General features: G+C 45.3%; 3 protein-coding genes, 2 long non-coding RNA genes and 1 pseudogene across 8 annotated transcripts; 3 read left to right on the top strand and 3 right to left on the bottom strand.

The window, feature by feature from the left end:
- The first annotated feature begins 23,425 nt into the window (after positions 1-23,425).
- LOC129151562 (uncharacterized) lies at positions 23,426-28,359 on the top strand. Its single transcript, XR_008558220.1, has 2 exons — positions 23,426-23,964; positions 27,910-28,359. It is a non-coding gene; the product is annotated as an uncharacterized LOC129151562 (long non-coding RNA).
- Positions 28,360-39,027: 10,668 nt separating this feature from the next.
- LOC129149395 (uncharacterized) lies at positions 39,028-41,033 on the bottom strand. The gene is made up of 3 exons (XR_008556300.1): positions 41,005-41,033; positions 40,337-40,393; positions 39,028-39,072 (listed from the first exon to the last, which is right to left on the bottom strand). It is a non-coding gene; the product is annotated as an uncharacterized LOC129149395 (long non-coding RNA).
- Positions 41,034-45,826: 4,793 nt separating this feature from the next.
- Positions 45,827-47,969, top strand: LOC129149874 (protein EOLA1-like). The gene is made up of 4 exons (XM_054719626.1): positions 45,827-45,856; positions 46,630-46,712; positions 47,437-47,495; positions 47,737-47,969. The coding sequence occupies exons 1-4, from the start codon at positions 45,827-45,829 to the stop codon at positions 47,967-47,969; spliced, it is 405 nt and encodes a 134-aa protein (XP_054575601.1).
- Positions 47,970-53,265: 5,296 nt separating this feature from the next.
- Positions 53,266-95,656, bottom strand: TMEM185A (transmembrane protein 185A). 4 transcript variants are annotated; one of them, XM_054726670.1, is made up of 8 exons: positions 95,587-95,656; positions 70,860-71,036; positions 68,531-68,738; positions 63,233-63,316; positions 58,641-58,817; positions 58,006-58,129; positions 56,704-56,876; positions 53,266-53,508 (listed from the first exon to the last, which is right to left on the bottom strand). In XM_054726670.1, the coding sequence occupies exons 1-8, from the start codon at positions 95,622-95,624 to the stop codon at positions 53,470-53,472; spliced, it is 1,020 nt and encodes a 339-aa protein (XP_054582645.1). In that variant the 5' UTR covers positions 95,625-95,656; the 3' UTR covers positions 53,266-53,469. The 4 variants fall into 4 exon arrangements, with proteins under 4 accessions (XP_054582645.1, XP_054582670.1, XP_008156920.1 ...); XM_054726695.1 differs by lacking the exon at positions 56,704-56,876; XM_008158698.3 differs by lacking the exon at positions 53,266-53,508 and having other exon boundaries at positions 55,230-56,876.
- Positions 95,657-107,301: 11,645 nt separating this feature from the next.
- Positions 107,302-108,274, bottom strand: LOC129149873 (melanoma-associated antigen 10-like). The gene is given in 2 exon segments (XM_054719620.1): positions 107,302-108,057; positions 108,059-108,274. Coding segments are annotated over 2 exon segments (972 nt in total).
- A 31,549-nt stretch (positions 108,275-139,823) lies between these two features.
- On the top strand, positions 139,824-141,041 carry LOC129149870 (melanoma-associated antigen 8-like; annotated as a pseudogene).
- Positions 141,042-144,179: the final 3,138 nt, after the last annotated feature.

The raw sequence follows: 144,179 nt of genomic DNA, 5'->3' as shown, positions 1-144,179 counted from the left end.
GCATCCCACTCCTGTCCAACGAGCAGCAGCCCCGTGAGCAGCCCATCCCAGGCCTAAGAGCAGCAGCCTCATGTGGCCTGCCCCTGTCCAAAGAGCAGCAGCTGTGTGAGCGGTCCACTCCCCCGTCTGAGGAGAAGCAACCACGTGAGCAGCCTTACCTGTCCGAGGAGCAGCAGCTGCACAAGCAGCCCACCCATGATTGAGGAGTGGCTGCCCTGTGCAGCTTGCTCCCATCTGAGGAGCAGCAGCTGCACGCAGCCCACACCCTGCACCTGTCTGAGGAGCAGCAGCTGCACGAGCAATCTGCCCCCGTCCGAGGAGCAGTAGCTGCATGAGCAGCCTACCCCCATCCGAGGAGCAGCAGTTGTGTGAGCAGCCCACCCCCATATGAGCAACAGCAGCACTGCTAGCAGCCTGCCCCCATTCTAGGAGCAGCAGCTGCCCAAGCAGCCTGCCCTAGTCCAAGGAGTGGCAGCCACAGAAGAAGACCACCCACATCTAAGGAGCAGCAGCCACACACAACCTGCACCTTCCCAACAAGCAGAAACTGGGTGAGGGGCCTGCCCCCGTCTGAGGAACAGCAGCCACATGTGAAGCTTACTCCTGCCTGAGGAGCATCAGCCACACAAGCAGCCTGTCCCCTGCCCGAGGAGCAGCAGCTGTATGAGCAGCTTGCCCCGGTCCAAGGAGCAGCAGCCACACAAGCAGACCGCCCACGCTGAGGAGCAGTAGCCCTGCGCAGCCTGCACTAGTCCGAGGAGCAGCAGCCACACGCAGGTTGCAACTGTCCAATGAGCAGCAGCTGGGTGAGCAGCCCACCCCCTTCTGAGGAGAAGCAGCTGCGCAAGCAGCACGCACCGGTACAAGAAGCAGCATCCCTACAAGCTACCTGCCCCTGTGGAAGAAGCCTCACAAGAAGCCCGCCCCATCTCAGTAATAGCAGCAGCGTGCTATTTGTGTAAGTTATTTGTATAAGCGAGCAGCTAGCCCCAATCCAAGGAGCAGCAGACATGTAAACAGTCCAACACCATCTGAGGAGCAGCAGCTGCACACAGTCCACCCCGATCTGAGGAGCAGCAGCCTCATAATCAGCCCACCACTGTCCAAGGAACAGCAGGTGTGTGAGCAGCCTCCCCCACCAGCCAGAGGAGACACCATTACTGCGAACAGCACCCAACAGAAGAGCCGCTGCCAACTGAGGAGTAGCCACTTCTGCGACTGCCCAAGGAGCAACCACAGCCTGAGAAGCCACTGCCACCCAAGGAGCAGCCCCTGCACAACTCGACATCTAGATCAGTCTGTGAGACTAAAAATGGGTAGACATAGAAACCCCCAAAGAAAAGAAAAGGAAGAATGACCAGAAAAGCAACTAAGTGAAACAGAGGCATGCAATATGTCAGAAAAAGAATTTAGAATAAGGGTCATACAATTCATAAAGTGGATGGATGAAAAAAATCAACAACTTATGTAAGAATCAAGAAGAAATGAAAAGTGATGTAGCTGCAATAAAAAACACCATGGAAAGTTTCAACAGTAGACTAGGAGAAACAGAGGACCGAATTAGCAAATTAGAAGACAGGGAAGCAAAACACACCCAAACAGAACTGCAACTGGAGAAAAAATTAAAACACAGGAGGAGAGCCTAAGGGAGCTATGGGACAACATGAAATGAAGCAACATACAAATAATAGGGGTGCCAGAACAACAGGAAGAGGAACAAGGGTTAAAAAACCTATTTGAAGAAATAATGTCAGAAAACTTCCAAAAAGACCCACACCAAGACACATCATAATTACGATGGCAAATGTTCAGGACAAAGAGAGAATCTTAAAGGCTGCATGAGAGAGACAGAAAGTTATATACCAAGGATCTCCCATTCAATTATCAAATGATTTCTCAACAGAAGCACATCAGGCCAGAAAAGAATGGAAGGAAATTTACAAAGTGATGCAAAGCAAGGGACTGAATCCAAGAATACTCTGCCCAGCAAGGCTATCATTCAAAATTGAAGGGGAAATAAGGAGCTTCACTGACAAAAAAAAAAAAAAAAACACCGAGGGAGTTTATCACCACCAAGCCAGCAATGCAAGAAATGTTAAAGGGACTGTGTAAAAAGAGTAAATAAAAAGTAAATAAAGAAAACAGGCACAAAAAAATAAAAATAGCTACAAACAAGTACCTTTCAATAATAACTTTAAACGAAAACGGACTCAATGCTCCAATAAAAAGACATCGAGTGGCTGAATAGATAAAAAAAATGACCCATCTACCCATCTATATGCTGTCTATAAGAGACCCACCTCATAACAAGGGACTCACACAGAATAAAAGTGAAGGGATGGAAAAATATCTTTCAAGCAAATGGAAATTTAAAAAAATCTGGGGTAGCAATACTTACATCTGACAAAATAGACTTCAAAGTGAAGGCCATAACAAGAGATAAGAAAGGCCACTTCATAATTCTAAAGGGATCGATACAGCAAGAGGACATAACCCTGATAAACATATATGGACCCAATGCAGGAGCACCCAAATACATAAAAAAAACAATTCCTGGAAGATATCAAGGGAGAGATCGACAACAATACAATCATAGTAAGGAATGTTAATACAACACTGATATCACTGTGTAAATCCTCTAGACAAAAAATCAGCAAAGAAACAGCAATCCTGGTGAGAAACCAAGATGGCGGCATAGGTGAAACACCTAACCTGCAGCCGGGCACAACAATTTCAAAGGCACAACTAGAGGTCAGAACGGACATCGTCCAGAACCACAGGAGAGCTGGCGGACTAAAATGCCCACAGATGGGGGGAAGGAGAAGGCCACGGGGACAATCGGGGGAGCCGTAAAAGCCTGAGGTATGGAGAAACTGGCGGAGACACGAGCACGCGCGCCTGCGGGGAGGATGGAACTGGAAAGGAAGGGGCGGCTGACGGCCTGGCCAGCGTTCACTGGCAGGAAGGAGATAAAGGCTCCGGAGTGCGCTAAGCGCTGGCTCCGACTGCACTGAGCGCCAGTTCCGGGCGAAACCCTGGGAAGCCAGGCGCAGGCTGGGGGAATGAATCTGGGCTGTGGGGCGCAGGCACAGAGGAGCGGGGGAAGGCAGAGCTCCAGAGGCGCGCACGGGAAGGGGCGCAAAGGACGGACTGTTGCCTGCACCACTGAACTGCCCTAGCGGGAAGGAGACATAAGCTCAGGACCGTGCTGAACCCCAGTTCCGACTGCACTGAACCCCAGTTCCGGGCGAATCCCTGGGAAGCCAGGCACACGCTGGGGGAATGAATTTGGGCTGTGGTGGCGGAGGCACAGAGAAGCGGCGGCTCCAGACGCGCGCACTGGAAGGTGCGCAGAGGACGAACTTTTGCCTGCGCCACTGGGTGGCCCTGCTGGGAAGGAGACAGGGACGCCAGACTGCGCTGAGACCCAGTTCCAACTGCACTGAAGCCCAGTTCCAGGTGAGAATCTGGGAGTCCAGATTCATTAGGGGAGGGACTGGACTGTTTGGCAGTGGGCGAAACTCCAGGGCGCGTTTCTCTCAGAGGTGTTTGCAAGGAATACAGAGGGACACAGACACAGGAGCCTCATAGGGCGGGGCTGACAGGAAGCCAAGGTTGTAGGCTCCACCCTGTAGCTCCGCCCCAGCCAAGCTGAGCAGAAGCTTTTTCCTGCTGAGTGCCTCAGGTAGTGGCTGACCCACACTGCATTGGAGACCCAGAAACGAGGGCATCTAGTGGTTGGTGGGAGATGACACCAGATTTCAATCACTTGCATAAGGGAGGCATTCTAGAGGCAGACTCAGTGAGCGCCAAGGCATTGCTGCATCAAGACCCGGCCCACAAACATGTCTCCTGCACAGCAACTCTTCCTATATGGACAAAGAGGGTCCTCACGGCCAATTGGCCTGGAGGACAATTCCTCCCAGTGACACCAACAACAATCAAGACTTAACTGTACAAAGGAGGACCAAGATGGAGACATAGGGCGGCAGCCTGATCGTTGCCTACCACAACAATATTGAGACTACGACGGGAGAGCAGAGCAGACACCAGCCAGAAAGACCGGGGGGCTGGCTGAGCAGATGCTCTACAACTAGAATAAAAGAGAGGGGTACGCAGGATGATGCTGATGCCGGTGACCCAAAGTCCACACTTTAAGAACTATGGCTCAGGCGACACAATGGTGGCCAGGAACATGCTCAGCGCAGTTCCCCCGGCGGTCTCCGGCTGAGGGGACGGCTCCACTCGCTGCCGAGCACGGACAGACAAGCCCCTGGGAGACATGGGGTGGGAGACTCCGTGCTTGCTGACCTCCGAGTCCTTCAAGAATCTCAATTCCCCGAAGTGCCAGGTGCGCACGCTCAGCGACTGGCCACCGTTGCAGACCCAAGGGCCGACGCAGCGACACCGAACCAGCCCACCGCCGGGTACCGGGCACACCGGAGCCTTGCCGAACCCGCCGCCCAACGAGTTCTGCGGCAGCCGCCCTGGAGCTCTGAGAAAATGACCGAAGGAATTGCTGAGAGGGAATTGACCAACAGGAATTGGGATCAAGAAGACGAAACCCCGCTGAGACCCGAGTCCAGGCGAGCCTGCGAGCCTCTGGGCTCAGATGTGGTCACACGCCTCTGGGTCTAGGTGAGGCCTCACGCCCCTGGGTTTGGGTGAGGCCACGCGCCCCTGGGTCCAGGTGAAGCTGGATTCCGGGTTCGGGTGAGGCCATGTGCCCCTGGGTCCGGGCGAATCTGAACCCTGGGTCCGGGTGAGGCCGTGGGCCCCTGGATCCGGGTAAGGCTGGGTCCCGAGTACGGGTGAGGCCGTGAACCCCTGGATCCGGGTGAGACCACGCGACCAGGGGTCTGAGAGAGGTAACGCGCCCCTGGGTCCGGGTGGCTTCGTGCACCTAGGTCCAGGTGAGGCCACGTGCCCCTGGGTCTGAGAGAGGCCACGCACCCCTAGGTCCGGGCGAGACCATGTGTCCCTGGATCCGGGTGGGGCCTCGTGCACCTAGGTCCGGGTGGGGCCGCGTGCCCCTGGGTCTGGGGGAGGCCAGGTGTCCCTGGGTCCGGGTGAGACCGTGTGTCCCTGGATCCGGGTGAGGCCTCGTGCGCCTAGGCCCGGGTGAGGCCACGTGCCCCTGGGTCTGGGGGAGGCCAGGCGTCCCTGGGTCTGGGTGAGACCGTGTGTCCCTGGATCCGGGTGAGACCTCGTGCACCTAGGCATGGGTGAGGTCACGTGCCCCGGGGTCTGAGAGGCCAAGCGTCCCTGGGTCCGGGTGAGACCATGTGTCCCTGGATCCGGGTGAGGCCGCGTGCACCTAGGCCCGGGTGAGCCCAAGTGGCCCTGGGTCTGGGAGAGGCCAAGCGTCCCTGGGTGCGGGTGAGACCATGTGTCCCAGGATCCGGGTGAGGCCTCGTGCACTTAGGCCCGGGTGAGCCCAAGTGGCCCTGGGTCTGGGCGAGGCCAAGCGTCCCTCGGTCCGGGTGAGACCATGTGTCCCTGGATCCGGGTGAGGCCTCATGCACCTAGGCCCAGGTGAGCCCAAGTGGCCCTGGGTCTTGGAGAGGCCAAGCGTCCCTGGGTCCGGGTGCGACCATGTGTCCCTGGATCCGGATGAGGCCTCGTGCACCTAGGCCCGGGTGAGCCCAAGTGGCCCTGGGTCTGGGAGAGGCCAAGCGTCCCTGGGTCCGGGTGAGACCATGTGTCCCTGGATCCGGGTGAGGCCTCGTGCACCTAGGCCCGGGTGAGGCCACGTGCCCCTGGGTCTGGGAGAGGCCAAGCATCCCTGTGTACGGGTGAAGCCAGATCCTGGGTCCGGGTGAGGCCGTGCGCCCCTGGATCCATCCGGGTGAGGCTGGGTCCCAGGCCCGGGTGTGACCACGCGCCCCTTGGGTAAGGGTGAGGCCATGTGCCCCTTAGTCTGGGTGACGCCGTGCCCCTGGGTTCGGCCGAGACCAAACCAGAGGGAGTCGGACCTCCATTACCACCATTTGTCCACCATCCAGAGCTGAGGGGTCAGTGCTGACATGTACACATAAGGAACTACTGGACATTGAAATTGGGTCTCAAAAGAACTGTTGGTCCAGGGGGAAGCTCGCTACAGATTGATTCATTTGCCTGTCAGCATAACTATTATTGCTCGTCTCACATTCAGTTCTTATTAGTATATATCTAGTGACATATGATCTCGCTCATCTAGGGGAAATGATGAACAACATAGACTGAGGAACAAGAACAGAACCAGAAGCAAGGAGGCATCGATCGGACTATCGGGCCTCAGAGGGAGGATAGGGGAGGGTAGGGGGAGGGTGGGGGGAGGGTGAGAGTTCAACCAAAGGACCTGTATGCATGCATATAAGCCTATCCAATGGTTAAGTTCAACAGGGGATTGGGGCATGCGTGGGGAGAGGGGTGGGATGGGAATGGGGGGATGAGGACAAATATGTGACACCTCAATCAATAAAGAAATTTAAAAAATAAAAAAAAAAAAAAAGAAACAGCAATCCTAAATGACTCACTAGATCAGATTAACTTAATTGACATCTTCAGAACATTTCACCCAGAGCCACAGAATATACGTTCTTCTCAAGTGCACATGGGACATTTTCAAAAATAGACCACATATTGTGTTACAAGCAAAGTCTCCCCAAATTCAAGAAGATTGAAATCATATCAAGCATTTTCTCAGACCAAAGTGGCATAATATTAGAAATAAACTACATTAAAAAAACCCAAAATTTTCAAACACTTCGAAGTTGAATACCATGCTATTAAACAATGTTTGGGTTACCAAAGAGATCAAAGAGGAAATTAAAAACATCCTGGAAACGAAAGATAATAAAAACACAACAATCCAAAATCTATGGGACACAATGAAAGCAGTACTGAGAGGGTAGTTTATAGTGCTACAGGACTACCTAAAAAAAAAACAAAAAAAAAATGGTAATAAATCATGTAACTCTATAACTCAAAGAATTAAAAGAGAGCACCAAGAAAAGCCCAGAGTGAGCAGAAGGAAGGAGATAATAAAGATCAGAGCAGAAATGAATGACATAGAGACCAAAAAAAAAAAAAAAAAAAAAAAAAAACAATACAAAAGATCAATGAAACCAAGAGCTGGTTCTTTGAAAGGATAAACAAGATTGATGAACCTCTAGCCAGGCTCACCAAGAAGCAAAGAGAGAGGACCCGAATAAACAAAATCAGAAATGAAAGAGGCGAAATAACAACAGACCCCACAGAAATACAAAGGATTGTTAAAAAATATTATGGACAACCATATTCTAACACACTAGACAACCTAGATGAAATGGAAATATTCCCAGAAAAATACAACCTTCCAAAACTCAATCAGGAAGATTCTAAAAATCTCAATAGGCTGATAACAATGGAAGAATTTGAAGCAGTCATCAAAAAGCTTCCAGCAAACAAAAGCCCGGGGCCAGACGGCTTCACAGGGGAGTTTTACCAAACATTCAAGGAAGAACTAAAACCTATTCTCTTAAGACTATTACAAAAAATTCAAGAGGAAGGAACACTTCCAAGCTTATTCTATTAAGCCAGCATCACACTAATACCAAAACCAGATAAAGATAATACAATGAAAGAGAATTACAGGCCAATATCCCTCATGAACATAGATGCCAAAATCCTCAACAAATTTCTAGAAAATTGGATCCAGCAGCACATCAGAAAGATCATATACCATGACCAAGTAGGATTTATCCCAGGGATGCAAGGATGGTACAATATCCGCAAATCAATAAACGTGAGACACCACATAAACAAATTGAGAGATAAAAACCACATAGTCATATCAATTGATGCAGAAAAAGCATTGGACAAAATCCAACACCCTTTCTTGGTAAAAAAATCTTAGCAAGATGGGAATAGAAGGATCATACCTCAACATAATAAAAGCCATATATGACAAACCCACAGCCAACATCATACTCAATGGGTAAAAATTAAAACCATTTCCCCTACGAACAGGAACAAGGCAGGGATGCCCACTCTCACCACTCCTGTTCGACATAGTACTGGAAGTACTAGCTATTGTGATTAGACAAGAAGAAGAAATAAAAGGCATCCAAATTGGAAAAGAAGTAAAACTGTCCTAATTGCAGATGACATGATACTGTACATAGAAAACCCTAAAGACTCCATCAAAAAAATTGTCAGACTTAATAAATGAATTCGGCATTTTGTAGCAGGATACAAAATTAATGCCAAGAAATCTATGGCATTTCTTTACACCAATAGTGAACTTACAGAAAGAGAAACTAAAAAAGCAATCCCATTTACAATCGCACCAAAAAAATTAAGATACCTAGGAATAAACTTAACTAAGGAGGTAAAAGACCTATATGGGAAAAACTACAGGACACTGAAAAAAGAGATAGAGGAAGTCATAAACAGATGGAAGAACATACCGTGATCATGGATTGGTAGGATTAACATCATCAAAATGTCCATACTACCCAAAGCAATCTATTGATTCAATGCAATCCCCATTAAAACACCAACGGCAAATTTGACATACCTAGAACGAACTTTCCAAAAATTCATCTGGAATAAAAAAAGACCCCGAATAGCTGAAGCAATCCTGAGAAAGAAGAGCAACGTAGGAGGGATCTCAATACAAGATTTCAAGCTGTATTACAAAGCCACTGTTCTCAAAACAGCCTGGTACTGGCACCAGAACAGACATATAGACCAATGGAATAGAATAGAGAACCCAGATATCGACCCAAACCACTATGCCCAATTAATATTTGACAAAAGAGGCATGAACATACAATGGAATAAAGACAGTCTCTTCAACAAATGGTGTTGGGAAAATTGGACAGATACATGCAAAAAAATGAAACTAGACCACCAACTTAAACCATACACAAAAATAAACTCAAAATGGATAAAAGACTTAAACATAAGACGGGAAACCATAAAAACACTAGAGGAATCCACAGGCAGTAAAATCTCAGACATATGCCGAAGAAATTTCTTCACTGATACTGCTCCTAGGGTAATGGAAACTAAAGAGAAAATAAGCAAATGGGACTACATCAAAATAAAAAGCTTTTGCACAGCAAAAGAAACCATCAACAAAACAATAAGAAAGCCCACTGCATGGGAGAACATATTTGCTAATGTTATCACCAATAAGAGTTTAATCTCCAACATTTATAGGGAACTCATACAACTTAACAAAAGGAAGATAAACAATCCAATAAAAAAAAAGGGGGGGGCAAGAAACCTAAATGGATACTTGTCGAAAGAAGACAGAAGGAAGGCCAAGAAACATATGAAAACATGCTCAAAGTCACTAATTATCTGAGAGATGCAAATCAAAACGACAATAGGGTATCATCTCACACCTGTCAGAATCGCTATCATCAACAAACGACAAGTGTTGGTGAGGATGCGGAGAAAAGGGAACTCTTTTGCACTGCTGGTGGGAATGCAGACTGGTGAAGCCACTGTGGAGAACAGTATGGAGTTTACTCAAAAAACTAAAAATGGAACTCCCATTTGACTCAGTGATCCCACTTCTAGGAATATATCTCAAGAAACTAGAAACACCAATCTGAATTATATATGCACCCATATGTTCACTGCAGCACAATTCACCATAGCTAAGATTTGGAAATAGCCTCAGTGCCCATCTGCAGATCTGTGGATTAAAAAACTGTGGTAGGAGGAGACAAAATGGTGGCAGAACAGACAGACGTGTCCCGAGCCTTGTCCTGGATCAGATAGAAAGAACAGCTGAAATGTATAACATCCAACCCAAATTGGCAAAGGAGACTCAGCGGCCCAGGGCACTGCAACCACATGAGCAGCAGACACGTGAGCAACCCACTCCTGTCCAAAGAGCAGCAGCCCTGCGAGCAGCCCACCCCAGGCCTAAGAGCAGCAGCCTCACGTGGCCTGCTCCTGTCCAAGGAGCAGCAGTTGTGTGAGTGGTCCACTCCCTTGTCCAAGGAGCAGTAGCCCCTCGAGCAGCCCGCCCCAGGCCCAAGAGCAGCAGCCTAATGTGGCCTGCCCCATCCAAGGAGCAGCAGCTGTATAAGTGGCCCACTCCCCCGTCCAAGGAGCAGCAACGATGTGAGCAGCCCACCCCATCTGAGTAGCAGCAGCCAAAAGAGCAGCCCACCCACATTTGAGGAGCGGCAGCCCCGCACTGTCCGCCCCCATCCAAGGAGCAGCCACTGCACCCAGCCCACACCCTGCACCTGTCCAAGGAGCAGCAGCCACACAAGCAGCTTGCCCCCATCCGAGGAGGAGAAGCAGTGTGAGCAGCCCACACCCATTCGAGGAGCAGCAGCCGCCCGAGCAGCCCGTTCACATCCAAGGAGCAGCAGCCCTGCACAGTCCACACTGATCTGAGGAGCAGCAGCCACACGCAGTCTGCACCAGTCTGACAAGCAGCAGCTGGCTGAGTAGCCCAACCCCAGCCGAGGAGCAGCAGCTGCACGTGCAGCTCACTCCTGCCTGAGGAGCAGCAGCCACCCAAGTAGCCCATCCCCATCTGGAATAAAAAAAGACCCCAAATAGCTGAAGCAATCCTGAGAAAGAAGAGCAACGTAGGAGGGATCGCAATACCAGATTTCAAGCTGTATTACAAAGCCACCGTTATAATCATTAAGAGTTTTATAATCATTAAACTCTTATTGGTGATAACATTAGCAAAGGAGCAGCAGCTGCGTGAATAGCCCGGTCCTTTATGAAGAACAGCAGTGCCACGAGCAGCCCACCCCTATTCAAGGATCAGAAACCACCCAAGCATCCCGCCCCAGACCAAGGAGCAGCAGCCAAATGAGCAGACCGCCCAGGTCCAAGGATCAGCAGTCCTGCACAGCCCGCACTGGTCTGAGGAGCAGCAGCCACAGGTAGCCTGCACCTATCCAACGAGCAGCAGCTGGGTGAGTGGCCCCCCCCCATCTGAGGAGCAGCAGCCACATGAGCAGACTGCCCACGTCTGAGGAGGAGCAGCAGTCCTGCGCTGCCTGCACTTGTCTGAGGAGCAGCAGACACACACAACTTGCACCTGTCTGACGAGCAGAAGCTGGGTGAGCGGCCCGCCTCCGTCTGAGGAGCAGCAGCCACACGTGCAGCTCACTCCCACCTGAGGAGCAACAGCCAAGCAAGCAGCCCATCCCCCATCTGAGGAACAGCAGCTGCACTAGGAGTCTGCACCCATATGAGGAGCACCAGCCCAGCAAGCAACCTGCCCCTGTCCAAGAAGTGGCAGCCTCACAAGCAGCCCACCCCATCTGAGGAACAGCATCAGCGTGCAGCCAGCCCCAATCCATGCAGCAGCAGCCAAGTGAGCAGTCCACCCCTGTCCGAGGAGCAACAACCCCCCCCCCCATCCAAGGAACAGCAGATGTGTGAGCAGCCTTCCCCAACAGCCAGAGGAGACACAACTGTTGTGAACAGCACCCACTGGAGGAGCTACTGCCAACTGAGGAGCAGCCACTTCAGTGACCGCCTAATGAGCAACTGTAGCCCCAGGAGCCACTGCCACCCAAGGAGCAGCCCCTGCACGACTCTACATCTAGATCAATCAGTGAGACCAAAAATGGGTAGACAAAGAAACCTCCAAAGGAAAGAAAAGGAGGAATCACCAGAAAAGCAGCTAAGCAAAACAGAGGCAAGAAATATGTCAGAAAAAGCATTCAGAATAAGGGTCATACAGTTCACAAACCGGATGGAGGAAAAAATCAACAACTTATGTAAGAATCAAGAAGAAATGGATGAAAAAATCAATAACTTATGTAAGAATCAAGAAGAAATGAAGAGTGATATAGCTGCAATAAAAAACACCATGGAAAGTTTCAACAGTAGACTAGGAGAAGCAGAGGACTGAACTAGCGAATTAGAAGACAGGGAAGCAAAACACACCCAAAGAGAACTGCAATTGGAGAAAAAATTAAAAGACAGGAGGAGAGCCTAAGGGAGCTATGGGACAACATGAAACAAAGCAACATACGAATAATAGGGGTGCCAGAACAACAGGAAAGGAACAAGGTTTAGAAAACCTATTTGAATAAATAATGTCAGAAAACTTTCCTGATGTGGGGAATAAAAAAGTAACACAAGCTCAGAGAGTCCCAAACAAGATGAACCCGAAAAGACCCACACAAAGACAAATCATAATTATGATGGCAAATGTTCAGGACAGAGAGAATCCTAAAGGCTGCAAGAGAGAGGCAGAAAGTTACATACAAAGGAGCTCCCATTAGATTATCAAGTGATTTCTCAACAGAAACACATCAAGGCAGAAAAGAATGGAAGGAAATTCACAAAGAGATGCAAAACAAGGGACTCAATCCAAGAATATTCTATCCAGCAAGGGTATCATTCAAAATTGAAGGGGAAATAAGGAGCTTCACTGACAAAAGAAAGGCTAAGGGAATTTATCACTACCAAGCCAGCAATTCAAGAAATCCTAAAGGGACTGGTATAAAAACAAGAAATAGCGGATTCAAAGGAACTCTTCACTGCACCACGGAAAGGTCAGATTTCGCCTGAAATAAGGTGTGGTTTCTAATCCCCATGGTGGGAGGGAAGCACGCGAGCCGCAGGACCAGCAGGAACCGGGAGGCCTGTGCCTAGAAAAATCGGCGGCAGTTGGAGCTGCCGTGATCCGTGAATGTGGAAGGGGGTCCTCTGAGCTGCTAACAGAAGTGACCTCTTAAAAGCAACTCATTTTAATCTGACGAGGAGGGTCAGACTAAGAATTTTCAAAGGAGTGCAGGCTCCTAAGTCTGGCGCACAGACCCACTGTCCGCACACTTGGGCTCTTTCCGACTCTGATTACTAAGCCCAATACATAGGAAAACCCAGGTGGAAAAACCCTGAAAGACTGCAGGAGGAAGTTGTTTTTTTCGGAACCTGGGGAGCAGAGCTGGGTGTGACCATTATAGAGGCAGCTCTGAGGAGCACACCTCCACAAGCTCTGAGGCGTACACCTCCACAAACTGGTAGTGAGTGCCATAGAGGGTAAAAAAAAAAAAAAAAAAAAAAAGCTAGAGAGGCCCAGAAGTCAATTCAGAAACACTGCCATCCAGGGGCTGAAACGCTAATTGCCTCTGGTGTAATAAAAAATAAATATGAGAAATTAAGACACTGCCGGCTTAAAAAGCAGGACTGGCTTACAACATTGAGGAGCAGTGGAACGAAGCTGAACTGAAATACCACCCAGACTGGGAAACAGGCATACCAAACAGAATAATAGAGGAAGTGAATGACAGCCGCTACTGCACATTTTAGTCTTCCTATTTTTTTAATTTTTAATTCTTTTTTCAATATTTTTAAAATTTTTTATTCTAATTTTTATTTTATTTTTTGCATCTTTTAATTAAGAAACTAATTTTTTTTCTTTTTCCTCACTCGATTTTCACCTTTTTAATTATTACATTTTTATTTTCAATCAGCATTATTATTACTATTATTTTACTTTTTTTAAATGTCATTTGATTTTCTCTTTCTTTTATTTTGAGATGAGTGTCCTACATTCTATTTGCATCTTTCTCTTACCCTATCTCAACGCTAACATTTTGCCATCACTCTCCTCCTAACCTTCCCCCTTTTGGTCTCCTGTTTATCTTAACCCTTTCTGGCTTTAGATTTTCACTACTTTTTCAGTTTACCCTCTGCTATAATTTCACCCTACTTATATATCTAATTCCCAAACCCCTGCTCCAAATCCATACATACCTCTCTCTACGCTACCTTAAAAAAATTATTTTTCTCTCTGGCCTTTGTTGTTGTTTGCTTGAATGTTGATTAGATTGAATTTTTATGCTTTTTTATGAGATTGTCTTGATTATTCTTTTTGTTTGGTTGGTTGGTTCCTTTGTTTGCTTTGTTTTTGTTTGTTTTTTACTTTTATTTTCCCTTGCTTCACTTGATATTAGTTGGTGTTGCAGTTTGTATTAATCTCCAGGCTCGTGTTGCTAGGATTTGCTGGGATTAGTGGTTGTTCTAGTGGAGTTTACTCCCCATATATATAGTTTGTTCCCCTTTTCTCTCTTAGTATTGTTCTTGTCTCTCTTACTTTTTTTCTTTTCTTTTTTTTTCTGCTCTTTTCCCAAGTTCAGATTCACACTCTTTTTTTTTGTTGTTCTTTCTTTTTACTCTCCCTCTTCCACTCCTATTCCCAAATTTGTCTTTCTCTGGTGGTTACCTTTATTGGAGGTTATTAATATCGTGAATACAATTCTGTTCAGTGCCTTGTGTGTTGTGCCTGGTTGTGTTGTATTTTGTACCTTTAAATCAACGCCGGAGAGAGAGAACTATATAACCAGACATCCAGAGAAGAGAGACCATGGGGAGACAAAGAAATAGCCCCCATAGAAAAGAAAAGCAGGCATCACCAAAAAAGGAAGTAAATGAATTAGAGGCAAAGAACCTATCAGAGAAAGAATTCAGAGAAATGGTCATAAGGTGGATGAAAAGGATGGAAGACAAATTCGACAATATGAGTAAGAACCAAGAGGAAATGAAGAAGAACCAAGAAGAAATGAAAAATGACATCACTGCTGTAAAGAACTCAATAGAAAGCATCAAGAGTAGACTAGAAGAAGCAGAGGATCGCATAAGTGAGCTAGAAGACAAGATGGAAAAAAATACCCAATTACAACAGCTTCTAGAACCAAAAAATTAGAAAGCATGAGGAGAGCCTAAGGGAACTTCGGGACAACACAAAACAAAGCAACATCAGGATAATAGGGGTACCAGAAGGAAAGGAAACTGAGCAAGGAATAGAAAACCTGTTTGAAGAAATAATAACAGAAAACTTCCCTGATATAGGGAATAAAAAACCCACACAAATCCAAGAAGCTCACAGAGTTCCAAGCAAAATGAACCCCAAAAGACTGACACCAAGGCACATTATAATTAAGTTGGCAAACACCAACGACAAAGTAAGAATCTTAAAAGTGGCTAGAGAGAGACAGACAGTTACATACAAAGGAAACCCCATCAGACTAGAAATTGATTTCTCCACAGAAACTCATCAGGCCAGAAGGGAATGGGATGAAATATACAAAGTCATGCAAAGGAAGGGTTTCAATCCAAGAATACTTTACCCAGCAAGGCTATCAATCAAAATTGAAGGTGAAATCAGGAGCTTCACAGACAAAAAAGGGCTAAGGGAGTTTATCACCACCAAACCAGCAATGAAAGAAATGCTAAAGGGTCTGCTGTAAAAAAAAAAAAAAAAGAAAGAAAGAAAGAAATAGGAAGCAAAGAAGGAACACAGGGGTATAGAATAAAAATGGCGACAAATAAGTGCCTATCAATAATAACTTTAAATGTAAATGGATTGAATCTCCAATCAAACGATACAGGATAACAGACTGGATAAGAGAACAAAACCCATATATCTGCTGTCTACAGGAAACCCACCTCAAAAAAAAGGACGCATACAGACGGAGAGTAAAGGGATGGAAAAAGGTTTTCCAGGCGAATGGAAATGAAAAAAAAGCTGGGGTAGCAATACTTATATCTGACAAATTAGATCACAAAGTGAAGGACATAACAAGAGATAATGAAGGCCACTTCATAATACTAAAGGGAGAAATCCAACAAGAAGAAATAACTCTGGTAAACATATATGCACCCATACAGGAGCACCAAGATACATTAAAAAACTCCTGGAAGATATCAAAGGAGAGATTGACAGCAATACAATCATAGTAGGAGACTTCAATACCCCACTATCACCATTGGACAAATCCTCTAAACAAAAAATCAGCAAAGAAACATCAATCCTAAATGACTCACTAGAACAGATGGAATTAATTGACATCTTCAGAACATTTCATCCCAAAGCCACAGAATATACATTCTTCGCAAGTGCACAAGGGTCATTTTCAAAGATAGACCGTATGTTCGGACATAGGCAAAGTCTCTCCAAATTCAAGAAGATAGAAATCATATCAAGTATCTTCTCAGATCACAGTGCATAAAACTGGAAATCAACTACAATAAAAACAACCCAAAGAAATCAAACACATTGAGACTAAACAGCATGCTATTAAACCATGACTGGGTTACCAAAGAAATCAAAGAATAAATAAAAAACATCATGGCAACAAATGACAATGAAAACACAACAATCCAAAATCTATGGGACACAGTGAAAACAGTCTTGAGAGGGAAGTTCATAGCTCTACAAGCCTACTGCAAAAAACAAGAAACGATGGTAATAAATTACCTAACCAAACAACTCAAAGAGTTAGAGAGAGAGCAACAAGAAAAACCCAGTGTAAGCAGAAGGAAAGAAATAATAAAGATCAGAGCAGAGATAAATGACATAGAGACCGAAGAAACAATACAAAAGATCAACAAAACCAAGAGCTGGTTCTTTGAAAGGATAAACAAGATTGATGAACCTCTAGCCAGGCTCACCAAGAAGCAAAGAGAGAGGGCCCAAATAAACAAAATCAGAAATGAAAGAGGTGAAATAACAACAGACCCCGACGAAATACAAAGGATTGTTACAAAATACTACGAACAACTCTATTCCAACAAACTGGACAACCTGGAGGAAATGGACATATTCCTAGACAAATACAACCTTCCAAAACTCAATCAGGATGAATCTAAACAGCTCAACAGGCCAGTAACTATGGAAAAAATTGAAGCAGTCATCAAAAAGCTTCCGGCAAACAAAAGCCCGGGGCCAGATGGCTTCACAGGAGAGTTTTACCAAACTTTCAAGGAAGAACTAAAACCTATCCTCCTCAGACTATTCCAAAAAATTCAAGAGGAAGGAACACTTCCAGGATCCTTCTATGAAGCCAGCATCACCCTAATACCAAAACCAGATAAAGACAGCACAATGAAAGAGAATTACAGACCAATATCTCTCATGAACATAGATGCCAAAATCCTCAACAAAATCCTAGCAAATAGGCTCCAGCAATACATCAGAAAGATCATACATCATGACCAAGTACGATTTATCCCAGGAATGCAAGGATGGTACAATATCCGCAAATCAATAAATGTGATACATCACATAAGCAAATTGAGAGATAAAAATCACATAGTCATATCAATAGATGCAGAAAAAGCATTTGACAAAATCCAACACCCTTTCTTGATAAAAACTCTCAACAAGGTGGGAATAGAAGGATCATACCTCAACATAATAAAAGCTATATATGATAAACCCACAGCAAACATCATACTCAATGGGCAAAAACTAAAACCATTTCCCCTAAGAACAGGAACAAGACAGGGATGCCCACTCTCACCACTCCTGTTTGACATAGTACTGGAAGTATTAGCTATTGCAATTAGGCAAGAAGAAGAAATAAGAGGCATCCAAATTGGAAAAGAAGAAGTGAAGCTGTCCTTATTTGCAGATGACATGATATTGTACATAAAAAAACCCAAAAGATTCCATCAAAAAATGAACACACTTAATAAATGAATCGGCAATATAGCAGGATACAAAATTAACGCCAAGAAATCTATGGCATTTCTATACACCAATAGTGAACTTACAGAAAGAGAGACTAAAAAAGCAATCCCATTTACCATCGCACCAAAAAAATTAAGATACCTAGGAATAAACTTAACTAAGGAAGTAAAAGACCTATACGTGCAAAACTACAGGACACTGGAAAAAGAGATAGAGGAAGACGTAAACAAATGGAAGAACATACCATGTTCATGGATTGGTAGAATCAACATCATTAAAAAGTCCATACTACCCAAAGCAATCTACATATTCATTGCACTCCCCATCAAAATACCAACAGCATATTTCACAGACCTAGAAAGAATTCTCCAAAAATTCATCTGGAATAAAAAAAGACCCCGAATAGCGACAGCAATCCTGAGAAAGAAGAATAAAGTAGGAGGGATCTCAATACCAGATTTCAAGCTGTATTACAAAGCCACTGTTCTCAAAACAGCCTGGTACTGGCACAAGAACAGACATATAGATCAATGGAACAGAATAGAGAATCCAGATATAGACCCAAACCACTATGCTCAATTAATATTTGACAAAGGAGGCATGAACATACAATGGAGTCAAGACAGTCTCTTCAATAAATGGTGTTGGGAAAATTGGACACACACATGCAAAAAAAATGAAACTAGATCACCAACTTACACCATACACAAAAATAAACTCAAAATGGATACAGGGCTTAAACATAAGACGGGAAACCATAAAAATACTAGAGGAATCCACAGGCAACAAAATCTCAGACATATGCCAAAAGAACTTCTTCACTGACACTGCCCCTAGGGCAATGGAAGCTAAAGAGAAAATTAACAAATGGGACTACATCAAAATAAAAAGCTTTTTTTACAGCAAAGAAACCATCAACAAAACAACAAGAAAGCCCACTGCATGGGAGAACATATTTGCAAATGCTATCACTGATAAAGGTTTAATCTGCAACATCTATAGGCAGCTTATGCAACTTAATAAAAGGAAGATAAATGATCCAATAAAAAAATGGGCAACGGACCTAAACAGAATATTTTCAAAAGAAGACATAAGGAAGGCCAAGAGACACATGAAAACATGCTCAACGTCACTTATTATCCGAGAGATGCAAATCAAAACGACAATGAGGTACCATCTCCCACCTGTCAGAATGGCTATCATCAACAAATCAACAAACGACAAGTGTTGGCGAGGATGCAGAGAAAAAGGAACCCTCGTGCACTGCTGGTGGGAATGCAGACTGGTGCAGCCACTGTGGAGAACAGTATGGAGTTTCCTCAAAAAACTGAAAATGGAACTCCCATTTGACCCAGTAATCCCACTCCTGGGAATATATCCGAAGAAACTAGAAACACCAATCAGAAAGGATATATGCACCCCTATGTTCATAGCAGCACAATTCACCATAGCTAAGATTTGGAAACAGCCTAGGTGCCCATCAGCAGATGACTGGATCAGAAAACCGTGGTACATCTACACAATGGAATACTATGCTGCCATAAAAAGAAGGAATTCTCATCATTTGCAGCAACCTGGATGGAATTGGAGAACATTATGCTAAGTGAAATAAGCCAGTCAATGAAAGAAAAATACCACATGATGTCACTCATTTATGGATAATAAATAACACTATAAACTGATGAACAAAAAGATAGATACAGATACAGTAAAGCAACAAACAGACTTTCAAATTACAGGGGGAAAGTTAGGGAGAGGTGGGGGAGATAAGAAATCAAACGAAGGACTTGTATGCATGCATATAAGCATAAACAATGGACGCAAAACTCTGGGGGGTGAGGGCATGTATGGGGGGGGTAATGGTAAGATATGTACACATATAATACCTCAATAAAAAAAAGGGAAAAAAAGGAAAAAAAAACAAGAAATAAAAAAGTAAGAAAGAACACAGGTACAAAAAATAAAAATGGCTACAAACAATAACCTTTCAATAATAACTTTAAACGTAAATGGACTAAATGCTCCAATCAAAAGACACCGAGTTAGTGAATGGATTAAAAAACATGACCCATACTTATACTGTCTACAAGAGACCCACCTTAGAACAAGGGACTTACACAGACTGGAAGTGAAGGGATGGAAAAATATCTTTTAGTCAAATGGAAATGAAAAAAAAAAAAGATAGGGTAGCAATACTTATATCTTACAAAATAGACCGCAAAGTGAAGGCCATAAGAGATATGGAAGGCCATTTCATAATACTAAAGGGTTTGATACAGCAAGAGGACATAACCCTGATAAACATATATGGACCCAATGCAGGAGCACCCAAATACATAAAAAAACTCCTGGAAGATATCAAAGGAGAGATCGACAACAATACAATCATAGTAGGGACATTAATACACCACTGACATCACTGTATAAATTCTCTAGACAAAAAAAAATCAGCAAAAAAACAGCAATCCTAAATTACTCACTAGATCAGATTAACTTAATTGACATCTTCAGAACATTTCACCCCATAGCCACAGAATATACGTTCTTCTCAAGTGCACATGGGACATTTTCAAAAATAGACCACATATTGTGTCACAAGCAAAGTCTCCCCAAATTCAAGAAGATTGAAATCATATCAAGCATTTTCTCAGACCACAATGCCATAATATTAGAAATAAACTACAATGAAAACTTCCCCCAAAATTCAAACACTTGGAAGTGAATAGCATGCTATTAAACAGTAATTGTGTTACCAAAGAGATCAAAGAAGAAATTAAAAACATCCTGGAAACTAATGACAATAAAAACAAAACAATGCAAAATCTATGGGACACAATGAAAGCAGTCCTGAGAGGGAAGTTTAGAGTGCTACAGGCCTGCCTCAAAAAACAAGAAAAAATGGTAATAAATCATCCTACTCTACAATTCAAAGAATTAGAAAGAGAGCAACAAGAAAAGCCAAGAGTGAGTAGAGGGAAGGAGATAATAAAGATCAGAGCAGAAATAAATGACATAGAGACCAAAAAAAAAATACAAAAGATCAATAAAACCAAGAGCTGGTTCTTTGAAAGTATAATCAAGATTGATGAACCTCTACCCAGGCTCACCAAGAAGCAAAGAGAGAGGACCCGAATAAACAAAATCAGAAATGAAAGAGGCGAAATAACAACAGACCCCACAGAAATACAAAGGATTGTTAAAAAATATTATGGACAACCATATTCTAACACACTAGACAACCTAGATGAAATGGAAATATTCCCAGAAAAATACAACCTTCCAAAACTCAATCAGGAAGATTCTAAAAATCTTAATAGGCCAATAACTATGGAAGAAATTGAAGCAATCATCAAAAAGCTTCCAGCAAAAAAAAGCCCTGAGCCAGATGGCTTCACAGGGGAGTTTTACCAAATATTCAAGGAAGAACTAAAACCTATCCTCCTAAGACTATTCCCAAAAAATCAAGAGGAAGGAACACTTCCAACTCATTTTATGAAGCTAGCATCACCGTAATACCAAAACCAGATAAAGACAACACAATGAAAGAGAATTACAGGCCAATATCCCTCATGAACATAGATGCCAAAATCCTTAACAAAACTCTAGCAAATCAGTTCCAGCAGTACATCATAAAGATCATACACCATGACCAAGTAGGATTTATCCCAGGGATGCAAGGATGGTACAATATCCGCAAATCAATAAATGTGATACACCACATAAACAAATTGAGAGATAAAAACCACATAGTCACATCAATAGATGCAGAAAAAGCATTTGACAAAATCCAACACCCTTTCTTGGTAAAAAAAATCTTAGCAAGATGGGAATAGAAGGATCATACCTCAACATAATAAAAGCCATATATGACCAACCCACAGCCAACATCATACTCAATGGGCAAAAACTAAAACCATTTCCCCTAAGAACATGAACAATACAAGGATGCCCACTTCACTACTCCTGTTTGACATAGTAGTAGAAGTACTAGCCATAGCAATCAGACAAGAAGAAGAAATTAAAGGCATCCAAATTGGAAAAGAAGAAGTAAAACTGTCCTTATTTGCAAATGACATCATACTGTACATAGAAAACCCTAAAGACTCCATCAAAACACTGTTAGACTTAATAAATGAATTCGGCAATGTAGCAGGATACAAAATTAACGCCGAGAAATCTATGGCATTTCTATACACCAAGAATGAACTTACAGAAAGAGAAACTAAAAAAGCAATCCCATTTACCATCGCAACAAAAAAATTAAGATACCTAGGAATAAACTTAACTAAGGAGGTAAAAGTCCTATACACAGAAAACTATATGACTCTGAAAATAGAGATAGAGGAAGACATAAACAGATGGAAGAACATACCATGTTCATGGATTTGTAGAATCATGATCATTAAAATGCCCATACTACCCAAAGCAATCTATTGATTCAATGCAATCCCCATTAAAACACCAACGGCATATTTTGCAGACCTAGAACGAACTTTCCAAAAATTTATCTGGAATAAAAAAAGACCCCGAATAGCTGAAGCAATCCTGAGAAAGAAGAGCAACGTAGGAGGGATCTCAATACCAGATATCAAGCTGTATTACAAAGCCACCGTTCTCAAAACAGCCTGGTACTGGCACCAGAACAGACATATAGATCAATGGAATAGAATAGAGAACCCAGATATCGACCCAAACCACTATGCCCAATTAATATTTGACAAAAGAGGCATGAACATACAATGGAGTAAAGACAGTCTCTTCAATAAATGGTGTTGGGAAAATTGGACAGATACATGCAAAAAAATGAAACTAGACTACCAACTTAAACCATATACAAAAATAAACTCCAAATGGATATAGGACTTAAACATAAGACTGGAAACCATAAAAATACTAGAGGTGAAAGGGCAGAATAGGACAGCACAAAATGTACTGTACCCTCCACCCTGTGTAACTATGTATATAACTCCTTTTTCTTAGAAAACCGCGAGAATGTAACAATTGCATGAACCTGCCAATAGGAATGTAGAGAGGTGGACTCAGTCCACCTTAAGCAAGCTGCCCAGTGTGCCTTTGTGTAACTGGACCCCTCACCCTACCCCTGACCAATCATAAACACTCTCCCTGCCCACTGCTTGAGACCCCCTTAAAGCCTTTGTGTTGGCAAGAGAAGCTCTCTTGGTCCCCGGTGAGCGCTGGAGATGAGAGCTCGTGCTAGCACGAATAAAGGTTCTCTTGCAATTACAGCGGGTCTTGGCTCCTTCCTGGGGGGTTTTGGGGGATTCTGAACACTGGGCATTACATTTGGGGGCGCATCCGGGATCCCCAAGCCCTCCGAGGGACCCCCAAACCCGGAGAACCTGACTGGCCACGGTAGGTGTCTGTTTGTCTTTTGTCTCTTGTGTGAGCTCAAATCTGAATTTCTGGCAGTGCCCGAAGCGATCTAGGCGGACGCGCTGCTGAAGGATCACGGGCAAGAGGCATCGGGAGACGTCTGGATCCTCTTTCAGGAGGGATGTGTATGCCCCTCAGTTTCTGGGACGAGGTGGGTCGCTCCCACCGGTTGGCGTGAGGCCGTCGTCCATGCTTCTGCTCCAACGGACTCGCGTTGGAAGGATTTTCTTAAGGATCCTCTGTTTGTGTGTGTTGATTTGTTTTTGTTTTGTTTTGTGGACTCTCTTGACGGACATTATGGGACAGACTCAGTCCACTCCAAGTGAGTGGAAAGGGGAGCTTAATCTCACCCCCCCCCCCCCGAAGGCCATAGAGCTTCCTCAGGCAAATTAATCAGGTGTCTGTTTAAACTCTGGTAAATATCTAGTAGGAGTCAAAAACTCGGACTGTTTGGTATATAAATATAAATGTGAAAATATTTGTTATCTCTTTCTGCTGTTTAATTTATTTAAAGATAGGGCGGACCTGCTGTGGCAGAATACAAAGGTCTTTAGCAGCTGCTGAGACACCTTTTTCAGAGTCCTTTGTTCTCCGTCAGAGAGGGAATCAGCCCACTTAGATGATAAAAATTCCTCTGTTTGTATAAATGAAGGTTTCAGTTTGCTCTGATTTGTGAATTTACTGTATTAAATTGAATTTTAAAGTTCTAAGGTTGATTTAAAAGTATCCATTTATAACATTTCAAAGAACAAAGGAACTTTTATTTACAGCTTCCTTATCTCTTTTGGTGCTCGGAGACTCCCAGCTAACAACTTCACAGGGCGGAAAGATTTACAGGCCTGTGACATCATAGTCCAACGTGGAACTAAGGCTGAAGTTACTATTAACTCTTTATAGACCCCGTTAACCGTTTGTTTAACTTACTGTTTTCAGTTATTGGGATCCTCAGAGAGGACATAACCTGGACTTTCCCTTCCTCTCTCATCCTGATTCTAATAGCATCTGTAACTGGATTAAAAATCTTTTCTTTCAGGAGGCCATCCAGGCTTTAAGCTCACAAGAAATCTTCTCCTGCGAGAGGAGAGAGGGACCCCCCGGAAGGGGCTGGAGGCTCTCCCTCTCAACAGGTGTTTGTTTTGTGTTTTGTCATGTTGGTATCAGGACTGTTTGTTTTGTCTTTTTGTCTTATATTTTCTGTCATAATTGGGCCCTATATGTATATATTATTTATTGAATTTTGATTTGTCAAGGTTTTGTCAGTTTGTTATCAGTTTGTTAAAATCCTCTTAGAGGACATTGAGTGGTTCTTCCCTTCTAGTTTAACCTTTGACTGTGTGATTGAATTACGGAACTTTTATCAAGGTTTTGCCTCTCCTGAAACAACGCTCCATGTGTAACCTGTCCCTCCCCGAGCCGGACTGCAGGATGATTTTTCCTTCAACACACTGGTCCCGCCCACTGGCCTATGGCAGAAGCCAGAAAAAGCGACGATAAGAAAGGGAGGCCCCCATCAGGGGACTTAGAGGCAGTGTTCCTGTTATCTGCTTAGATCCCAAGAATATAAGAATACTTATTTACTGAAATGATATAAGGACAGATGTTTGTTTGATATTTTGTTGTCTGCCTGGTTATAATTATTTGTTCATATATAGAAGAAAAAAAACAACAACACATTTAATTTGTTTAAGGCTGAGTGCTCTGACAGGTAGCAATCCCCCCGAGTGGCCACTGGGATTCTTTTTTCCCAGGGGTGTTTTCTCTCTGTCAGAGGGGGAATTGGCCTGCCTAACAACATTTCTGTCTATATTTATTAATTTGAAGATATAAAGTTATAACAATTGTAATCCAAAGAGATTTAAAGCAGGGACCACATTCTAAAATTAACTATAAGAAGGAAGCTGGAGCTGGCAAAGTCACCAAGTCTGCCCATCAAGCTCAAAACCTAAATGAATCTTATTTCTGACACCCGCCACCACCCAGTCTTAATCAGTGGTGGAGGAACGGTCTCAGAAGTGTTTGTCTCAATTGGCCATTAAGTTTGATATGATTATTGTACATTGTAAAACCTTTAAAAGAAAAGGAAAATATTTTATAGGCCACTTGGTCCTTGTGTGTGTGTGGCAACTCTTAAGTTATAATTTTGAAATCAGTAATTTTTAATAGAAACACACTCAAGCAGAGTGGCTTTTCAGAAAGGTCAGGGAGTCTGATTACAGTGTAGGGGTCACCGGTTCCCCCACACCACCTTCGTTAGCAGGAGGCAAGCACTTTTCCCAGTGGGAACAGAGAGTGGGCTGCCAGATGAAAACGCCTCGGTGGGACCCACGCCACGCTCCCTGCCTCCGCCCACCAGGTGTCCCTCCCCTCCAGGGATTGTTTTAAGTGGCTAGAGGCAGCAACAAGGAGGGAAATTCCCTTGTGACCCCCTCCGCCCCAATGAGACCCAAGAACCCTCGGCAACTCCTTGGACACTTTTCACCGTGTTCTGTTAGGGGGCTTAAAGGTAGCAGCTAGAAATTCCCCATTCCAGGCTTATCAGAATCTGAGATTCTTATCTATAGGAAAAATATAACAGTTTGAAATTCAAGCGGCTGAGCCTGCTCCCTTCTCCCTCTGCCTTTTCTAAATATTTTAAAGTAATAAAAGATTTGAGGCATGATTATACATTTTTGAAAGACATAAAAAAAGTTTAGAGACTAATTTAAAATTATAAAATTTATAAAAGTTTATAATTAGTAAGAAGAAGAACAGAGAAATATTAGAAAGAAGAAAAAGCCAGCAGCAAATAGGAAGGAATTAGTATGCCTATTGTAAGAAGCAGAGGCACAGGAAGAGAAAATGTCCTGGCAGGTTAGCTAGAGAAGCAGAAAGGGGAGACTCAGACTCCAAGGGTCTTTAACTTAGAAGAAAAGGACTGACAGGACCGGGGTTCCTTTCTATTAAGCCTCCAGGGTAACCTTACAAGTGGGGGGCAAACCTGTTAGTTTCCTGGTGGACACTGAAACAGCCTATTCAGTCTTGACAGGGCCTATGGGACCCGTAACCTCTAAGAAGACAGCAGTCCAGGAAGCCACCGGACAAATTGCCTGTTTTCCTTAGACATCAAAAAGGACTATGGACCTCGGAAAGAACACGGTAACTCATTCATTTCTGGTCATGCCAGAATGCCCTTACCCCCTATGTAGATGTGACCTCCTACAGAAACTATTTGGACTGCCATCATATCCTTTGCGGGGGATGAAGCGGGAATTATTAGGGGCAGTTGGATACTACAACCTATGGATACCGGGGCTCATAGGGGTTGCTAAACCTCTAGACTCAAGTACTGGGGGAACGCAGCCACTGAACTAGACCGAAGTAGAACAATGGGCCTTTGAGGAGCTAAAGAAAGCTCTCATCTCAGCACCTGCCCTAGCCTTGCCAGACGTCACGAAGCCCTTCCACCTCCACGTGAGTGAGGTAAGAGGCATTGCCAAAGGGGTTCTCACTCAGACTCTAGGTCCCTGGAAGAGACCTGTAGCCTGTCTGTCTAAGAGACTAGACCCCGTGGCAGCAGGGTGTCCAGCGTGCCTCAGGGCAGTAGCCACCACAGCATCGCTGGTAAAGAAGGCAGATAAGCAAACTCTGGGCCAGGAACTAGCCCTAATAATACCCCATGGTGTGGAGGCCCTCCTTCGAGGTACCCTGGAGAGATAGATGTCAAACACCAGGATCACCCAGTGCCAAGCTCTTCTCCTGGACCAGTCCTGCATCCGGTTCCATAAGACACTGGCCATCAACCCTGCCAGCCTGCTTCCAGAGCTTCCAGATGATGAGCCAGAGGAACCCATTCATGACTGCACAGAGGTAACAGACGCAGTACAAACGGCTCGTCCAGACCTGAAAGATGCCCCACTATCATCACCAGACAAGGTACTGTTCACGGTTGGGAACATTTATGTTCAGGATGGCATCCGATGTGCAGGGGCAGCAGTAGTCACCCTGAACCGCACCATTTGGGCGCAGTCCCTAAATAGGGGAACCATAGCACAAAAGGTCGAGCTTTTGGCCTTAATCCAGGCCCTCCAATAGGAACACAGTGCCATCCACCAGAAAAGAGGGTTACCAACTGCAGTAAAAAAGGAAATTAAAAATAAGGAAAATATTTTAGCCACATTAAAGGTCATCTGGCTCTCAAGGGCAGTTGCAATAGTGCACTGCAAAGGACATCAGAAAGGGAAGACAATTGAAGCCAGAGGAAATAGAGCCGCAGACCAAACTGCCAAGGAAGCCGCCCAAAAACCAGTGGGGCCTTTACAAGTTTTAGTAACCCTGCCGTACCTGGACCTATGCAGACCCCCTCCTACACCAAACAAGAGGAGGAATTGGCAGAACAGAAGCAAGCCATTAAAGAACCGGATGGTTGGTGTACCCTACCAGATGACAGACTGTTGGTCCCAGAGGCTATAGGTTGGACATTAGTTACCCAGTTATACCAGGCTACCCACTTGGCGTCACCAAGACTTCTGAAGTTCTACAAGGCAGGTACTCTTAGATAAAATAATTAAAAGCATAGTCACTAGAAGTAATGTCTGTGCACAGGTAAATGCTAAGCAAGGTAAGAGGGTCCCCCTGAGAATTCGGGCCCCACGGAAATTCCCCAGGAGAGCATGGGAGGTGGATTTCACAGAGATTAAGCCACTAGCGTCAGGGTATAAGTATCTGCTAGCTCTCATAGACACCTTCTCGGGTTGGGTTGAAGCATACCCCACTAGGACAGAAACTGCCTCTATAATTGTCAAGAGATTACTCCAGGAGATTATACCTAGATTCAGGCTGCCAGTAGTCATAGGATCAGATAACAGCCCCGCCTTTTGTAGCCAAGATATCTCAAAATATAGCTCAAGCCTTAGGACAGCCATGCGCGAGACTCAAAAAAAGAATTTAACTGAATTTACCCTAGAAACCGGTGAAAACTGGACCAACCTCCTACCCTTCACCCTCTTATGGGCCAGGTGTACCCCCTACCGGTAGGGGTTTCCCCCTTTTAGAGATCATATATGATAGACCTCCCCCTGCCGCTTCCTTTCCAGGGACAGGAAGAAACTGAAAGCTGGAATTCATAACCATTCCCTTACTCAAGTCCTTACAGGCTGTGCAGTATACCCAGAAAGCCACCCATAAGCTTGTTCCTGTACAACCCTTCCAGCCCAAGGACTCGGTATAGGTAAAGAAGTTCACTGCCCAAGGACTCACCCCAACCTGGAAGGGATGCTACACTGTTATCCTGAGCACGCCCACGGCTGTTGAAGTAGACGGCGTCCAGACCTGGCTACACCACTCCCAGCTCCTGCACCAGGAAACGGCCTAGATCCTGGCAACCAGCGGCCTCACCCGTGAGATCCCTAGCCTGGGCTCCACGCAGGCCAGGAGGAAACTCAACACCTGCAGGAGAAGAACTGGAATTCACTGTGGACAGTACTGTTGGGGACTGTAGTACTAAAGGCCTTAACCAGAAGTAAAAGACAAAGTAAAAATGCAAACCGTCTCATGATTGAGCCGGGTGTCCCAAGACAAGGGGGGAATGAAAGGGCAGAGCAGGACAGCACAAAATGTACTGTACCCTCCACCCTGTGTAACTATGTATATAACTCCTTTTTCTTAGAAAACCGCGAGAATGTAACAATTGCATGAACCTGCCAATAGGAATGTAGAGAGGTGGACTCAGTCCACCTTAAGCAAGCTGCCCAGTGTGCCTTTGTGTAACTGGACCCCTCACCCTACCCCTGACCAATCATAAACACTCTCCCTGCCCACTGCTTGAGACCCCCTTAAAGCCTTTGTGTTGGCGAGAGAAGCTCTCTTGGTCCCCGGTGAGCGCTGGAGATGAGAGCTCGTGCTAGCACGAATAAAGGTTCTCTTGCAGTTACAGCGGGTCTTGGCTCCTTCCTGGGGGGTTTTTGGGGATTCTGAACACTGGGCATTACAGAGGAATCCATAGGCAGTAAAATCTCAGACATATGCCGAAAAAATTTCTTCACTGATACTGCTCCTAGGGCAATGGAAGCTAAAGAGAAAATAAGCAAATGGGACTACATCAAAATGCAAAGCTTTAGCACAGCAAAAGAAACCATCAACAAAACAAGAAAGCCCACTGTATGGGAAAACATATTTTCCAATTTCATCACCAATAAGGGCTTAATCTCCAACATCTACAGGGAACTCATACAACTCAACAAAAGTAAGATAAATAACCCAATCAAAAAATGGGCAACGGACCTAAATAGATACTTTTCGAAAGATGACAGAAGGAAGGCCAAGAGGCATATGAAAACATGCTCAAAGTCACTAATCATTGGAGAGATGCCAATCAAAATGACAATGAGGTACCATCTCACACCTGTCAGAATGGCTATCATCAACAAATCAACAAACAACAACTGCTGGCAAGGATGTGGAGGAAAAGGAACCCTCGTGCACTGCTGGTGGGAATGCAAACTGGTGCAGCCACTGTGGAGAATAGTATGAAGTTTTCTCAAAAAACTAAAACTGGAACTCCAATTTGACCCAGTGTTCTCACGTCTAGGAATGTATCCCAAGAAACTAGAAACACCAATCAGAAAGGATATATGCACCCCTGTGTTCATAGCAGCACAATTTACAATAGCTCAGTTTTGGAAACAGACTAAGTGCCCATCAGTAGATGAGTGGATTAAAAAAATGTGGTACATCTACACAATGGAATACTATGCTGCGGTAAAAAAGAAGGAGTTCTTACCATTGGCATCAGCATGGATGGAACTGGAGAGCATTATGCTAAGTGAAATAAGCCAGTCAGAGAAAGATAAATATCACATGATTTCACTCAGTTATGGAATATAATGAACAACATAACCTGATGAACAAAAACAGATCCAGAGACATAGAAACATTGATCAGACCATCAAATCTCAGAGGGAAGGTGTGGGAGGGTGGGGGTAAGGGGGAGAGATCAACCAAAGGACTTGTATGCATGCATATAGGCCTAACCAATGGACACAGACAACAGGGGTGTGAGGGCATGAGTGGGGGGATAGGGAGGTAATGAGGGGATAAGGACACATCTAATGACTTAATGAAAAAATTTAAAAAAACAAATTATTATGAAAAATGACAATAGAACATGAAAGATCACTTGGAAATTAAATCTACAGTTGCAAAATTAAAAATCCAATAAAAGAATTTAAAAATCAAATTGAGAGAAACCTAAAAGATGTAGAACTGAAATACAAGAAAGTATAACACCAAGAGCTGGCAAGAATGTGGAGTGTTTCAAACTTTTATACATTGCATGTAGGAGATGTTCATTGATACAACTGCTTTAGAAAACTTTGTGGCAGTATGTACTAAAGCTAAAGCTCAACACATGCCTATCCTATAAATCAGCAATTCTATTCCAGTGCATATACCAAACAAATATGAGCTCTTACAGTCACCAAAAGTCATGTACAAGAATATTTGTAGTAATATTATTCATAGTAATCTCAAACTGGAAGCCACCCAAATGCCCTCAACAGTATCCAATAATTTGGATAGACAGACTGTGATATAATCACAAAATACAAAGCAATGAAGTAATAAGAAAGAACTACTGATAACATGCAACAATATAGTTGAATTCCAAAAACATGTTGATTGAAAGAAGCCAGACAAAAAACAGTACATAGTGTGCAATTAGCTTTATATAAAGCTGTAGAACAGAAAAACTGATCTACGGTAATAAGGTTACCTTTTGGGGAGGTGTGGACCAGGAGGGGTCATGAGGAAGTCTTAATGGGTGCTGAAAATGTTCTAACATTTTACCTGATTATTGGTTACATGAATGAGTACATATGAAAAAAAATAAGTTCTACACCTAAGATTTGTACACTTTGCTGTATGCAAGTTATGCCTCAATAAAATAGGTAAAATAAAATGTAGGAAATATGAAACAAAATATGAGTCAATTAAAAAATTGAAAAGAAAAAGTAGAGGGGGAAATTATTTTAAATATATTGGAAAAACAATTTCAGAGCTAAATAAAAAACTGAAATCAGTCTGAAACGGTTTATTCAGTGTGTAGCACAATGAATGAAAACATAACCAAGCTTATGCACAATTTTGTGAAATTTTAGAACATCAAAGATAAGGCAATAGATTCCCTCTCACCCACACCTCATTTTCAATGTAGATTACCTTCCAATCAGTCAGTCACTGACCTGTTTGAGCACAGAGAAGCCTGTCCCACAGTGTGACATACTCAGAGGGTGTTACAGTCCTCCCAGATTTAGCTTGATGGTCTTCAGAATGCATTGCTGTTAATTCTTTATTGAGGACATAAGACTATACACAAGAACACATGTACACAGGAGCTACCTTAATAAGTATTAAGTGCCACAGCCATGTAAGTACAAGTTTCTGTGTTAGGGTGAAGCCAGCCTGTTCCTGTACTTCGGGAATATTTTCAGGTTGATGATATAAAGCATAGATAAATTATATTTCTTCCATCAATTCAATGCCAAAGTGTGCCCTTTTTTCCAGAGAGAGTCAATGGGACCAAAACCAAATTTCCAAAGTCAAATTGTTGTCCTCAGTTCTTCACCCTTTCCATGTTAAGCAACCACTTTTCAAAATGAATACCACAAACTTCCTTAATCTGACCACTGTTCCAACATGCAATAGCCCAAACCACACTGCCATGACAATCCTATGTTCCCTTATCTCTCCATCTTGATTTCTTATTCCTACTGATTCTCAGGCCACCTTTTTTTTTTTTTAAAATATTTTTATTGAGGTATTATATGTGTACATATCTTACTATTACCCCCCCCCCACCCCACACCCACACATGCCCTCCCCCCCCAGAGTTTTGCGTCCATTGTTTATGCTTATATGCATGCATACAAGTCCTTCGTTTGATTTCATAACTCCCCCACCTTTCCCAAACTTTCCCCCTGTACTTTGAAAGTCTGTTTGATGCTTTACTGTCTCTGTATCTATCTTTTTGTTCACCACTTTATAATGTTCTTTACTATCCCTAAATGAGTGAGATCATGTGGTATTTTTCTTTCATTGACTGGCTTATTTCACTTAGCATAATGTTCTCCAATTCCATCCAGGTTGCTGCAAATGATGAGAATTCCTTCTTTTTTATGGCAGCATAGTATTCCATTGTGTAGATGTACCACAGTTTTCCGATCCACTCATCTGCTGACGGGCACCTAGGCTGTTTCCAAATCTTAGCTATTGTAAATTGTGCTGCTATGAACATAGGGGTGCATATATCCTTTCTGATTGGTTTTTCTAGTTTCTTCGGATATATTCCCAGGAGTGGGATTACTGGGTCAAATGGGAGTTCCATTTTCAGTTTTTTGAGGAAACTCCATACTGTTCTCCACAGTGGCTGCACCAGTCTGCATTCCCACCAGCAGTGCACGAGGGTTCCTTTTTCTCCGCATCCTCGCCAACACTTGTTGTTTGTTGATTTGTTGATGATAGCCATTCTGACAGGTGTGAGATGGTACCTCATTGTTGTTTTGATTTGCATCTCTCGGATAATAAGTGACTTTGAACATGTTTTCATGTGTCTCTTGGCCTTCCTTCTGTCTTCTTTTGAAAATATTCTGTTTAGGTCTGTTGCCCATTTTTTTATTGGATCATTTATCTTCCTCTTATTGAGTTGCATAAGATTCTCAGGCCACCTTTAAGTCCCTCTTGACAATTATTATTACAGTGATCTACACCTTACCCAGCCAGTTTCTCCTCAATATTTCCAATTAATCCAGCCTGCATCCCTGCAAATGAAGCAGCCAGCATTGACAGCTTCGATTTTCTATTTCTGATCATGTGGGAAGGAAACAGGGGGAGAACTTGTTTGTAAAATCTACAGTAGTGGACAGCTATGTCCTAAGCCCTCACAGTCACTCAACACTCACTCACTGACTCAACCAGAGCAGCTTCCAGTCCTGCAAGTTCCATTCATGGTAAATGCCCTCTACAACTGTACTATTTTTTAAATTATTTTACTGTATTTTAACTGTACTTTTTCTATGTTTAGATACATAAATATTAACCACCGTATTACAGTACAGAAACATGCTGTGCAGGTTTATAGCCTACAAGTAACAGACTCTATCCTATAGCCTAGGTATGTAGTAGGCTGTACTATCTAAGTTTGTATAAGTGCACTCTATGATAATTGCACAATGACAAAATTACCTAAGAATGCATTTCTCAGAATGTATTCCTGTCATTAAGGAACACACGACTGTGTGTTATCATATATATCCAGTGATTTTATATATGTATGAATATATATAATATAATATTATATATATATATATATATATATATATATATATATATATATATATATATGAAATTGTCTACCATGACAACTGTGCTTCAGGCCTAGAGATTAACCAGTCCAGATTTTTCTTAATAGGTTACAGACTCTGGGAGCAAGATCTCCAGGAAATAAGATTTCATTCAACAGATACTATAACTGAGATATTGGAAGAACTCAAGTATATACCAAAATCATGGAGTGCCTGAAACAAAACAATAAGGTCTCTAAACATCTCTGCACAAATATTAAGCAACCAGTTCAAATTGGAACAGAAGTCAGGGACTTTCTTTTATATATATATATATTATTGATTTTTTACAGAGAAGAAGGGAGAGAGATAGAGAGTTAGAAACATCAATGAGAGAGAAACATCGATCAGCTGCCTCCTGCACACCCCCTACTGGGGATGTGTCCGCAACCAAAGTACATGCCTTTGACCAGAATCGAGCCTGGGACCCTTCAGTCCGCAGGCTGACGCTCTATCCACTGAGCCAAACCGGTTTCGGCAAGGGACTTTCAATAAGAATGGGATGGTGTCTAAGACATAAATCAAATAAGAAACTAAAATATATTAGGGCTATGGCTATACGAGGATTACATTTCAAAATCAGAGACTCCTAAAACCTGCAATATCCCAGAATTGTGTGGGTGGGCCCAGGCTTTGTGTGACTCCACTAGGGGAACACACAGAGCTCAGGATTTCATGAAACAAGACGATGACCAGAATTTTAGAGATATAAATGACTAGCATACGCATGCTTGCCAAGTACCCTTCCTGCTTTTCATCTCATTTTCACCAATGAAAACTGTGTTTGATACCTGTCAGAGCAAGGTCTAATTCTCAGAGTACTTACTCCTAAATCCTGCTCACAACGCCAGGTATGGAAGCAAGTTCCTCCTTGAACCCTGCTCTCTGTATTAACTGTGGGGAACTCAGTCCAAGTTCTTCCTTTATTATATGCTCGCTGCCATTGTTGGAAGCACTCACTGCTCCATCCTGCTGACTGGTCCAAGTGTGGGAGCACAGGTCCTGATTCTGCCCTACTATGCTCTCTGGTCTGAGCCCCTCTACTGGGGGATGGACCTTATTGGACTCCAGGTGGTAGAAGGAGAAGCCATGAGAAGTTGTGGGTGTATAAGAATGAGTCTGTATTACAGGCTAAGTGGCCATTGCTAACAAGGAGCCATCTCACAAAACAGTTATTCAAAAACAGTCCCATACAGGCAGCTGCACACTGGCTGGTTAACAAATACATCTTTCCCACAAAGCAGCAGCAGCCTCTGTACCTATAGCTGTTATCTGAGCAGCCACGTGCTGCCTCTTGACCCATTGCCTCACATAGCAGCAGCACCTAAGCTCTCTAACCTCAATAGTCTCAGTAGCCTCTCCAGCCTCTCTCTAGCACACTGGCTGGTCAGTAACATGTATTATACTACTTAGACAAAAGAGGTTTCTTTCCAAGTAGTGATCTCACTCATTTGGGTTATAGAAGGGCACAGTGTATCGTGAGATTGCTGAGGCCTTGCATCTGTGCATAGTCATTGGACACCCTGATTAAGATTCTCATGCTCAGAGTGGCCTTGGCCATCCAGTGTACTCTAAACAAGGCCTTTCACACTCCAGTTGGCATTGAGCATCTGGCATATCTGGCATGGTTCCCACAGTACCAAATGAGATTTCACATCCTGATGCAGTACCGCAGGAGGTGGGGTATCTAACCATCCAGGTTGATCAGGGGCAGGACCTCTGTCCTGCCTCTCCCAGAAAGAGCATCCCTGATGGCTGAGGGCCAGAGAAAGGACACACCTACAGAAACCTGGGCCTTCTGTAAAAGTTCTCAACAAATGTTGGTTCTTATTGGTGCTAGTTTCACATGTGCACAATGCCTCACTCAAAATTCTGGGGCCAGGTGAGTTTCACAATTCAGAAAGGTGACAAGGCGCACAGACAACAATACATCAGTAACATTCCTGCAGGGTCTAGCAAACACACTGATATTTCTACAGTGAAACATATGACTATTAACACCATGTGGGATAAAGAAAATTTGGGCTGACATTTACTTCCACACAGATAAGAAAAGAGGCTTAAGTTTTATTTATTCCTAGCTCTGATAAAGGCCTCAATTCTCAAACCCTTTCACTTTGAGTAGGTTTACACTACCTCCTCATTGGCCCCAGGAGCCACTCTACATCTTTGGTCAAAATCCATGGATGGAACCTGATACCCCAACCAGACCACACCCTGTTAGGACCTTTGGGACTGGGGTACAATGGTATCAATGCTCTTCCCCCTTTCCAACCTGGAGGGTTTTCACTCTCTGCCTATCTCCCATCTGCAGGCTTCAAGACACAGGCCAGCACTCCAATTTTTCCTACCTTTAAAGCTTTATGTGGAAAACAGAGATACCTTTGGAACCACTATTAGTAGTACAGTGCTTTATGGTTTACAGATTGCTCTCACATGTATCATCTCTTGTCATCCCCAAGAGAGAGACTGAAAATTATTGTAACTCTTAAGGGAGAGATTTTTACATTGTTCCCATCTTTCAGATGAAGAAATTGAGGCTCAGAGAAGTAAAGAGATTTGCTTAGAATCATGCTACAGCAGTGGTTTCAGCGATCAGTACCAGGTTTGGAACCATAGGGCAAAGCTTCTGCTTGCTGCCATGTTACCTCTGTGGAGGGCAGGAGCCTAACTAGCATCCTCTGGGTAGCTAGGGACACACTTAAGCATGCTCAAAGACCACACACACACACACACACACACACACACACACACACACACACAATTCCTTCTATAAGCAGTGAATGAAACTTCACAGCATTTCAAAATCTCTAAAGCTCCTATGTCAGCAATTACACAGTGAACCTGAATTCATGGTATCAGATTGGGGGAACTCCACAAAAGTGTTTGCCACAGCCATGAACCTTCTCAGTTCCCTGAACATATATGGTCTCTTCAGGTGGACCTTCTGATATTTCCCACCTAAGGAGACCCTTTTTACCTTTAAGGCACTGTTCAAAAGGCCCTCTTCTCTGAAGCATTCTGCAGCCTCTCACAGCAGTTCCTTCCTCTCCATGTTTACCAAACCTCATAATGCCTGGTTTCACACTCCGCAGTTCACAGGTAGGCTGGGAAGGTGCACACTCCCAGCCCTGAGTAATGTAGAGGGGAGTAGGGGAGTATGCACTTATGTACCTGTACCATGAAGGAGACTCTCACAGGCAGGGTATCTTCTGACTTTAATCTGCTTTGCCTTATGTTGTGTACCCATATCTGCCCTCTACCTTTGGATGCACTCCAGCAAGTGTCCTGGAAAAATACGCACTTCCTGGTCCAGCAGTGGCCTGATGCACAAGATGCTGACCACAAGATGGAGAAGGTTCTGCCCATGCAAAGGCAGCTGTTGCCCTATGTGTACTACTTAGCAAACATCCATTCCTGAGGCACCAATCCCAGGTGTTGGTTCATCCATTCCATCAATATTGGGTGCAAGGACTCAGACACACTGAGGGTCTGACCCCGGCCCCATTGTAGGCTCTGACGGTGACCCTGGCTCTGCAGGTATCTGAGGGGCAACCTGAGACTGTCAGGTTGACGTTGCAGGGTGAAAGGACAGCCTACCCAACCCTGCCCCCTCCCTGCTCCCTTAGTGGGTGTTAGTTCCCAAGGAGCCTTTGGACTCCTCCCTGTCAGCATCAGCTTCCTGAAAGACCCAACCTAAAATGATGCGTTCTAGAATGGTCCCAAAAGATGGTGGTAAAATGGGGGCCTTGGTGCATGATTACTCCTCACTCACCCAATTGGAAATGAGGAACTCATCCAGGGGGCAGGTGGTGTGCAGATAGCCCTAACACAAGGCGGTAGCCCAGTCACTGGACCTGAAAGTGGAGAAGAATGTCTTGGCAGGTGAGAAGATACAGGTAGGTGCAACATGTGTGAATGGGTGGAGGTGACTTCTGTGCTTTGATGACCCAAAGGGGGATGAGAAGCTTAGGGAGTCTAACAAAGTGCAAACTAAGGGAGAACCCCAGAGTCGTCTCCATAGTTTATAGAGTAGTCCCCATTTCAGGCAATGGACAAAGGTGGAAGCTAAGATTTGACTCGAGTGGCTGAACTTCAAGGATGTTCAAAGACCATTGAATGTTCAACCAAGGCAGGTCTTCCATTCCAACATCAGAAGATCCCTTGGGAAAACCTGCATCCCAGACACAAGAAACAGGGGCATCTGGGCAAAGGCCTGGACTCCTCAGATTTCTCTTGGGAGGTGTGAGCCTGTGGCAGCAGAGCCCACCCCTTCCCACAAAGAGCTAGTGCACCCACCCCATGCCTGGGGGAGAAAATGAGGCACACGTCATTCCCCACAGGGGCCCTCCATTCATGCAGGGAGGGTGACTAACTGTCCCAATTTGCTGAGAGACTGGCAGTGCTACAATCCATCAGTCCCAGAAAAACCAGGGAGATGTGGGAGCCTACTGGCAGGCAGGACCCAACCAGAATGAAGTCACCACACAACACAGGCAGGTCATGCAGGGCCTGGAAAGGGAAAAAACGGACTACACCTCCCCTCTCCAGAAAATGTAATAGAGATCCCAGGGAGACACTGAAGAAAAGGAGCCAGGGGCTAATGATGAGGAATACCACTGACAAGGCAGGTGGTGGTGGACGATAAAACATGGTCTCCCTGGGGGCACAATGGATGGCCAACTGACCAAAATACAGACCGAAATAGAAACTCAAAAGAGCAAATATGGAAAACAGCGAGCTAAGGGCAGCAACCACAATAAACGAGTCATGATGCCTTGCCAAGGTTCTGCCCCTGAACCATGGACCAGGGAGGTGTCTGGGTCCCCAGAGAAAAGAATCTTGCAGCACCATGGCAGAAAGACACTGGACTGATCCCCCAGCCCTTCCCAAAGGGACCACCAGCTATGTACTGGGTGAGTGAACATTGGAAAGTGGGCAACCCAGACAGTTGGAGGCTGGGGAAACTCAGTGCCCAATCTGACAATTAGTTGGGAGACTCAGTAAACTGTGTCCATGTATGCTTAAGGAAGGCCTCCTGTGCTGAGATTTCAGAGCAGAGGATGTCACTGGGTCCAAGGTACAGTGGGCCAGTCCTGAGGATTTCAGTGGTCTTGTGCAGGGAGAGACTTGCATCAATATACTCCAGAATGAGGTGTTGAGCCTAGTGAGATGTCTTCTGAGGAATCTTTCAGAAATAAGACAAAATGGTATTACAGCATAAATTCAACTGGGTAAAGAGAAAATGCATAAAGAACTGGGAGAATACTCACAAATTGTGAATGTTCTCACCTCCTGGTAATGCCTCTAAAGCATCCTTTGACCTGATTCTTCGTGCACTTTCTGTCCTTTCCACAGTGGCCACAGTAAGCATGCAGATACTCCAGAGTCTGCAGAATAGGTCTTCTGCACATGGCCCATTAGTCCACCCATTAGTGCCCTGTAACCATGGTCCTGGGCTGGCAACACATGCTCCAGGACCCCCATACCCGAATCTCCTAAACACAGCAGCTGGACTGCACAGCATGATGTTTGTAAGCCTACACAGGAGATAGGGAGGGCCCGGAGCATGGTTGTGGCTTATTTGCTCAGAGACTGAGGACAGTAAAGAACACGTAGAAAAAGAGACAAGGAATGATGGAAACATGGAAATAAGTGGCTCCTAGCCCCCACCCCCAATTAAAGTTAATATAACCATTTGTAATATGAATGTGGGTGAAGGGGTGCCAGAAGTTCACAGAAACTCCCAAGGTGCCAACTCTGCTGTGCCATGTTCTGTGAGCAGGCCCCACACCTAAACAGGGAGTCTAAGTCACTTGTCCATATCTGCAGGATCCCTGTAGTGCAGCTTCTTTCCACAGCCTTGGCATGCCAGGAAGATAAAACCAGAATTAAGTACTGCTCTCAGGATGGACCACTCGCTCTGGACTGTGCTGAGAGGGACACAGCCAACCAGAGCTGCCCAGGGGGGCAGAGAGGAAAGGGGGCAGGGGAGTGTGCATATTGGAAACAGGCCTGAGGCTCAGGAGTCCAAATGGGAGAGTTGGGGAAGAAGTAAGAAGGCTTGCTGTCTTCCCACAGAGCCAAGGCTGCCCCTGGCCTTCTGCAGCAGTCCAGGGCACGGAACTGAGGCCAAGCAGTGGCCAAGTGAATTAGAAACAAGAAGCCCTTTGTCACAGGCAGACTGCTGGACCCAAGGGCACCTCCTCTCAGGGGACCTCTCATCCCAGGTGGCAGGCAGCCACCAGCGGGAGGGGCAGTGGGACAGTCCCTGACCTGTGGGGTCGCTTACAATTTGGAAAGTCTAGGTGAACAGTGCATCCAAAGCAGGCCTGCACGGAGAAGAAAATCAGTCCCTGAGAGGCTCAAGGAGGGATCTGAAACAGAAACCACCAACGTGGGATTAGCATCCTAATTTCACAATACCTGCCCACAACTTGACACAAAAAAGACAAGCAGCTCAGGAGAAGGATGGGCCACAGGCAGTTCTTGGAGGAGGAAACAGGAGATGCTGAGGAGGGAAACCAGGAATTTGGGACAAGCAGTGCCTAGCAGGTGGTTCCATAAAACGTGTGGCAGGAGCAAACTGGAACCCTCTCAGGGTCTCAGAGCCAAATGATGCACACTGGGGTGAAGAGGGACAGCAAACTGCAAAGGCAAGTGCTCAGAGGGCCATGGGGGACAGGGAGTTCTCCAGGGTGTCAGCAGGGGGACAAGAAAGGGAGGCTGACTTTCGGCAAGTGCTCTGGGCTCTAAAGAGGTGGCTGTGTTCAGGAGCACAGGCCCCTCAAAGAGCAGTGACAGAAATGGCACGGACTTCTGAAAAGGAAGACTGGGTGAGTTATGGAATGGAACTGCAGGCTGGGGAAGAAGTGGAGCTTAGGGAGGTGCCTCTCTTCTGCCCTGGGAGGCAGTGAGCATTGTAGTAGTGTGTGTGGTAGTGTGGGAGGTCTGCAGAGGTATGGCAGGTGGCTGGGAGGGAGCAGGAGGAGTCCCAAGAAGGCCTCACCATCCCCTGAGAACTGCCAGATCTCCAGGGCCCCTTTGCAAGGCCAAGCAGTGGAAGGCAGGAGGGGGCCTGGTCTGGCAGGTGAGGTGGACCTACCTTCCTTCACTGGGCTCTTACCTGCCAGGACTTTGTTCCTGAGAGGGGATGGGTAGCAGTTGGCAAAGAGAATGTCACCTGGCAATAAGAAATCAGACCGTTTTAGGTTTCTCTGCCAACGTTTTATTTGTACTGACAATCAGGATTGAGTTGCAACTGAGTCCCTAAGACAGTGGCAGCCAAGACCACCCCACCCCCACCTGCAATGTGGCCAGGCCACTCTTCCTGTGCCCACCCACCTGGCATGGAATTGACCTTGCAGCCACCACCCTTGCATGTCCTCATCATTAGACCACCCTCCTCACCTTTACTTTTATGCTCCCCAAAGGAGAGATCATACACCCTGTTCTCAGCACATAAGAGTGACAGAAAAGGGAGACCTTCTGTAGTGCCATCACTGTCTCCCACCAGGAGCCATAGAGTATCTCTAGCTCATTGGGTAAGTTCTATTTCTTCAAACAAGAAGATTTGGGAGGAACACCACAAGCTGGCCAGTTGAGAGACCCTCCTTCATGTCTTGAAACACCCACACGAGGGTCTGGGTTCCTCAGTGACAGTAGCTGGAAACCATTTTGGGGGTGAGGAGTTGAGGAGGGGAGGCCAGCATGGATGGAGTTGGACCTGGTGGTCATTAAAGCCCCCTGCAGCCCTGACGCCTAAGTCTTATGAAGGTAACCTCTGTCCCTCACCTCATAGCGAGCATTCATGTTACCGCCAGCTTCTGCAAGAAGAGAGTAGGTGCAGTTCACTGGAAAAGAAAGGCCTCTGTTGAGTCAACATTTACTATGAAACTACTGTGGCCCAGGCACTTGGTTTACAGAAACCAGTAAGACACAAGCCTTGCCTTCAATGACCTCGGAGCCCCTGAGGGATTCTCAGCGGCAAGAGTTACAACTCTGGGAGGTAAGAGTCCAGTGAAGGAAGGTACGTGGGAAGGTACAGGGTGCTACCAGAACTGGGACACAAGAGTACCTGATGCTTGGTTGTGGGGTAAAGAAGGGATGCTAAAGTTGCACCTGGAAGGACAGGAGTTTGCCAGGACAGGAGAAGGCAGGCGCTCCAGGCCTCAGGAAGCACAGGCACCAAAGGCAGAGTCCTGGTAGAAGGCGTGCAGATGCCCAGGGTGCAGGGACTCCGCAGCACTGTGACCCAGAGGGTGATGAGGGAGAGCTGGGACCACTGGAAGGCCCTCCTATGACCCCCAGGTGTTTGCCCTTAAACAAGAGAACTCCACAGGGTTTCCTGTCTGGGGTTGATGAGAACAGATGTGCAGTTTGATGGCACCTTGGAGGACCCACTGGAGGAGGAAAGACAGGGTTGTCCAGGCCAGTCGGGGAGACTTAGGGAATAGCACTGGCCCCAGACCATGAAACCTGACCTCAGGGAGAAGCAGCAGGGACAAGAAAGTGCAGCATTTTTTCTTATTAGGAATTTTAGAGGCAGGGACATGGGCCTTGGTCATCAAGTAAAACTAAGAAAGCGGGTGGGTCAGTGGACCAGAGGAGTCAAGTGTGGTGGCATTGAGAGGGTTAAGCCTGTAACTGAGAGCTAGAAGAGAAGAAACAGCCAATAGGGAAGGTGGCTTTGTTTGAGACATGTCAGCTCTGAGAGACAGCAAGAAACACAGTGGGGATTTTTCTTCTCACATGCTACAAAAAAATGCCAATGTGAAAACCTTAGCTCAAGGCACTACCAGGGGTTGGGGTGGGCTGGATAGGGGCGTGGATGAGCTTGCAGAAAGCAGAGCTGTCCTGGGCATTCAGACCTAAGGTGCAGGACTCAGTCTAGTTGTCCTGTCTGGGGCCTCCATATCCCCCAGGGTCCATTCTCAGGGTCCCCTTAGGTCATTCAGGCCCTGGGCTGCCACTTTGGTGCATGGCTACTGGTGCAGGGCAGACTGAGGGTAGGTGTCATGGTAATCAAAAGGGCACTGTCTGGCCTTGGCCATTGAGTGGGAAGCCACCTGTCACATGGTTCCCAGTGCCCAAAGGTACACTCTCCCCGTGGGTCCCCCTTGCCCCACGCTCAGAAGCTAATCCTCTTCAGCTCCCCGCTAGTTTAGCCCTGCTCCATAGCCAGCTATGTGCAGCTGAGCCCTAAACCTCCACAGCAATCCACCCCCTCTGCCCTGCTCCAACTCCAGATCCACCTCCACCCTGCAGCTCCACCTCCTGCTTTCTCACAGTTCTGCCCCCAGCTACTCCTGTAGCTCTTTCCCACAGATCATCTTCCCCCTGTTCCGTCTCTGCCACAGTTCCTTCCCATCTACTCCCAGAGCTATTTCACACTGATCTGCTCCCAGACACTGTCCCCCAACTCTCCCCACTGCCAGCCTCTTCCTTCACCGCCTCTGAGCTCCGCCTCCCCAACTTCCCTCCACCCCCTCCCCTCAGATCCTCCCCAGCTTTCTCACAGTTCAGTTCTCAGGTCTGCCTCCTCCACCAGCTTTTCCACAGCTCCTCCTACCCCAGACCACAGATCCTCCCCAGCTTTCAGAGCTCAGCCCTCAGCTCTGCCTCCACGCTCTCCAATAGATACTCCTCCACCAGCATTTCAACAGCTCCTCCCCAGCTTTCTCACAATTCAGGCCCCAGCTACTCCCCCTGGCTTTCTCCAATGGTTTCACCCAGATACTCCTCCCCCAGCACAGCCTTCGCCCCAAGCCCCGCCCCTCTGCTTGCTTAGCCCTGCTCACTGTCAGGAGGTCCCAATCTACCCTGGTCATCTTGTGAGCCTGTGTCCAGTGAGCCAACAATGTCTCCTAGCAACCGTGGTCTGCATGCGTGTCTAAGTCTCTACCCGACTGCTTACCTGCGCGCCAGCTAAGTGCCTGCAGAATCCTGGCACGTGTGCTGCTACGTCATGGAGTGCTGCTGTGTCCTGGCGTGCTACTTAAGGATGTATGTGTCTATGTGCCTTTGTAAGCCAGCAAGAAAAGGGGTTTTTGTCTCCGCCAGCACGGGTAGCTCACCAAAGCCAGTGGGTGTCTACAGTCACCTGTTAGCAGTCCTGGATCAGCTGAGGAGCAGCCAGGTTGCTGGCCTGCTGCTCTGTGGTCTCAGAGTCCCAGAATCCTCTCCTCATCAGGTCCTGGGAGGCACTCTTCTCAGTACTGGCTGTCTCCCTGGGCCGCGGGGAGGAGGAGGACTGTCCTGTATGGGGGCCTCAGCTGGGTCAACCCAGAGCTTAGCCACCTCCATGGCCAGTGGGGCCAGGAGACCTGAGTCTCCAGAAGGGAGCAGGGATGCTCAGTTTGGCTGCAGGCCTGCTGGGCCCTCTGAAAGATATTGCTCCAGGGTTGTGGATTGCTGTGGAACTGGAAGCACTCCTGCCCCAGCTCAGAACACATTTTTTCTGTGTCCTCTTCTGGCTACCTTCACTTGCCTACCATCCGTGTGTGTGTGTGTGTGTGTGTGTGTGTGTGTGTGTGTGTGTGTGTGGTTGCCCATAACAACCCTCCCAGTGGGCCTACCCAGGATTACATTGAAGGGAATGAGATTGTAGGATCCCCAAGTCCTTCCCATTTGATGATGTGAGGGGAGGGGGAGTTTTCTCCCCCTGGAGACGGGGCTCTGCTGGGCTGTAAGAACATGAGCCACTTACATTACATGGTTTTCTGTGCAGCTGGCTGGGCCATCATGTGGTCCCTGAACAGGTAAGGCAGGAGAGAGCCACTGCTATGATTGGCAGAACCAAACCCTGAGTAAGGTGCCACATGTGTTTCCCACCAGTTGGAACCTCCTTGGTCCTGGTGGTTTCCAATCCCTGCTGAGTAGAAGACTGTTCTGGTATGTTAGCCAACATTGCTGTCTTGTCCCTAATGACCTTGACTCATTATCCCTCTTGTCCTCGTGCAGGAGAAGAAGCAAAGGCAAGTGGAAGAGTGTGTCTTCCTCAGGCCACAAAGCAGGTACTCTACATTGTGAGGCAGGAGGGCACTCAGCCCCCTTCATGCCTTTACAGGGCCTCAGTTCTCCCTAGGGATGCCACCCATGCAGATCAGATCTCCTTGTGATTTTGTGGCTTTGATGAGAAAAGAGGCCAAAATTCCATGGCGGAAATGAGGCATAAACCCCAGCAGAACAAATACAAATGGCCAGGCCACAGGGGAACATCCAGCCTCTGCTATAAATAATTCAAACCCAACGACAGGGCGACCATTTGTTATTCAGCAGGTGGGTGAAGGGTAAGCACAGCGGTGATGCTCAGAGCCCACAAGCATGTGAGGAAATGGTACCGTGGCCCATGGTTGGCAGGGCATACACGGCTGAGCTTCTGTGGAAGGCCATTTGCTGGTGTGAGTGAGCATCTCAGATGTGCGTGCATGTGACCCAGGCCTCCTGCTAACAAGTCTATAGTCAATGAATGTTTGTGGTAGTGTCCCTTATAGTAGCAGAAAATGCAAAGCGGTCTGTGACTCTTCATCAGTAGGGGAAAATCAGTCAATCTTAAAAGACAATGTAGACATGAAAGAATGTATTTGATGGGCTGTGGATGGTGAAACCATTCTCTACCCTGTGGAGATGTGTGTGAAAGAGCTATGCCTGTGTGGTCATTTGCTGGGGTGGTCACATGAAAGCACTACTGCTCTAGTGGCTTAAACAACAGACATGTACCAGTATTGTCTCACTGTTGCAGAGGCTGGAGGTCAGAGATGGAAATGTGGGCCCAGTTTGCCTATACTGAGGTCTGAGAATCTGTCCATCCCTGTCCCCAGATTCTGGTGGTTTTCAGGCATGCTTTGGCACCCCTTGGCTTGTAGGTCTCAGCCTTCATCTTTATAAGGTATTTGTGTGTACATGTCTGTAAATTTCCTCTTTAGGTGAGGACACAGGTCATTGGAGGAGGGTCTCATTTTAACTTGATTACCTCTTTAAATTCCTTTTATTTATGGATAAGGTCCTTGGGTGAGCAAGAGGTGTGGTTCAGATCGCCGGGATAGGAGACCCAGCTAGAGTGAAAAGGAGTGAATTCAGAGGAGCTGGACACAGGGACTGTCAGGGAAGAGTGAACAGGTGGCAGTTTTTTTCCTCAGAGCCTTGTCTTTGAGAGTGGGTGTGTTTCATAAACACGAAGACATAATAGCTGACGTCAGGTTTATGTTCTTTAAGACAGGAGGGGAGAGACAAGCAGAGTGGGGGTGCTCATGTGGAGTGTGGTACTGTGGCTCAGGTTCTATGATGTGTAGCCACCGGTTCTGACTGTCCTATTATGGGCCAGATACTCACAGCCCTGCAGAGACTGAGCTCCACCAGGTACTAGGACCTGGATGAGACTTCGGCCCAGGTTTCTGCTCCTGTCACAGCACAGCTCTGCCCTCCAACAAGGAGGAAGGACCCCATTCTTCAGGTACAAGGAAAAGAGGCAAGAACAGGGGGTGAGGCAGTCAGGGCCCCAAGATCGTGGGCCATCTTTTCATCCCTAGGTGTCACCTTCTCAACTGTAGAATGGGGTACCAATTTCACTGTCCCACCCAGTTATTTGAGGATTGAATTCTAAGATCCCTGGATCATGCCCATCCCAGGGCCTGATATGGGCATGGTGTGTGGGTACCAGTGCCAATTGTTCCTGTTCTTGTTATTCCTTTCTCTATGCTGCAGTGGGGCCAGGTGTGCCTGCTGAGTGCGGATAGCATTGGTGCAGCCAGGGGATGGAGGAGGGTGACACCCAAAGTGGTCGAGTGTAGACACCTGGCAGGATGATCTGAGATCACACGGTGGTGTCCCAGGGCCCAGCAGAGGTTGAATTATAAGGATTTACAGTCAGGAGCCCTGGGAGAGGAACCAGGGTGCTTGGGGACCTGCCACCCCTTGGGATGAAAGGACAAGGTTAGCTGACTGTGTTAGATTCGGGGGGGGGGGGGGAAGAGAAGAAGCAAAGCCCAGGAGTGTCTGCGCTGGGAGAGGACTAGAACCCACTCACCCAGTGTGAAGCCAAAGCGCCCTTTCTCCCTCCTCTGTGCTCCCCTGGTCTCAGTGACCTCCTTTGTGGAACTGACCACATCCTGTGCCGAGTGCCTCTCCTTACCTGTCTCCACCTTCTTCCTTGATCCCCCCAAAGACTCCATCTGATGGATGAGGCATCTGCATCGCCAGCCCTTTCCATTGGACCTGGCCGCTGACTGCGTGGGGATAGGAAGAAGGAGCCAACACTCTCTGCTCTCCCACCATCCCTGTCAGTGGGGTTCCAGGGCCCCAGGGGTCATTGGGGAGAGGTCAGCCCACATGCATGAACATGGAGGGCTGATGCATGATGCTTATTGACATTCACACTTGTAGGTTTCTCCAGGCCACATGAGGCCCAAGGATCTCTAGGGAGATGAGTTCTCCTTCCCGCAGCCTTATGCAGGCTTTGTCTTAAATGCGATCAAGACTCTGGAGACTTGTTGGCAACCCTAGTGAGCAGCCAGGGGAACTGGCTCTTCACCAGGTGAAAGGAGCTGGTGTGGGACCTCAACCACTGAGGGGTGAGCGATCGGGCCCAGGATGCCAAGGGCAGTGGGGGTGGGGCAGGTGTGTGAAGTGAAACGCCACACAGATTCAGGCCCTGCTCCTGGAAGGGAGAAGTATGGGTGAGGACTGATCACTGGCAAGGTGTGACACCCTGAACGCAGCTCACACCCCTCCAAGAGTACCCCCAAGACCTTGCTCAGGAGTTTGGGGCTTGTTTTCTTTTGAACCTGTGGTGGTGGGGCTGTGGTTTCTGTAAGCAGCACACCTTCAAAGGGGCAGCAAGGGGCCCAGGCTGGGGTTCCTTGGGCCGAGTTCCTACGACCTGGGAGAACCCTTCTGTCCACACTGGGCCTCAGTTCCCATTGGTGACCTGAGAGGCAGGGACAGGTCCAAGTCTGCATGTGGTGTTGCCTGTGTGCACGCATGTGTGTTTATGTGTGTGCACACATGTTTGTGTGTGTGACAGACCATGGGAGGCTGCACAGCACACAGAGAATATCAGGTGGCCTCCAGAATCAGACTGTCTGCCTGATTTCACACACCTGCCTCTCCCCCACTGCCCATGGCATCCGGGGCACATTCGCTCACCCCTCAGTGGTTGAGGTTTCACACCAGCTCCTTTCTCCTAGTGAAGAGCTTGGGACCTGATTGCCTGTGGGTTCCCCACAGCAGTCAGGACCCTTCTGACCTGTACGTGCTGCCCACAGCAGTTGGGCTGGGACCTGCCCGTTAGTGGACCAGGCTCTGTCCTCTTCTTTTCCCTCTCTCCCCTGGCCTCACCCAGAATTCCCTGAACAGAGTTTGACACATCAGAAGTGCTCAGTCAGAGGGACCCACCTCACTCCATGTCCCTTTGGTGAAATCAGCTTAGCTTCTAGTGGGTGCAACTTTGAAGAACCGTTTCCTCTCACAGGAAGCCTTTGGTTTATGGAAGGAAAAACATCTCAGTGCTTCTCTCATGGTGCTCAGGGCTCCTTGACATTGGGGCAACTCTGCAGTGCCCAGAAAACGTGGCTCCTGAGGAGGATGTGGAACTGGAAAAGCAGGCTGTACTGACCAACATGAAGCAGAAGTACCTGACTGCACTTTCAAACCCCAGGTGGTTACTGGAGCGCATACCCAGGAAAGGCCAGTTTTCCACAAGAAAACATTCAGACCATTACCACCCTTACAGAACCTCAGCTCCTCTTTTCATGAACTGAAGCCATCCCCTCTGACCAAGGTCCTGTCCTTCCTGAGTGCCCTGAGACACACATGAGGAGGAACCACCTCTGCAGACCCATGCCAGGCCTTTCCCAGAGCTGACAGCAGCACAGATTGGGTTCAGGGCACTCATTGTCTGGAGTGTAGTATCCTCCTTCCTGCCCAAGCTACCCATGTTCACTCCTGGAGTGCCTGGGACCTTTCCCTTCTGCTGAACTTAGAACGAATACTGCAGGCCATGTCCACCATCTCTCTGAGACCTCCAAGGTGGACTTGAGGACACACCACATTGACTATCATGCCTGAGTGACCCAGTTGCACCAGCAGAGACTATGCCAACTGGTCCTTATTTTTACTTGGGTGAGAGATACCACCATCCTGCCTCAAGACCCCCACTTTGATTACCCAGCACCTTTAGGACAATGCCCTCACCTCCCTTTGCCACTCCTAAGGTAGAAGTCTGGAAGCAACCCAAATACACAGGCCTAGCATGAGGCTTCCAGGTGCTGCTGGCAGGAACAGGCACACTGGGGACTTATGACACTGGCCAAACCTCAGGCATACTTCAAGGTGTGCTAGGGGGCTTCCTGGGCCCTAACTCGGGTCCTTACCTCCTATCCTGGGAGAGCCCTGCAGCCCTTCTTTTCCCTCCTGGAGCCTGACCCCTCAGCCCTCAGGGCGTGGAGTCCCCTCTTCTTCCTGCAGGATCCTCACCGTGATTCCTGGCTGGAGTCGGAACCTCCTGTCAACCTAAGATGCCCAAGTCAGGAAGAAAGCATGTGGTCATTGACCGGAAGCCTCCCAGGGTTCACAGTAGGGGTAACATGGGGCATCTCTGTTGTGGGGTCCTGGTTTCCTCTGTCTTCCATTTGCATATTCACTTTGACTCTGGGCAGGACCCAGGTCCTCCCCTCTGCCCCATATGTTGTTCCCCCTGAATTGCCAGGGCGGACATCAAGTCTGGGCTTCTGTGGTTCCTCTCTGCATGGTCATCCACCACAGGGCCTCCCAAGACTTTCAGCAGGGCAGACTTCTGTGGACTCCCCTCTGCTTAGGGTTCCTGGATTCCGTCAGTCCTCCCTTGGGGCCCTCCTTGATGCTTCCCTCTGCCACCTGAGACCCTGCTCCTTACACCAGACCCCAGAGCCTGTCAGACCTGGATGCAGAAGTCAGGAAAAGCACCTTGACTCTGGGCAGTGCCTCTGCATCCCATCTGTGGACCTGAGGCCCTACACTTTTTATCAAGTTTCCACTCTCGCTCAGACCTGAATGCTGACGTCAGGAGACATCACATGTGGTCAACCTAACTGGGGCCTTCCAAGGCTGAGAGCAAGGTGGCGTTATGTGCGGCCTCTACATTGGGAGTCTGGGTCCCCTCAGTCCTGACTCAGGGTCCTCACCTTGACCTTGGCTGGTTCTGGGTCCTTCCTCTGCGGAACTGGGGCTTGTTTGTTATACGAAACCCCACAGGCTCCTAGACCCTGATTTGAAGGCATCAAATCCACCTGAGTCCGGGCAGTACCTCTGCCCTCCCCTCTGTGGACCTGATTCCCTACACTGTTTTTATTTTTAATGTTTTAATAGTTCTTTATTATTTAAAAGACTAGAGGCCCGATGCACAGAATTTGTGCAAGAGAAGGCTTTCCTACACCTGGCTTCCAGCAACAGGTTCCCTCTGGCACCTGGGACCCGGTTTCCCTAGAAGCCCTGGCTTCCACCAGAAGGTTATCTGGAAGGATGTCTGGTCTAATTAGCATATTTTGCTTTAATTTTTTTAGATTACATATGACCCCCTCCAGCATACCCCTGCCCTCTGCCCCCTGCCCTCACCACCCAATTGTCTGTATCCATGGGCCCTGCATATATGTATACAAGGTCCTTGGTTGATTACTTCCCACCCTCCCCAACTTCTCTCTGAGATTCCCCAATCTGTTCCATACTTGCACCTGTGGGTATCTATTGGGTTCATCAGTTTACTTTGTAACTTAGATTCCACATATGAGTGCAATCATGTGATATTTATCTTCCTCTGACTGGATTATTTCACTTAGCATGAAACCTCCAGGACCCTCCATGCTGTCTCAAAGGGCAAGACAGCCTACCTTTTATACTGCTGCATAGTATTCCATGGTATAAATGTACCACAGCTTTTTCCTCAAATAAATTTCTGACGGGCACTTGGGCTGTTTCCAGATCTTAGCTATTGTAAATTGTGCTGCTATGAACATAGGGGTGCATACATTCTTTCTCATAGGTATTTCCAGTTTTTTAGGATATATTTCTGGAAGTGTGATTCCCTACATCTTATACCAAGTCCTGAGTCTCACTCAGTCCTGGATAAGGAAGTCAGGAAACTCTTCACTTGGTCTTTTACCAGGGAGCATCCCAAGGCTGATAGCAGGGTAGCGCTTTATGGGGTCCCCTAGTTGTGGGGTCCAGGGTGCCTTCAGTCATCCTGTGGCTGTGCTCCTTACAGTGAACCCCAGTGTGTCTCAGGCCTGCATGCCAAAGTCAGGAGACAACTGAAGGGGTCATCTGGCATGGGGTCTCCCATGGCTTTTAGCAGGGGAGGGCTTTTATGGGGTCCCCTACATTTTGGGGTCCAGGGTCCTGTCTGTTCTCCTTCAGCAGACCTGTGGCTCTGCTCCTTACACGGAACCCCAGAGTCTCTCAGACCTCATGCAGAGGTCACCCCACCCTGTAGTCACCCCACCCACTGGTCCACCCTGGCCTGATGATTCTGGTGTCCAGAGTCCCCCAATATTCTTCAGGGTCCTCAACTTGACAGCAGCAGGATCTGGGGTCCCCCCTCTGCTGCCTGAAGCCCTGCTCCTTCTATGAAACCCCCAGTGTCTCTCAGACCAAATGCAGAAATCACAAAGCACAATGTGTGAGATCACCCCTCCCCCACTCCCAAGGAGGCCTGCGGGATGGACACTGATCACAGGTATAGGGCTCCCCAATCTCCCTCAGTGTCCTCAACTTGACAGCAACAGGACCTGGGATCACCCTGCTGCTGCCTGTATCCCTTTTCTTTTTACCACAGCCCCAGTGTCTCTCAGAGCCAGATGCAGAAATCACAAAACACAATGTGGGAGATCACCCCTCCCCCACCCGCAGGCGGCCTGCCTAATGGACACTGTTCTCAGGTGCAGGGTCCCCCAATCTTCCTCAAGGGTCTTCAACTTGACAGCAGCAGGACCTGAGGTTCCTGCTCTCCTGCCTGAAGCCCTGTTCCTTGTATCAAACCCCCAGTGTATCTCAGACAGAATGGAGAAATCACAAAGAACAATGTGTGAGATCACCCCTCCCCCACCCCAGGAGGCCTGTTGGACGGACCCTGTTCTGGGGTCCAGGGCCCCCAATCTTCCTCAAGGGTCTTCAACTTGACAGCAGCAGGACCTGGGATCCCCCACCCCTGCTGCCTGAAGCCCTGCTCCTCCTACTAGACCCCCAGAGTCTCTCAGACCCAGATGGAGAAATCACAAAGCACAATGTGTGAGATCACCCCTCCCCACCCCCGGGAGGCCTATTGGACGGACACTGTTCTGGGGTCCAGGGCCCCCAGTCTCCCTCAGGGTCCTCACACTGAGTCTGGGCGGGTCCCGGACACCCTCTGCCGACCTGAGACTCTGCCATGACCCGAAGCCCTCCCTCCCCCCCCCCCAGTGTCTCCACCCCGAAGATGCGGAAGTCAGTCCTAGCCGCTCGCGGTCACCCCGCACCTTGGGGCTCCCAGGACTGACTGCTGTGGGGCCCGGAGTCGCCTTGTCTTCCCCCACGGCCGGCCGTCACCATGAGGCCTGCAGGTCCTGGGTCCCTCCCTCTGTGAACCGGGAGGCCGGACCCCCACACGGAGCCCTCAACCCCGTGACCCCAGGGGAGGTCCGTGGGCCTCGCTCCCCAGGGCTCCCGGCAGGGGCTGACCTAGATCCCAGGGGACCCCCTCTGGTCCTCACCCTGACTCCAGGCAGAGTCTGGGCTCCGCCGACCTGAGATTGCTCCCCTCAGCGCTTGTCCCCTCTACCGGCCCGAAGCCGGCCTTCTCAAGATGGCGCTCAGCTCCCTCAGGCTTCTCAGGTGGAAGCCAATGACATCACTTCCGGAAACCAATTCTGGGGTCACCAGGGATGATGCCAGGGGCGGGGCTCCGCTCCCAGTGTGCCCAGCAGCACCGTCTGGTCCCCACCTGGGCTGGATGGCCCGGGACCCCACCCTGTGCTGACCAGGGTCTGTGCCCCTCAGGCCAAGTGTCGGCCTCCCCCAGGTCCCTCTAGGAGGTGGGGCGGGAGTGCACAGCCTGGCACCTCTGCCTGAGGTACCCCCGACCTGACAGGAGCACCAGAGCTGGGTGCCGGGTGGGCCCTCTGTTGTGGGGCGGTAGAGCCCTCAGTCCTTACTTGGAGGGTCCTCACAACCCTGGTGTAGACCATGGTGGTCACATCGCAGTTCCTAGAGAGGGCGCTGCAGAGCCAAGGTCCCTGGGGAGCATCAGAGGAGAAGCCCCCTTTCTCACAGTGTCTATTTACTAGGCAACCAGACTTTTGAAACATTTTGTTCTAAAATAATTGTTTTCTACATGGAAAACGATGAGCAGCAGGAAATGAAGGTGGAAGGGGGTTCTGTTCTTTTGAAGTTAGCTAATGTTTTATACTCCAGATGACTGACTTTTGTTTTTTCAAACCCTCAATCGAAGTTAGAAATAAATTTTACATCTTGCCAAGTTTCAGGATTGCATTCATACCCACCCTTACTCTGCCTGATTTACTCTGATCTTGACACTCTATTTCTAGTCCTGTCTGCATCTTTTATTAAAATGACTAGAGGCCCAATGCATGAAATTCGTGCAAGGGGCTCCGCCCTCACAGTCCCGGCTACCTTGGCTGGCCCTCGCAGGCTCTGCCAGCTCTTGCATCCCGGCTTCGTCCAGAAGGTCATCTGGTCGTTGTGCTGTTCGGTCTAATTAGCATATTAGCTCTTTCTTATATAGCATTAGTTTGAAAAGTTCTGACTCACCCACTAAGGTGATTTCACACGGTTATTAATACAGACTCTGAAGCCCTATTGGCTCCTTCCTCCCTTTTACTCATACTGTGTTGGTATTACCCGAGAGTTAGTGGCATCTATGGCCTGATATGTTGCCTCTGATTTCCACAATGCAGTAGAGGTAGAAGTTTACACTTTTCCTACTTCCCATCCAGTCATCTGCATCTATGCAGGCTACGGACCCTCCCAACTTCCCACTACCTCCACCCCAAACACAAGTAAAAGCTTACCACATTCTTCAGTCTTCTCCAGGAGTTTCTTCTGTTTTATTGTTTAGATTACAATTTTAATATGTATATTTTATTTTTTTCTTCTCTTCTTTTGTCTCTTTGGTTCTTTTTCGTGTGTGTGTTTTTTTTTTTTCTGATATGTATATTTTACAATTTCATTCTCCCTTCTGTAGTTTGCCAGTGTTGATTTTGGGAACAGAATTCAGAAGCCCAAGATTGTCAGTCATTTTGGTCCTAAACTTAAGGCAATAGATCTATAAATCTGTAAAAACATTTAAAAAAGAAAGGATGATTGCTATCTTTGCAATATTCTGTTCTCCTTAAATGTATATGGTATACTGCTCTATTTATTTGGGAATTCATTAACTTGAATCTATCAGTATACTTGTATAATTGCCCCCCTTCTCATGGGGTTTCTTTATCAGCTCAGCTATCACTGTGGGTTCTAAAAGTTAGCTACTACTGAAGATGCTGAGCAAAGCAGGGATTTGGGGAGGTGTTGTGGGATTGTGGTTGTCTGTCTACATTTCTCTGTCCAATGCACTTTTTTTCTAAATATATTTTTATTGATTTCAGAGAGCAAGGGAGAGGGAGAGAGATAGAAACATCAATGATGAGAGAGAATCATTGATCGGCTGCCTCCTGCACACCTTCCCCTCCCCCACTGGGGATCGAGCCCACAACCTGGACATGTGCCCTTGACCAAAATTGAACCTGGGGCCCTTCAGTCTGCATGACACGTTACCCACTGAGCCAAACCAGCTAGGGCTGATTTCACTGTTTAACCTTACTCATAGTAATCTTTGTCTGCCCCTGACACATCCTGGGCCCAGCAGTGCCCCCTCCAGCATCTGTCCTGGTACTGCAGTGATCTCTGCAAGAGTTGTGAGGCCCTCCTGAGTGAGGACTTTGGGGTCCACTGGTCTCAGAACAGAGGGTACTATAGAATCTAACTCCTGGTGTTCCTGTCAGGTCTACAGGACCCTGGGTTGGACTCCCAGGCTGAGCAATGCCCCCTGCCTCCACATGCCTGGGGAAATCTGTGGGAGTCAGAGCCTTGGTCTGAAGGACACAGACTCAGATAGCAGAGGGCACAGGCCTAAGTCTTGCTTAGTCCAGGTGGGGATCATGAGGACTTCACCCCTGCCCCAACAAGCTCTGTTCAGATTATGCTAAGAACTTAGGTGGCCAAGGCATGCAGGGGAGAGTCACCATGCCTAATGAGTCTTTGGGTATAGTCTGAACATGCAGTATGCAGAGAGAAAGAGGGGTGTCATTGAAGATACTACTGTTGGCTGGGGAACACTGGCATCTGGACTTAATATTTCCTAGTTGCAGACTCTGGGCCTGTTACTTGACCTCTTTGAGGTTCTATTTACTCATGGGGATAATAGCAGTTGCACCTGCTTCATGGGGTCCTGAGGATTCAATGGATGTACATTAGGTAGCAAAGTACCTGATACTTAAATCATAGCTACTGTGTTTTGTCTAACAATTAATCTGAAATCTACTGAGCTTTCAAAATGATAAATCTGTGGCCTTTGGCTCCCATAGGAAATAATCTGTCACCAGAAAATGGTGGACTTCCTTGATGGTTGATGTGAAGCATGGGCTGAAAAGCCACACAATTTAAATGCTCATTAAACCACACAGGCAGCTAGAGTGAGCTAGACAGAAATCACAGACTATTTTATTTCATAAGCAATACTCAGCCACTGTTGTGATCACGCAGTGCCTTGGGAGCACCAAATAGCCAATTTCAGCTTTAAGATTGTCTTAGAACCACAGAACACTTTTGTAAGACTCTTGAGCTGTAACAATTACAGAACTGCGTTCATACTGTACCAGAAGACTCATTAGGGATGTTCACCCACCACCACATTTCTCATCCACTTGTGGCAGCTAGAAGTTTCCTTCCCTCTGGATCAGAAAAATTTCAGTGTCCTGGACCATATCTAAAGCAAGAGCCATATAGAGTGCATAGAAAATGAGGAACCAGTTTATTGAACAGCTAAAGGGAGCAAAAATAGTGGGCTGATCTACACTTGTTACACACCAAGCAGGAAAGTCTACACGATTCCAAATGTCTCCAAGACAGAACAGCCTGGCTGGAGGCCAGGGCGCAGCTGGAGTCACGTATGTGGTAGACATCAGTAGAGCCCAGTTTAGACAAGTTAGCAGATGCCCACCTTAAACCGTCCACTCTTTTCCTGGGTGAGAATGCCAGTGTCCCTTTACCCTCCTTTTAAAAATTTTCCTACTTGTTCCCAGGCAGAAGGCTGTTACCTATAGGATCTGCTTTGACTCGTGGTTTTACCATCAGCTCTTAGAGCAACTGCTTTCCTAGTCAAAAGCACAAGCCCAGCCAAAAGTGTTCTTGTTGAAGGCAGACAGAAAGCCTCAGATCTTCTCATATACACAATTCTACTGGTTGTTCCTAGTCTCAGCAACTTCATCCAGTGTACTAGTTTTAAGTCATGCTTGATAGTTTTCTGGCAAGCCAATATTCCCAGACTGTTAGAAAAGCACAGATCATTTCTTGCTTTATTTTGGCTGTTCTGGCAGTAGCAGCTACTATGTATGTGCAGAAATTCAAGGGGAAATGGTGATGTCCTGTTAAGGGGTGGCACCACAGTGGGTGGGACAGGTGCACCCCTGACTTCTACTTCTGCAACAGAAGATGCATGTCTCCAGTACAAGCTTGTAAAAAAATACTTTAACAGAATATACTGTACAGAACTAGGATTTAACACGGTATATTACAATGCTAAAATATTTGTATAAATACTATACAAGCACGGAGTCACTCCATTAGAAAAGGCTCACTGATAGGGCCATTAAAAATTGCTGTCAGCATGCCCAAAGAGAAACTACTTCCACAGAAGGAACACAAACAGTAATGATTGTGTGGATACACACATGGTGCCAGAGAGGATTATTTACAGTTCCTACTGACTACACCACAACAGGAGAATCTGAGCTAAGCAGCGAGGCTGGCTGGGCTTAAAAATACATTTTCAAATAACACTTTTGATAGGCATTTTAGCACTTTGAAAACCAGCTCTGTAGATGTTACTTCTCTGGCCTAATCAGCCACGGCCAATTGGTCAGAATCAGCTTCATCTCTCCCTCTCACACTTGCTCCCTCCATTGCATCCACATCCATTGACACACCCCAAACCAAACCACATGTTCCAGTCACCTGCCACCTGTGTGTCCCATTGTGATGAGTCACTGGCAGGCACTGAGTGCAAACAAGGCATGAGATGGAAGTACCTGGAGCCCCAGCTCCAGTACCAGTTCTGGGGGATGAACAAAGAGGCAGAGGAAGGTAGAGGAGCGCATGCGTCCCAGTGCGCTTGCATTCTGCCCCAGGAAGTGGTGTCTAATCTGGCATTTCAATGTTTAATTTGGGAGGTGGGAGGATGTATTTCCCAGGGCTTTGGGTGATAACTACCCTGGCCTTCTTTCGAAACAGAGGAGCAATTTTAGGAGGTTCAGGAACTGGGGTTTCCTCGGTTTCCTCATTATCTTCATGATGAAGATCATATGAAATGTTTCCATATTCTCTCAAAAATGGGAAGATTTCAAGGAGAAACTGACAGAAATCCTTGCGAATACCAAACCACCCTGAAAAAGAAGAATGCAATCTTTCAAATACTAGCCTGCACTGAATTTCAGATTACTTTTCCATCCTGAATGAATTCATCCTGATGTCTTAGAAATGAAGATTGAGCAAGGCCTACATATCCACTAAGGACAAGAAGTCAGATCTGTGCATCATGGTTTTCCAAGTGGGGCTCCCAGACCAGCTGTGATAGTGTCCCTGGGGTCTTGGTAGGGATACAATTTTGGCCCAGCCCAGACTGAGTCAGAATCATAAGTTGGGACAGTCTGCTTGCACAGGCCCTCTCAATGATTCTGAGGGGTGCTCCAGTTTGAGTACTTACTCTAGTAAGTCCCAAATACCTGTGGAGTCTAGACTCTATAGACATCCTCTAATCTTCCCTACCCAGGATAAACTAATGTATGACAAAGAGTAACATCCAAGGAAAGCATTCCTGTCATCCTCCGGAATCCAGGAGAAAAGCAGGCCAGGAAGCAGCCTGAGACCATGCGGCCACCTCAAAACTGCTTCTCTGAGGTTCACTCTTCCTGTTTGTTTACCACAGGACCATCAGAGTAGTACTGGCTCTCCTGGGGCACAACACCCTCCCTCATTGGCTTCCAGAAGGGCGTGTTCAGGGACTATATGCAAAGGAGCTTTCAGTCTAGTGAGGAAGGGATCCTTTCCATAGATCACAGCAATAGCGAAGAGGAAAGAGAGCTAGCAGGGCACCACTGACAAGACCTGGGAATGTCAGGAATGACACTGGGGAAAGCTAGAAGGAAATCGAACTTAGGAGGACTCCTGGGAGTCAATGGGCAATGTGGATTTTTCTCTAATCCTAGGATCCCCTGAAAAGGAGTTACCTTGATTCAAATGTTGCAGTGGATGGGATGGGATCAGACAGGCCACCTGCCAGGATCAGTCCTACCTCAAACTGTAGTGTACTACTATGGAGGCTGTAGTACAGGGCAAGGAAAGCAAGGTTGACATCATGCCCTTCCCTTGGAAGATTCCACATTTTCCTCAGCGCTAGCTTTCCTATGCAAGCTCCTTAATTGGTGCCCTCAGGCTCGTCCTTACACACACACACACACACACACACACACACACACACACACATTAAGGATTTCTGAAATACTGAGTACATACAGTGGTTTCCTCCTTTCTGTCCAAATGTGGTTGCCATCAGAGTGATCAAGGAAAGCCAAAGGGGAACAAATATTGGGATACAGGAGAATGCATTGTGACCATCCAGTTTGTGAACCAGCAGGATCTAAAGAAAGAGAAAGAGCTGAGTTTCTTGGTTACAGCATCTGAAAATGGACAATGTCTGAAGCCATAATGCTCCTCCCTCGCCAGGTCTCAAAAGGGGAAAGTCATCTCCATGAGACAGTAGAAGCTCCCTACTTTGGGGAAAATAAAATCCATCCACCTGCAAAGTATCCAACAACAGCATTGTTAAGGGGACTTCCTCCTGGTGCTGGTTTTGAGGAGTCAACAGTGCCCATCCTATAACTCTCTACAGAATCATACATGAAATACAACATCCAACTTTCTTCCTAGAAGTAGACAAATTGATGCATACAGATGCATCATACCTAGAAAGGTACATTTCTCATTGTCAGTCCCTAGCCCTTTCCAAAGAAACAACATTCTGATTTTACTATCATTATCTCTTGGTGTACTCTCCAAGAGTTAGCTCATTGCTCTTATAGGTATGCAGGATGCTGTCATAGGAAAGGGTGGTCTTTAGGACCTCAGAAATTCTGCTGTTGAAAGCTTACCTCAAATGTAAGGAGAGGCACAACAATGGTCATCCAGCTCAGTGCCATTGTTATGTGTGTCCTGCGCTGTTCTGCAATCACATCCATGGATCGCAGGAACAGGACAGACCACACAATATAATAGAGAACCACCAGGCACAGAAAGGACATGAGAATCCACAGGGGAACACATACAACCTGAGGGAAGGAGAGAAAAAATGTCTTTATAGTATTCTAGTTTCTGCCCTAGAATCTAAGGGAAGGCATAGTCAACCCCTTGCTGGATCATTGTGGTGAAGACAGTACAAGCATGAACAAGGACAGCCTTACATGCTTAGAATGCTGTGAGGACACAGTGTGCTCACTGTGGGACCTGCTACCTGCTGAAGTACCCCACCGTGGATTACTCTTGGAGTGAAGAGCTTTGCAGCTGCTTTTCCTAAGGTATGATCTAACTCAGTCTGCACCTGTTCTGCCAACATCATCCTCATGCACACTCACCACATCTCAGGATGGAGAAATGTGCCCTCTTCACAGGCCATTTCTCCATCCTGCCAGAGGTACTTTGGCCAAAGACTGGGGAATGTGTGCCCTAGAAGCTTCAGCTGCCCAGGGTGCACAGGTCTTCTGCCAACTTGCACACTGATGCTGGGAGGACTCTGCTACCTGGTCCCTGCCTCCTCTCCCATGTGGGTTCTGTGTTTGTTGCTGTCATACTACAAAGACCTTGTTTAATGTCCATACAAGCCCACAGGCTAAGTTCTGGGGGGGGGGCAGGATCTCTCTCTGCCTGTACTGCCCCCTTGAACATGTCCATTAGCCCTCTAACTTCTGTTATCAAGCAGTAAACTTGTTTTCTTTGGTGTACATTCTATGATTTTTCATGCATGCACATGTAGACTACAGGATAGCTCCTTGACCTCACAAAACTCCCTCATGCTGTCCCTTCACTGTGTTACCTCCTTCCTCTACCCATAAACCCTGGCAACCACTGATCTGTTCTCTATCACCATACTTTCGTCTTTTCAAAAACATGCTACAGATTAGCACATAGCATGAGACTCCCTTCTTTCAATCAGTGAAATGTGTTTGAAATTCATCCAAGTTGTTGAGTGTATCAATAGGTCGTTCCTTTTCATTGCTGAGTTGTGTTCCACTGGATGGATATACCAGTCTGTTCATCCAGTCACTCATGGAAGATTTGGGTATTTTCCTATTTTTGACTATCCCAAATATAGCTGCTATAAACACTTGTGCATGGGTTTCTGTGTGGCTGTACATTTTCACTTCTCTATGGGGAATACCCAGGGTTGGCACTGCTGAGTCACATGGTAACTCTATGTTTAACTTTATAAGAAATTGTCAAACCATTTTCCAGAGTGCCTATACAATTAGGCATTCCCTCCAGTAATGTGTGAGTGTCCATGTCCCTCTGCACTAGATAATTGTGTTAGCTTTGCCATTCTGATGTGTGTGTGTGTTGTGGTACCTCATCCTGGTTTTTATTACCTTTCCCTAATGGGTAACAGTGTCCTTTCCATGTGCTCATTCAGTATATGTATATCTTTTTTTGTGAATGTTCTGTTCAAGTATTTTGTCAATTTTTAAATTAGGTTGTTTGGTTTTTATTTTTTAAGTTTTAAGAGTTCTTTAGAAGTTTTGGATACAATTCCTGGTCAGACCTGTGCTTTGCAAATATTTTCTTTTAGCCCGTGGCCTGTCTTTTCATTAATTTCATTTCGCTTTCAAGCTTCTTTTATAGGCCATGTTATTGGTGTTAATTCCAGAAACTCTTCACCTAATTCCAAGTCCCAAAGATTTTTTCCTATGTTTTCTTCTAATAGTTCTTTGGGTTTACATTTTACTTTTTTAGACCAATGACCTGAGTTACTGTATGATTTTTTAGTCCTCCTGAGTGGAGTTCCTGATCATAGGTTTTACTATAGTCTATGCACAGTCTCTTCCCTGTTATCAGACTCTCACTTAGTGGCATGTTCCCTATGGGTGAAACATTAGTGGTCCTAACAGCCTCATTTGGTCTCCCTTGATCATTGTGGTAAATGTGCAAGCAGACTACTTCATCTGCTGGGACCTGCACAGGATCGGGCCTAGAAAAATTCTTCTGTTCACCTACAGAAAACATTCACAACTCCTATTCTTTTTTTTTTCTTCTGATTTACCTAACACTTAGATTTTGGTCTTACCAAAATTTGTTCCATCCATATCACAACAGAAAGTCTGAAACCCAATTATTGTTGTCTAGATACAGTACCCTGAAGATGTAGGATGGGTGCCTGGACAACATTTTCTATTATGAATATTTTATCAAAGACTTTGGGCAGAAGTGATGAGCCTTGTCTTTAGCCATTGTGAAGGCAACATATGTTCTCTTATTTTCTTCCCTGTTGCCAAATGAATAGTTTCGCTTTTTTTTTTCTCTATTTTTTTCTTTTGGTTTATCTTTTAAAGGTAAACCATGTGAATTAAGAAAATGTCTTGTGTGAAAAAATACACAACAAGCCCTAGCTGGTTTGGCTCATTGGATAGAGCACCAGCCTGCGAACTGAAGGGTCCCAGGTTCGATTATGGTCAAGAGCACATGCCTGGGTTGTGGGCTTGATCCCCAGTAGGGGGTGTGCAGGAGGCAGCCGACCAATTATTCTCTCTCATCATTGATGTTTCTATCTCTCTCTCCCTTTCTTTTCCTCTCTGAAATCAATAAAAATATAATTTTAAAAAATGCACAACAAGCAGCGAAGGCTGGGGCCGGGGGGGGGGGGGGGGGGCGGGGAGGGAACTGGCATGACCACTTCCCAGAGGCAATGGAGCTCCTCTACCTTTATTCTCATTTTCTTTCTATGCATTAATAATAGAAACCATAGTGTATTCTCTAATTTATAGCTTGATATATATATATATGCATACATACACACACACACACACACACACACACACACACACACACACACACAACTAGAGGAGGTCCGGTGCATGAAAATTCATACACTGAAGGGGGTGGTCCCTCAGCCTGGCCTGCCCCCTCTCACAGTCTGGGAACCCTCAGTGGCAGGAGGCAACCCAGTGATCAGGGGAAGGCGACGCCCCATCACACCTCTGCTGCTGCCACTGCCAGTAGCGCAAGCCTTGGATGGCCCTGGTTACCTGTGCCTCGAGCTGGCCCTGGGCAGCTGGGCAGCTACCATCCGAGGCTTACCTGTTTCTCGGGCTGGCCCTGGGCGGCTGGGCATCTGACATCTGAGGGTGTGGCAGTCAATTAGCATATTTCCTCTTTATTGGCTTTGGTGCTGCCATCTTTGAGGGCAGGGCAGTCTATTAGCATATTCCCTCCTTCTTGGCTGTGAGCACAGCCATCTTGTGATGGTGTGAGCGTCAATTAGCATATTCCCTCTTTATTAGGATATATATACATATATATACATATATATGTATCCTATATAATAAAAGCCTAATATGCAAATTGACCAAACAGCAGAACGACTGGTGGAACGACCAGTAGCTATGATGTGCACTGACCACCAGAGGGCAGACACTTAAAGCAGGAGCTGTCCCCAGCCCACAGGCCCCAGACCAGCCAAGGCGGGTGCCACGGGGACCCCTCAATTGTCCTGCCAGTCGCCCCACAGAGGGAGGCGACCAGTGGCAGGGGAGCGGGGCCAGCCTGCGAGTAGGCCGGTGCCCTCCCCCTCACCTCCTCGATTGCCCTGCCAGTCACCCTGCAGAGGGAGGTGACTGGTGGTGGGGCCAGCGAGTGGGCAGTGCCTGGCCAACCAAGGAGGTTGCCAGAGGGCCCCCCCATCACCCCTCCAGTTGCCCCACAGATCGGCCAGGTCTAGGGACCCTACCCATGCACGAATTTCGTGCATCGGGCCTCTAGTATATATATATATATGTGTGTTTGTGAGTGTGTGTGTGTGTGTGAATTTATCCATCCATCAGTCCTTTTATCTATCTATGCACAGTTAATATTAACCAAATATATATTAGTTGAAGCCACAGGTTACAAGCATGACTTAGACCTCACCCTTGGCAGGAGTATAAATTGGCACCACTTTTTTGAAAAGCAAATTGGCAGTTCAGTTTTTATTTCAAAATCTGAAAAAGTTCCCACCCTCTGGTCTACTAATACTGTTTCTGGAGTTTTTCCTACAAAAACAATGAAAAAATTAGGCAAAAATTTTATGCACAAAAATATATGCTGCAGCATGATTTATAATGCTGAAACACTGGTAACAACCTCAATAGTCAGAAATAAGGGGATGGTTTGATAAATGCATTTGAAGAATATTTTCCATCAATTAAACTTTAACAGTTATGTTTTTAAAGACCTTTTATTGACATGGGAAAATGTTTATGATAGATTAGGACAAAAAAGTAAGATACAAATTTATACATGTGGTATGCTCTCAACCATCAGTATGAAACAATAAACCACAAAACAAGAAAAAATATTCTAAACATCTTATCTCCCAGTAGATTATGAGCTATTATTATTCTATTACTTTTGCTTATCTGTCCTTTCTAAGTTTTCTACAATGAACACAAATTATTTTCATAATAAAAATGTTTATTTAAAGATTTAAAATGTTACATACAAGCCAGGGCCAGTGGATGATCTTGTCCAGTCTTAAGGCAATGAATATAAACTGGAGAATGTTGACAGAACACAGGATTTCTAACTAAAAGTCAAGAGAAGTTCAGTTAAGCAAAGTAAAAGTAAATACTGCAATTATTTGGCTAACATACTAAAAGGTAATGCAAATTACAAAATAGTAAAAGTTTTATTAAGTTACACTGGGACTGCCAGATTTTCAGCACATAAGAGCATAGCAGTGCTATGACTAGGAGAAACCTACCCGTGGCTTCCTGCCTTGATCCCTCTGCTCAGTGGCCGCCCTGCCCTTTATGCTCCCCTCAGGCAATGACCTTGTTTCCAGGATTGCTGAGTATAGATGCAATCTATGGGACTCCCTAAGCTTCCTCCCTGCCCCTATCCACAAACACCTCTATTCCTAACCACATTTGTATTTCCTTCTTGTACCCAGGACTCAGCTCTGCATCCACCCCTTTCTTTCTGGCTCCTTGAGCACCTGTCACATCAAGACATTAATTATAAATACTTTACTGCATCTTTAACTCTGCCCATTCCACTGATCTTTCCCAGAAACACAGAAACAAGTTCAATTCATTTCCATTACACACAAAAGAACCCAAAGACCAAAGGAATTCACCCTTCCCTTTATCCAGTATGTCCTCCTGGTTCTAGCTTTCTCTTTCCATGAGCATCAAATTTTATGAGACATCAGGGATACTTAAGCCCCATGGCCTCCCCTGCCATTCCAAGCTCTACATACTGTGATCTGGCCTCCACCCTGATGACCACCCTAAAACTGCTTTCATCAAGGTGGCCACTAACCTCTGCAGCATCAGACCACTTCAGTTCAAATCTTATTGGTCATCTCTGTAGCATCTGATGTTGCTGACCACCCCTTCCTACTTCTAAGGTCTCAGTCCACAGTCTTGCCCACCTCTTGGTACTCTGACAGTTCTTTTCAGTACCTTTTCCTTTCCTTAAATGGTGATGCTTCCCAGAGCCTTAAACTTGGTCTTCTCTCTCCACTAGAGACATAGACACAAACACATGTTTTCATTCACTTGCTCTGCCCTAGTGGTTGGGGAGAAGAAATGTCATCCACACCCCTGGTTTGCATTACCTACAACTGGTTGGTTCTGTAATCTCTGTTTTCAATCTAGTCTCATGCTATGGCATGGGCCCAGCTCTCCTTGAGGCACCTCAGATAAAGCCAGTTCCAAACTGAGTTCATTGTTCCCCATATCTTTACCCCTTTACCTTGTCCCACCCCTTTTGATAGCCTCCCATCTTGCTGTAAGGTACCACAGTGGCCTAATTATCCAAAGCATGATGCTATAAAGCACCCTATATTCCTTTTCCCAGATTCTTCTCTTCAGTCACCACATCCTGTCTTCTCTACTATCCAGACTTTTCTTGAATCCCCTGTCTGCTCTCAATCCCAACTGCTATTGCCTAGTTAGTTAGGCCCTCCTCATCCCTAACCTTCCAAAGCACTCCAACAGCCCTCTAACAAACTGCCCAGCCTTCAGTCCTGAAGGCCCGCTGGTCCCCATCCAGATTGTCTGCCTTCTGCCTGTAGTACACACTGCTCTTCAGTGACTCACCAGTGCCTACCAAAGTAAAATCATATAGGCAATTGGATTTTGGCCAGAGCTTCTCAAAAGTTCTCAGTTCATAGGACATTTAGTGACTCAAGAAATTCTTTTGTAGCCTTCTGGACCAAAAAAAGTACCTAACAATTCCATTTATTTAAGTAATTAGATCTAAAATTAGTATCTATATACTAAGTAGCCATTTAAAAAAAAAAACATTTCAACACAGCTTTTTAGGAGAAGACCTTCGCTTTGCATATCTGGTTTTTGCCTTCAGTCAAGATTCCAAATAACTTGATTTGGGGAAAGAAGAGGAGCTGCCTCACCTTTTTGGCAGTTGACAATGCTTTTTGGGTCCTCTAAAGTGATAGCTATTTTTGGAAGATAAGTAACTGCCCTTTGGAATAAAAATGGAACAGGACAGAGATGCAAATTCTCAGTCAATAGCCCCAGGTCTACATTAACTGGTAGACTAATAGAATGTTCCATTGGCCAGGCGGCCCATTGAAATTTATAAGTAATTACAGAAGGCACTGAGCATGCGCAGGTATATTAAGATAGTATGGTCCCTGGACCTAGAAGGACCAGATAACTTTTCAGAATGTGTAAGGCAAAAAAATTGAGACTAAAATGGTACTTAGCCTTTTTCATCCTCAAAATTGGTTTTCTAATTGCATAGCTTAATGAATAGAAAGCAGAAGCCCACGAGAACCTAGATGCCATTTTTAAAGTCCATTTCTAATATATTTATGAATTATAGTAAAGGTGACTATATACTTAAAAAAAAACTCACATAAATCAAAATCATTCTTAAATAAGCACAACTAATTGCTAATGGGATAGGTGTGCCGGTTGGGTACTGAATGATTTCTCAACAATTTCCACCCTTTATACCTCTTCCCCATACAAATTTTTGTACACTAATACCTTCTCATCACAGAAACAGCCAACAACCAAGCTTCTTCTGTGATGTTATCAAAAGGAATGTAATGTGACTAAAACCGTAAACTATTTGGAGCTAGTAGTTCCTATGGTGTCCCCACAGATATCAGCTATCACTGGTTTTCCCTAAAAAAATGACCACTACCTCATAATGCCCTGTGAGTTCACTATGGAACCAGGGGTAGCTCAGCACATGCTTAGAGGACTGAAGATCTGGCCCCTACTCAGCCTAATCCCTCTATGAAGCCTCCCTTTCGCCAATTACCACAATGTCTTCCTTTCCACTTTATATTCCATGGATGTATGTTTTCTTGTGGTAAAATACATACAACATAAAACTTGCCATCTTTGCATTTATATTGTTGTGCAAATATTACCACTATTCACCTCCAAAAACTTTGCAGCTTACAACACTGTGCTCCGGTCATATTGGAGCCACCATAATTCGCTCAATATGACAGACTTTCTCCTGCCTCTGCCTTTATATGTTTTGTTATTCCCTCTGCTTGGAAAATACCATCTCCTCCCCTACATGCATAGGGCCAATCCTAACTCTTTTTTTACATCTCTGTGTGAACCTATTCCCAAACAACTCTTAGCAAATGTAGGTACTCCTTCTTCTGGGACACAAGAACCAAGGGGGAGATCAACTCTCCAAATCATGTTTTTTCTTATAGGCAGGAATGCCAAGAGTGTGACTGTATGAACAACTGACTTTCTATAACTCTGCATTAGGAAAATATTGTTTCATGCTCAATGCATTCCTAGCCCTCATATATGCTTTTACTTTTAAGAAACAAAGTAACAAATTTTTAGTTTTCTTAAACCTCCTTCTCAGCCTCTATCCAACTTGGTACTTTTCAACCTAGGTGACAGCTGCTCCCTTGAAGGGGCAAGGCCTGTGTAGGGGTACTATTGAATATCACAAAGACTAGGGGAAGAGGTCCTGAAATGCATAGGACAGTCATGTTCAACAAAACATTTCCTTTCCAGAAGGCCAACTGCGTACCCCATCCGCCACTGAGAAATACTGAGCCAAATAGGCAATATCTGGAATATTTTAGCTCAGCGATTTTATTTAATGTAATCTTTTGCAAGTGATTTTTAAAGCTTGGTTTTACTTCGTTTTCTCTGGTAATAGAAAAATGTGCAAAGCAAGAGAGGCATAACATAGAAAGGTAGGATTACTGGGTAGGAAGGGTGCCTTTAACCAATATAGAGAATACATATTTGGGTGAAGCTGAATATGGAGTCTGGAACTAGAGGGAAAATCTAAGTTTAGAAATATGAATTTAGGATCTGACAGCACATAAGTGGCAGTGGAAACAAGAAGTGTACACATGATATTCAGACACAGTGAGGACAGAAAATACCCAAGACTAGAACCCTAAGAAACAGCAATGGAGCAGAAGATGGAGGTGGCCGAATGGTCAAAGGACCAGGAGCTGCAGAGTGGATGGTGGCCAGAAAAAAAATAAAGTGAGGATTTGGCTAGAGGGTGTTCAGTGCCAGTTTTAGGGTGTGTAGGAGCTGAATAGGGAGCGCAAGGTTAGAAGAGAATTATTTCAGGGAGCGTTTTTGAAAATTGAAGGAAAAGGCACAATAGCCAGAGGACTAAGAGGGTTTTGCAGCTGTCATTTTGTTTTCTCATTCAGATGAGAGAGACCAGTTACCAGAGAGACTGTGGATAAGTTCAGGAGCAAATGCTTAGAGGAACAAGAAGGGGAGAAGTGCTGAAGCACAAGCATGACTGGCTTGCCCCAGGAGAGAGGATGGACTGGACAGGCAGGGAAGAGAGAGAACAGACAAAGGTCTCCAATGACTCCTGGGGAACAAGGGGTGGGGAGGGGCGCCATACAGAGATGACCAGGTAACAGGTTGTAGGGGAGAAAGGAGGATTTCACTTAGAGCTTCTCAACCTTGCTCAAATTACTGTTTCCTCAGGAGTCATTTTAGACATTTTTTTCTTAATCATACTCCCTCCTGAAATTGTAATACTGATGGCAAGCAGCCACAGGGGGCAGTGCAGAGAACTGGCTGGATTGGTCCATCTTGGGGAAGTAAGTGGAGGGTAAAAAACGGCCTTCAGGGGTACTCTGCCTCCACAGTCTACCCAGCACCAGAGGAATCACTCTCCATGTTCAAGATCAAGCTCTTCCTGGTGATTAGGGTCCTGTTACTTCTTTTTGTCACAGACCCACATTCCATCACTCTCCCTCTCCATAGGCACCTTCTTCTCCAGGGTCACACATCCTAAGTAAGCCACTCTCCACCTTCCTTCCAACCCAACTGCTATCTCCTTCTTCCAGTTTTTACCCACGAAGCTCAAAACAGTGTCCATAGTGTCCAATTTTCCCCTGAACCAATCTGTATAGGACTTCGGACCCACAGCTTCTATGCACTTCAGTTAACATGAAATGAAATGCAATCCTGATCCTGCCCTGAATGAGCCAGGTCCTTAAACTAAATCTTATATTTATATTTATATCTATAGCTACAACTATATCTACATCTATCCTGTTGGTTTTGTTTCTCACGAGAAGCCTGACTGAAACAGGTGGATAGCCAAAGATGTGAAGCTGGATGAAGGCTGATGACCTGGGTGAAAAATCAGTGTTTTAACTCAAGAAAGTAGAATGTGATCATTTCCCTGGTCTTTTGTTTCCTTATATACTGTGATCTAGAGTTAATGATTAATCTCTCCATAACAAAGGGTAAAATTTACATTACAATAATTAATCATTCTTAAATATAAGAAATCTTACCTCCAGTGACCTGTCATGTCGAAAGCCCCAAACACAAGCTGCAACAGACACCGGGGAAACAAAGAACAGCGGCATGAAGACCAGAAGCCAGAAATGGCTGCCTCGCTCAATCCTATCACAGACCAGCACTTCAAACATCAACAGGAGTAAGTGGATGCCCACTGCAATTAGCATGGCTTTAAATTCCACACATGTTTCTCCTTCTGCTCTAAAAAGGGACAGAAGAAGAAGAAAAACACCCTCAGTTCAGTCTCCATAATAAGCAAGCAGTCCAGGGAAAATACCAACTTATGTTGATAACGTGAGTTGTATTTGTAAATTTGACAAAAAGCAAAGGAAATATCAGGTAGAAAGCTAATTTAAACTTAATATTTAATAGGCGATCTTTCAAAAATAGTACTGCATGGTAAGAAATAAACATTACAATCAAACCAGACTTAAAGTTTTAACTATATAAGGATATTATCAGAAGTAACAGCACAGTTATTATTTCCCTGACAGGGTACAAAACACTTTTGTTCATAACTTTAAACTACTTGCAAGATTACTTAAGCTGATTGTGTCTATTGCTAAAAACTGACAAATATTCCTTAAATTTTATGATCCTCATTTCTTAATGAATTAAAAACCATGTACATCACATTTCATGCAATGCTATAAAAACAACTTTAGCTTTATGAACAAGTGTGGGTTATATTTCAAGAAAATACATTAATTATGGTTAGGTGCTATTTTAAAATGCAAGTAAAAAGTATTAATGCCTTTTTATTTTCCTTTCTATTCCAATAGGATGAATTAACACCTGCAGATGAAAGAGAGAAGAGCAAAAGAGTTAAAACTGTTCTTAAACAAAATCAGTTTAATTAGCTGTCTAAATATCATGCATGAACTTACCAGATGAACAACAGAAAAATAATAAGGCGACTAATCAGGAAAATGCTTCATAATACATTTGGAAGGCCTACAATGTTTCATTCAAAATATAGATGAACATTTATGAAGTGTCTTGATGATGATAAATACAACTGAGTTTAGGACACAGAGAAAATAAAGTTATTTCTATAAGACCCAACAATGTTTCCTTGACTATTGTTGACACTAGACCAACCACATCTGTATACTCAGTACATTAAAATACACACATACAATTCATTTCTTTCCTCTAAAAATCTTAAATTGAGCGAAGATAGAAAAGTTCAAATAGCTTCTAAATCTCAATTAGTGGAACCCAACATGTTCAGTGATTTAACATTTTATTTTTGGAGTAGTAAATGTAGATATTGGAAAGTATCTCATTAGAAAAAAAATTGCAGCCACAGAAATAATCTGGAAAAAAACCACCCCAATAACATTAAAACAGCTACACTTGAATGTCTCCCATCTACCAAGGCTCTTTGTGTGGCTATGTTTAAGTTTTTGGACATGTATGTGGCAATATGTTTTACATAATCTAAATCTTATTTTAATGTCAATAACCAAGAATTAAACAAGTTGAGATGTTACAATGTCTACACTTTTTTCACACGAGCAGCTGCATGTGTTTTTCCCCTACAGGGCATTCCTTTACTTCTCACCATCCTGGTGAGGTTCAGAATAGCCCTCCTCTCAATTCCCCCTTTTTATCCTTTCTGAAGTTCCAGTATCTACAAGGTAGAAAAGAGAGACTCTAACAGGTCACAGAAGCTCCAAGCTACATGTTGGAGTGAGTCAAGTCCAGGCACTTGAATCAGCTGAGCCATCCAAGAAGAAAGGGACAGAAGAGCTGAAGGTAAAGGTCACACACCTGCCCAGCCCTCAAAGGTTCTGCTCTCCTGCACAGCATCTGGGCCTCATCTCTCCCTGTTTCAGGACTCACTGTTTCCTGGCCAAACTACCTCCTCCACATTGATTACAGTCCTAAAACCCCTGGACTAAGAGATTGGACAAGAAGAGCCCCAGTTCCATGACTGAATTGAGAAGGATATATCCCTGATGATCAGAGCTAGAACTTTGGTTTGTAAAATTGCTCCTACAAATACGGTGGTTTCATACCTCCTAGTCTAGTATGGCTATAACAGTTCTGTATTTGGCATGAACTTTAGATCACATAGATTTTTGTGGGCTAGCTAGGAAATGAACCACCCAAAATAACACTGCTTTTGCAAGAAAAATGCATGTTGAATACCTTAATTTTTAAAAACTTAAGACTAGAACTCAGTGTGCCTATATAATAGTTCTAATAAAACCTTGGATAGGTAGAAAAGGAAATAGTCTTTACTTTATTCAAAGTGAAAAACAAGATATTGCTCCCTCAGGATAGAGACCGATGGGTTTTATAAAGCAGTATTACCGATACTGGGGATTTCGTGCCCAGACTCCAGTTCCAACGGAGGCTCCAACAATGACCATTAACTTCCACAGCCATATTGGTGCAAAAACAGCCCAGTAACTCCACTGAATGATGCCATCCAGACGAAGGGCCAATAGCACAGAGAACAGCAGCAAACATGCATAGATGAGGAATTTACTAGGAGAAAAGTAAAATTATTAAAGATGATTCACATTTACAAATATGTGGTACTGAAATGGGGAATAATAACAGCAGTATTTTTTAGCACATGAACAGAATCACTAATTCAACAATCATTTATTGAAAAGTTCTATGTAGAAGACATACTATGTTAAGAGGTAAGAAAAAACATAAAGAAGACTAAAATCAGTTCCCTGCTTTCCAGGGCTTCCTGTAAGGAGTCCATACAGAAACATACCATTGTAATACAGCATGAAATATGCCATAATGGTGCTATGGAGCAGGGTATGGATGGGAGCCCATAAGAGAAAATATGGGCACTGGGAAGCAGAGGTGATGACCCTGGAACTGGTTCCTGAGGATATGTGGAAAGCTGCCAGGCAGGAAAGAATGTGAGATTAGGAAGCATTCCAAGCCGAAGGAACTAGCCATACCAAATCATGGAGACTGGGAAAAAATGACATGTTTAGGAATGGTCAAGTTCTGTCACTGACTAATTATTTGATTCAATTTTTTAAAATGCTGCCATGTCATAAATGCATAACCCATGGACACAGACAATAGGGTGGTGAAGGCCTGGGGTGGGGGGCATGGGCAGGCTAGAAAGGGTCAATGAAGGAAAAAGGGGACATATGTAATACTTTCAACAATAAAGATTTAATTTAAAAATAAATTTTAAGAGGCTGCCGTCTGTCATGATTATATAAAGTAACATTTTAGTACATGTATTATACTTTTAATGACTAAGTAAATTTCTCTCTCTCTCTCTCTCTCTCTCTCTCTCTCTCTCTCTCTCTCTCTCTCCCCACATAAAAGGAACTTCCTGAGGAGTATATCCTTCAAATATTAATTAGAAATTACATTGTTGATGACTTCTATTTTTTATGTAATAAGAGGTATGGGGTTTTCCTTCCCACCTTAAATAAGAAACTAGGCAAAATATAAGAAAAAAACACCTGTTTTCAGATACTAGACAACAGGCAGTGAAGGACCTTGATGGTAGAAGGAAAGAAAGAAAACAAAGAAGATAAACAAACTCTATTATTGTCCCAGCTTATCGTCTGGAGGCAGTTTCCAGGCTGTAGCAGAAAGTAGTAATTAAAACCCAACCCAATGAACAATTATATGAAATGTAAATGATGTAAATACAAATTAAAAGTCAAAGATTGTCAGATTGGATTTAAAAAGCAAGACAACTGTATGCTATCAATAAGAAAGCCACTTTATCTATAAAGTCACATATAGACTAAAAGTAAAAACAAAAACACAGAAAAAGTTATACCAAGCAAACACTAACCAAAAGAAAGAGTGAATGACATTAATATCTGTTTTAGTCTTCTATTACTGCTGTAACAAATTACCACAAACTTAGAAGCTTAAAATAATACAAATTTAGTCAGAAGTCTAGACAGGCTTCATTGTTTTCTCTACTCAGTGTCTCATAAGGCTGAAACCAAGATGCCAGTTGGCTGGGCTCTTATCAGGGGACTCTGGGAAGGATCTCCTTCATTCAGGTTGTTGGCAATCTGGTTTCTTGTGGTTGTAGTACTGAGATCCCAAGTTCTTTGCTGGTTGTCAGGTGGGGGCCACTCTTGTATTCTAGAGGTCTCTCCCCCTCTGATTCCTGCACATAGGCCTTTAAATCTTAAAACCAGCAGCAGCATATCAAATCTTTCTCAAGTTTGTCAGGCCAGCATTACTCCGTGGGTGAGCGTCAACTTATGAACCAGGAGGTCACGGTTCAATTCCCGGTCAGGGCACGTGCCTGGGTTGCTGGCTTGATCCCCAGTGTGGGGTATGAAGGAGGCAGCCAAACAATGATTCTCTCTCTTTATTGGTTTTCCTATCCCTCTGTCCCTATCCCTTCCTCTCTGAAATCAATAAGAATATTTTTTTAAATAATCTTTCTCATGCTTGGAATTATTCTGACATTTCCTTCTGCCATATTGCTCCTGCTTCTTGAGAAAGTTCTTTGTTTTTAAGAGCTCATGTGACTAGATTGGGTCAATCTCAATAATCCATGGTACTATTCCTATTGTAAAGTCTGTAACTATGGTAGGCAGAGAATTCTAAAGATGTTCTCCAAGATTCCTGTCCTCTGGTTATTCAATCAAACACAAATCTAGGTGGTACTACCATGAAGTAACTTTGCAGGTGGAAGTATGGTTACTAATCAGGTCATCAGCTCACCTTAAAATAGGGAAATTATTCTAGATTATCCAAGTGGGTCCAATGCAATTATATGTGCACTTAAGAGCAAAAGGCTGCATATAGGTAAGTCAGAGAGATGAGGCAGAAGGTGAAGTCAAAGATTTCAAGCATGAGAAGGACTTGACCTGCCTTCGCTTGCTTTGAAGTCAGAGAAAGAGGTCCATGAGCCAAGGAATGCAGGCAGACTCTAGAAGCTGAGAATGAATCCTGGTTGACAGGTAGCAAGGAAATAGGTTCCTTAGCCCTACAACCGCAAAGAACTAAATTCTGACAACAATTTGAATGAGTCTGGAAACAGATCAATCCCCAGAGACTCCAGAAAGGAATATAGTAAGTCCTCAGTTAATATTAATAGGTTCTGTAACTTTAAGTGAAAAGATATAAACAAAACCAATTTTACTATAGGCTAACTGATATAAACAAGAGCTAATGAGTTTTTAAATTAATTTAATACATTATTTATATATATATATATATATACACACAAAAACTTATTATCTCACAGTTCTGCAGTCAGAAGTACAGATATAGCATGGCTCAGTTGGATCTTCTGCTTAGAGCCTCACAAGGTTGAAATCAAGGTGTCAGAAGGGCTGTAAGCAGAATATCCAACTGAGCCATGCTGTATCTGTAGTTTTAGCAGTCTTAAGACACTAAATCTGTGGTAATTTGTTCTGGAAGCAATATAAACTAATATTGCAAAACTAAATACATCTGCAAAATCCCCTTTGCCATGTAACAAAACATATTCATAGGTTCCAAGGCTTAGGGCCTGGATATCCTTGGGGGGACATTCTACCTACCACAATATAAGACAAGGTATATTTTTTAACAAGGAAAAGTACCAGAGACAAACAGGGGCAGTTAATAATGATAAAGAGGTAAATTTTTCAAAAAGGACCTAACAACTGTAAATATTTATCTACCTAATAACAAAACTTCAAAATACATGTAGAACATATTAATATTTACTAGTAAAATATTAAGGAGAATAGAAAAATCCACAATTATTATTGGAAATTAATATTTCTCCCTCAATAACTGATAAAACACACAGAAAATTATTAAGGCTATACAAGATGGTAATAACACTATCAACCAACCTCATCTAATTTATATTGATAAGGCATTCCTTCCAATACCAGCAGAATACAAATTCCTTTCAAGTATACACAGAACATTCACCAAGGCAGACTGAATTCTGGGCTATAAAACAAGCCTCTACAAAATTAAAAAGATTGAAGTAATACAGAGTAAACATCTAAACACAATGAAATTAAACTAAAAAATCAATATAAAATAGATATGGAAAATTTTCATAAAACTTGTAAATTAAACAACCCTCTTCTAATAATTCATAGGTGAAAGAAAAAAACACAAGGAAAAAAATCTGAAAAATTCTGGACTAAATGAAAGTTAAAATACAATATACCAGAATTTGTAAGATGCAGCTAAAGCAACATTAAAAAAATTTGTAGCATTGAATGCTTACATTAAAAATGATATCAAGTCAATAATCTAAGATTCATTTCAAAAAACTAGGAAGAGAAGGAAATTTAAAAGAAGTAAACAGAAGGAAGGAAATGATAAATGTAAACACAGAAATCAATAAAATACAGTAAAAAGACATTAGAGAAAAATTGATGAAACTAAAAGCTGGCTCTTTCCAAAGATCAAGAAAATTGGTAAACCTATAGCCAGAGTGACTATAGTATACACAAAAAATAGTATACACAAATTACCAGTATCAGGAATGAAAGCAGAGACATCACTACAAATCCTACAAACATTATAGAGATTAGAAGGGGATATTATGAACAACTTTGTACTAGTAAATTTCTTGAAAGAAGGACATTATCAAAGTTCACACAAGAAGAAATAGATATTTTTAATATCCCTATAGCTATTAAAATAACTAAAATTCTTCTAACAAAGAAAATGTCAAGCTCTGACAAAATCTACCAAACACATAGCACCAAGGAAGAAATAGCACCATTTTTTTCACTAACTCTTGCAAAAATAGATAAGGAAGAAATATTTCACAATTTATTTTATGAGGCCAGCATTACCCTGATACCAAAACCTGACCAAGAAAGAAAACGACAAACCAGTATCCTTCATGAACATAGATGCAAAAACCTTTAAAATTAGCAAATTGAATCCAGCAATCCTATCTAATAAAGAGGGAATATGCAAATTGACCATCACACTGTAATGGTCAAGATAGCTGCACCCACAGCAGAGGCAGGGATTCCGTAACACAAGATGGATGTGCCCACAGTGGAGGACAAGTTCCCAAAACGAGCCTTAATGAGCAATCAACCGGGACCTCTGGCCGCGCCCCCCGCCCTGGCACCAGGCTGGGTAACCTCAGGCTGTGCCCCCTGCCTGGCAGGGCTTGACAGGGGACCTCAGGCTGCATCCCCTGCCCAGCGGAGCTTGACGGGGGACCTCAAGCCACGCACTCCACCTGGCAGGGCTTGACGGGGTACCTCAGGCCACGCACCCTGCCTGGCAGGGCTTGATAAGGAACCTCAGGCTGCACCCCCAGCCCTGGTGCCAGGCTGGGGGACCTCAGGCTGCGTCCACTACCCGGCAGGGCTTGACGGGGGACCTCAGGCTGCACCCTCCATCCCAGCACCGGCCCGTGGGACCTCAGGCCATGCCCCCTGCCTGGCGAGGCTTGAAAGAGACTTCAAGGCATGCCCCCTGCCCTGGTCCGGGACGGGGGACCTCAGGCCGTGCACCACGCCCCGACCCGGGGGACCTGAGGCTGCACCCCCTGCTTGGCAGGGCTTGACAGGGGACCTAAGGCCACACCCCCCACCCCAGTGCTGGGCCAGGTGACCTGAGGCTGCGCCCCCCACCAGGTGGGGCTTGATGGGGGTGGAGCTGGCCAGGTCTGGATCTAGCCCAATGGGGGTGGGGCTGGCCAGGTCTGGGTCTTGCGCAATTTTGAGGCACATGTGGGTGGGCAGGGACTTGACTCTGGTTCCCATGGCTCGCCCCAGACGCTGACAGGAGGAAGGTTTTCATATACATTTTACTAATTTTCTTGCATCTCTGACACTTCTATTATAGAGAAAGGGCAAATAGCAATATTAAAATATTTCCTCTAATTAATTCCCTTTTAATGAGCACGAATTTTGTGCACCGGGTCACTAGTATACATATAAAAAAAGATGTCACATTATGATCAAATGTGGTTTTTGCCAGGATTGCAAGCTTGACTCAACATTTGAGATCAATTATAAAATTTGTAGTATTGATAGAATGAAAAAGAAAAAAACATGATTATCTCAATAGCCCTAGAAAAAGCATTTGACATAATTCACTACCCATTCAACTTAAAAGTTCTAAACAAATTAGGAGTAGAAGGATATCTATTTAAAAACCCTACAGTTATAATACTTAGTAGTGAAAGACAATACTTTCCCCCTAAGATTGTAAACAGGCAATTGTGTCCACTTCAATACATCTATTCAATATTGTACTAGATGTCCTAGCCACAATGATAACACAAGAAAAAAAGAAATAAAAGGAATAAAGATTTGAAAGGAAGGAGTACATTTGTTATTTGCTGACAATATGACTATATATGTAAAAATTCCCAAATCAGCTACTAAATCTAATAAGTGAACTAGGCAAAGTTGCAAAGTACAGAGGAAATGTACCAAAAATATTATTTCATCTTTATATGCTAGTCATTGAATACTGAAAAATTTAAACTATCATTTATTGCAACTTTCCTATAAATCTAAAACTATTCTAAAAATAAAATTTACAACATCAAAATATCAAATACTTATAGATAAATGTAACAAAATATGTGCAAGACTTGTTCACTGAAACCTACCAAACACTACCAAGAAAAGTTAAATATCTAAATAAATGGAGAGATATACCATGTTTATAGATTTAAAATGTCATTATTGCTAAGATTTACATCCTCTGTGTATTAGTTTCCTATCTATATGTATAAAAGACCCAGAGGCCATAAGCATCATGGCAGGAATGACCGCTCAACCAGTCGCCATGAGGTGGCATTGACCACCTCTTGGTCCCTCTCCCACCCGGTCCCAAGCGGGGGTGGGCGGGACTGGCGACTGGCGAGTGGGCTGAATGGCTGACCTCTTGGTCCCTCCCCCTGGCCTGCAGGCTCTGATGGGTCAGCAATGGTGAACGGGAGAATCAGGGTGGGTCACGGGAGGACTAGGCTGGCTGTCAGGCCATTGGGATCACTAGCTCATCCCTGGCTGCTTGGGGGCTCAGGCCTACGAGAAAGCGGGCGCCAGCAATTTCACCTCCATGCGCATGTGCCGGGCCAGCTGCTGGTGGAACGCGCTGCCCACTCGGGGCCACTCACGCCAGGGCAGGTAGGTCGCAGGCGTGACCCACAGCCTCCGTCAGCGCCTCAACTTCCAGCAGCTGTGGCAGCGGCAGGGTGGTGCCCATGTGAGCAGCCCCCAGTGGGCAGCGTGTTCCATCAGCGGCCAACCTGGCACACACGCATAGAGGTGAAGTCACCGGTGGTTGCTTTCCCACAGGCCTGAGCCCCCAAGCAGCCAGGGATGAGCTGGTGATGCCAATGGCCTGACAGCCTGGTGGCATTAGGCCTGGGGACTGGCAAATGGGCAGAAGATGGCCCTGATTGCAGGAGGCTAGGCCTAGGGACCCTACCCACACGATTTCATGCACTGGGCCTCTAGTGTTTGCTGTAACAAATTACCACCAACACGGTGGCTCAAAACAACACACATTTATTCTCTTATAGTTCAGAGGTCTAAAATGGGTTTCACTCAGTTACAACTTAGGTGTCAGCAGGGCCCTGATTCCTCCAGAGACTAAGGGAAAATCCATTCGTTGCTCTTCCCAGTTTCTAAAGCTGCATTACGCCCTGACTGGTTTGGCTCAGTGGATAGAGCGTCAGCCTGCGGACTGAAGGGTCCCAGGTTCGATTCCAGTCAAGGGCATGTACCTTGGTTGTGGGCACATCCCCAGTAGGGGGTGTGCAAGAGGCAGCTGATCAATGTTTCTCTCTCATCGATGTTTCTAACTTGCTATCCCTCTCCCTTCCTCTCTGTAAAAAATCAATAAAATATATTTAAAAAAATTTAAAAAATAAAGCTGCATTACTTGCACTCCTTGGGCCCCTTCCTCCATTATCAAATCCAGCAATGTAGCATCTTCAAATCTCTTTCTCTGCCTCCATCAAATTGCCTTCTCCTCCTAACAGTTTCTCCTTCTGCCTCCTTCTTATATGGAAACCTATGAATACATTGTGGTTCACCTGGATAATCCAGGATACTCTTCCAATAAGAGATCTTTAATTTAATCACATTTTGGCATATAAGGTAATTATCACCTTTTTGCCAAAGAAAGGTAATATTCACAGGTTCCATGGATTAAGAAGTGGATATCTTTAAGGACCATTATTTACCTTGCACCACTCATCAAATTATTCTAAAGATTCAGTGCAATCCCATTGAAAATTCCAGCAGTCTCTTCTATAGAAATTGGCATACTGATTCTAAAAGTTACATGAAAATGCAAAGAACCTAGAATGCGCAAAAAAATTGTAAGAAAGAACAAAGTTGGAGAATCTATACTACATGCTTTCAAGGCTTAGTATAAAACTACAATAATCAAGACAATGGTATTACATAGAGAATAGGATAGAGTCCAAAACAGGCCCATACATACATGGCCAGTTAACTTATGCCAGGGCAACTCAATGGAGAAAGAATTGTGTTTTAAGAAATACTACTGAATCAACTGGATAGATGGGAAAAATACACCTAGACTCTTAACCTCACAGCATATACAAAAATTTACATGAAATGGATCATAGACCTAAATGTAATCACCAAAACTACAAAATGTATAGAAAATATAGGGGGAAAAATAATTGCCACCTAGAATTAGGTAAAGATTTCTTAGATGGGATACAAAATTGGACTTCTTCAAAATTAAAAACTCTTACTCTCCAAAAGACACAATTTAAAAAATGAAAAACCAAGCCACAAACTGAGAGCATATTCTGAAAACACATCTGACAAAGTACCTGTATCCAGTATACATAAAGAACTTTTATAACTAAAAAAATCTGATTAAAAATAGCAGAAAAATAAGAATAGACATTCCATCAAAAAGTTACATAAAAGGCAAATATGCACATGAAAAGATACTCAATATTTTCAGAAAGTAAGGAAATGCAAATTAAAGCAACAATGAGATAAAACTACCTACTCACCACAATGGCAAAAATTAAAATGATCAATTATGACAATTGTTGCTAAGGATGTAGAGCAACTGGAACCATCATATATTGCTGGTGGGAATGCAAAACAGTACAGCCACTTTAGAAAACACTTCTGCAATTTCTTATATAATTAAGTGCATACTTACTTTATGACCCAGCAATCCCATGCCTAGGTATTTACTCAAGAAAAAGAAAAACAAATGTGCACACAAAGACTTGTATTCAAAAGTTCCAAGTAGCTTTATTTATAATAGCCACTCGAAACAACCCTAATGTCCATAAACTGGTAAACAGTTAAACCAATTGTGGCTTATCTATTCAATGGAACACTAATCAATAGTAAAAAGGAACAAACTAGGGATGCATGCAACAACATGGATGAACCTCAAATGCACTATGCTAAGCAAAATTACTCGGACTGAAGACACAATATACTGTATGACTCCTTTTATTTGACATTCTGGATACAGATACAAAAACACAGATCAGTGTGGTTACCAGTGGCTGTGTTGGGGGAACGATTGACTACAAAGGACATGAGGGAAGTTTTTTCAGCAATAAAATTTTTCTATATCTTTGGGTGGTGGTATTACAAGTGAATGGATTTATTAAAACTCATAGGACTGTGCACTAAAAATGGATAAGTTAACTGCATATAAAATTTACTTTGATAAACCTGGAATACCTATTGATCTACCTACACACATCAACAGCTAACATTTATTAGATGTTTGTGGAATGTCAGGTACTGTGCTGTTTCTCATGCATTATCTCACTTAAGCCTCACAGCAACCCTATAAAGGAGGCACTTTCACTATTTCCATTTTACAGATGAGGAATGAAATCTTAGATGCTAACTTGTTCAAGCAGCTAGCAGCTCTGGATAGAGAAACATGGATGGGCTGCCTCCCCTAAGCTTGAGCGGACTGGGGATTTAACCTGCAACTTTTTGGTGTACTGATGATGCTCCAACCAATCGAACCACCCAGCCCAGGCTCCAAAATATTTTCAATTGAATACTATCACAAGTAACTTTATATTGATAATTCAACATTTTTGGAAAAGCATCCAGGTAGATATATACTGTGGATGAATAGCGATCTCCAGCAGGGAAGATTAAAGACAGTCTTCACACTTTTTTACGTATGATTGCTGATTTTTTTTGGAACAGTTTATGCACTGTGTATTACATATACTTTGTATTATGAAAAACACCATAAGGAATGTCAATTGGAAAATTGTGTGTGTGGGGGGGGGGGTGGGTTGTAAGGAAAGGAGACCTACAAAATTCAATTCTGAAGCAAACCTCCAAGAGTGTAAACTGCAGTGATTTGGAGAGGTTGCTAACACACACACACACACACACACACACACACACACACACACACACACATATACTAGAGGCCCAGTGCACGACATTCGTGTACTTGGCGGGGGGGGGGGGAGGCAGTCCCTCAGCCTGGCCTGCACCCTCTCACAGTCCAGGAGCCCCTGCTCTCCATGGAGGGTGGGCCTAAGCCATCAGTTGGAAATCCTTAGTGCTCGCCAGACATGAACCCGGCTCAGGACTTCTAGCTGAGCGGCGCTCCCCCTGTGGGAGTGCACTGACCACCAGGGGGCAGCTCCTGCATTGAGCGTCTGCCCCCTGGTGGTCAGTACATGTCATAGCAACCAGTCGTTCCTCTGTTAGGTTAATTTGCATATTAGCCTTTTATTATATAGGATATATATATATATATATATATATATATATATATATATATATATCCTTTTTGTGTTGTGGTATTCTGCTCTACAAAATCTGGATAATATGTACCCCATAAGGTGGTTTTGAATGTAATATCATGAGTATGAAAAGTGTGTTGTGTAAAGCACTAAATGAGTAGTTCTCAAAATATTTTATATCAGGATTCCTTTACAATCTTAAAAATTAATGAGGATCCCAAACAGCTTTGTTTTTATGCATCATACCTATCAAATTTTTAAACTTCTGTTGAAAAAACATTAATTAAAAATAAATAATAGCCCTGGATCAGATGATTGAGTGTAGTCCCATGCACCAAGAGGTCCTCAATTTGATCCATGGTCAGGGCACATGTCGCACATGCCGGGTTGTGAGCTTGATCCTTAGTGGGGGGTGTGCTGGAGACAGCAGATTGATGTTTTTCTCTCTTCCTCTCCCTTTCTCTCTCTAAAAATCAATAAAAAGATATTTAAAAATACACAAAAAAATAAAAAAGAATGTTTTAAAAATAAATAAATAATAAATTCATATATTAATACAAGTAAAATAATTTTAATTAAAAACAATTTTCCAAAATTGTTTTCATATTTTTGCAATATTTTTAAGTGTGTGGCTTCATAGAAGACTCCTAGATTCTAATATCAACATCTGCATTCATTCTGTTGCAATATGTTGTTTTTATTCAAGCATATGAAAAAAATCTGGCCTCACAGAGGTATGTAGTTAGAAAAGAACTAAATATTTTAATAGCTCTTTCAGATAATAGTAGATATTCTTCTTTGATAGGATACCAAAACTGAAGCAGTGATAATTTCTTGAAGGTTGACTGTGGTGTGGAATTTTAAACCCTATCAATGAGTTTCTAGAAAATACTGGCTCACTGAGTAATAAAGAACTTTCAAATGTTGACATATTTCACTATACAATAGTAAAAATCATATTAGTTATTATCACAACCCTTTTTATAAGAAATATTTTATGTATTAGGAGACTCTCAAGCTCATGGTGGTGGAAATAACATTTCAAAAATTCTAATTTTCCCTTGAAAGCTCAAATTTTACCATTTGCAAAATCACCATCAGCTGTTTTCCTTGAAGTGACAGGTTCATTTGCATTTTTGAGTAAATTTCTGTCAAATACCCTAATACAAACAACTACAGTCCCAGATTAAAATGATGTTCCATGAAAATAGCAGCTTGCAACTTAGGTACACAAGTGTTTTTCCTTGAGTCAGCTACTATATTTCAGTATACAGCAGAGGGCCTTTATGTATTCTTTCTATTTTGTCACATGGAATACGAAAACAATGTATATACAAGGGCTAAGATTGAATGAGATTGGTATTTTTTTCTGTTTTATCAAGAACATTCCTAAGTAAAGCTGCCTTTTTTTTTAACTGCAAGCACACTGGTGAATAATACAAAGAGGACTTGTACAGTTTCCTCTCACCAGTGTGATTTGTGCTCAGATGCCAGCAGTTTACCCACCACTGCTTTTGCACCATCAGTGTAAATGTCAACCCAGAGATGGAGGCAAAGAATATCTTAGTATTATTATGCAAATAGTTGTGACATGCAGACCCCTGGAAAGGTTCTCAAGGGTCCCCAGGTGTCTGTGGAAAACAGTTTGATAACTGCTTCGCTAGATGTATGTTACTTATGATTATTAATGCTCAAAGATAAAGGGAGGCTTTTACAAGCTACTGCAAAGAAAAAGAGAGCTACCACTGAAAGATGCCAAGTGAATGACTTCATCCCTAGACTTTGGAGAAGAAAGGGGGGAATCCACAACTAATAAAAAGGGAGTGAGCACCACAAATAGAGAAATAACCAGTTGAGATGACTTCTTCTCTCTGAAAGTACAGGGAGAAATTGCAAAGTCTAGAAAATCAGAACCCATTTGTCAACCAAATTCAGCAATACATATCATTACCAGAAACGATGAACTTAAAAACAAATAATATTTAAAAGAAACACAGTGGAACTTCGGTTCTCGAACATAATTTGTTCCGGAAGGCTGTTCTCAGAAGCTATTTGTTAGAAAACTGAATCATTTTTCCCATTTGAAATAATGTAAATGGAATTAATCCGTTCCTGACCCCTAACTGATTCCCTATTTTAACCTTTCTTATATAGAGTACATGTCTAATGCACAGTTAAATCTATAAACAAATACTTTTTTTCTTAAATTTATGGAACTACTCCCTGCTAGCCTTAAACAAATCACTTTCAGCACTGGGTGTAGCATCTTCCTCTTTCACAAATCATTGCCCCAGAAATGCTGTCACCTGCCTATTGCTTTTCCTTTAATCAAATCAACAAGTTTTTCCATCTCTTCATTTGCCTGTGAACATTGTTTCTTTCACACCATTAGCAACTTTGGAACTCTTAATGGCCTCTTTATGTTTTGAAATTGTGCTAACTGTCCATTTCACCAACAACAAAAGCAAAAAAAAAAAAAAAGAAGAAGAAGAAGAAGGAAAGAAAACAACATGAAAATATTCACAGCATGGTAAACTGACTCACATTCTCTCCTTTGTTAGTGGCCAGAGAGACGCTTTTTGTCATGCTGATGTGTCAGCATTAAAGGGTTGTCAGGTCAGAACTGAAGTTTTGTTCAAAAAAACGAAGACATTTTTTCCATGAACAACTTGGTCGAGAACTGAATTGTTCAAGATGGGAGACATTCGAGAACTGAGAACCGAGGCTTGACTGTAAGTGAATATGCAGCTAGAAGTAGAGCCCTGGTCCTCTTTTCAGTAACTAGAACAGAAGTTGTGGGCTGGTGATGTCATTAACTCTCTTGTTCCCTGTGGCTCCATTCCATTTTTCTTTCTGGGCATAAATCCCTATCCAGGCAATCCTATTTAACTTTATATAGAAAGAGACCTCTCCCTTCATATTTTAGATTAAATCACTGTGTGATCCTGAAATTAAAAAAAATGAAATGTGATTTAGAATATCAATAAATGAAAAGAGAATGATAAACATAGGATTCATAAGTAAATTAGATAATATGTAGAGGTAAAACTTTTCTAAAGGAGTTGCAGACTTAAAAAAAAATAGATGAGTTAGGGGGAAATAAAACCTGTAAGCTAAATTCACTATCTTCCCTAAAAGAGAGTTTTCTTATTTAATAAAAGAGTAGTGGAAATAATAAAAATATAAGTACCAAAATGTGTAAGATGTTGTAAAAGTGATTACTTTATTACTTTTTTTTGAGATAGTCTAAAGGAAAAATAAGAGTTCTGGGCCTATTACATGAAAAATGAAAAATAGGAATGATACAAAATGAACTTACAAGAGGACAAATAGTAGTATAAAATATAATTCCCAATTCAAATAGTAGGGCTGGAAAATAGAAATAGGGTGGAATATCACCCTTTCATTAGTTTTCTATTGCTGCCATACAAAATTGCCACTCACCCAGTGCCTTAAAAAGCACAAATTTATTAACTTTATAGTTCTGGATATTAAAAATCTGAAATGGGTCTCACTGGGCTAAAATAAAGGCGTCATCAGGGCTGTGAACTTTCCGGAGACTCTAGGAGAGAGTTTCCCTGTCTTAACTTGTAGAGGCTGCCTCATAGCCCTTTGGCTCATGGCCCTAGGCTCCAGTTTCAAAGCCAGCAGTGGAGAATCCAGTCCTCCTAACACTGACTCACTCTGACCTACTCTTCTGCCTCCCTTTTCTCCATTTAAGACCTGTGATTATGGGTCCAACCAGATGATCCAGAATGATTTCCCTATTTTCAGGTAAGGTGATTAGCAACCTTAATTCCATCTGCTACCTAGGTTTCTCTTTGCCAGGTAACAGAACATGCTTCCAGGTTCTAAGGATTATGATGAGGAAATATTTGGGGGGGAGGGGTGTTATTACTCTGCCTACCACAGTCCAATAATAAGAAAGGTCACTTGCCGGATTAAACAATAAAATCTAAATCTATTGCATTTAAGAGTCACACTTGCAACCAATGTGAAATGTCGAACCAACTACAAGAAAAGAGATGACAAAGGTGTATCATGCCTGGATAAGGAAAGAGAAGCAGTTTACTAGTACAGTAATTTAATAAATCAGATTTTAAAGAAAAAGAATTAAAATATAAAAATGATTAATAAGGAAAATATAAGTAATAATAAACTAACAACATGGCCATAGAATATGAAAATAACCTGAAAATTTTTATTTTAGAATATATACAGAGATATTGCGGGCTTCTACATGCTACTATTAAATCAAAATAGATAAAGTAGACAAAGTTCCTAAAGAAACTATGGACATGAACACTCAAGTAGATAAAAATAGCATGGTTCTATCGAGAGAATTAAGTAGCAGGACAAAAAAAAAATGCTTTCTTTACATGCATACAGATTTTTCCAGAAGGGGATAAAGAATCATGGGGCACTGATACACAATAAACACAAATCTAATTTAAAATTTAAAAAACTGTTGGAGTGCCTGCAATGTGTGAGATATACAAAGATGATGAAAATATAGTCTCTGCCCTGAAGATGCTCAAAGACTAATAGGAGCAGAGTGGGACTACCGATCAACAGTAACTATATTTACCATGATAAATAAAGACATGGAAGATTAACTTCCCTGGGAGAGCTGGGAAAGGAGGTGGGACTGGGTGGGTCAGTAGGTTGGGGATAGGGAATTCTAGGTAAAGGGATAAGGTTTTTTTAAAGCAGGAGACAATCTTTTGTATCCAGGAGACTGGAACACATGGAGTACATTTTGTGAATTTTGCGGGGTAGGGTGCTGGGGAGGCAGGAGAAAAGATACCTGAGGAAATAAGGGAAAGGAAGGCTCAAGTAAGAAGGTAGGGAATTAAATAACAAGATAAACTCCTCTGAATTTATAAATAGGCAATAGAAAGCCACTGAAGATTTTCTGGGAAGAAGGGTGACAGAAGGTATAGTGTGCAAGCTAGACTGTAATTGGTAGAGATCGTGAGGCAGAAATTCTACGCAATTCATAATAAACTGACAAAAACAGACTGAAAATGGTCTAACTATATGGGTCTGTTAAGCAGAATAGTAGTGTTGAAGATATTATTTGTGCAACTTCATTTGAACTTCAGGTTTCTCATGAGCAAAGGGCAGATAATACAACCTCTACCAGGCAGAGCTGAGAAGGACTATAGTAAATAACTATCAGAAAGCATTTATTGCAGGGTTTGGTGTCAAGCAGGTAATAGTCAATGAATGTTAATTTCCTTCTTTAAATAAGGACTAAATCAAAGATGAAATACAAAATTACCACAGAATATTTAAAATACTGCTAAAACACAACTGAAATATCAAAACACTTGGACTGCTGCCAAAGCAGAACTTGGAGAAAATGTGTCCACTCCGAAAGTGTAAATAGAAGCAAAAAAAGAAAAGAAAGAAAAATGAGGCAAAGGAAAAACTAGTGAACTGAATTTCTAAGAAATTTAGAGGGGGGGGGACAAAAAGAAGCCAAAAAAATAATAAAACTACAAGTAGAAAGATAGATACAAAAACGGAATTAAGTTACACCAATAATTGGTTCTTTAAAAAAAAATGAACAAACTATACATTTGGTTGAAAAAACAATGCAATCACCTTTAAAAAAATCTTTATTCATTGATTTTAGAGAAAGAGAGAGAGTAACATTGATATGCTTTTCTACCCATGCATGCATTCAGTGCTTGATTCCTGTATGTGCCCTGACCAGGGATTAAATCTGCAACGCTGGCATATGGGGACAACTCTCTAACCAACTGAGCTACCTGGTCAGAACCAAGTTTGTTTGTTTTTTTAAAAAAATATGGCATACTAAATAGGAAATCACAAACCTGACAGGCAAGAATAGAATACGATATAGCAATAACACAGTGATAAGAAAATTAATTTTTAAGGAAAAATCATAGTCAAATCCAACACTATTCTGTGTTATTTTGCAAGAAACATTCAGACCAAAGAACAAGTATAAAATAAATTTTGCTTGGTTCTCCACAAACCAGCAAATGGAGGTTCTAATGGATATTCTGACATTAACCACTATTTCCTAAATTTCACTTTTCAATTACACCTTTAAAATAGATTTATTCCACTCTTCATCTGAATCAGTAATGATAGCATGTGATCATTAGTAGCCTCACATGGATCAAATTATAAAGTTAGTATCCTCTCTAAAATCTATATGCGGCTTTGGCTTGAGGCTCAAATCCCCTCTCTACTTTGTGGGGAGGGGAAAAGAATTGAGAGAGGAAGAGAAGAAGGGAGGGAATATACTTAGTAAAGAGATGACTCTATGAGTGTAAATGTTCTAGTGTCTGTTTTCTGCAAATCCAAAGAATGCAACTGGACTCTTTTTAGACCCTTCAGTTTTCTCCAGTGAAAGCTGCTGGTTTAACTAGAGCAGGCACACATGCACACACATGAATGCTTTGGGTGACACATCCCTGTGAGTACTTCTATGTCTAACACTTCAGACAATGACCCCAACTGACGATCTGCTGACACTGTTCCAAACTGTTAAAGGGACTGTACCTCTCACACTGAGCATAATCTTACTAACCAAATTTAATGTCTTTTAGTGGCAATTTAAACTGGTTTTTTAAAGATAAAAATGTTTAAGAACATCTAACCAATAGATATAAGGAAGCACAAAAGCCAAATAAAAACAAATCACTTTTAAAGAGAAGTATAAGGAGCCAAGGACTGCACAAAACTGTGTGGTCATGGGTGGAACAACCTGGGCCTAAGCCTGTCTCCTCATCAGGCTGCTCATATATCAATCAATATGTTAATATAAGGAAAGTGAAAGCCCTGAGCCAATAATCAATTTAACTTAGTTTAGTTGCTTCTATCTATCTATCTATCTATCTATCTATCTATCTATCTATCGAGGTAATATGCTAATTGGTCCTAACGGTGTCCCATTCACAACCGGTCAACAGGCTGCGTGTGCACAGGAGCCACAGGAGCTGGTGGGCAGGGATGGGGGCAGGGACTTCCGCCCCTAGCAGAGATGTGTGCAGTCCTGCCCAGCACTAATGTCACACTGCCTCGGAGGTGGAGGCCGTTCCCAACAGAGGCACGCACAGGCAGGAGCTGGTGGGTGGGGACACAGACAGGGGGTCGTGCCCGAGCTGCCGCGGCGCAGCTTGAGCAGGCCCAGAGCGGATACAGGCATTTTTTCGTGGTAAAGGGACTGGAGTCTGTGTTGATGAAAACACCTTGGTGGCGGCTGCGGCCGGCAGTGGCCGCAGCAGCGGGGTGATGGGGGTGGTGCCTTCCCCTGATCAGCCCGGTTGCCTCTGGCAAAGGGAGGCCAGACTGTGGTTTAGGACATCCCCTGAGGTCTTCCCGACTGTGAGAAGGGGCAGGCTGTGCTGAGGGACCCCCCTCCAGTGCACAAATTTCATGCACTGGGCCCCTAGTTTTTTATAAAACAGAACAGTTGTAACAATCTCATTTAGCAATCATTTTTCTCACTGTCAGGTCTTAGTATAACCAAGAGACTTTTCTCCCTATTAGGACACAGTACAAATCATCAGTTATAAAGACCCCATCTCCAGAGCTTAAGTCAAGGCTTTCATGTTAAATTCTAGTCACCTTGTATGGACATGAACTATAATCAGGCAAGGTAATTAGAAACCCAAAGCTCAATATTGGCAAGCTTAACCCCGGAATCCTAAGAAACCATCTAAAACTCCTCCAACCCACTCTTTCTGCCCTAAAACAAAGAATCCAGTGGTACATGTCTATTTATACTTAATATCACTCATTAGTACATTTGTTGAATGCCTCAACATCCTGGCCTTCAAAGAACTCACAGCCAAGAAAAATATGTGTGTAATTGCCAATTATAAGAAAAATATTTTTAAAACCAGAAATTATGCATTCAAATGAGACTTGTCTCCTTTAAACAATTCTCCTGGGATTCAATGCACTATTCCACTTCTTGGTTCAAACCATCTTTTTAAAAAATATATATTTCTTTATTGATTTCAGAGAGGAAGGGAGAAGGAGAGACAGAAACATCAATGATGAGAGAGAATCATTGATCAGCTGCCTCCTACACGCCCCCTACTGGGGATCAAGACCGCAACCCAGGCATGTGCCCTTGGCTGGAATTGAACCTGGGACCCTTCAGTCCACAGGCTGATGCTCTATCCACTGAGGCAAGCTGGCTAGGGCTCAAACCATCTTTAGAGTGTGCCTCCTGGAATCACTTGAGATAATGCAGTCTGTTCTTCTGAATATCTTCATTGCTGTCAAAACTTGACCAAGAGGATATTCAATTTTTGGAAACAACCAAAAGTCAGAGTCAAGTTTAATGAATAAGATGCGTGATCAAACTAGGTGGCATTATTTGAGTTCAAAATTATATATGATTACAGAACAACAAAACATTTCCTTATATGATTTGTAATCTGACTCCAAAGGAAATTCAGATATGTAACAAGGAGTATGAGCAATGGAATAAATATATGTACAGGGTGGGGCAAAAGTAGGTTTACAGTTGTGAGTACATAAAGAAGTTTATTCTTGTATCATTATTTACTAACTAGAGACCCGGTGCATCAAATTTGTGCACTGCGGGGGGAGGGGGGAGGCAGGGGGGTCCCTCGGCCCAGCCTGCGCCCTCTCGCAGTCTGGGAGCCCTTGGGATGTCCGACCGATGGCTTAGGCCCGCTCCCAGCAGTCAGACATCCCTCTTGCATCTGGGGTCTCGCAGTCCGGGACCCCTCGCTCCTTACAGCTCACCTGTAGCAGAGGCTGGAAAGGCTCCCACCAAGGGTGCTGCACTCACTAGAGCGGCACGCCCCCTGTGGGAGCACACTGACCACCAGGGGGCAGCTCCTGCGTTGAGCATCTGCCCCCTGGTGGTCAATGTGCATCATAGCGACTGGTCGTTCCACTGTTTGGTTGATTTGCATATTAGCCTTTTATTATATAGGACTAGTGGCCCGGTGCATGAAATTCATGCACCGGAGGCGGGGGTGTCTCTCAGCCCAGCCTGCATCTTCTCCAATCTGGGGGATTGGGCCTAAGCCAGCAGTCGGACATCCTTCTTGCAATCTGGAACTGCTGGCTCCTAACTGCTCACCTGCCTTCCTGCCAGATCGCCCCTAACCACTCTGCCTGCTGGCCTGATCACCCCCAACTGCCCCCCTTCTGGTCTGATCACCCCTAACTGCCCCCCTGAGGGCCTGATTGCCCCTAACTGCCCCCCCAAAAGCCTGCTTGCCCCCAACTGCCCCCCCTACCAGCCTGATTGCCCCAACTACCCCCTCACCAGCCTGCTTGCCCCCAAATGCCCCCCAGCTGGCCTGCTCTCCCCCAACTGCCCCCCCTCCTGTCCTGATCGCCCCTAACCACCTCTACCTCGGCCCTGCCACCATGGCTTTGTCAGGAAGGTCTCCCAGAAGGTCTCCCAGTCTAATTAGCATATTACCCTTTTATTAATATAGATTATTGTATTATTTCCCATATGAACTGTAAACTTACTTTTGCCCCACTCTGTATATATTTCTCTTTTCCTTAAGTAGCTTCTTTGAAGGATGATACACATTTGAATGTGTAAACTCTGAATAAGGTTCCCTTTATTTAATCAGTTACAACTCGTAAACAGAAGGCTCCTTAGTATATTGGAGATACTATGTCATGGGGTGGGGAGACTGTCACTAAATTAGAGATTAGCATGGCATGCAGGAATGAACACAACCTTCAGAAGGAGATCTATTTGTGTTAGAATCCTGACTTGGCCCCTTATTGCCTGTGTGACTTTAGGGAAGTCACAGGTATCTAAGACTCTGTAAAATAAGGCTGATACCTAACTAGCAAGGTTGTTGTAAAGATTCAAGATAATAGATACAAAATACTGACTCTGTGTCTGGCATATGGTAGGTGCCCATAAGTCACAGCTGTCTATATATATAAAACCCTAAGTGACTGGAATGACAGGTAGCTATGATGTGCACTGCAGCGGGCAGGGCCAGCCGGCCAACCTCCCGCAGCCCCTCCCCCTGGCTGGCCCCGGCCCCAATCCAGCCGGACCCCCACCATGCACGAATTCATGCACTGGACCTCTAGTTACTAATAATAACCTCAGTATAATCAAGAGACTTTTCTTACTACAGGTGCTTTGAGATGACAGAATGACAGGTAAACAGACATTTGGGTAGTGAGTAGCTCATTCACAGTACTGACATACACTCAGTGCTGTGTTTCTTAAAAATAATATGTGAATAATATTTTAAGTAACTGTTAACACTGTGTACAGTATTTTTAATGACACGTGTAACTAGCAGTGTTCCCAGTACACTGACCTTTCACCACTGTCTGAACATACCATGCCCTCCCATGAACCCGTGCCTTTGCATACTTTGTACCTTTCCTGCCCTCTGGGCTGACAAAACCCTATAATTATACCCTTCAAGATTGAGCTGTGGAACCTTCCCAGCATGCTCTAGACAGAATTAGTGCATCTGCCCCTTGTGCTTCCACAGCATTTGGTTCCTGTCTCTGGAATGCCTCATCCTGTGTTGAACTTTAATTTCTCTCTCCATTTCTGCTTCTTCTGGGCTTGAGCATGGAGAGGGACTATGTCCCATTTCTTCTTGTACTTAGAGCACATAGCACATGTCTTGGCACACAGCAGGAACTTGGGAGATATTTGAGTAATGAATGCTTTAAATATGAATCCTTTACAAACAGACTGTTAAAGGCCAAGTAGCTGCCTTTTGTTAACAATTACCAGCAATCGCATTTCATTTTTTCCTGACTTCAAATAAGAGACAAGATAACTTAGACTCCAGAATAACTTTATAAGTTGAAGCACATGGAAGTTTTTAAACACTACTGACCTCCTCAGTACTCCAACCCACTGGAAGGAATCCCTAGAGCAAGGTTCCTCCACTTTTTTCTCAATCCAGCACACCTGTAGGATGCACCACTCTCTGTCAGGAGCTCACTGCAGACGACTCAGAATGCCTAGCAGAGTCCTCACAGCTTTCAAGCACTGCCTGGCTACCAGGGCTGAAGGTCCTTCTCTGAGCCAGCAATTCCACCAAGACAGCAGAAAATCCCAGTGCTTCATGGGAAGGGCAGTGTTCCAACTTAATGCCACCTACTTCCAGATCTCTACCTCTCAGGAACACCTTGGAGTCAGAGTTTGCCAAACCTGTATACTTCTAATAGTTTGCTAATTCAATGAATAGGCTCCCTAGGCATTAGGAAGCCTCGGGCATGCAAGGAAGGACTTGGTGGGTCCAGTGAATCTGTTTCAGCAAGTCCTAACCTGTGTACCTAAGAAGTAGTTCATGACCAACCAGTTTTATGCCAGATGGAAACAGGCAGAGGGTCAGCAGTCTTATGCAACTGAGTGTTGACACTTGTGAATCATTCTCTATCGCTGTAGTTTTTTAGAGTGTTGGCAATACAGCAGCGAGTTCAGACTGACCAAGACCAAAAGGTTGGAAAGGAGATCTGGAGCCATGGCCCATGAATTGGGATCACCAAACCATGACAGTGACTATTTCTGTGACACACATAATCCAAGAAGCAAAGGCAGTCACGTTCTTCCTTAGTGTCATCACCTTTCCTGTCTCTGCAGTGGAATGGCTGCTTTCTAAAGGAGGGAAGAGGATGAGAGGAAAGAGAACCAGGCCACAGACCATCAGGAAAGCAGTGACTGAAAGAAGCAGTTCTAGACTTCTCTCATAGGCTCTCGAGAGTAAATCATTTGTTCATTCCACAAATATTTATTGAGCCAGATACGAGTACTATTCCAGGTATGCATGGTACCATAATGAATGGAGTCCTGGCCTGGCCCCATGGAGCTTATAGGAGAGGGCTATAGTAGGGGATAATTTAGTAGGGGAGACAGGCATTAATCAAATAAACACACAAATATAAGGGTACAAATAAGTACTATGATGGAGGAATACAGCATGCTACACAGATAGTACCAAGAGGAATCAATGGACCTGGTCGGGGAAGTCAGAAGAGCTTCTAAGTGAGCCGAGATCTCAAGGATAAATAGGAGTTAACTAGGTCAGGAGGATAGGAGAAGAGAGGAGAGGGAAACATCTCCAGCAAAGAGTACAGTATGTGCCAAAATCCTGGGGTAAGATGTTGAACTGGTTCTGAATTAGAGGCAGGGAGCAAGGCAGCAATGATAAGGTTTGAGATCCTAGCACAAGATATCTCTTGTCTAAACACCTCAGTTTGCTTTCTAGCTGTCTGGAGGGCCCTCCTCCTCATGGAACAAGACTAAAGAACAATGTCAAAAACTAGATGTGCCCACAAGACATGACACACCACCAGCTAAAAATATATATATCAGACTTGCTGATATTCCCTGGCCACTGTCTTAGCAGTCACTACTGTGGGGTAACACCATTCACTCCCACTGATTCAGGAAAATGGCACCATATAAAAGATTTTTAAACTTTTCAAGTAGAATTAAAGTGTTGATAAATATGCTGATGATTACTACAAAACTGTTTAGATACCTAATCTTTCATTGTAATTTTCATATACCAATTTTTTTTGAGGGGGGAAGATGCTAGAGGGAAAAATAGTTAAAGATGGTATCTGTGCAGCACTATTTTGCTTTGGCAACTCTGAAAGCCAGTTAGATTACTCCTCAAAGTTCTTTGTGGCTTCTGAATTATCTATCAGCTTATAAAATAGTCCTGAATCTTCCTATTTGTAAAGCACTTTGTACTCAATCATTAATTTGGCCTCCCTATCCTGCTGAGAGATTATACTCATTATACAGATAAAAATGGACAGATAAAAGAGTGGTCCAAGGATGCAAAACAATTCAGGTTTGACATAACTTATCACCCTCACCAAACAATGCAAACACACAAGGCCTGTCCAACTCCAGCACCAATCCTGAAACCCAGCCCTAACTCCTATAAGCAGCAGAGGAAGACACTGCAGTTTTTTTTCAGTAACCTGCTTTCAACAAGACCCTCTATGTAGAGTGCCTTCAAGCCAAAAAGATCATGACTACAGTGACTGGGACTTTGTCACTACAGACCCAAATATGAACTCAGCAGTGCTCAAAGAGGAACAAAAGCACCTAGGAAGTCACAATGACTCGTAGCTTAAAATGTTTCCGTCCCTAAGAAGACTGCACTCCCAACACACTCTATGTCTTTCTTCCTCCCACCTCAGACTTTCTTTCATCCCCCCACAAGGAGCCCAGATAGTGGGCTCCACTGGGCTCCCACAGTACAATACTGAATAGTGCTGTAAACTGTCTACTAGTATTTACATGCCCTTCTCCACCCCCAAACTGGAACCTACCAGCATCTGGAGCACCTGGCATAAGACCGAGCATACAAAAGGTTTATTGAGTGCATGGCTTCCCACCAGCAAATAAGGGAAATAAGTACACCCTTCATAGAGTAGTGGACTTTAGAGATCAATTAGGCTAACCCCTTATTTTTCAGATGAGCAGAGAATCACCTAGTTACATATGGCCTTGTCTCCAATCCAGGTCAGATGGTCCGGTTTAGTTCCCTAATATTTCACAAGTGGGTACTATTTGTCAGACATGATGGGAGGTGCTGGGATAGTGAGATGATCAGGAGATGGTCGCTGCTTTAGGGAGCTCATAGCTTGAGGGAGGGAACAGTTACAGACATTTGGGCAAGTGGAGGGACAGATGCTTGATTCTTTAGCCAGTGTTTTCTCCATATTGTCCACTGTTATTCCCCCACTGGGAAATAGAACAGCAATATCTACTTTCTGCAAATAAACTTATAGTGAACATATGAGAAAACCCGTATGGAAAACTGTCAGGTTCACCCCCAAAGGCATTATGTAAGGTATTGCCATACCCTGGCACAGACTCCAAGGATTCAACGTTTCAGATATCAGATATCGGCCCCACAAAGAAGCAAACAAGGGAGAAATGGGCTTACCTCCAAGGAAACCTCAAAGGCTGAGAAGACATGTGGGATAGGGGTGTGCGGGCAAGTGAAATGGCCCTTGTGAGGAGAATAGGGGGGAGGCAGAGCAGTGCGAAAAGCTGGAACTGAGAGGGGGAAGTTGGGACAGCAATAAGAGAGGGCAGGCCCAGAAGAGCGGGGTTCCCTCAGGGCCAGGCGGGGGCCCTGGCCGGGAGAGTCTAGACTGTGCCGCAAGCCAGAGGACTGAAGGTACAGGGCGCGGGAGGAGGAAGCGGGCCAGAGCGGAGACAAACTGTTTTCCCAGAGAGTCTCTGGCACCCGCAGGGAAGCTCAGGCAGGCGCCCGGGGCTGCAGGTGCCCTGCCTCTCGCTGCAGCTTAGCGCCGCTGCGCCTCCCTAGAGCCGAGCCCGCAGCGCCTCACCTCGGGTTGAAGTCCTGGAAGAGGCCCCTCAGGTTCATGGCGGAGAACTTCACCGCGGAGGCCTCCTCCTCCCCCCGCCCCCCCTCCCTCGCAGCCTGCGCTTTACAAAGGGTTCATGGTGCCCGCGCCAGCCGCGTCCCCGCTGCTGCCGCCGCCACCCAGAGAAACCAGAGCCACCGCCTCCTGCCCCTCCTTCCGGGCTGCCGTACAGCAGTCGCGCATGCGCTCTAGGCCCCGCCCGTCGACCCTGTGAAGAGCCTGGGTCTTGAGCTATGCCAGTCCCTGACCCTTTCCCTTCCTGGCGGGCTGAGGAGACTGTGGGGTCTGGTCGAGACCGGGGTCCTAGGGAAGGGCGGAGAGCCCAAGGAGGACGCTGACTAGGTGCAGACTGGAGGGGAGGGAGCGGCCGCTTAGGAGGCCTACAGTGAGGTCTTCCAGGACACCTGCCTTGACCCATGCTGCCTTCTGGACATTTGCTCTAGTGAGTACTAAGCCTCCTGGGGGAAGGGAAGAAGTGGCCAAAGGTGAGAAGTTGCATGTTGGCGATCTTATCCCAGGCTTCACTACTCAGATTTGTCAGTGACTCCAAAGTCTGCTTCTCAACTTCCCTCCCAAGGTGCAGACCAGCTCAAAGGGATATGCTGGCCTACCCAAACTCAGGTTACCCTGCACCAAACTTATCTTCCCTCTCCAAGGCCTTCCCCTACTAGGTTGCCTCTCCTTTAGCAACAGATATTCACGGGTGGGGGTGGGGGATGCCCAAACTGGAAATCTGGGAATCATCCTTGCTTTGCTAACCTAATTCAGAGACTCCTTGGCTCCTGCCTAGACTTTTTGGTCACCTTACATCTGGCCTCTTTCACCACTGCAGACCATCTATTTAAACTCCCAGGTTCATCTTCATTGGACAAGTCAACATCTTTGAGCCTCAATTTTTCTCCTCTGCTGAGATAATAAAACCTATTTTCTAAACTTGTTGGGAACACTCCATGACAACTTGCATGACACACTCACTGTGTGATACACACTAGGTGCCCTAAGAATGCTATTGTTGTCGGTGCTCTTACAGTTGTCTACCTCCTCAAGGAGTCTATTTACTTTTGAAATTGGAGATCAGGACAAACTCATAGCAGGTCACTTAGCCTACCTTCTTCATTTCCTTCCGGGTGATTTAAGAGTTTTCCATAAGCATAGCAATACTTTAGACATTACTCTGGTATTATGGATAATAGTCGTTTTTACAATACCACAGTTTCATGAATGGCAATTTTATACAGGTTAGCCCTCAGGCAGCTTCAGAAGATCACAGTTATGATAGTCATACTCTGCTGTGATGTATAACCTTTCTTCTGAGAACTTGAAAACATTTCACAAGTAGTAATTTGGCTTCCCAAACCCACTGGGAAATGGGTATTATTATATGAGCTTGTTTTAAGGATGAGTAATCTGAATCAAGTTTGTCAGCTGCTGAAGCACCAGAGTTTTTGGTCCGCCTCCCCTGCCTATCCTTCAGACAGAGTCAACCAACCCTGAGGAGGTTCCCAATGAACATTTAAATACAGGAGAGAATGCTGAGGCACAGAAAAGCTTGTAGAATGTGCCCTGAGCCACCCAGCTAGTAAGGATGTAGGAGTAAAGATGCAACTGGGGGTCTGGCTGAACTTGCAACCCACAATCTGCTAGAAAGAGGTACTTGACAGTGGCCAGCACCATCTTAATTACCATCAGAATCACCCCAAAAATGCATTAAGGAGTAAAATTGTCTGTTAAGACACTTGGATAACAGGCATTTTTGCCCTTTCAAGAGTTTCACAGAGACCAGGCAAGCTGTCAGTGTCCCCAGAGCCTTGATGGCAGGTACTACTTTGGTGAGGTCACAGGGTATCACACAGCTGAACCCACTGCTCTGCAGGACCACAGTGGTCCCAGAGATGACCAGGTTGGGGGGTACTATTTAGCCTAAGGAATAGGACACAAATACACAACAAATTGCCTATGTATTCTTTTGCTCTGACAAACAAAATTGCCAAGAAGAGCCCTGTCCATGAGGATATCTACACTAATAAAAGAGAAAGATGCAAGTTGACCATACCTCTGTGACACCCACCAGCCAATCAGGAGTGAGTATGCAAATTAACCCAACAAAGATGGTGGGTTAATTTGCATACGCAGGCGCCAAGCTGTCTGGGTCCGGGGAACATCCTCGGGACCCAGACATCTCTGATCCTGTAGTCTCGCATGTAGGCCCTGAGAGGCCGGGGTCCCAGAACGCCCCTGGCCAGGAGTGGCCTATGGGCACCGGCGCCAAGTGGCCCGGGTCCCGGTATAAGCAGCCAAGGACACCAAGCGCAAGTAGCCGCAGGGCAAGGCGAGAAATTCCACCCTGCGGCCACTTGCACATGCACCTGCACCAAGCAGCCCGGGTCTACGCCCCCCAGCCTGGCAGACACAGTGAACACGCGGCTGTCTGCCAGGCTTGGGGGCATGCCCCCAGTGGCCAGGGACATGCCGCTAGCCCAGTGGACACAACTCAGGGGATCCTCTGTGCATGGGCTGCAGAGGAAACACCTTTACTTTTTTTAAAAAAGTATATTTTATTGATTTTTTAAAGAGAAGAAGGGAGAGGGATAGACTGTCAGAAACATCGGTGAGAAACATCCATCAGCTACCTCCTGCACACTCCCCACTGGGCATGTGCCCCCAACCAAGGTACATGCCCTTAACAGGAATCAAACCAGGGACCCTTCAGTCTGCAGGCTGATGCTCTATCCACCGAACCAAACCAGTTCGAGCGTAAACAACATTTCTGACTGCTCATTGGCTAAGCTCCCTGTATGCCACCACTTGTAGTATTCTTGGTAACTTGGGTAATAAGAATCCAAGAAGGTTATCTAGGGTTTTTCCACCACACTCCTGGAGAAAAAAACAAAGGTCCACTGCTGGAGGAGCTAAGAAATGTCATATCCTGCCCTAGCCAGTTAGGTTCAGTGGATAGAGCCTTGGCCTGCCGACCGCAGGGTCCGTGTTCGATTCTGATCAAGGGCATGTATCTAGGTTACAGGCTCCTACCTGGCTGGGGCCCAGGTCAGGGCTCATGCAGGAGGCAACCAATCACAGTGTTCCTCTCACACAGATGTTTCTCTCTGTCTTTCCCTTTATCTTCCACATTCTCTAAAAATCAATGGAAACATATCCTCAGGTGAGGAAAGAAAGAAAGAAAGAAAGAAAGAAAGAAAGAAAGAGAGAGAGAGAGAGAGAGAGAGAGAGAGAGAGAGAGAGAGAGAAAGAAAGAAAGAAAGAAAGAAAGAAAGAAAGAAAGAAAGAAAGAAAGAAAAGAAAAGAAAGAAAGGTCATATCCTATGAAAGACACATCTGGAAAATGCCTAAAGAAAGTTGTCATTTTTTCATGATGAAGGGACTGGAGTCCGTGTTGATGAAAACACTTTGGCGGCTGCGGTGGCTGGCAGTGGCTGCAGCAGCGGAGTGATGGGGCTGGTGCCTTCCCCTGATCAGCCCTGTCGCTTCCCACAGAGGGAGGCCAGACTGTGGCTTAGGCCCGCTCCCCATGGGCCTAAGTTGTCAGTAGGACATCCCCTGAGGGCTCCCAGTCTGTGATAGGGGGCAGGCTGGGCTGAAGGAACCCCCCCCCCCCAGTGCATGAATTTCATGCACCGGGCCCCTAGTATGACAATAATAGGACTTAACCAAGGCCTCACATACCCAATTTTCCAGAAGTATTTGTACCTCACTGCTTCAAATTAGCTGTGATTTCATGGAAAGCAAAGTTTTCCTGTGCCTCACGCCCCTGGGCAGGCTGGAGGTCAGGCACATGGCAGGTCAGCAGTCTCCTGCACAGTACCCACAGGTACTGTACTCTCTTGTATCCACATGGGGGTGTCTATGGGTCTATGGGGCCCTTTTGGATAGGTCCTCTGGATGCTGGGCAAACATGGCTTTGCCTCTGATTTGCCTTGTGGATACCCACTGTGTCACACACTACATCCTGCCACCTTGCCACGAGCCCACCCCTATCCTTATGCCAAATCCCAGCAAAGGGACCAAAGGCAGGCTAAGACCTGGGGCCAGTTACTCTCCCAGGACAGCTGCCACACATAGTTCCCCTAGAGGAGGTTAGGTGAGAGCCAGGCAGGAGGTCAGCGCCTTGCCCAGGAGGCTGGAGTTCAGAGCAGGCCATAGTACTGGCAGGGGAATTGTGATTTCTCATGGGAGCAGGACCATGGCTGAGACCCATCACAGCAGCCACTCATGGGGCAGACTCAGGGCATCTAAAAAATGTCAGAACATTCCTGCTAATAGGCAGTTGAGTTCCTGTGTGCTCTGCCCCACATTCATCAGGACTAGCCAGACAACTGGGTGGTGTGCATTTGCAGAGGTTACATTATAGTTTACTGTACCCTAAAAAGGCCTCCCTGAAGGACCTAGGAAATGCTCAGGATGTCCAAGCTGTTCCTGCCCTGTGGTCCATAGCCTCCTTGTGTGAGCACTAACTCACACCAATCAGTTTCCTCCAGGAATGGGCATTTGGTGTTCCTACTTTCATCCTGCAGTTCCCCACAGGATTCTGCTCCTGGCACTTGTCCCAAGGGCACTCATTCATGATATCCTGAGGGTTCCAGCTCACCTCCTGCTGCATCTGCCCTGAGTTCTTGCACAGGCCAGCCCAGGGAAGTTCAGATGGAATCTGGCGGGTGCTCCTCTTTCCAACTCTCCTGGGATTGCTGAGCCTCTTCCAAGCCTTCATCCCTGGACCCTAAAGCCCTCTTCTGCCCAGGTCCTTTCCAAATCCTCATTTGGCTCTCAGGTATCTGTGGCCTGGGAGGGGGCGTCCTGACGACCATGCCTGCCATCTGCTACAGCCCTTCCTCTGCTCAAATTGCCTGTTTGGAACACAAGGTCCAAGTTGGTTTTGTGTGTGACTGACAAGGCACCCCTGCCACCCACTCTGCCTCAAGCTCATCCTCCAACACCAACCCCTAATAATCACCTGAACAAGATCATCAGTTTAATCAAGCATTTGAGCATAACAAAGGGAATTATTTGAAAACTAGTGGCCCAGTACATGAATTTGTGCACATTGAAAGGAAATTAACTAGAAAAAATATTTTAATATCACTACTCACCCTTTCTCTATAATAGAAGTGTCAACCAACTTCAATTGACAATGACAGATGGAAACACACGTGTGCAATTGGCCCCAGCAAGATATATATATATATATATATATATATATATATATATATGTGTTTGCTTCATTAGACCTGCTTTCTGTTTTAGTTAAACTTTTCCCAGCCCAGTGAAGCATCCCAATTTCTCTTTCATGTAACTGTCAGCAACACAGCAGTAATATCAATATGAAGCAGATTATTATTGTAGATCACGCAGGGAGAACAAAGGGTAAAATATTTTTTTGTTTTAATTTTATTGTTTAAAGTATTACAAATAGTAGTACACATGTCCCCCTTTTTTTCCCCATTGACCTTCCCCCGGCCTCCCCTAAGCCCTGGCACATGCCCTCACCACCACCCCCCACTCAGATCTTGAGTCCATTGGTTATGCTTATATGCATGCATACAAGTCCTTTGGTTGATCTCTTACCTCTCCTCCTCAACCTTCCCCAGCCTTCCTGCTGCAATTTGACAGTCTGTTGATGCTTCTCTGCCTCTGTATCTATCTTTTTGTTCATCAGGTTATAATGTTCTTTATTATCCATAAATGAGTGAGATCATGTAGTATTTTCTTTCACTGACTGGCTTATTTCACTTAGCATAATGCTCTCCAGTTCCATCCATGCTGCTACAAATGGTAAGAATTCCTTCTTTTTTATAGCAGCATAGTATTCCATTGTGTAGATGTACCATAGTTTTCTAATCCACTCATCAGCTGATGGGCATTTAGGCTGTTTCCAAACTTTAGCTATTGTAAATTGTGCTGCTATGAACATAAGGGTGCATATATCCTTTCTGATTGGTGTTTCTGAATTCTTGGGATATATTCCTAGAAGTGGTATTACTGGATCAAATGGCAGTTCCATTTTTAAATTTTTGAAGAAATGCCATACTGTTTTCCACAATGGCTGTATCAGTCTGCATTCCCACCAGCAGTGCAAAAGAGTTCCTTTTTTCTCCGCATCCTTGCCAGCACTTGTCGTTTGTTGATTTGTTGATGATAGTCATTTGGACAGATGTGGTACCTCATTGTTGTTTTGATTTGCATCTCTCTGGTGATTAGTGACTTTGAGCATGTTTTCATATGTCTCTTGGCTTTCTGAATGTCCTCTTTCAAAAAGTGTCTATTTAGGTCCTTTGCCCATTTTTTGATTGTATTGTTTATCTTCCTTTTGTTAAGTTGTATGAGTTCCCTATAAATGTAGGAGATTAAACTCTTATCAGAGATAACATTGGCAAATATGTTCTCCCATGCAGTGGGCTTTCTTGTTGTTTTGTTTATGGTTTCTTTTGCTGTGCAGAAGCTTTTTATTTTGATGTAGTCCCATTTGTTTATTTTCTCCTTAGTCTCTCTTGCCTTAGGATCTGTGTCTGTAAAGATATTGCTACAACATATGTCTGCAATTTTGCTGCCTACGGAGTCTTGTAGGACTTTTATGGTTTCCCATCTTACATACAAGTCCTTTAGTCATTTTAAGTTTATTTTTGTGTATGATGTAAATTGGTGATCTAGTTTAATTTTTTTGCATGTATCTGACCAAATTTCCCAGCACCATTTATTAAAGAGACTGTTTGACTCCATTGTATGCTCTTGTCTACTTTGTCAAATATTAATTGAGTATAATGGCTTGGGTCAATTTCTGGGTTCTCTATTCTGTTCCATTGGTCTATAAGTCTGCTCTTGTGCCAGTACCAGACAGTTTTGAGGACCATGGCTTGGTAATATAGCTTGATATCTGGTATTGTGATCCCTCCAATTTTGTTTTTCTTTCTCAGGTTAGCTGTGGCTATTCGGGGTCTTTATAAATTCCAGATGAATTTTTGAAGAGTTTGTTCCCTTCTGGCCTGATGTGTTTCTGTTGAGAAATCAGTCACTAGTCTGAGGGGGGTTCCTTTGTAGGTAACTTTCTGTCTCTCTCTAGCTGCTTTTAAGATTCTTTTTATAAAAATATATTTTATTGATTTTTTACAGAGAAGAAGGGAGAGGGATAGAGAGTTAGAAACATCGATGAGAGAGAAACATTGATCAGCTGCCTCTTGCACACACCCCTACTGGGGATGTGCTCGCAACCAAGGTACATGCCCTTGACCGGAATCGAACCTGGTACCCATGAGTCTGCAGGCCGACGCTCTTTCCACTGAGCCAAACTGGTCAGGGCAAGATTCTTATTTTGTTGTTGGTGTTTGCCAATTTAATTATAATGTACCTTGGTGTCAGTCTTTTGTGGTTCATTTTGTTTGGGACTCTGTGAGCTTCTTGGACTTGTATGAGTTTTTTCTTCCCTGTATCAGGGAAGTTTTCTGTCATTATTTCTTCAAACAGGTTTTCTATTCCTTGCTCAGTTTCCTCTCCTTCTGGTGCCCCTATTATGTGGATGTTGTTTCGTTTCATGTTGTCCCAAAGTTCCTTTAGGATTTCCTCCTGTTTTTAAAGTTGTTTTTTTTTTTTTTTTTCTAGATGCTGCTCTGGTTGTGTATTTTTTCCTACCTTGTCTTCTAACTCACTGATGTGGTCCTTCACTTCTTCCAGTCTACTGTTGATGCTTTCTATTGAGTTCTTTATTGCAGTGATATCATTTTTCATTTATTCTTGGTTCTTCTTCATTTCCTCTTGGTTCTTACACATATTGTTGAATTTGTCTTCCAACCTTTTCAGTGACCTTATGACCATTTCCCTGAATCCTTTCTCTGACATATTGCTTGCCTCCATTTTGTTTACTTCCTTTTCTGTTGATGCCTCCTTTTCTTTCATATGTGGGCTATTTCTTTGTCTCCCCATGATGGCTCCTCTCCGGGTGTCTGGTTATGTTGCTCTCTCTCTCCTGCGTTGACTACTGGGCACAGCAAAGGCATGGGCTCTGTTCCTTCAACAATGCTGTTGCAGGGCTTCCTGAGCTTACAAGCAGGAAGTCACTTGCCAAGTCATAGAGCTGAGAAGCAGCAGTGACAGGAGGGACACCCAATTTCGTTGGCTCCAGAACTCAGGGCCCTCTAGTGAGGCTGTTCGCCTAGAAGTTGGTATCCTACTGATGTTTTGTAGCAGCAGTAGCTTCCCTGAAGGTGAGCAGGGCAAACTTGGAGACTACTCCTATTCATCACAACAGAAATCTGAAGCCCAGTGGTGCCCGAGGAGCAGAAGGCCGACTGGTCCAGGCACCAAAAGGTAAAATATTTAACTGCAGCAGTATGTGACTAAATTCTGCACAGTAACAAAACTTGAAGTCGTTTTCAAGGTCCACCATTTCTTACTTCTTTTCACTTGGGTCAATCTCTAAGCTTTCTAAATCTCCCTTTTCTGGCTAATAAAAAGAAAATAGGATTCCACCCAGTCTCCTATCTACCTACTCCAGTACTTCTGTGAAAATCAAATGAGGTGAGGCACAGGAAAATCCTTCACAGACATTTGGTTAAAGTGTGAAATGTTTGCACCTGGCTATAAAGCAAGTTGTGTTCCTGGGCTGAAGAAACTGCAAGAAAGCTAGTCATCGCTAGGGAGAGCAAGCCTGGTGTTGCTATGTGATGTCATTACCCGGTGCCCACAGCCACTGTTTTCTGGCTGGGCTGGGCTGGACTAAGCTGTGGACCACATTTTGCACCATGGGGTCTCAGCAGTGTTGGCTGCGATTTGGTGGGCTTTTGCTCTGGGGTGGTGGCGAGACCTTTGTTCCACATGGGGGAAGCCGAGTGTTGCTTTGTGGGAAGCAGGTCTGTGGTGCCATTTCTCTGTAAATGGCCAGTGTGCATCATGGCAGCTCCTGCACTTAGTGTCTGTCCCCTGGTGGTCAGTGTGTATCATAGCGACCAGTTGGATGGACACTTAGCATAGCATATTAGCCTTTTACACATATAGAAAATAACTTGCAGTCACAGTGATTAGTCACATGGTCACACAGCAGTGATTATTATTTATCAATCACTAGGGCACTCACCAGGTTGATACCTCACATCCTACCAGCTCTGCCTGAATCACAATGGCTGAAAGGGGATACTCTTCTGGGGGCTGTCATGTAAAGATAACTGCATATGAACATCATTACTGGGAACTGGGTGGTTGTCTGTGGGGACACAGGCAAAGCAAAGCCCCAAGATGTGCATACTGGGGCCAGGGTGGAGAGAGAATGGGCAGCAGTGGTGATGGGGGCAATGAGCAGGGCCCCAGAAGGAGGACACCACCATGCCAACAGGGCCAGTTTGCTCTTGGCCTCCTTACCAGCACTCATCACAGCACTGAGGGGTAGATTGGAGCGGCTCAGGAGCCTAGAGGTGCAGGAGGCATGAAGGAATTCCTGCAGCCAGCTTCCAGTGGGCCAGCTCCTCTTTTGAACACCCCCATCCCTGTCCAGGGCCTTAAAGGAACACAATCTGGCATCTCACTTCTCCAGGGAAAATGTGCATGGCTTATGTCCCTGGGTGAGCTAGCACAGTGCTCTGTGTCTGCGTTCTCACGGCTTGAGAATGAATCCATGGACCCTGTGCTGCCTTCTGTAGAAATGGCTGTGACAAACAATGCTGCTGCTCAACATTCAGTGGCAACGGGTCATCACACAACCCTTGCTAAGTACAAGAGGACTGGCAATGCAGGGTCCCCATTCATTCAGGGAAGAGGAAGACAAGGTGAGGATGAACATTTGACATCTCCCATTTGACAGTTGAATGGTAGAAGCTCTAAAATGCAGCTGCTGTAATCTGTAGTGAAAAAAAAAAACAGAAACAACACCTTCGTTTCTGGGAGGACTTTCTCAGAAAGTCACATTTCTCTTGAAATTGTCCACCCTTTTCCAGTGCCTCCCTGCTGTGTGAAAGGTGCTTCAAATCCCCCATCACATGAATTTTCAAATCATTCTACACATCTCAGCAGACAGAGCTCACCCTCTTCATTCCAGAAGACCTTTCTGCACTTTCCATAGCAATACCCCCTGAAATCTCATGAGGCTGTGGATTTTCTCCTTTCTTCCTGTGCAAGATCACAATATCCATCTGTGAGTCTCTTCTGCCTTCCACATTTCTGAGTGTACATGAACAAGGAAACTGGTGTATATTGTATTTACAGTAGTTAGTAATTTCTAGTATAATTTTTGACCCTAGACGCTACCAATCTCTCCTTTGAAAATGTGTTTCTCTGATCAATCAAAGATCTTGGAGCTCAATTAGAAACTAAATAGTAAATGAGCCAAAACGGCTCTTTGGTGAAATTCCCTCCTAAAGGATAGACTATTCTTTTTGGGTGTGGACTCTCAACAACATGGTGCAATCAACACAAAGCCCCTAGAATTCCAGTCCAATACCAACTCCTTTCCTCTTTGCAGCTACCCTTCCATTAAAACCACCTATTTTCCTTCATGTTATCTCACTAATATCCAGCATTTGCTTACAGTTGGCAAAGGTAAACTGAAGGTAACTGTAATAAATTGTCAATTCAATGGAGTCAGCCCTGGCTTTCCCCAGCCAGGGAGAAGAGTGCATGTCCAGTAACTTAGGGGCATTGTTTCAAGGAGCAATACCCTTATTGCTCAGGAAATCCTTGTAGGTAATGGGGATAAAACAGCTACATCTTCACTGTGTTCTCCTGCAGTGAGACAGAGGCACAGGACAGACACCCTTCCCTTCCTGACTAGGGTGGATTTTTCTCTCTGGTTTATACATGATCCAGAAGGAAATTCAGAGCAATTCTCCATTTTAGACTTTTACATCCAAGATACACCATCTGCAGAGCCTAGCCACTGCCACCACGCAGCTCAGGCCATTTACACTTGAGTGCTGTCCCCTGGAGCCCCACTTCCCCTCCCCTTCTTTTACTTGTTCTATAGAACTTAGGGGACACCTCACCAACTTCCTCATATGACTGTGGCTCCTAAACTATCATCATGTGGGTGGGTGTACCCTGCTTATTTTAGTGTGCCCACTACTAACACAGGACCTTCCAGATTACATAGGCTCAGTAAATATCTGGGGATTAAATGAACCATTGAGCAGGGGCCGTCTTTATTCAGATGAAATCCCTCCACTTTCTTGAATGAACCAAGCAAATCCAATGATCCTTATATAGTTTGTTTCATAGAAAGACAGACAAAAATGGATCAGAAGCAAGAATTAATAATCTTTTGCTTTTATTTTTCTTTCTTGAACCCACTGAATGTACTGATGAGTTCTTTCACATTTCCAAGGAAATCCTTTTCCAATGCCATATTATCTAGTTTGGGATCACAGAGTAGGATGGAAAGTGTCCCAATTTGTGTTACACAATAGTAAAACTCTTTTGAACTGGATAGTACAAATACATGTATGGTCAATGTCATTCACAAACTTAGAAACTGAAGCTTATGAAACCTTCTATGGAAAGGAACAACATTTGAAAATTTCTACACAAAACAAGGATAAATTTCTAAACCCAAAGATACTAAGCCCTTATTCCTCCAACTTTCCCTGGGCCTCACTACCTAGAATGTTGACTATCCTCTCAAACACAGTGAAGAATTGGCCTCACATAATGTCAGATGTGGGCCTGAAACATGTCTGGGGGAAACTTGGCTCAGGCCTCCTCTTCCTCATCACTCAGAGCCTCTTGAAATAGGGATGGAACAGAACTGGGATCCCTTCTATAATCCCTGAGAAAAAACTTGAGGACTTTCAACTTGGTGGTCTCAGCGTGAGCCCTGGGACCCCATAGGAACTCATAGCGTGCAGGATCACTGTTGGGCACCTGGCGGTACTCCAGGTACTTTTCCTGCACCCAAACTTTGGTGAGGAGCTCCCTGGGCTCCCCATAGATCCAATGCTCCTTCCCGTCACACACACCCATGACATTCAGTGTTTCCCAAACATTCTCCTCAGGGGCACAGTCGCCCTCTGCAAGGATCAATCTCAGGAGCATGACCAGAAGGCCAGTGTTGGGCATGGACTGCCCATGGGACACCATCCCATCATATGTGAGCCCCAAGGTGGTGACCAGGACATAGGTGAGGTTGCTGTGGTCCACTTCCTTCACATCAATGCCAAAGAGGAACTGCATGCACTCAGAGGCTAGGCTGAAGATCTCAGGGAAGTGGTCCTGATACTTTTTTATGACTCTACTCAGCATTTCTGCCTTAGTAGTTGGCTGCTTTGCACGATACTTCAGGAGTAGAAACTCCACCAGTTCAGTCATCTTCAAATACAGGGCATCGTGAAGTGACGACTCAGCATCTCCAGAGTCCTCTCTGCTGCTTGTCTCCTGTTCATCTTGGCTGCTGAAGCCCTCATCTTCAGATTGGCTACAAGCAGGGGCTGCCATGGCAGGGGCAGAGTCAGGAACCCAGAGGGCTCTGGGGAGGACTTGGTGTCTCAGCAGCACACACCTGCTCTAGGCTGCATGGGAACAAGGCAGAGAGGGACAAAGATAAGGAGGCAGACATGACCAAGACCTCATCCCCGAATAGCTGCACCTCAAACAGGCTTTGATTCCCCCTTGAGTCTTCCTTGAGATTACAGAGGTCACTTTCTAACCAAGAGGCATGATGACTCATGTTGGGCGTCAACCAGACTAAGGGCAGGAGATGGGCCATGGGGAACAACCGGCTGGATAAAGAGAGGGAACCTGAGGCCCTTGCTGATGTGGTTCAGTGGTTATAGGATCAGCCTGCCCACCAGAGGGTTTAATTCATGCTCAAGAGCACATATCTGGGTTGCAGGTTCAATCCCTGCCCCAGGCCCAGGCACTTGTGGGAGGCAACCAATCGATGTGTCTCTCTCACATCAATGTTTCTTTCTCTCTCTACCCACTCCCTTCCACTCTCTAAAAATCAATTGGGGAAAGTATCCTCACACCTCCTATGAGGATGAAAAAAGAAGAAGGGGAATGTGAATATCCTAGCTGAGAAACATACCCTCAGTGGCTCTGAAAATGGAGACTTTTAGGGCTACTCTATAAGGGTGCTCTTAGGTCTCACAGGGGTCCCTCCTCCTGGGCAACCTTTCTCCTAAGATGGAAGGAAAAAGACTCCTCAGGGTGAAGCTAGCACATTTAGAGATATTGGGTCTGACAGTGGTCCTGTAGGGTGTGGTGGTATAAAGTCTCTTTAAGGGGGAAGGATCCTTCTGTGCCCACTCAGGGCCTGCTTCTCCCACCCCACCCCCTGTTTTCCTGAGATCACACTCTTACAACAAGAACACATATCCCTGAAACTTAAGAGAATTGAGAGGTCCCCATTTTTAGAAGCACCTGTATAGGGGCTTATCGTTGTCGTCAAGGGACAACAATGTGTGGCCATAATCTATGGGTTCCACATGTCCTGGTGTGAAGGGTTCCCTCAGTCTTCACCATGACCTCTGCTGGGGCCTGGCTTCCCGCCTCACCTAGCCTGAGTCCAGATCATCAGACCAAGGCCCTGCCCTTTCTGGGTCCATGGAGGTGAAAATGGAAAGAGGCCTAGCATGAAAGGCCTGCACAGGGTTTCTAGGGCTTACAATAGGCAAATACAAGATTTTTTTGGGGCCCCCACTTCATTCTGGAGATTGGGCTACACTCCCTCCACCTTTAGGGACCTCACCTTGACTCTTAGCAGGACATAGGACTCTGCTCTCAGTTGAACATGAGTACTTCCTCAAAAGACCTGATATACTCTCAGACCAAGGTCCTCACCTCCCTAAGAGACTACAGAGCAAAGTGAGGAAGCTTCATATCTGTGCCCCAAATCATTCCAACCCCTGTCAACATCACAAAAGTCTGTCAACAGAGACAGGGCTCTCTATCCTGGTTGGGTTCCCCAGTGCCCCTGTAGAGTACTCACTTTTACTCCTGCCAGGACCTGCCCTTCTACCAGGCCCTCCTCTTGGAACTCTTGATCTCTCCCACCAACACCTCTCCTCTTTGATGACTCCCCACTTTCCTGCCCATGATAGAAAAGAGCATGCCACTTAAATCCAACATGCTTCTTTCAGGTCTGAGAACAGAGGACATCTGGACTTTGTGTCATCCTTCCCTTTCTGAAAAGATGGTGCACATTCAGGTTTCACAAAGGGTCAGCACATTGTCACCTGGGAGATCGTGAAATACTTCTCTCCCTTGACCTCACATTTTTCTCAGACCCAGGTCCTCACAGATCAAGGCCTCTCATAGATCCCAAGTGGAGTCTAGGGATATTGCATCAGGCCACCAAGCCAGGGGATAGAGCCAGGCTCCCAGCAGGGGACTGAAAATTTTCTTGGAGTGTTTAACCCTTCCTCTCATCCTCACCTTGTTTCCAGGTATAGTTTGGGCCATGACTCTACAAACCTCAACTTGCTCCTTTCTGACCTGTCCTTGACTCCAGAGTTCTCTGAAGTGGTGGGGGCTGGTGGTTCCTGGGAAATGGTACTCAGCCAGACAACCCAGCCTTCAGGACTCAGGGTGCTGACAGCAGAGGCAAATATGGATTCTGTGGGATCCCTCAGTCCTCTTCTAGGGTAATAACTTGGTTCTGTGCAAGACTGGGCCTCTTCCCACTATGGGCCTATAGCCAACCTCCCTGATGTGGCCCTCACCTCTATCGGACTTCCCGGGTGAAAGTCAGTGAACATTATTCATGTAAAGCATTCATGGTGCCTACCAGGGCTAAAAGCAAGAGTGTGCTTTTGTATGGCCTCTAGTTGGGGTTCCTGGATCCACTCAGTCCTCCCTCCAGGTCCTCATCTTGACTCTGGCAGGCCCTGGGTCCTCCCTCTGATACCTGAGGCCCTGTTCATTACAATAAAACCCAGAGTTTCATGGGCCCAGATGTGAAGCCATGAAATGCCACTTGGCTCCGGGCAGCATCTCTACCCTGTGCTCTGTGGACTTGAGGCCCTACACTTTTTTTTAAAGATTTTTATCTTTATTGTTGAAAGTATTATAGATGGGAGAGTCAAGATGGCAGCTGGCAGGATGGCAGTGAGGGAGAGAGTGTGAGTGAGTGAGGGAGAGAAGGAGGGAGGGAGCAAAAGGGGAGTGTGTGGATGTGTGTGATGTGTGTGTGAGAGTGAGGGACAGTTAGATCCTGCTGGAGTGTCGGGTGCTTGCATACCAGTCTATAATAGGCGGGGGCCACTGCTACCCCTGCAAGCACTACTGGGGTGGCTAGCTCTAGCACAGAAATGACATCATCTTGAAGGGGAGAGCTGTTGTGAATAGGACCCCAGCCTTACCACCACCCAGACTGTCATCAGACACCATACAGGACCCTACAGCCACTCCAGCCAAAGCCCTGTTACCTCATCTTCAGACCCACAGACACTGGGACTCCAGCCTCCCCAGCCATAGGATTCTGTGAGCCATGGAGTGTGCTCCCTTCCTGCCAAGCCTGCCACTCAGCCACAGACCCTACCCAGCTACCCAATGCCATGGCGCTCTGGTGAGTCTTGGAGTGTGAAACCCTCCCGCCAAGCCCACTGCTTCAGACACAGGCCCCACATGACTCGGTGCATGGACCCTTCAGTGAGAGCAAAAATGGAGAGAAAAAGAAACAACCCCCAAAGGAAAGAAAAGGAGGAATTAACAGAAAATGAATGAAATGAAATGGCAGCATGCAATATTACAGAAAAGGAATTCAGAATAAGGGTCATACAGTTCATAAACCAGATGGATGAGAAAATCAACAACCTATGTAAGAATCAAGAGAAAATGAAGAATGATATAGCTACAATAAAAAACACAATGGAAGGTTTCAATAGTAGAATAGAAGAAGGTGAGAACTAAATTAGCGAGTTAGAAGACAGGGCAGAAAAACACACCCAATCTGAACAGCAATTGGAGAAAAAATTAAAAATCAGGAGGAGAGCCTAAGGGGGCTTCGGGACAGCATGAAATGAATTAACATACATATACCAGGGGTGCCAGAAGGACAAGAAGAGGAGCAAGGATTAGAAAACCTATTTGAAGAAATAATGACAGAAAACTTCCCTAATTTGGGGAAGAAAAAATGTCACACAAGCACAGAGAGTCCCATACAAGATGAAACCAAAAAGACCTACACCAAGACACATTGTAATGACAATGGCAAACATTAATGACAAAGAGAGAATCTTAAAGGCTACAAGGGATCTCCCATTAGATTATCAAATGATTTCTCAATAGAAACACATCAGAACTGAAGGGAGTGGAATGAAGTATACAATGTGAGGAAAAGCAAGGGACTGAATTCAGAAACACTATCATTCAACACTATCTATCCAGCAACACTATCATTCAAAATTGAAGGGGAAATCAGGAGCTTTGCAGACAAAAAAAAAAAAAAAAGGCTAAGGGAATTTATCACTACCAAGTCAGTCAAGCAAGAAATGCTAAAGGGACTCTTGTAAAAAGAAGAAACAGAAAGGGAAGAAGAGACACAGGCATAAAGAATAAACATGGGTCAAGACCACATTGTTGGAGATTAAAAATGGTGGCAGAGTAAGTGGATGCTGCACAAACATGCCCCCAGGAGCAAACTGATATCACAACTAAAATACAGAAAAACTTCCAGAATAATCAATGAAAACTTGCAACAGAGAACCCTGATACCTGAGGACCAAAAGCAGAGATCGCATAGAGACTGTTAGGAGGGGTGGAGGTGTGAAAGGGCTGGCAGGGAACCCACAGACAGCAACTGAAGTCCCAGAGAGATATCTCAGCTGTGGGGGTTTGCCACTGAGAACTCTTGGATCTAATCCCCAAGCTGGGCACGCTCAGAGAACTGAGGTGGGTACCCACATAACCTCTGGCTGTGACAAGCAGCAGGACACTGTCTGCCAGGGAGAGATGGCTGAAAATTCCAGCACCCTCTTAAGGGAGCAGTGCACAAAATTCCCTGTGGAGCCACCCACCTTGTGCTCCTGCAAAGGGAGGGTGAAGTGGACTGGAGCTGTGAGGGCAGAATCCAGGACTGGGGACTCAGGGTATATATCCCAAGAAAATAGAAACACCAATCAGAAAGGTTATATGCACCCCTATGTTCATAGCAGCACAATTTATAATCGCTAAGATTTGGAAACAGCCTAAGTGCCCATCAGCAGATGAGTGGATTAAAAAACGGTGGTATATCTACACAATGGACTACTACCCTGCTGTAAAAAAAAAACAAAGAACTTTTATCATTCACAACAGCATGGATGGACCTAGAGAACATTAGGCTAAGTGAAATAAGCCAGTCCGAGAAAGATAAATATCACATGATCTCATTCATTTGTGGAATATAATGAACAACATAAACTAATGAATCAAAATAGAGCCAGAGGGAAAAAATATTTTAGAATAGCGGTAATCCTGTTATTTTCAGATTTTTAATATTTCCTACAACTTTTGTGATATTATACTATGTTAGTACAGTTTTGGTAATATTATTATATTTAAAACCTTTTTTTCTTGAAATGTTCTTATTGCATGTAATATTTTATTTAAAATCATTTTTCTTGAAATATTAATGTTTATTGCATGTAACATTATTATATTTAAAATTGTTTTTCTTGAAAAAAAAAGAATAAAAATGGCTACAAAGAAGTACCTATCTATATATATATAAAAGTCTAAGCAACCTTTTGATTGGTCACTATGATGTGCACTGACCACTAGGGGGCAGATGCTCAACACAGGAGCTGCCCCCTGGTGTTCAGTGTGCTCCCACAGTGGGAACACCACTCAGCTGACCAATGGGCACCAGACGCTGGGCTCATGGTTGGCGAGTACAGCTGTTGCGGCATGAGCCTCTCCCACAGACACTCCCACTTTGGGCCCCTCCCCCATCAGGACCAGGATCGGGACAAGCTTTGGGACTGACTGGGTGTGAGCCCACAGCTGCTTCTCAGTCATGGGCACACCAGTATTGCCCTAGGATGGGCACATGGAGACCGCAATGGAGCAGTAGCGAGCCTACTGAGTGGTGACGGTGGCAGGCACATCAGGGCCAGAATGAGCAGGAGTGGCATGGCACCCAGCCCTGGCTTGGCCTCCTCCATGGCTGCCTGCCACTTCAGCACTACTATATCCCTCAGGGTATGTTGGACAGCCGGTTTCGGCCCGATCCCCGCAGGGCAGGCTGAGAGACCCAACCAATGCACAAATCTGTGCAATGGGCCTCTAATCAATAATAAACTTAAATGTAAATGGATTAAATGTTTCAATCAAAAGACATCGAGTGGCTGAATGGATAAGAAAACATGACCAATATAGATGCAGTCTACAAGAGACTCACCTCAGAACAAGGGACTCACACAGACTGAAAGTGAAGGGGTGGAAAAATATTTTTCAGGCAAATGGAAATGGAAAAATAAGCTGGGTAGCAATACTTATATCTGACTAAATAAACTTCAAAGTGAAGGCCATAACAAGAGATAAGGAAGGCGACTTCATAATACTAAAGGGATAAACACAACAAGAGAGTATAATTCTGGTAAACATATATGCACCCAATGCAGCAGCATCCAAATAAAACAAAACTTCTAGAAGATATCAACGGAGAGATGGACAGCAATACAATCATAGTAAGGGACCTTAATACCACATTGACATAAATCCTTTAGAAAAAAATCAACAAAAAACAGCAATCCTAAACAACTCACTATATCAGATGGACTTAATTGACATATTCAGAACATTTCACCCCAAAGCTATGGAATATACATTCTTCTCAAGTGCCCATGGGACATTTTTGAAGATAGACCACATATTGGGGCACAGATAAACTCTCTTCAAATTCAAGAAGATTGAAATCATATCAAGCAATCCCTCAGATCACAATGGCATAATATTAGAAATCAACTACAATAAAAACAATGAAAAAAATCAAACACTTGGAGGCTAAATAGCATGTTATTAAATAACTAGAGGCACGGTACATGGGATTCATTCACTGGTGGGGGGTGTGGCCTGCAGGGATCAGCCTGCTATGGGAGCATCACTAATCCTGGTCAGCCAAAATGCTGTGGACCTGCCCTCTGAGTGGCTGCTCCCTGGTCCAGCATCTTTCGTGGAGCCATAACACTCACCTCTCCAGTGGACCTGGTCGGGGCCAGGCCCTGAGACAATAGCATTGAGAGGCAGCAGAGTGGGCCTCAGTCATGCAGCGGCCACAGACCCGCCTCCCAGCCTCTGGGGTCAGCTCTGCAAGCCCAGCAGCAGCTCTGTGTGGCCTGCGGGCATCTGGAGAAAGCAGTAGGATGCGAGGAGGAGGAGGAGCCTGGGGCAAGGAGGCTACAATCGCTGCCCAGGTTCCTGCCCATAGGCCCAGGGTTTACAACAGGAGCACCGGCTCATCCTGGTCAGCCAAGCGGCGCTCCCACTGTGGTAGTGCACTGACCACCAGGGGGCAGCTTCTGCATGGAGCATCTGCCCCCTGATGGTCAGTGCACATCATAGCAACTGGTCAACCAGTCCTTCTGGTCATTCCACTGTTTGGATGCTGGGCTTTTATTATATAAGATGACTGGGTTACCAAAGAATCAAAGAGGAAATCAAAAACATCCTGGAAATAAATGACAATGAAAACACAACAATATAAAATCTGTGGGACACAGTAAAAGCAGTCCTGAGAGGGAAGTTCATAGCATTATAGGTCTACCTAAAAAAAAAACAACAAGAAAAATGGTTAATAAAGTATCTAACTATGCAACATAAAAAATCATAAAGAGAACAAGAAGAGAAACCAAGATGGTGGCATAGGTTAAACACCTAACCTACAGCCTGGCACAACAATTTCAAAAATACAATTAAAAGTCAAAACGGACATCATCCAGAACCACAGGAAAGCTGGCTGACTGAAATGCCCACAACTAGAAAGAAAGAGAAAACCACAAGGAAAATTAGAGGAGCCTTAAAAGCCTGAGGTATGGAGACACGAGTGGAGACACGAGCACGCGCGTGTGCAGGGAGGACGGAGCTGGAGAGGATGGGGTGGCTGACTGCCTGGCCGGCATTCTCTAGTGGGAAGGAGATAAATGCTCCAGATTGTGCTGAACCCCAGCTCCGACTGCATTGAACCCCAGTTCCGGGCGAGACCCTGGGAAGCCAGACTCATACTGGGGGAATCTGCGCTGTAAGGCGGAAACACAGAGGAGCGACGAAAGGCAGAGCTCTGGAGGCGTGCACGTGAATGCGCGCAGAGGACGGACTGTTGCCTGTGCCGCTGAATTGCCCTAGCGGGAAGGAGACAAAAGCTCCGGACCGTGCTGAACCCCAGTTCAGACTGCACTGAACCCCAGTTCCAGGCGAGACCCTGGGAAGCCAGGCTCATACTGGGGGAATCTGGGCTGTAAGGCGGAAACGCAGAGGAGTGGCGAAAGGCAGAGCACCGGAGGCGCACACAGGAATGCGCGCAGAGGATGGGCCGTTGACTGTGCTGCTGAATTGCCCTGGTGGGAAGGAGACAAAAGCGCCAGACTGTGCTGAGCCCCAGTTCTGACTACACTGAAACCCAGTTCCGGGTGAGAATCTGGGAATACAGATTCATTGGGGGAGAGACTAGACTGTTTGGCAGCGGGTGAAACTCCAGGGCGCTTTTCTCTCAGAGGTGTTTGCAGGGAGTTCAGAGGGACACTGAGACCCAGGAACCTCATAGGGCGGGGCTGACGGGAAGCCAAGGCTGTAGGCTCCACCCTGAAACTCCGCCCCATCCAAGCTGAGCACAGAGGCTTCTAGAATTTTGCAAGTCTAGTTGAATAAGGCTGTCTCCCGGCATAGACACAGCTGATCCTTACAGCCAATTGGACTGGAGGTAAAATCCTCCCAGTGTACCAACAGCAATCAAGGCTTAACAACACCAAGACTTTGCACTCAGCCCACAAAGGGGGGTACCAAGAGCGACCACCTAGGGAGATTGGGGAAGCTGAGCTACCGACCCCTATAGGTCACTGACCACACAAAGTCACTCCATCAACATAGGGAGGCAGCCAAAAGGTGGAGACACCGAAGCAGGTCACGAATAGAAGGGATGAAGGAAAGTAGACTAATGGACAACACAGTGTTAAGAACCACATTTAAAAGGTTACTTAAGAATCTTCTGGAAGACCAAGATGGCGGCATAGGGCAGATGCCTGATTGTTGCCTACCACAACAATTTTGAAACTGCGGCTGGAGAACAGAGCAGACACCATCCAGAACCACCGGAGGGCTGGCTGGGCAGATGCTCTATGACTAGAATAAAAGAGAGGGGGATGTGGGATAATGCTGATGCCAATGAGCCAAAGATCACACTTTAAGAACTACGGCTCTGGCGACACAATGGCGGCCTGGAACGTGCTCGGCGCGGTTCCCCTGGCGGTCTCCGGCTGAGGGGATGGCTCCGCTCGCTGCTGAGCATGGACAGACGAGCTCCTGGGGGTCATGGGGTGGGAGACTCCGCCCTTGCTGACCTCCGAGTCATTCAAGAATCTCTGCACCCCAGAAGCGGCCAGGTATGCACACCCGGCGACTGGCCGCCACTGCAGACCTGAGCGCTGTTGCAGCGACCTCAGACCAGCCCGCCACCGTGCACCGGGCGCACCGGAGCCTCGCCGAGCCTGCTGCCCAGCGAGTTCCGCGGCAGCCGCCCCAGAAATTTGAGAAAATGGCCGGAGGAAATGCTGAGAAGGAATTGACTGATGGGAGTTGGGATCAGGAAGACGAGGCCCCACTGGGTCCCGGATCCAGGTGTGCTCGCCCAGCGACTGGACGCCGCTGCAGACCCGAGTGCCGCCGCAGAGACCTCGGACCAGCCCGCCACCACGCAACGGGCACACCGAAGCTTCGCCAAGCCCGCTGCACAGCGAGTTCCGCGGCAGCTGCCCCAGAGCTTTGAGAAAATGGCTGAAGGAATTGCTGAGAGGGAATTGACCGACAAGAATTGGGATCAAGAAGACGAAGCACTGCTGGGTCCTGGGTCTGGGTGAGGCCGCGTGCCCCTGGGTCTGGGCGAGGCCATGCGCCCCTGGATCCAGGTGAGGACACACGCCCCTGGGTCCGGGTGAGGCTGGGTCCCGGGTCCAGGTGAGTCCGTGCCCCTGGGTCCAGGTGAGGCTGGATCCGGCTCCGGGTGAGCACACGCGCCCCTGGGTCCAGGTGAGGCCACGCACCGCTGGGTCCGGGTGAGGCTGGGTCTCGGGTCCGGGTGAGGCTGTGCCCCTGGGTTCAGGTGAGGCTGGATCCAGGTCCGGGTGAGCCCACGTGCCCCTGGGTCTGGGTGAGGCCACCCACCCCTGGGTCCAGATGAGGCTGGTCCCAGGTCCGGGTGAGGCCACACGCCCCCGGTTTAGGGCGAGGCCACACGCCCCTGGGTCTGGGTGAAGCTGGATCCCGGGTCCTGGTGAGGCCATGCGCCCCTGGATCTGGGTGAGGCTGTGTCCAGGGTCGGGGTGAGGCCACGTCCCTGGGTCTGGGAGAGGCCACGCGCCCCTGGGTCTGGGTGAAGCTGGATCCTGGGTCCGGGTGTGGCCGTGCACCCCTGGATCCGGGTGAGGCTGGGTCCTGGGTCTGGGTGAGGCCACGCCCCTGGGTCCAGGAGAGGCCACACTCCCCTGGGTCCAGGTGAGGCCACGCGTCTCTGGTTCCGGGTGAGGCTGGGTCCCCAGTCCGGGTGAGGCTGCGCCCCTGGGTCTGGGAGAGGCCACGCACCCCTGGGTCTGGGTGAGGCCACGCGCCCCTGGGTCTGGGTGTAGCTGGATCCCAGGTCCAGGTGAGGCCGTGCACCCCTGGATCCGGGTGAGGCTGGGTCCTGGGTCTGGGTGAGGCCATGCCCCTGGGTCCAGGAGAGGCCACGCTCCCCTGGGTCCGGGTGAGGCCACGCGTCTCTCGTTCCGGGTGAGGCTGGGTCCCGGGTCTGGGTGAGGCCGTGCGCCCCTGGATCTGGGTGAGGCTGGGTCCTGGGCCCAGGTGAGGCTGCGCGCCCCTGGGTCTGGATGAGGCTGGGTCCCGGGCCCGGGTGAGGCCGCACACCCCTTGGTCTGGGAAAGGCCACGCATCCCTGAGGCCGGGTGATGCCACACACCCCGGGGCCCGGGTGATGCTGGGTCCCAGGTCTGGGTGAGGCCACGTGCCCCTGAGTCTGGGTGAAGCCGCTCCCCTGGTTCCGGGCGAGACCAAACCAGAGGGAGTCAGACCTGCATTACCACCGTTTGTCCACCATCCAGAGCTGAAAAGTCAGTGCCGACATGTACACATAAGGAACTGGTGGACATTGAAATTGGGTCACAAAAGAACTGTTGGTCCAGAAAGAAACTCACTACAGACTGATTCATTTGCCTGTCAGCATAACTATTATTGCTCGTCTCACATTCAGTTCTTATAAGTACATTTCTAGTAACACATGATCTCACTCATCTAGGGGAAATGATGAACAACATAGACTGATGAACAAGAACAGACCCAGAAACAAGGAGGCATCGATTGGACTGTTGGGCCTCAGAGGGAGGGTAGGGGAGGGTGGGGGTAGGGGGGAGAGATCAACCAAAGGACTTGTGTGCATGCATACGAGCCTAACCAATGGTTAAGGAGAACAGGGGGCTTGAGGCATCAGTGGGGAGGGGTGTGTGATGGGAATGGGGGGATGAGGACAAATATGTGACACCTTAATCAATAAAGAAATAATAAAAAAAAAGAGAACAAGAAAAGCCTAGAGTGAGCAGAAGGAAAGAAATAATAAACACCAGAGTGGAAATAAATGACATAGAAAACAAACAAAAAATATAAAAGATCAATGAAACCAAGAGCTGGTTCTTTGAAAAGATAAACAAGATTGATGAATCCCTAACCAGGCTCACCAAGAAGCAAAGCGGGATGATCCAAATAAACAAAATCATAAATGAAAGAGGCAAAATAACAACAGACCCCATAGAAATATAAAGGATTTAAAAAAATACTATGAACAACTCTATGCCAATGAACTGGTCAGCCTAGAAGAAATGGACATATTACTATAAAAATACGACCTTCCAAAACTCAATCAGAAATCATAAAAAAGTGAATAGGCCAATAACTATGGAGGAAATCGAAGCAGTAATCAAAAAACTTCCATCAAACAAAAGCCCAGGGTCAGACGGCTTCACAAAGGAGTACTATCAAATATTCAAAGAACTAAAACCTATACTCTTCAGATTATTCCAAAGAATTCAAGAGAAAGGAACACTTTCAAGCTCTTTCTATGAAGCCAGCTTTACCCTAATCCCAAAACAAGATAAAGACATTACAAAGAAACAGAATTATAGGCCAATATCCATGATGAACATAGATGCTAAAATCCTCAACAAAATTTTAGCAAATCAGATCCAGCATTACATTAGAAAGATCATACACCATGACAAAGTGGTATTTATTCCAGGGATGCATGGCTGGTAGAATATCCGCAAATCAATAAAAGTGATACATCACATAAATGAATTGAGAGACAAAAATCACATAACCATATCAACTGATGCAGAAAAAGCATTTGACAAAATCCAACACACTTTTTTGATAAAAACTCCCAAGAAAGTGGGAATAGAGGGATCATACCTCAACTTAATAAAAGCCTCATTTGCAAACCTACAGCCAAGATCATACTCAATGGGCAAAAACTAAAACCATTTCCCCTAAGAATAGGAACAACACAGGGATGCCAACTCTCACCACTCCTATTTGAAAGATTCCACATAGAAGTCGAAGTGCTAGCTATAGTGATCAGACAAGAGGACAAAATAAAAGGCATCTAAATTGGAAAAGAAGAAGTAAAACTGCCATTATTCACAGATGACATGATATTGTACATAGAAAACCTGAAAGACTACATAAAAAAACTACTAGACCTTAAAAAAAAAACACGAATAGACTTAATAAATGAATTTGGCAATGTACTAGGATACAAAATTAACACCCAGAAACCTATGGCTTTTTTATACACCAATAATGAACTCAGAGAAAGAGAAGCTAAAAAACAATCCCATTTACCATTGCAACAAAAAAATTAAGATAACTAGGAATAAACTTAACTAAGGACGTAAAAGACCTGTACTCAGATATCTACAGGACATTGAAAAAAGAGATAGAGGAAGACATAAACAAATGGAATAACATCCCGTGTTCATAGATTGGTAGAATCAACATCATTAAAATGTGCATACTACCAAAAGCAATTTATAGATTCAATGCAATCCTCATTAAAATACCAACCACATATTTCATAGACCTAGAACAAACTCTCCAAAAATTCATATGGAATAAAAAAAGACCTCGAATTGCCATAGAAATCCAGAGAAAGAAGAACAAAGTTGGAGGGATCACAATACCAGATATTAAGCTATATTTCAAAGCCACTGTTCTCAAAACTGCCTGGTACTGGCATAATAACAGACATATAGACCAATGGAAAAAAACGGAGAACTCAGAAATCAACCCAAGCCATTGTGCTCAATTAATATTTGACAAAGGAGGCAAGAGCATACAATGGAGTCAAGGCAGTCTCTTCAATAAATGGTGTTGGGAAAATTAGACAGATGTATGCAAAAAATTGAAACTAGACCACGAAATTATACCACACACAAAAATAAACTGAAAATGGATAAAGGAATTAAACATAAGATGGGAAACCATAAAAATCTTAGACGAATCCATAGGCAGCATAATATCAGACATATGTCATAGCAATATCTTTACTGATACAGCTCCTAAGGCAATGGAAACTAAGAAGAAAATAAACAAATGGGACTACATCAAAATAAAAAGCTTTTGCACAGAAAAATAAATCATCTACAAAACAAGAAGAAAGCCCACTGCATGGGAGAACATATTTGTCAATATTATATCTGATAAGGGTCTAATGTTCAAGATTTATAGGAAACTCATACATCTTAACAGAAGGAAGATAAACAATACAATCAAAAAATGGGCAAAGGACCTAAATAGACACTTTTTGAAAGAGGACATAAAGAAGGCCGAGAGATATATGAAAACGTGCTCAAAGTCACTAATAATCTGAGAGATGCAACTCAAAACGACAATGAGGTACCATCTCACATCTGTCAGAATGGCTATCATCAACAAACCAACAAATGACAAGTTCTGGTAAGGATGTGGAGAAAAAGGAACCCTCTTACACTACTGGTGGGAATGCAGACTGGCACAGCCACTGTGGAAAACAGTATGGAGTTTCCTCAAAAAATTAAAAATGGAGCTCCCATTTGACCCAATAATCCCACTTCTAGGACTATATCCCAAGAAATCAGAAACACCAGTCAGAAAGGATATATGCACCCCTATGTTCATAGCAGCACAATTTATAATAGCTAAGATTTGGAAACAGCCTAAATGTCCAACAGATGAGTGTATTTAAAAATGGTGGTACATCTACACAATGGAATACTACTCTGCTGTAAAAAAAAGAAATAACTCTTACCATTCGCAACAGCATGGATGGACCTGGAGAGCATTAGGCTAAGTGAAATATGCCAGTCAGAGAAAGCTAAATATCACATGATCTCACTCATTTGTGGAATATAATGAACAAATAAACTGATGAACAAAAATAGATCCAGAGACAGAGAAGCATCCAACAAACGGTCAAACCTCAGAGGGAAAGTAGGGCAGGGTGGGGTGGGGGGATAAGAGATCAGGACAGGTATTCATGCATATAATCCTAACAATGGATACAGACACTAGGGGAGGGGGTGAGGGCATGTGCTGGGTGGGTGGTGGGAGTGGCCTGGGAGAAGTCAATGGGGGAAAAAGGAGACACATGTAATACTTTAAACCAGCCGTCGCCAACTGGTGGTCCACGGATCACTGGTGGTCCATGAGGTCCAAAGGCTGGGGACCATTGGTTTAAGGAAACCTTTGGAGGAGTGATTGCCAACTGGTGGTCCACGGACCACTGGTGGTCAGTAAGGTCCAAAAGATTGGCGACTGCTGCTTTAAACAAGCTATATGTATGTAAAAGCCCAGCAACTGTTATGGTGGAATGACCAGTGGCTATGACGTGCACTTTGGCAGCCAGCCAACCTGATCCGGCCCCAATCGGCCCCTGATCAGCCCTCAACACCCCTAAATCACTGCCTAACTCCATGATACGTGTACATTTAGTGAAAGCACAAGAAAATAATTATCAGTCCCTTCTGTCTCTGACCAGAGTCTCCAGGGGGCTCTGCTAATACTGCAGCCAAGGTATGGAATTCTCCCTCCACAGCCCGCAGCCCCAAGAGACCATCCAAGTTAGTAGAAAAGGCTACCTAAGCATTAAAGGGATGGTGGCCCTTTGCTGGGGAATGTAGAGAGGCTAGGTGTGAACTTTGTGAAATTGTGTTGCCTTGAAGATTAGATGAGCTCTCAATCTCTCTTTAAAAGGGACAGCGAAGAGGACCCGAAGGCTTCAAGGAGCAACAGCGAAGGGTAGGCACATTCAAAAACAGAAAAACTTTTAAACAAACAGACATGAAGATCATATTGGGATACTGAGGGCACAGCCCTGGGAAGAACACAAAAATCATTAAAGGGCCATCATTCATGTTTATATACATTTGCAAACAACACATAAACAACTTCATCTCATGACACGTGAAATGCAAAACAGTTCTGTTGTGGGTTTTCTTTTGGCCATCCTTAATGTATAATTAGATCCAGCTGGGGGAAAGCTATAGTTTCCAGCATTAGACCCCACAGCTGGCCCTGCCCGATGGACCTTCATCAGGGTGGGCGGGCCTGACCCCACCCGTGCATGAATTTGTGCACCAGGCCTGTAGTAAAGAATAAAAAACGTATTACAGATATCCCCTTTGTTTGTTTCTTTTCCCCCTTACCCAGCACCTGCCCCTCCAAGTCCTTCATCACTCTATTGTCTGTATCCATGGGCTACAGTATTGCATGATATCACTCATATGTGGAATCTAATGAACAAATAAACTGATGAACAAAATAGATCCAGAGATACAGAAGCATGGCTGTACACTTTTTATCAAGTTCCCAGTTTTGCTCAGACCCGCATGCTGAAGTCAGGGGACACCACACAAGGTCATTCTCCCTGGAGCATTCCAGGGCTGAGAGCAGGGATGGACTTTTATGGGGTCCCCTACATTGTGAGATCCAGGGTGCCCTCAATGCTCCCTTAGCTTACCTGTGGTGCGGCTCCTTACACCAAACCCAAGACTGTTAAACCTGGATGTGGAAGTCAGGTGACCTATGGTGACCCCGCCCTCTCATCCTTCCAGGACTGAGTATTCTGGTGTCCTACTTCTTCCTCAGTGTCCTCAACTACTTCTTCCTCAGTGTCCTCAACTTGACAGCAGTAGGCCCTGGGGGTCCCCCTTCTGCTATCTGAAGCCCTGCTCCTTCTATCAAACCCCCAGAGTCTCTCAGACCCAGATGCAGAAATTAGAAAACACAATGTATGATGACTTTCCCCTCCGCCACTCCCAGGAGGCCTGCCTGATGGACACTGTTCTGGAGTCCAGGGCCCCCCAATCTTCCTCAGGGTTCTCAACTTGAGAGCAGCAGGACCTAGGGTCCCCCCTCTGCTGCCTGAAGCCCTGTTCCTTCTACCAAACACCAGTGTCTCTCAGACCCAGATGCAAAACACACAAAGCACAATGTGTGAGATCACCCTTCCCCCACCCCCAGGAGGCTTGCTCGATGGACACTGTTCTGAGGTCCAGGGCTCCCCAATCTCCCTCAGGGTCCCCACACTGACTCCGGGCAAGTCCTGCACACCCTCTGTGGACCTGAGACTTGGCCATGACACGGAGCGCCCCACCAGTGTCTCAACCCGGAAGATGCAGAAGTCAGTCCTTGCCGCTCATGGTCACCCCACACCTTGGTGCTCCCAGGACTGACTGCTCTAGGGCCCAGAGTCACCTTGTCTTCCCCCATGGCCCTCACCCTGAGGCCTGCAGGTCCTGGGACCCTCCCACTGTGAACCCAGAGGCCGGACTCCCACATGGAGGCCCTCAACCCCGTGACCCCAAGGGAGGTCTGTGCTCCTCACTCCCCAGGGCTCCTGGCAGGGGCTGACCTAGATCCCAGGGGACCCCCTCTGGTCCTCACCCTGATTCCAGGCAGAGTCTGGGCTCCGCCGACCTGAGATTGCTCCCCTCAGCGCTTGTCCCCTCTACCGGCCTGAAGCCTCCCTCAGACTTCTCAGGTGGAAGTCAATGACATCACTTCCGGAAACCAATTCTGGAGTCACCAGGATGCTAACAGGGGCGGGGCTTCGCTCCCAGTGTGCCCAGCAGCACCGTCTGGTCCCCACCTGGGCTGGATGGCCTGGGACCCCACCCTGTGCTGACCAGGGTCTGTGCCCCTCAGGCCAAGTGTCGGCCTCCCCCAGGTCCCTCTAGGAGGTGGGGTGGGAGTGCACAGCCTGACACCTCTGCCTGAGGTACCCCTGATCTGACAGGAGCACCAGAGCTGGGTGCCGGGTGGGCCCTCTGTTGTGGGGCGGGCAGAGCCCTCAGTCCTTACTTGGAGGGTCCTCACAACCCTGGTGTAGACCACTGTGGTCACATTTCAGTTCCTAGAGAGGGTGCTGCAGAGCCAAGGTCCCTGGGGAGCATCAGACCCTGACTGCCTCCTTCCCCCCACTTCCCATGGTGTCTCTTCACCATACAGGCTGACACTTTGGAAACCTTGTGTTCTAAATGTTTCATTTTCATTCAAGTCGCTGAGCTGTACCAGGGGTTTGGAGAGGGCCTGTGGTTTGGGGTTATCTGTCTACCTTTGCTTATCTTTGCAGGCTTTTTCCCTTTTGATCCTCATTCATAGTAATTATTACATTTTACAACTCTACCTAGTTTGTATACATTTTATTTATACATACATGTTTATATACCATATACTAGTGGCCTGCTGTACAAATTAATGCACATTGAAAGGAAATTTATTAGAACAAATATTTTAGAGGCTTGGGAGGGACCGCAGGAGGTTGGCTGGTGGGGAGGGACGGGTGGAGGGCTCCAGGGCATGTCTGGCCTGTCTGGCCCAGTCCCCATCAGTGGGACCCCAGCAGCAAGCTAACCTACTGGTCAGAAAGTCTGCCCCTTGGTGGTCAGTGCACATCATAACTACTAGTCAAGCGGTAGACCGATCAGTTGGACACTTAGCATATTAGGCTTTTATATATATAGATAGATGTATATATATATATATATATATATATATATATATATATATATATATACACATCTATCTATATATATAAATGTACTAGAGGCCCGGTGCACGAAATTCGTGCATGGAGGGGGGTTGTCCCTCAGCCCAGCCTGTACCCTATCCAATCTGGGACCCCTCAAGGGATGTCCGACTGCTCCAGTCGGACATCCCTCTCACAATCCAGGACTGTTGGCTCCCAACTGCTCACCTGCCTGCCTTCCTGATTGCCCCTAACCGCTTCTGCCTGCCAGCCTGATCACCCCCTAACCACTCTGCTGCCAGCCTGTTTGCCCCCAACTTCCCTCCTCTGCCGGCCTGGTTACCCCTAACTGCCCTCTCCTGCAGGGTTGATCACCTCCAACTGCCCTCCTTGCAGGCCTGGTCCTTCTCAACTGCCCTCCCTTGCAGGCTGGGTGCCTCTCAACTGCCCTCTCCTGCTGGACATCTTGTGGTGGCCATCTTGTGTCCACATGGGGGCAGGATCTTTGATCACATGGGGGCAGCTATATTGTGTGTTGCAGTGATGATCAATCTGCATATTACTCTTTTATTAGATAGGATAGAGGCCTGGTACAGGGGTGGGGGCCAGCTGGTTTGCCCTGAAGGGTGTCCCTGATCAGGGTGAGGTTTCCTTGGGGCATGGGGCGGCCTGAGCGAGGGGCCTGTGGTGGTTTGCAGGCAGGCCACACCCTCTGGCAACGCAAGCGGAGGCCCTGGTATCTGGAATTTATTTTCCTTCTACAATTGAAACTTTGTAGCCTGGAGCGGAGCCAAGCCTGGGACTCCCTCCAAGGCCCACAGCCATTTGTGTTGGGGTTATAATTGAAACTTTGTTGCCTTAAGTGGGTGGGCCCGGCCAGGGTGTATGGAAAGCTTTGCTTCCCCTGTTGCCGGCGGCAACCCTGGCCTGCTCTCTCAAGCTCCATTCTGCCGCCATTTGTTTGAATTTGTTTACCTTCTATAATTGAAACTTTGTAGCTTGAGTGGAGACTTAGGCTTGCAATGGCTGGCAGAAAGCTTGGCTTCCTCTGTTACCTAGGAAACCTTGCTCTCTGTGGCTGTAGCCATCTTGGTTTGGGTTAATTTGCATACTCGCTCTGATGGGATGGTGGGCATGGCTTGTGGGCGTGTCAGAGGTATGGTCAATTTGCATATTTGTCTATTATTAGATAGGATATGTACAAATCTGCATACATAGTGAGTGTATGTGTACATATATAACCTAAATGTTAATCAGATGTGTTTATATATCCATATGTCCCCATACCATGTATATAAATACATATATACATATATGCATGCATGTCTATGTTCTATGTATTTACATATACTAGACAATTTATTTTATGAAAGCTTACCTAATCTTACTATGCATGATTTACTTTGACACTTGCTTTTCTACTCCTAGTCTATTTTTTATATGCTATTGAAACCATAATTTTTGAAAGGCCAGTCCTCAACCACTTCCCTGCTCCCCCACAGAACCACCTCAACCACAAGTGCCAGCTCACCAGTCTTGTCTCCCCGAGGGGCTTGCTCATATTATGTTGTTTAGATTTTATTGTTGAATCTTGCCCAGCCCGTGCCCTGCAACCTCTTCATTCAATAATTTCCCTCCTTTTATTTAGAGAGCAGAAGCCAGCAGTCCAATCTTAATTGTTATTTGGGCAACAACCTGCATAGCACTAAATCTGTAAAAATTTTAAGCAGAATCGACATATTTGCAATATTGTTTCCCATGAGTGAATATGGAAACTGCTCCATTTGTTTGGCGCTTCTTTTTCTTTAACCTGAATCTCTCAGTATAACTTTTAGTTGGCTTTTTAAATTAGGATACTTCTTAGTTAAATTTTGGCTTTTATAGCTGTGGTCAATGAGATTTTTGTATTACATGTTCTAATTAGTTATTGCTTTGTATGGGAAGGTGTTGTTATGGCTATGGTGATCTTCCATACAGTTTATTATGCATTTGACTAATCCACATGTCCATTCTTTGATTTTTCTAGATAGTTGTTCATGTTATCAACAGTTACTGTTTGTTTCTTTTCCATATTCATACCTCATATTTACTTTTATACCCACAGCCTGCATCTCTGACTTGTCCCTGCCTTTAACGGGAATGCTTTTAATGTTCCACACTTAAGTAGGTTGCTCTCAATTTTAGGAAATGGAAATTCCCTTTTGGCTGAGTTTGTTCAAAGTTTTTTTTTCCCCCTGAACTCATATTAAAGTTTGTTTGGTTTTTGTTTTTGTTTTTTTTGCTACGCTCTCTCCCTGTAGCCATTGACATGAAAAAAAATTTTTTTTCAACTCTACTTTGTGTGCATGGAGTTGCAATAGAATGTTTTTTTGTAACATTAAATCCTACTTTTATTTCTTGGATATAGGCTGTTTGGTCATTTAATGCACTGTTGAGTTGAATATGCCATTAATATATAGAGGATATTTTATGCTATGTGAATGAACTTGTTCCAAAAGTTCTGTTTCTGACAAATTCCTCAGGATTTTGAATAAAAGAGAGGTAGCCTGGGAGGATGAGTTGTACAATTGCCCATTTTTTTGTATGCTTTGGAATAGTCAGCATAAGATTCTGGTGAGTTCTCCGTGACCATTTGATAGGACTGCCCTTTGAACCTTTCTTTTTTCTGGAACATTTGAGGGTGGCTTCAGCTTTGAATCCAAGTTTCAGTTTGTGGCTATATCAAAGTTTATTAATGAATTTGCCTCTTGAAAGAAGACTTGGTTGACCATTATGAATCAAACTGTTCTAATCATGTATTGTTTTCGTGGTTTTTATGGACCCCAAATTCACTTGATAAAACCGACGACTAGGGTTTCTGAGTCTAATGGTAAATCCATGTTTGACTTTATAAGAACCTGCCAAACTGTCTTATGAAACATTTTCTTCCCTATTAGTGATGAAGGAGAATTCCTTATCCTCTTCCAAATGTGGCACTCTCAGGTTTGGGGATTCTAGCCATTCTGATAGGTTTGCAGTTGAAGTTTACATTTACATTTTCCTAACAAAAAAGGATGCTGAACATGTTTATGTGTGTGTTTTTTTGTTTGTGTGTGTGTGATCTGTGTATTCTGTTTGGTGAAGTAGCCTTAAATCAGTTACATATTTGTATGTGCTTGTATGTTTCCATCATGTAGTTAAAATTCTTTATTCATTTGGGAAATGAGTACCTTATCAGATATGGGAGTTAAAATATTTTCTCCCTGTCTGTGGCTTACCCAACTTGCTTTTTACAGAACATTTTTTAAAAAAAAGCTGTTAATTTGAGGATTGGTTTAAATTTTCCAAAAAAAGAAGTTTAGAGAGCTCCCATGTATGCTATAAACAGTCCCCCAATTATTTCCATCGCATATTATTAGGATATATTTGTCACATCTAACCAGGCTATATGGGTCCAAAATGTTGTTTATTGTTCCAGGATCCCATCTAAGATATCACATTATTTTAGTCATCGTGTCTGCTTAGGCTCCTGTTGGCTGTGGCAGTTTTTCATACTTTCCTTATTTTTTAAGACTTTGAAGTTTTTGGAAGTGCTGGTCAATCATCTGATTGAATGGTCCTCAACTGGTAATTGTCTAAGGTTTTTCTTCATGGCTAGACTGGAGCAGGGGGCGTGGGGCCAGAGAAGACCAGAGAGAAGAAGTTCCATTTTCATCACATCATATCAGGAGTACTTACTACCATCATGACTTATCCCTGTTGTTGACCTTGACCATCTGGCTGAGGTAGTTTTTGTCAGGTTTCTCCTTTATAAAGATACTATTGTCCCTCCTTTTCAGAAAGAAGTCACTAGACACAAGTGACCCTTAAGGAGCGGGGTTATGGTCCACCTCACCGGAGAGTGGTTATCTATATGTCTGATTTAGAATGCAGCTACTCCATGGGAGATTTGTCTACTCTCACCCGTCAATATTAGTTGATACACGGGATTGTATGTTTGACGGTTGAATCTCTTCAACCACTGATTTATCTCAGTAGGACCTCATGATTATTTGCTTTTTGCTTTGGATGAGAATCCAATACTGCTTTATTTTTTTGTTCAAATTGTTCCAGTTTGGCTCTTCAAAGTCTTTTCCATTGATTCTTATGTCCCCTTGATCTACTTCCAGTATTGTATTGTTTTAGCACCTCCTTACTTTCTGCCACTACAATATGTTGTAGACTGTCTTGTCTGTTCCCTGCTCTAGAGTTAGCATAAGCCATCTCCCCATGGATTTCTGCTTCCTTCTATTGCAGAATGGTATTAGAAAGCTAGATGTGGGCACTTGGTGGGCTCATGACTCCTCGAGAGATTTTGCTTCTAGCTGTCTCAGTTGTGAGTGAAAGTAAACATAAGTGTGTATATTAACCCATGTATATACATATATCTATAAATATGTATGTCACCATAAGTATCGGTATTAAGCTGAACACAGGTTCATACTGATGTCTCCAGCTCTAGCCCATTATTACCACAAGGGACCTCTGGTCTGCTCCCTTGGCTTATCTGTAACCATCTGCTCTATTAGTGAGAATTCTGGCTCCCAATATCCACCATCCTTGTAAACCATTGGCCACCTCCAGTATGTATGTATAGTGGTTTCAGATTGAAAACTAACATCCTTTTGGGAAATACATCTGTATTTATGATTCGTATATGCTTCTAACTCATTAAGGAATGACAGAGAATTAAGGGACAAGAAAAATGAAATGTATGAAGCTAATTTGGTTCCATTACAAGCAAAAAAATATTTGGGAGAATTGCAATAATCTGACTGTGAAAGGAATATTAGATGATACATGGAATTGTTGGTTTGTCTGTATGATAAAAATTATATTTTAAAGTTCTTATTTTTCAGAGTTTCCAACATCAGGTATATAGGAGTGAGCTGACTTGGTATCTGGGGTTTAGTTCAAAGAGATTCTGTAAGAAAAATTTAAAAAAGAAGGAATGAAGGAAAGGAGGAAGGGAGAAAGGAAGGAAGGGAGTAGGTAAGCAAGGAGGTGGAAGAAAGAAAAGAAGGAGGAAGGGATACAAAAGAAAGAATTAAGCAGATAAGGCCCCATCCCACTGCCCTGGGTGATAGGAAAACTGTTTTTTATAGTTCTCTCTGATGTTGGGTATGTTTGACGGTTTTAAAAGCTAAACGTGAAGATGGAGCACCATATCATGAAATAGAGTAGTTAATTACACATATAAATGGGAAATGATAAGGAAATAATCTAGGTCTTTTTTTATATATTTTATTGATTTTTTACAGAGAGGAAGAGAGAGGGATAGAGAGTTAGAAACATCGATGAGAGAGAATCATCGATCAGCTGCCTCTTGCACACCCCCTACTGGGGATGTGCCCGCAACCAAGGTACATTCCCTTGACCGGAATCGAACCTGGGACCCTTCAGTCCGCAGGCCAACGCTCTATCCACTGAGCCAAACCGGTTTCGGCAGGAAATAATCTAGGTCTTAACATGGAACCAATCATGAGAGTTTAGGGACATTCTGGTGACTCCTTTTGTGTGTTCCAATATGGTTTTGAGAAGGCTAAAAGGCTAATTCCAATGTAACCCTGATATTTGGGAGCGGGGCTAACAACCTGAATCTGTGCCAGAAAGCCCAGTGTACATTCTTGATAACCTATAATTAAATCACTGCCTCTTTCCCAGAAACTGGTCTTGCAGGACCTGTTATCTAAATGCTCACATTTCACAGAGGCCACAAACTATGAACAGTGCACAGTCCCGGAGGGGGGATTATTAGCACTGGCGCCAGGCCAGACCATTAGATATGTTCTGGAGACCCCCAACACTTGGGGCCTTTTTGCAAAGCCCACGAAAAGGACCAGAAGCATAATCCATATTTGAGGGATAAAGACACCAGAACGATACAAAAGAGAAGCTCTCTGCATGTTACTTTGCTCAGACTTGGGAAGTTATTCTGCTGAGTCCACCAGTGTAATAAACAGTGTAACTCATTTTCTCTAAAACATTGCTTGGTTTTTCTCTGGTCTTCTGCAACAGTTTGGCCCTATGGCCTGACTTCTTTTTAATAAGTAAATGCTTTAAAACTCTTATCAGGGAAACACATGGAAATGCTTTTCATCTAGAAGGCATTAAATAAATGCAGGCTGAATTGTATTTGCACCAAAAGAAACCAATTTTCATTGTGAGAGCACAAAGGACCAAGTCAGAGGAAGTGTAGTGGACAAGCATATGTGATGTGCAGACTACCTGAGGGGAAGTGCAAACAAGCCTGTAGGAGTTGAGGGTGTGGTGGTGAGCAAGGCCTCCAGGGTCCTCACAAGGCCTTGAGCCATTAATGGACACAGAAAGGTTCTGTGTCCACGACACGGACAGTGCTGTTCAGAGGCACAGGTTCAAAAGCTGCCCAGAAAATCGTGTCCATATTGAAAGGGGAAGCCAGGGTGAGAAATACAGTGTGGGCCACAGCAAAATGCAAAGAAGGTAAGAATGCACTCTGAGCTTCCATAAATAACTCACATCTTTCATATGCTGACTCTAACATCTGAACCACCCAATGAACACACTGAACTTTGATTAAGGAGTAGTGACACATGGCAGCTCAAGAGGTCACAGGGAGGCTTTGAAGAGATGATCCCTGTGTCCTCCTGGGCTTAGCACGTGGTCCATGGTGAGCTGTCAACTGACATTAATTTGGATTTCGAAGACTATGTTTTTTTGCAATTGTTTTCTCCAGAGAATATCTCAAGTTTGAAAGCATCCTGGCCACCTTAGGCGAATGCCCTTACATCCTTCCATAAACCATTGATTTCTAGCTGCAGAGTCAGGATCTGCAGGTTTTTGAGGTCTCAGGCCACAGATTCAGCAGCCAGGGAGTCATCATAACTAGATAACAGATTTCTGGAATGTTTTCCTGTTGACATCCAGGATACAAACCCCTTTGGAGTAGACACCGCCTTGTCTGAGCTCTGCTATCCATCTCCTCCACCCAGTGTGAGGCAGTGGCATCCTGCATGCACACCCCATAACGCATGGTGGAGCCCTTGTTTGAAATGGTCTTGCTGCTCAGTGAAGACACAGGGCCAATTCTTTCATAAAGTGTTGTAAAAAAATAAGTCTTAAAACAAACACAATATGAACCACAGTATCTGAACAACAAAATTTGAGCAAGCCCTAAGGGAGACTGAAAATTGTGATGAGCTGGCACTTGTGTCTGGGGTTGGAGTATTGGGGAGTAGGGAAGTTGGGAGGGGCTGTAGGCTGTATGACACAGATGACAGGGAAGGCAGGAAGAAAGATTTTTAAACTTATGCTGTAAGCTTGGCTATATCTTGGCTCAATTCTGGGGCATTCAGACCACAAATGCCATTAACCTTGGGGGAATGCCACTGCCATGGAAAAGCTGGGACATTCGAAGCCTTTTATTCAGAGTCTATGCTAATAATTACCTGAAACCATCTTGGTGGGTTAGTGCTGGCTTTTCAAAAATTATCTTAATAGTTTATAAAGAACAGACTAGAATTAGAATAGCGAGTAGCATAATGAATCATGTACATTAAGAGTAGGTATTTTTGCATAAAATACCTTACATCGTATCTATATATATAAAAGCCTAAGCAACCATTATGACCGAATGATAGGAATGACTGAAACGACTGGTCAACCAGTTGCTATGACATGCACTGACCACCAGGGGACAGACGCTCAAAGCAGGAGCTGCCCTCTGGTGGTCAGTGTGCTCCCACAGCCAACCTCCCACTGCCCCTCCCCACAGCCACCCAGCCCCCATCAGCTCCTGGTGCTAAACCATTGTTAGAGACCTGCTTCTGGGTCAGGGTTTTGTAAGTAGCAGAGCAGCTCCCTCGCTGTGATCTATTGAAGGTCAGCCCTCGACACAAGGGTTTGTCTCGCTCCCATCCTCTCCTTTCCCCGGGGGCTGCCCGCCCACCGTAGTGGTGGTGCAGCAGTGAGGGAAGGTGGGGGAAGCAGAGAACTGCAAGATGGCAGGGTGCCAAGGGTGGCATTGGTGTCAGGCGTCCATTCCTTCCACACCCAGCCTAGCAACCATCGCCTCCTCTCCTGATCCTGCTGGGGCCTTCAGGCCCAGGCTGGGATGGCGAATTGGGGGTGGGTGGTGGTGGATGTGGCCTCTTTCCCAGGGGGGCTGAGAGCCAGCACCCTCCTTGGGGCCAGCGGCCAACCTCCTGCAGTTCCTCCCTAGGCCAGCCAACCTCCCGTGGTCCCTCCTCCCCCCCATGCACAAATTTGTGCACCAGGCCTCTAGTATTATATAGAAACTACAAGCCCAGTGCACAGATACCTGCACCGGTGGGGTCCCCTGGTCTGGCCTTTGGGGATTGGGCTGAAACCGGCAGTCCAATGCCACCTGCCACTCCTGCTCATTCCGGCCCTGTTGTACCTGTTGCGGGCTCGTGCCCAGTCAGTCCTGATCCAGAAAGGCTCGCAGCGGCGCTCACCAGCTGTGAGCCCTGCATCTGGTGCCCATCAGTCAGCTGAGCAGCGCTCCCACTGTGGGAGTGCACTGACCACCAAAGGCCAGCTCCTGCATTGAGCATCTGCCCCATCATGGTCAGTGCACGTCATAGCAACCGGTCAACTGGTCGTTAGGTCGTTCAGTCATTCAGTTACTTAGGCTTTTATATATATAGATACACATATAATACATATGACATAAGCATACATGTATATATACAAATTTAGGTACAGGTACACACATATGTGGGTATATAAGCACATGTAACCTATATTTATGTTATATTTATTTAAATAATGTACAAAAACTAGATAGAGATGTAGAATGTATTACTAAGAATGAGGATTAAAAGTGAATACACCTGCATTGGACAAGGGACATGTAGACAGACAACCACAAAGCCACACCTCCCCAAATCCCTGCTGCTGCTCAGCATCTTTAGTAGTAGCTAACTTTTAGAACCCACAGTTTCCACAGGACCATCTGAGCTGGTAAGAAACCCCATGAGAAGGGGCGCTTCTCTACCCCTCCCACTTGCCCTCCGTGCAACAGCGCCCCCTTCAGCATTGGTCCTGGTATTGCAGCATCTCTGCAAGGGTTGTGAGGCCCTCCTGAGTGAGGACTTTGGGGTCCACCGAATTCAGAACAGAACGCGCTAGAGAATCCATCTCCTGGTGTTCCTGTCAGCTCTAAGGGACCCTGGGTGGGGCTCTCAGGCTGAGCATATGCCTCCACATGCCCGGGAAATCTGGGAGAGTTAGGTCCTAGGTCTGAGGGACACAGACTTGGGTCCGCAGAGGGCAGGGGCCCTGGTGTTGTCAGGTGCGGGAGGGGAACAGAGTCACGACTCCCAGGCCTTTAGATCTGACCTCTGCCCCTGCTCTCAGTCCCGGGGACCCCAGAAAGCCCGTCCGGAAGTTCCGCCCACTGACTTCCGCCGGGAAGTCTGAGAGAGGAGAACGCCATGTCTGGGAGCCTGGCTTCGGGTCGGTAGAAGGAACGAGTCCAGGTATGATCCTGAGGGACGACTGAGGCCCCAGGACCCAGGGTGGCCCTGCTGTCAGCACTGAGAATCCGCGGTGGGGTGTCTGAGAACTATTTCCTGCACCCCTCGCCCACCTCCTCAGAGAACGTGAGGGAGGGGGTCAAGGACAAGCGCTGAGGGGAGAAATCTCAGGTCGGCACGGGCAGGGCCCAGACTCTGCCTGAATCAGGGTGAGGACCAGACGGAGGTCCCCTGGCATCTAGGTCAGCTCCTGCCGGGAGCCCTGGGGAGCGAGGCACACGGACCTCCCCTGGGGTCTCGGGGTTGAGGCCTCCGTGTGGGGGTCCGGCCTCCCGGTTCACAGAGGGAGGGACCCAGGACCTGCAGGCCTCATGGTGACGGCTGGCCGTGGGGGAAGACAAGGTGACTCCGGGCCCCAGAGCAGTCAGTCCTGGGAGCCCCAAGGTGCGGGGTGACCACCAGTGGCGAGGACTGACTTCCACATCTTCTGGATCTGAGACACTCATGGGGCTCCATGTCATGGCAGAGTCTCAGGTTGGCAGAAGGGGTCCAAGACCTTCCCAGAATCAGTGTGAGGACCCTGAGGGAGATTGGGGGCCCTGGATCCCAGAACAGTGTCCATCAGGCAGGCCTCCTTGGGGTGGGGAGGGGAAGGTCATCACACATTCTGTTTTCTAATTTCTGCATCTGGGTCTGAGAGACTCTGGGGGTTTGATAGAAGGAGCAGGGCTTCAGATAGCAGAAGGGGGACCCCCAGGTCCTACTGCTGTCAAGTTGAGGACACTGAGGAAAAAGCAGGCGACCCTGGACACCAGAATACTCAGTCCTGGGAAGATGAGAGGGCGGGGTCACCACAGGTCACCTGACTTCCACATCCAGGTTTAACAGTCTTGGGTTTGGTGTAAGGAGCCGCACCACAGGTAAGCTAAGGGAGCATTGAGGGCACCCTGGATCTCACAATGTAGGGGACCCCATAAAAGCCCATCCCTGCTCTCAGCCCTGGAATGCTCCAGGGAGAATGACCTTGTGTGGTGTCCCCTGACTTCAGCATGCGGGTCTGAGCAAAACTGGGAACTTGATAAAAAGTGTACAGCCATGCTTCTGTATCTCTGGATCTATTTTGTTCATCAGTTTATTTGTTCATTAGATTCCACATATGAGTGATATCATGCAATACTATAGCTCATGGATACAGACAATAGAGTGATGAAGGACTTGGAGGGGCAGGTGACAGGTAAAGGGAGTAAATGGGGGAAAAATCAAACAAACAAAGGGAACAGTAATTCTTTCAACAATAAAGATAAATTTTTAAAAAAGTGTAGGGCCTCAGGTCCACAGATGGGATGCAGAGGCACTGCCCAGAGTCAAGGTGTTTTTCCTGACTTCTGCATCCAGGTTTGACAGGCTCTGGGGTTAGGTGTAAGGAGCAGGGTCTCAGGTGGCAGAGGGAAGGGTCAAGGTGAGGACCCCAAGGGAGGACTGAGGAAATCCAGGAACCATAATCAGAGGGGAGTCCACAGAAGTCTGCCCTGCTGAAAATCTTGGGAGGCCCTGTGGTGGATGACTATGCAGAGAGGAACCACAGAAGCCCAGACCTGATGTCCGCCTTGGGAATTCAGGGGGAACAACATATGCATCAGAGGGGAGGACCCAGGTCTTGCCCAGAATCAAGGTGAACATGCAAAGGGAAGACTGAGGGACCTGGGACCCCACAACAGAGATGCCCCATGTTACCCCTACTGTGAACCCTGGGAGGTCGCAGGTCGATGACCACATGCTTTCTTCCTGACTTGGGCATCTCAGGTTGACAGAGAGGAGGTTCTAGCTCCAGCCAAGAGTCACCGTGAGGATTCTGTGGGAAGATGAGGGGACTCCAACCCCTGAGGCCTGAGGGGTCAGGCTCCAGGTAGGCAAAAGAAAGGCTGCAGGGCTCTCCCAGGATACAAGGTAAGGACCCGAGTTAGGGCTCAGGAAGCCCCCTAGCACACCTTGAAGTATGCCTGAGGTTTGGCCAGTGTCATAAGTGTCCCCAGTGTGCCTGTTCCTGCCAGCAGCACCTGGAAGCCTCATGGTAGGGATGTCGATTTGGATTGCTTCTAGACTTCTTCCTGAGGAGGTGAGGGCATTGTCCTGAAGGAGCTGGGTTCATGGCAACAAGGGGAGGTGTCCCAGGCACTGCTGGTAATCCAAGTGTGGGTCTTGAGGCAGGATAAGGGTACCTCCCACCACAACAAAAACAGGGACCAGATGGCTTGGGCCCTGCTGGTGCAACTGGGTCGCTGGGGCATGATATGCAATGTGGTGTGTCTTTTTAAAAAAAGATATGTTTATTGATTTCAGAGAGGAAGGGAGAGGTAGAAAGGGATAGAAACATCAATGACGAGAGAATCATTGTTTCGGCTGCCTCCTGCACACTCCCTACGGGGGTTAGAGCCCACAACCCAGGCATTTGCACTTGAGTGGAATCAAACCCAGAGCCCTTCAGTAAGCAGGCTGATGGTCTATCCACTGAGCAAACCCAGCTAGGGCAATGTTGTGTCTTGAAGTCCACCTTGGAGGTCTCAGTGAGATGGTGGACATGGACTGCAGTATTCATTCTCAGTTCAGCAGAAGGGAAAGGTCCCAGGCACTCCAGGAGTGAACATGGGTAGCTTGGGCAGGAAGGAGGATACCACACTCCAGACAATGAGTGCCCTGAACCCAATCTGTGCTGCTGTCGGCCCTGGGAAAGGCCTGGCATGGGTCTGCAGAGGTGGTTCCTCCTCACGTTTGTCTCAGGGCACTCAGGAAGGACAGGCCCTTGGTCAGAGGGATGGCTTAAGTTCATGAAAAGAGGAGCTGAGGTTGTGGAAGGGTCCTCATGGTCTGAGAGCTTTATGTGGAAAAAGGCAGCTATGTGCTCCCTGAGAAAACAAGAGAGCCCTCAGCATCAGGGGGTGTCCTGTCCTCAGCATCCAGATTCCCCAGGCACGGTACCTGGGTGTGATATGCACTCCCTTTCCACATGCCTGCTCCTCATGAGCATTTCTCATTGAGGACAGTTATTCAGGGTGAGGACAGTTATTCAGGGTGGATTCAGATCCAGGCCTAGCCAGGAAGAAAGGCAAGTACCCTGAGGCCAGACTAAGGGAACTCTGTACCTGGAACAGATGGTCCCAATCCCTGGTGTCAGTTGTGTGGGAACCTGGGCAGGGGTGGGGACAGATAGAGCTCCTGTTCACTTTTGTCTCAGAGTTCTCAGAAAGGCGAGGTCCTTGGTTTGAGAGGACACATTGGGCCATCTCCAGGATTCAGGTGTGGTCAACAGAGTGAGGAGTCCCAGATCCTGACAAGAATCAGGGTGAGGACCCTGAGGGAAGAGAGGAGAATTCCCCATCTTAAGAACAAAAAGAGGGCTTCACGGAAATCTGCCTTGCGCTGAGTCTTAGCCTTGGAAAGAAGGGGCTGTCAGCCTGAACCCCTCCTCATTTCCAGGTCTGTGTTTTCAGCGACAGGATGGCCTTGGTCTGAAGTTCTGGACTCAGGTAAGCTGGGGCAGGATTCCAGGGCTTGCCAGGAATCAAGGTGAGGATTGAGGGGAACCAGAGGACATGGGAACCCAGACCTACCCTGACTATTCTGTCAGCAATGGGGAAATTAGGATAGTGCATGGACTGGTTGGGCAACCTTCCTACTCCCTTATCTAAGGGAAGTGAAGCCTAAGTAGAGTGGGCTCAGTCAGCAGAGAGAATTCTCTGAAATCCTGCAGGGTGTCATGGTGAAAAAAGATGGGAGCCTTATCCCAGGATAGATGGACCCAAATCTTCAGTCACCCCTTCTTGATCCTCTGGGAGAGGGACCAGATGTGGGGCCCCTTCAGTTTCTTCTCTTATGTCGTGTTATTTGGTCTTGTTTTGGGAGTTTAGCTTCAGGCCAGCAGAAGGCAGGTGAGGGGACAGGTCCTGGCAGGGGAAAGGTGAGGAGCCTGAGTGTGCAAGGAGGGGATCTCCCACCCACAACAGAGGGCACCTCACAAAGTCCTACTGCCCCTCCTGTCAGCTCTGCAGTTCCAGGGCTGTGCTTGTCATGTGCATGCTGAAGTGCCCCTTTGTCCCTCTTGCAGGGTCTCTGGGTTTCAGGATGTGAAGGCCTTGGTGTACACTACATATTCTTGGGTCACAGAGCAGCAGAAGGCCAGTCAGTGCCAGGAGTTAAGGTGAAGTGCTCACCATGACTATGTCCTCAGGGGCTCCCCAACCCAGGTCAGACATCACCACACCCTTCCATCAACTACAGAACCCTGTGCTGTGTCTTCTGTACCCTGAGCAGTCATGCCACTTCTGACTTCTGGTTCTTAGTGGACAGGCTAATCAGGAGTGATCCATGTGAGGCCCATGAGCACCCCTAAAAAGGAGACTCATAAGTCACCTTTGTCAGAACTGCCTAGGGTGCTTTTTTCTGCTGAGGCCCCTCACACTCCCTCTCTCCCCTAGTCACATGGGTCCTCATTGTCCACCTTCTGTCCACACTCGGTCACTTTTCCAGTACAAGTCATCATGCCTGGCCATTATATGAGTGAACTCTGCAATCTTGAGGAAGACCATCAGTACCCAAAGGAGAACCAGGACCTGGTGGAGGTGCAGCTGTTCTAGGCTATACAGGAAGAGGAGGAAGAGGCCCTGTCTCTCTCCTCCTCTCTATCTTCCTCCCCCTCAGTCCTGCTTTTAGACAGCCTAGAGCCGTGGTCGGCAAACTGCAGCTTGCGAGCCACATGCGGCTCTTTGGCCCCTTGAGTGTGGCTCTTCCACAAAATACCACGGCCTGGGCAGGTCTATTTTGAAGAAGTGGCGTTAGAAGAAGTTTAAGTTTAAAAAATTTGGCTCTCAAAAGAAATTTCAATCGTTGTACTGTTGATATTTGTCTCTGTTGACAAATGAGTTTGCCGACCACTGGCCTAGAGGAGGTGTTTGCTGCTGAGACACCAAGTCCTCCCCAGTGTCCTCAGGGTGCCTGCCCCTCCTCCCATGCCTTGGCAGACTTTCCATGGAGCCAATCTGAAGATGAGAATTCCAGCAGCCAAGATGAGGATGGTTCAAACACTAAGGGGGTCCCTGAAGATGATGCTGATTCTTTGCTCCAAAAAGCATTGTGTTCATAGATGACAGAAATGGTGGAGTTCCTGCTCCTGAAGTATTGTGCAAAAGAGCCCACCACAATGGCAGAAATGATGAGTAGCGTCATCAAAGAACACTAGGACCACTTCCCTGAGATCTTCAGTGTAGCCTCTGAGTGCATGCAGCTGGTCTTTGGCATTGATGTGAAGGAAGTGGGCCCTAGTGCCCACACCTATGTCCTGGCCACCTCCTTGGGGCTCACCTATGATGGAATAGTGAGCGATGGGCACAGATATCCCAACACTGGCCTCCTGGTCACACTTCTGAGGGTGATTGCTGCGGAGGATGATTGTGCCCCTGAGGAGAAAGTCTGGGAAGCACTAAATGTTATAGGGGTGCATGATGGGAAGGAACATTGGATCTATGAGGAGCCCAGGGAGCTCATCACCAAAGTTTGGGTGCAAGAACAGTATCTGGTGTACCGCCAGGTGCCCAATAGTGACCTGGCATGCTATGAGTTCCTGTGAGGTCCCAGGGCCCATGTTGAGACCACCACATTGAAAGTACTCCAAGTTTTTGTTCAGGGTTAATGACAGGGATCCCCTTTCCCTACCATCCCTGCCTGAAGGGCCTGAGTGCAATGAGGACCACTATGCCTGAGCCAGAGTTGCATCCAGGCATGTTTCAGGCCCATGTGCATCAGCTTTTTTTTTTTTTTTTCTGGGAATAAAATTAGGCCCATTTTCCACTCTGTTTGAGGAAAGAGCAGACAATGTTCTACATAGTGAGGCCCAGGGTGAGTTGGGGGAACAAGGGCTGTAGCATCTTTGGGTTCCTATAAGGGGTGAAATGAACGAAAACATTTGTTTGGATAAAAGAGCAGCTTGGACAGAAGGAAAGAGTTGTTCCTAGACTCTCTTTCTAGCTTTGTGTTGTGTCCAACTGGAAATTTGTGTCCAACACATGATTTGAGCATACATCCATGAATTGGGAAAGTTTGCTGAGTTTTATTTGTGGAACATTCTGTTTAGCCGATTGTATGTTCTATGCCCTACTGAGCTGCATATTCTCTAATATGACCTTGATAACAAACAAGTAATCACAGTGCCAGCAGAGAGAGTAGAAGTATCTGGGATAAAAACTATATCTATAATAATAAAAGCATAATATGCAAATTGACTGAACGACCGAACAGCAGAATGGCCATCCAGATGACCTTCTGGACGATCATGCTATGACACACACTGACACCAGGCCAGCGAAGGCAGGTGTGATGCGATTGGTTGAGGGGCCCTGCCATCGCCCCACAATTGCCCCACAGAGGGAGGCCCAGGCTACCAGCCAGCAGGATGATCGATGTGGAGGAGTGGGCTCTGCGATCGCCCCGCAGAGGGAGGCCCAGTTCAGCCAAGTGATCACACCCCATGCCTTTCGCCAGCAGAGGGAGATGACCTGTGGCAGGGGAGGGGGGGCAGTACCACACAGATGGAAAGCAGTGGCAGCTGCAGGGGTGGGGCCAGCTGCCAGCAGCCTGGGGAAGGAAAGCCCCGATAGGCCCTGATCACTGGCTAGGCCTAGGGATCCTACCGGAGGGGTCCCGGATTGCTAGAGGGCACAGGCCGGGCTGAGGGCTCCCCTCTCCCGTGCAAACATTTTGTGCACCCGGCCTCTAGTTAGAAATAATTGCCATTCATCACAGTTCAAATCTACAACAGGCACCGTATGAGATGCTTTACAAACACTCCACACATTCCTGCAGTCTTGCAAGACAGGAATTAATAAAATCAATTGCTTCACACATGAAGAACCTGATGCTCATAGGAACTGATATTTTCCCAGGATCACATGTCTAGTAAGTGGCAGGAGAGAGACTCCACCCCTTTCCAAATTCATCTAGAGTCCATAATATTTCCACCCTCCCCAGTCCATGGCCCACCTTCTATCTCATAATTCATTTATCAGTACACAATGAGTGAACTCTTTCAAATGACAAGTAGTAGGACTCTGAGGCTCAGGCAGTAAGAGCAGGCCTAAGGAAGGAAGATGACATTGAGAATCAAGTATAATTTGGTAACTGTCTGAGGTTTGTTGAGATCTGACTCTTCCCGGTGCCAGCATTTCTGTGTAGTCCCAGTATTTCCCCCCATGACAACAGCCTTTCCCCGGCTGTTCTGTCCATCCCTGGATCATGGTCTGCTGACCTGCTCATCACTGCTGCCTCCTCTGAAGGCTCACAGAATCTTCTGCCCTCATTCTGACATAGAAGCTGCCTACTCCCTGCTGAAGTCCCTTGCTTTCTCATAGCTCACCCTCCACCCTGTCTGAGAGCAACAGCCCTTTATTTATTTAATTTCTATGAAGATATAACTGGGAATAGCAATATACATTTAATTTATTTTTATTTTATTGTTGACCATATTGTTCTCCTTGTACATGGATGTTTTTTGGCTAATCCCTTCACTTCCTCCCTCCCCTCTGACAGCTCTCAGATTATTCCATGTCTTCATGCCTCTGTTTCTATTTTGTTCATCACTTTATGTTGTTCATTAGTTTCTACATATAAGTGAAATCATATGGTATTTGCCTTTTGCTGACTGGCTCATTTCACTAAGCATAATAGTCTCCAGATCCATCTATGCTGTCCAAAAAGGTAAGATTTCCTTCTTTTTGACCACCACCTTGTATTCTGTTGTATATATTTACCACTACTTTTTTTATCCACTTTTCTACTGATGGGCACTTGGGCTTTTCCCAGAATTTAGCTATTATAAATAATGCTTCTATGAACATAGGGTTGCATAAAATCTTTCTGATTGGTGGTTCAGGCTTCTTAGGATATATTCCTAGAAGTGGGGTCACTGGGTCAAATAGCTGTTTCATTTTTAATTTTTTTGAGGAATCTCCACACTGTTTTCCATAGTGATTGTACCAGTCTGTATTCCTACCAACATTGTGCAAGGGTTCCTTTTTCTCCACATCCTCACCAGCACTTTTTGTTTGTTGATTTATTGATGATGGCCATTCTGGCATGTGTGAGGTGATACCTCATTGTTTTTTTTTTTTTTAATTTGCATCTCTCAGATTGAGAATTTTTTCATATGTCTTTGGCCATTTGTATATCCTCTTTGGAGAAGTGTCCTTTGCTGTGTAGAAGATTTTAGTTTGATGTAGTCCCATTTGTTTGTTTAATTTTTCTTTTATGTCTCCTGCCCTTGGTGATGTATTTGGGAAAATTCTGCTACATGACATGTCTGATATTTTACTGTCTGCGTTTTCTTCTAGAATTTTTATGGTTTCATGACTTACATTTATGTCTTTTATCCATTTTGAGTTTATTCTTGTGTATGGTTTAAGTTGGTGGCCTAATTCCATTTTTTTGCCTGTACCTGCCCAATTTTCCCAACACCATTTATTGAAGGGACTGTCTTTAGTTCATTGTATGTCTTTGCCCCAATGTCAAATACTAATTGAGCATAATGGGTTGGGTTGATTTCTGGGTTCTCTGTTCTGCTCCATTGATCTATATGTTTTTGTGCCATTATCAGGCTGCTTTGATTCAGTGGCTTTGTAGTATAACTTGATATCTGGTATTGTGATCCCTCCAACTTGGTTCTTTTATCTCAAGATTGTTGTAGCTATTCAGGCTCTTTTTTGCTTCCATATAAATTTTTGGTGATAATGTATTCCTTTAGCCATTATTTTTTTTTGGCTGGGAAACTATTTCCCCCTTCAATTTTAAATTATAGCCTTGCTAGATAGAGTAGACTTGAGCTCAGGTCCTTGTTTTTCATTACTTTG

This window comes from Eptesicus fuscus, chromosome 1, assembly GCF_027574615.1.
Source record: "Eptesicus fuscus isolate TK198812 chromosome 1, DD_ASM_mEF_20220401, whole genome shotgun sequence".
In the NCBI taxonomy this organism is placed as follows: Eukaryota; Metazoa; Chordata; class Mammalia; order Chiroptera; family Vespertilionidae; genus Eptesicus; species Eptesicus fuscus.
Note: the sequence above shows the minus strand (reverse complement) of the source record. Positions and strands in the feature narration are given on the sequence as shown.

Bases quoted from the DNA above. Each gene is read 5' to 3' on its own strand.
- TMEM185A (XM_008158698.3), bottom strand. From the start codon at position 95,624: ATGAACCTGAGGGGCCTCTTCCAGGACTTCAACCCGAG. The intron at 58,818-63,232 runs GTATGTAACATT...TCCTTCCCTCAG, and splicing joins TCATCCACTGGCCCTGGCTT to GTTGTATGTGTTCCCCTGTG. The intron at 58,130-58,640 runs GTAAGCTTTCAA...CTCTTTCTTTAG, and splicing joins TGCCTCTCCTTACATTTGAG to ATCCTGCTGGTTCACAAACT.
- LOC129149874 (XM_054719626.1), top strand. From the start codon at position 45,827: ATGCCCATCCCAGGGCCTGATATGGGCATG. The intron at 46,713-47,436 runs GTGAGCAGCCAG...GGTTCCCCACAG, and splicing joins GAGACTTGTTGGCAACCCTA to CAGTCAGGACCCTTCTGACC. The intron at 47,496-47,736 runs GTTAGTGGACCA...CATGGTGCTCAG, and splicing joins AGTTGGGCTGGGACCTGCCC to GGCTCCTTGACATTGGGGCA.